We start from the raw sequence: 143541 nt of genomic DNA on the forward strand, positions 1-143541 counted from the left end.
TCACACACTGTGTCTAACAGTATCTGCTTTCACTTCACACACTTACACTAAACAAGCAATCACTTGCTGTAAATTTAGCATGCCAAAAGGGACACAACCACCCTGAGTAACACCCCAAAACTAGAGATGTAGAAACATGGGTACTGTTGCAGATTTGTTCCAGGGATGAACTTGATTTCTTGTCTGAATCTTTTGCATTTTTTTCTTTCAAGAGATTTACATGAAGTTTCTATCCTAACTAGTTTTTAGATGCCACAGAATAAAATTAAGGGAGGAAAAAAATTCAGCATTAGAAAGTGCCCATGGAAGTACAAATATAGGAATGGAGCAAAACTTCTAAGTGATGACTTCACAGAGGGAAACTCGCATTACAATTTACCACTTAGACTGACAGGCAAAAGAACCAACATAGAGACAGTGACTTTTCAAGATTTATTGTAAAAAATAGTATTAAACAATAGGAAAAACTCCACTCCTTGTTCAACCCACCACATATTGCTTTAGGTAGAAACAATGGAAAAATTTGACAGAAATGTATTTACCCGTTCCTATCCATATATCAGATGATTCCAGCTACTCAGGACATGCTCATGGGAAAAATATTGGCAGGATCACAGCATATGGAAGTGGAAATAAAAAACATGCAGTATTTTCAATTGCAGTTGGGAGGCCTATTTCCTGGAGTCTAGAGATCATGTTGTTTTATCTGTTTTCCTTTAGCATTATGTACATTATCAGACTTTCATAACTTCAGACACCAACATAAAGCCCTGATTTTTTGCCAACAGTGACATACCCTCCTCAAAGATAAATGTGGAAACCAGAATGCCTGTCTTACTTCTGTTTGCAATTTCCTTTCCACAGGAACACGCACATGATATAGTTCCTGCTAACATATATTTAAAGCTTGGCTAGCCCTTTTTCACTTATACCAGTTCAGTCCCACTGGAGGTCCTCAGGGCAGCACAAACAATGGAGAATAGACTTCCAGCACCACAATGCATTTATTCTGGCCAAAAACTGCTTGTCCTAACACCAAATTACATACTTTGTATGACAATTTCTTTTGTCTACAAACAGAAATATGTCAGATTCTGCATTAAACTGTATTACAAAAAATGTAAAACAATACTTTCCACAGTTACTTTCTGTGGATTTCCTAACTCATCTCAAAACTGCGAAGTACCAGTGTTAGCTCAAACAGAGCTCAGTTTTAAGAGACCCAAAATAACAGGTGACAGTAATATTCACCTGGTGCAATTAGCTTCACTATCAATTGGCAAAAAGTTGACTTATTTTCATACTTTAAAGCACTAATCAGAGAAAACTTGAATTACATGGCACTGTTGAGACCACCCCAGTTTCAAGACGAGGGATGCACTTACACACAGGTGCATTGTTGTAGGTATGAGTACAGAACCCAAATACTCTGAAAATGGGTCTGCAGAAACCTAAGGATAATGCTAAACAAGAGAACCTAACCACTTTTTTCCACTGTTGTGCTTGAAGAAAACTTGTACCAACAACAGTCTGAGGTGAGTCACACAAATAACTGTCACTGGACTACACTGCAGTGGAAATTTTGGTCATTCTGAAAGAAGATACAATGGAGCGAGCAATACAGGAAATTCCATACCAAGAGGCCAAAGTCAAACATTTTTTCTCTTGCACATGGTAGAAAGTATTTTTGGTTACAAATTACTACTGCAAACAGCTTTCTCATAGATAAAACTGATAAAACTGTCTCTACCTAAAAAGCTCTGAGAAGGGTCAAAACCCCACAAACCACAACTAAAGAGCTTTGTCTATGTCCTCTTCTGAGTAGCAAGAGCCTCCTGATTTTAAGGAAGCCCCTCCTCTTGGTCAATCAATTCCGTTTTGGTGGAGAACACATCAGCCAACATGTGCTTTGGGATTTCAGACCCCCGGACTTTTAACGTGTAGCAGGCATTCTCTACTTTGGCCAGGCTCTGTTTCAAGGTATAGAGCTTCTTGGAGACTTCATAAGGTCCAGTGTTGCCAATGAAAGTAAACCCATCGTAAATCTGACGCAAGAACTGGCTCAGTTCGAAGGGTGTGTCGATGTCCCCGTTCCCAACGCTGCTGATGCACAGCCGCATCAGCTCTCCCGTCAGATCTGCCACTCCCAGCAGGTAATCCACTGGTGTTACCTTCAGGCTCCATGCATGAGGCTGCTTATCATGGGAATTGGAGGTCTGGGGACAGAAGGGAAAAAGTCCAGTACAGAAAACCATGAGAAAGCCATCTGTAAGGGTTCGACTACACACTAACTCATACAACATAACTGGAAATTTAAAACATTCTGGAAAATTAAATTGCATGGCTTTTTCACATGGTCTGATTTCAGAAGTACTAATCTCCTTCCTGCATATTCCTACTTGAGATGTTATTTTCATTCTAGCAAGCATGATAAACATAACCTAACTCTACCATCTTTATTTGCAAACAGAATTATCACATCTTTGTAGCAACATTTATCTCCACTTGTTTGGGGTTTTCTTTCATCTGACAGATCTCAACCTGACGGATTATTTTTTCCTAAACAGTCGATCCAAAGTTAGCAAATCAATCAAAAATAGTCTGCATTATGAAAACAAATAATGTCATTTCATAATACTATCTTGAATTTCAAAATATATTCTCTACAAGTAGCCATAGTATTCTCAGATCTGTTTTATATCAACTGAGCTCATTAAAATAGCAAACAAAAATCTTCATGAAGCAAACTCATTACAAAGTTACCCATTTGCTCCAATATCCAACTTTCCAATACTTTTTATTGCCATAATATTGGTAATGTAGGCAACAATGCAGGTTTCTTTCTGTTCACTTTTTCCCATAATATGCAATCTACCCAAATTGACAGATCTGGTCAGAGGCATGCACCCTCAGGTTAACAACTTCACAGTTGCTACCTCTGGTAAAACCAAGTGAATTTAAGCTAAAAATCAGGCTTCTCTGCAAATATCCTACAAGAGGATAATGAAAGAATTAGAAGTGCTTTACAGCAGAATCTCTTCATCAGAAGCAGACTCAGGAATTCATGCAAAGCAGCATTACTGCACACTGCACCTCAACTGCTTGTGCACTTGGTACCACATCACTGTTGTCACCTGCCAACAATCAAACTGCACCCAGTTAACCATGCTTGGTGACAGTAGTTTGTCCCTATGGGCCATTTAGGGCAGGGTAGGAGTATGGGCAAGTCAAGAAAAAGCAGATATGGTATCAGAGCTAAGGTATGACAGGACATCAGCTTGTCCTCTGAAAGGAATCAGCTCCAGGAGAGTTACAAATGATGCAGCTAAGACATATGCACAAGGGAAATACAGTGCCTCTAGTGACTAGTTCAATAACAGCAATAAGATTTCAGTCATGGAGCTCATCCTGCCTTGAATTTGTTTGTGCCCCCAACTTCTGCAACATCACTACACACCAAAAGGTCTTACAGACAGTGCCAGGCACTAAAAATCCCTCTGCTACATTTGTTAGCAAGTATTTCACTGTCCTGGATTGTTCACCGTATCAGAAAGAGTTCAGTTTGCTCTGAATAAAAAGGATGTGAAATTTATAAACTTGTATCCCATGGATTTAGTTTACTACTTATCAGAATAAAAGGCGTATTTTGAACAAGTGAGTCAAAGCCCACATGTATATTTAATCCCATTCCACTAACTGGCCTTATTTAATCAGATGCCAAAAACATGACTAAGCCTGCTCGCTGCATTTCCATCCCAGAAAGATGTTTGTCAATTTAGGAAAGAAAAAGTTTTACCATGTTTGTTGTTTCTTCTCTGTCTTCTGCTGTAAATATTAGTTGTTTGTTGATCTCTTCAACACTGATCAAAGATCGTGTTTTGATAAAATACTGAAACGAAACTGCCTCAACATATTCTTGAAGTCCTGCAAAAACAGCAGAAATAACCTCATGTTTCAAACTTTCCAGCAATAATCTATGCTCACAATTATTTATTTTTTTAAGAAATCTTTTAAGTGAGACTATTTGAAGGTTACCAGCAAAAAGTGAAAACTAACATAATCCAGAAATAACATTGAAACATAATCTAACATAGCACAGTTCTGAAGTATGAAAGTCAGACCAAGCACACAAACGTTCAAGTTTTTACTCCATCTGCATCTTTCATGCAGAACCTTCTGCAATTTCAATATAAAGCATCATGGTTCTCAGAAACATACTGAAGATCAGCTGCCCACAACGTTCCCAAGAGCTCATACTCATACTGTTTAATATCTGCATCAGTGTCACAGAGTGGAATCAAATGCACCCTCAGCAGGTTTGCAGATGACACTGAGCTGAGTGGTGCAGCTGGCACACCTGAAGGATGGGATGCCATCCACAGGGACGAAGACAAGCTTGAGAGTGGGCCTATGGGAATCTTATGCAGTGTAACAAGACCAAGTGAAAGGTGCTACACCTGGGTCAGGGATCACCAGTATCAGCACAGGCTGGGAGATGAACAGATCCAGAGCAGCCCTGCCCAGGAGAACTTGTAGTAGATACTTGTTTAAAACTGAACTTCTCTCTTCATTTTGCAAAAATCAGGGTCCTTAAAATACGCAGGTTTGGTGAAAATCATGTTCAAGACAAAGTATCTGTTGTTGCAAATCACTCTAGACAAAAAAAATAACAAATAAACAAAATAGACAGGACTGTGATGTCCAATTAGAAGTGATCCTGCTTTGGCAGAAGGGTTGGACTAGGTCATCTCTAGTGGTCCCTTCCAACCCTAACTGTTCTGTGATTCTATGAATAAGTGCGCTGTCCAAAAGAACTTACCCTCTAAAATTAAGGCATGCAGAGGGACAAAAGGAGTTGGTGTGTTGGAAAGGGAATAAAAGATGGGATAACAAATGTAGCTTGTACCAGATTTGTATGCCATCTACTGCTACCTGCCACAATTATCTCTCACTACCTATTTAGCAGATGGTGGTTTTATTATGCATTACAGCAAAGGTGAATTTTAAAAATAAAGAGTTCAAATGTTCAGCCAGATTTCACAGGTTGTCAGTTTATCCTTATGTATAAAGAGAAGGTTTGGGAGAAGCATGTGAGAAAAGTTCATAAGCAGAAAGCTGAAGCTGGCACTGCTGGTGGAAAAAAAGGCAGAAACAAAGCTGGAACAAACAACCACAGCAGTACTAAGCTAAAAAAAGTTGTAGAGACAAAGTCAATGCCTGTGTATATCTGACCCATGGACAGAGAAAGCCCAAAGAGGACATTAAAGGAACAGACACATGACAGAGATGCTTCTAGCAGAGATATTCTGAGCCATTTTAAGGGGATGACTTCACTTCAAGAGAAGCAAACAGGTACCATGCTGCAAGAGGGCCAGGATTAGACAATAGTTTTGTCAGTGAGAAAATGAGGATGCAACCAAGGGTACCAGAAGTAGAATCCTGTTTCCATTAGAATAATCTTAATATCCTCCACATACTTACTGTACAATACCCTGTACAGTGCCAGGACCTCAGCTTACAGAAATATGCAGGAAGAAGCAAATTTAGATTTCATCTGCATCAAAGAAATAGTCTAAATCAAAAATAAGAGAACGTAGATTTGAATAACAGATGAGTGTGGAAATACCCCAGAAAAACTAGACATAACCTCAAGGGGTAGAAGGCTTTCCACGTTACAATCCCAAAAGTATGATAAGTGACCTGCATCTTTTTTTCCTTTTAAATATATATTTGAGCAGAAGCAAATCAGAATGACAATTCCATTACAGTACTCTACAGCAGCACTGGGAAAAGCAGAACAAATATGCTCACACTCAACAATGCTGTTTACAAACCAGAACATAAACAGGGAGCTGGCAAGGCCAATTAAACACCATAATTTAATCAGCAGAATTCAGGTAAAGTATTCTGGGCACAAGCAATAGAAAAACATTAGATAAAAGCTACTCAGGATCTTTCAAGATAAATAACTTCAGAGGCTGCAGAGAGGTAGATTCCATCACTCACTCTCTCCCTGACTTACCTTCTGATGTAACAGGACCGGTAATCTATTATGAAATTTTGGCTTTTTCTGTGGATAAACTGTAAACTACCAGATACAGCAGCACTCAACATGACAACATCTGTGAGAACTTCCCTCTGCTATCTGTGGAGAAGACTATCACATACGAAGAATCAACTTGGCACTTTCCACAGCTCTCAGAGAGACCAAATCATCCCTCACACGTTTTGGTAAACAGTTTTCTCAATCAGTCAGATCTACCACTTTCAACTCACTCCACTGTACTACTTCACACACGTTTTGTCCTTTTCCATTGCAACTGTTTATCTCCTCTGTTCTTTTACCTTCATGTAATTTTTTATATGGGCATTTTTATACGTATGCACACACGTAAGATGCTTCCTTCCTCCTGCCATCCCACCCTAGCTGACATGTTTCAGCCTTGTGCTTTTTCCTTTTGTTTAATACCACCATGTGAATTTTGCACACAGTCTGTTTGCCATTTATTGTTACCTTCTCACAATTAGGGAATCTATCTCCCACTGTTTAGTAAGCCTTACAAAACCCTCTTAAAGTTACCATCACAAATAGATTGGTAACAAAACCTGTTTAAGACTCCTTCACAAAAAAAAAAAAAAAAAATTTACATTTATTTTTTTAGCAAGTCCTTCTTCCAGAAGCAGCTACAATATGACATTTCAATGACCCAAGACCTTGAAATAAGGTATTTCAATGTGCAGGTAGAAGGATGTTTAAACATGTTATGTTTTAGCTTAATGGTAGGACATCCACTATTTTCAGCAAATAATTCCCAAGGTGAAAAACCCCATTCCATTTCACTACAGCATCCAACAATACCTTTCCCCTTATGCTCTTGTTTTGGATTTATTCCAAAATTGGCTTATTTATGGATTGAGCTGCCAGTAATGGAATAGTTTTTAAGACTGCCTTTTATAGGTTTGGATTTTTTTGTAGTACAAGGACAAAAATACCAATTAAAAACACTGTATTATTTTTACTAGTACCTCTTAAAATTACAGATGTAAAGCAAAAAAGTAGCTGTTTAAATATTTTGATATTTTATTACATTTATTCAATAAAAATAGCTTGTACTAGACAAGTGACAGTGACCCAGCATAGCAGCGCCCTTCTATGTCTTAAAAAATTATTTTCTACATAAGACTAGAGAGCTACACTGAGATCTCTTCTGAGCATGTATCTACAAATAAAGGAGATTTTCCTGTCTGAAAGCTTGAGGACATTTTTGCCAGCTGATATTCAAGACATTTTTCCTTAACTACATACGCGGCTCCAAGGAGACAAAGTACTTTCCCTAAGAAACTCAGCAAAAAAAAATAGGTTTCTTAAATGAAAAAAAACTTTTTTAAAGTCATTGGAGCACTCAATCCAAGAGTCAAATGAATGTATAAGACAGAGGAAAAGCTAGTTCTATTTAAAGAATGAGTAAATAATAGAAATTACTTAATTGCAGGAGACATATTAGAGTAAACAGAACTAATTCCACCCGAGATGTGCATGTATCCATGCATGAATGGAAGCTTCAACCCAGAATGACACATACAATAAGAGATGAAAACTGCCTTCTAAAATTTTGTTTACTTCATTTCCTCCTTTAAATCTCAGTTCAACAGTTACAAAACAGGTTTGAAAGGATTTCATGCTTCTCAGTTGTTAAGGTTGGCAATGCCAGGACCACCTGCTATCTTCCCAAATAAGCTGTTTCTCTCCCTGTTTCTTCTCACTTCTTTGTCAGGTCCTTCTCCTTCTTTGTCAGGTTTCTCTCTATCTTTTTGTTTAGAGAAGAGCCTGTGCTGATGGTTAGGACACAAGCAGATAGACACAAGCCTGTGCTCTCTCACCCAGCTCCTCCCCTAAGCCGTGCAGCAGGAATCACAGGCCAAGAGCAGAAAGATGGTAGGAAGATACACCCAGCAAGTTTCTTCCAGGATCACTGCATGAAGGGTGGGGCACATTATTTACAGGGCGAGTCATGTGAAACTACCCACTTGCTGATTCATTACAAAACCAAAACAGCACTGACAAGGCTCTATCTTATTCTCATATTTAGGCTGGCAAGTTATATTGTCATTAAAAAAACCCAAACAGATAGAAACATCCCTTCTCTCTCCTTCCCCCCAAAACCAAAGAAATTAACAACAAAAGAAACCCCACCACCAAAACCTAGAAATCCCTGCCACAATCCAGAAAAACAAAGTCATATTCTTGTGGAAATCACAAACAGAGAAATAATTCTACAGAATATGGGGAACATGGTAAACTTAAAGAACTTGTTTCTAGAAGCATATGGACACACAATAAGTTTAGCAGTATTAAAACAAGAACTAAAGCCAGTGTCATATTAAAATGAAACTGGTAATTCACACCTTAATCTACTCCTTTAAAGTTCACTGCATACTTGACAATGATTCCTAAGATTCAAACATCTTTTTCTGGGCAGAAGGGGTAAAAACTTAAATAATTAAACTTAAACTACAATCAAACCATTTTGTTGATTGTGAGCATGAAGTCAAACATACACTGAAAGAGGATAAAGCCAGCTCTCCTCACAGACAGGAATGCTCTGGACATCCTGTTGCAAAAATGGCTTAAAATTCCAGTCAGAGATGGATTTTATAAAACAGTACTAACTAATGCAAATAAAAGTCTGTATGAGCTTACATTTTTGGAATAAAACATATTTCTATGCACTGAGTAATAATTCAAAAGCTAGGTAGGTTTACTATCATATCAGTAAATAAAATAATGTAAATCTCTTCTATAAAGCCCTAAATGCTTTGTTCATTTGTCAATTGCTACTTGACACATCCACAGCCACTAAAAAGTTCTGCTATATTCTAGCTGCATGTGTTGAAGTGATGTATTTCAGACACTGAAGTGTTAATACTGTTTGCATTTTGTTTAAAGTTGAATACACACCAAATTCAGGTGAAAAGGTAATACCAGGATTAGTCAGTTTTCCCAAAAAACCCAGAAACAAATATAAGTTCCCTATCAGACAGGTGCCTGTGAGCATTAGCTAAATTATTTCTCCAAACAGGCACAAAAACCCTTCAAGGAACTGCAAACAATATTTTAATCTCTCATTGCAGAGAACAGGCAATCAGGCCTTTTTTAATATTGTTATTAAAAACACATGGACATACAATAAATAATAGGCCTTTCTGCAGATGAGGAACTGTGGGTGAGAAATTCACAAACTTTTATTTTGCTTCTACTTGGGGACCTGAGGGATATAACATGGTTACTTTTGTAATCAAGGTTTTTGTTCTGAAGTTTGGGGTTTTATTCCAACTTTCCAGCCCCAAATGCAGTAATTCTGAAGAGCACCCAATGTTTTACATGAGTTTTTAAAAAAAACTATTCCTGTGATAAATAGTCCTCCTGACCTCTTTGATTACCCCCAATTGCCTTCATAATTAATATAGTTTTAAAAGTCATTCAGTCAGACAGCAATTTTACACTACTGACAGCCTGGAGGGCAAGTGTTCAAGATACCAAAGAAAGGAAGCTCTGACTCAGCCAGGATGTTCAATGATCAAAGAAAGAGCACCTAACACAACACAGCTTCTGCAGTTCAAAACAGTGAAAGTTCTTCTTAAGGTGATGCTGCTTCCACGAAACACACCCAACTCACAAGCACATCAGAACAAATAGTGGCTATTTGTCCTCACAAACACAGATCTGTGAGATGGCACAAAGGTACTTCACCACTTGCCAACCCACATGACTGCAAAACTGACCCACCTATCTCCCCACATGACTGCAAAACAAAAACCGAACCACAATGTGCTACCCGGTTGTTTCTTGGAATGGAGTTCCTCTATGACACATTCTCCTGTGTGATTTTAAATAAACAAACAAAAAAGCTCATACGTCCTTTTTTTTAGCTTCTCTTATGTTCCAGCTGCACTTGGTTCCTGCAAAAGCTGGAGAGATATTGGTCTGTGAATGACTAATGGCAATAGCTGCAGGCTTGAAAAAATTCCTGAGCCAGAGCACAAGGTCTCCTCCATTTGCCAGCTATGAAACTGAATTAGAAGACAAACTGAATTAAAAGACAATGTCAGGTTGTCATGTGAGTAGCTGCAGTATTTGTTATAACAGTACAGCAGGACTTTAGGACAGATAGGTCTTAAGTTAGAAGCAGAAAAGGACAATCTTTGATCATGCTGACCCACAGCATACATCTTTAGAAGACTACATAGCTTCCCTTATGGACTTCTGCTGCTCTGAACGGCTACTGCTGAATTTACATCTCCTTCAGGGATGAGCTCATAATCAATTTTCACACAGTGCATGCCTAGTTTGTTCATGCCAGAATTTGCATTCATGTTTGCAGGTTTGTTTTAATTTTTTGTGTATAGATGTACAAAACCTGCAGCAGAAAATACAAAGTGAGAGGCTTTGCAGTTGCTTTTTTTCCCCTCTCCTTAGAAGAACCTAGGGGAAAAAATCATGAACCAAAAATAAGAAAAAGAACTGAAGGAATCAAATTTCAAATAGGCAACTTGCAGAATAAATAACCAAACCAGTTTGACTAAGTGGGGATATGAGTTCAGAGAAACACAGAAAGTAACAAAACAGAAATAAATTAACAAAACTGTATCTGATAACCATAACCTTATTCACTGCAAATGCTGTTAATTCTCCAGTATAATCAGGAAACTTTGTTTCCATTTCTGGCATTTTACCCCTCACCTACAACAGCAAGAGATTAATTCTTCAGTTACATCCTGTTCCTGTGTTACTGTGTTTTCCCACCATCTTGCATAAACCTGATTGCTTCCTTCAGGGTCAGCTTTCCTTTCAAGTTTTAGGTGTATTTAGGTCTTATCCTGGGTGAGACATTTACAATTCATGATACCTTCCTCCTGCAGTACAAAGCTTTTCCTTTCTATTACCAACCTAAAATTAAATATGCCATCTATTTTAATTTCAGTTTTTAAGCTCTCTCAAGAAAAAAAAACCCAAAAAACCAGGTGTTCCTGATGTGCAGAACAGTACATTGATATTATATCCTTGATATTATGTACCTTGATATTATTTCACAAACACATGTGTATTTACAAAGGTAGAACAATCTGAGTATGTTATTTCCATATTTTGAGTTTAAAAGCTAAGAAAAAAAATCCAAACAAACACCAAAACAAACCACGTAAACACGTGGTCATTATGTGGATAGCTCCTTTATAGTTTGCATTCAAATTAAATCCTTCATACAACACCTAAAACCATGTTGTTACTTAAATCATCAGTGGCCTGCTTGGGGAGACCCCACTCATCTCCATAGCATTTCTTACAGCATCCTGTCATATACTGAAGTTAAAAAGTGGCATTCTAGTGCAACTGAAGTATTTCCTTTTCATCCACACAGACTAAACTAGCCTGGTCCAATCGAGCAATGTAGTTTGTTGCAGTATCTTACACGCCTAAAGTGACTCTAAATGGCATAAGGCAGGAGACAGAAATAATCTCCATTATATCAATCTCCCAGAACACAAACAGTGCCTGCACAAGATAAATGATGTGCTAGACTGCGTCAGTGCTGAACTTTTACTCAGAATTTCCTGCATCATCATCAGCAGAAGCAGCCACAGAGCAATAGTTTTGACAAGGTGCTGACATTTTACAGCCTCATCATCTAATCCTATTGAGAGTAAGTGCAGACATGATAAACAGCTAATGAGCTTCCCTGTGCACACCACTCCACTCGCCACTGCTGCAAGCACAGGCACACAGCAAAGGTCAGCCAACAGTGCTTCACTTGCATCTACCATCATCAGCCCATGCCACTCCACTTAAGAAGCTCCAGAAGAATTATGGGCTCCCCATTCAGTATTTTGTCTTAAGGGGAAAAAACTAAGTAAAGTCCTCAAATAACTAGAGATTTCATTTAACAAAGTCACATTAAAAAAGTACTCCATTCAATCCCAGACAGCGCCAACTAATCGAGCAGTCCTTAATTTTCCCTCTGCATACACAAGTTTTGCATTTATGCAGAGTAGACTTAGAATATGCTTTGAATAATCACATACATCCTAACATAGGTTGGAAAAGACTTTTAGGATCAACTGAGTCCAACCACTAACACAACACTGCCAAGTCCACCTAAGCCACGTCTCTAAGAGCCACATCTATATGTCTTTTAAAGACTTCCAGGGATGGTGACTCCATCACTCTCCTGGGAAGCCTATTCCAATGCTTGATAACCCTTCCCATGATTAAATTTTTCTTAATATACTATATAAACCTCCCCTAGACTGACTTGAGGCAATTTCCTCAGATCCTATTTCTTGTTACATTGGAGAAGAGACCATCCCCCAGCTGGTTGCATTCTCCTTTCAGGTAGCTGTAAAGAACAATGAGGTCCCTCCTCCAGGCTAAACCTCCAGCTCCTTCAGCCACCCCTCAGCAGACTTGTTCTCCAAACTCTTTACTTCTTCCATTGCCCTTCTCTGGACACACTCCAACACCTTAATGTCTTTCTTGTAGTGATGGGTCCAAAACTGGACACAGAACTTGAGGTGCAGCCAGTGCTGAACACAGGTTGGCAATCACTGCCCTGGTCCTGCTGGCCACACTGCTGCAGAATGCCACTGGCTTTCTTGGCCACCTGGGCATGTACTGGAGGATCATGTTCAGCTGCTGTTGACCAGAAACTCCAGGTCCTCTTTCCAGTGGGCAGTTTTCCAGTTACTCTTCCCCCAGCCTGCACCACTGTATGGGGTTGTTGTAGCCAAAGTGTAGGACCCTACACATGTGGTAGAGCACTTCTTTCTTAAATTCCATACAGATCTTTTCTGTATACTCTTGATATTTCCCTCAGTTGCTGATAGTTATATATATATATATATATAAATGCTCACACACAGAGACACAATACAAATTTTTTAAAAATCCTGAAAAATTTCTACCTTCCTTTCATAAATTTATACAATCTTTTTCAGTCCTTTCTTGCATAGTGTCTCTCAACAATTTTAAAGAAAGAGTACATATTTCCTCACAGGATATATAAGGTATACACTGCAAAGTGGGCCAAAGGAGCAGGAATTCTATATTACAAATAGTAAAGCTTTAAAAATATCAACAAAGCAGAACATTCTAACATAACAAATGAAGAGCTCTGCATTAAAAAAAAGACTTCATTATTTCAGTATCTCTTTGTTTGCTTGTTTAATCATCCCCTGGGACAATCTGTACTGTTAAGAAACGTGTAGAAAACAGTCATCAGTTTTTGTTGTTGTTCAATTAGTGCTATACTCAGTGTTTGAGCTCATGCAAGTGTCCTTTGGGGAAACGTCCTGCGTGCCATTAGCACTATTCTTAATGAGGGAAAGCATGAAACTCCTTTAGTGCTCTGCCAGAATTGTTTTATCTTCAAGTCAAAAGAACAACTGCTTGGAGTAACCCCAAAAAAAGCATTTAACAATTACAAGTGGCAAACAATATTCCCAAGCATAATACTCATAGCATTCTTCTATTTATAGGCTAACAGTTATTATACTGAATAAAATATGTATTAGGCAGCTTTATTATGCAGACAATCATGATTCCCCAGTTAAGGCTGCTACAGTGGTTTCCATGATAAGCTCCATTTTGAACCCTTTTACTCCTTCTGTGAGAGGTAGGGTGGGGAACAGGAGGATGTTTCATGTTTGGTTTCAAGACAAAGGAGAATATTTTTAGGAAGTTTGAGGTTAATTAGACAGGCTGCTTTTGAGATATGGGACATAAGTGTTTCTTTATTCTTTTTAGAAGAAAAAAGTAGTTTAATGGCAATGTTCTTGTTCATAAAAAGCTTTTTAACTAGTTCTCCAGAATTTCTTTAAAATACAAAATCAGAGTTGAAAACTAGGTTAAAGGAAGGTCAAGAATTACAGCCCTAGGAAATATATAAAGACAAAGGATCTAGCACTTTTCCTAGCTACATTTCTTTTCAAAAAGACATGGAAGCTTTTTCCACTGAAAAAAAAAAAAAAAGCAAAGCAACAATTAAAGAACACTACAATTAAAACCAAAACTAAAAGCAACACTTAATTATTATCACTGTTCACCTCTCACTTACAGTTCTTCATTAACAGTGGCAGGCAGGTGGAATAAAGCATTCCCTCTCTCAGCTGCTCTTCATCATACTGTCCCTTAATTCTTCCTGTTTCTAGGTTTTCTATCTCAACTTCATAATCCTGACATCGAGCACCTTCTCATCTCTGACACTCCTTGATCCCAGCTTCAGCATAATCAAGATCTACATGCCTTGAAGCCTGCATATTCCCTTTTTTGCCATCCCAATGACTAACCGGAGAGCAGAGGATTACAAATGATAACAAAGGTAAAAGTAAACATGAAAGCTAGCATTTTATACTTGTTATGCACAAAAGCTCATTTACACAATGCCTAAAAGCATTCCCTGTCTTCCCAGTGACACACAGGTATATTGTAATATTCTCATATTAAACATGCACTATGGGCAACAGCTAGCACAAACTTTCCTCGCAGAGGAACACATACAGAAGAGCTAGAACATAAGTAGATGCTGTGGATGATGTACAAAACAGAATGAAGACAACTTCAGTTGGATTTTATAAACAGTCTTCTTAATGAGGCTCAAATACCTAATTACAAAAAAAACAGGGAAAGCTTAGGGCCAAGCAGGATTATACAACTGATGGGAGTGCACAGACTTGTCATTTACCTCACCTGAAGAGAAGAAAAAAGCAAAAGTACAGCCATTTCTAGTTCTAACTTCAGAAATGCAGTGGGGGGTTGTGTATTTCTACCCTTTGGTTCTGTCCAAAAAATGCAAAGTTCAGGTATTTGAGAGACTGCATACCTTTTTACTTCTTCTCCTCCTTATCTAGCACATTAATACCTTCTTGCCTTCCTTCTTTTTCACCTTGAGAGGTCAGTAAGATTCATTCTCTGAAGTTTTCTTACGACTGTAGTAAGAAAATTCTTGGACAATCTCATCCCAAGTCCCATGTAAGCATTAAGGATGTGCTACCATACATGCAATTGTGTGCAGTTCAGGGTGTCACAATTTAAAAAGGATGTGAAGGTCCCTGAAGGCACCCAGAGGAGATAAACAAGCTGGTGAAATGGTTGGAAGGAATGTCCTATAAGGAGCAGTTAAGGATCTTTGAAAGGTGGTCAAACATAGGAACAGGCTTCCTAGAGAGGTGGTTGATGCCCCAAGCCTGTCAGTGTTTAGAAGAGGCATTTGGACAATGCTCTAAATAAGTTGTTTTGACTTTTGGTCAGCCCTGAAGTGGGCAGGCAGTGGCACTGGATGATCATTGTAGGTTCTTTCCATCTGAATTTGCCTATTCTGTTCCAAAAGTTTTGCAGCTTTGGAGGCATTGAGTCATCATACACATGTAGAAGGTCTCTAACTTCCTCTGCTAACTACTTCTACTACTAACCACCCCTAGAGTAACTCATCCTTCTCTAAAATGGACAAATACATTTTAGCCATTTTAAGAGGCTGAGATTTACAACACTGAAAAAAAACTATTGAAAATTCTAAACTGTTCCAGACAGAATACTTGCAGTTGTTTTGTCAACAGTTTATTCAGGTCTATTCTTAATGAGTACTAATGAGTACCTTTGTGCAAGTCAGAAACAAATTACACAGGAAATCAGTGTAGCTGACAGTGTGGATCTACCAAATACACAAAGCAAAGCTGAACAAATTTTTTTTTCCATTAATTTCTTTATTTTCAGATTGCTGTGGCTAGCTTAAGTTTAGGTATCTGTCATGTAAAAAAGAAATCTAACTTCTGATTTCTGAAAATATGCATTTTTTTTAAAGAAACAAAAACAGTTGGGTTTTTTTTTTACTAAGAGAAGAGACTCTCAATCTAGAAAACCAGCATGAGGTTTGCTTACTTGCTTGGTAAGAACATGGATACACACAGAAGTTATTGTGCAGTAACTTTCCATATGTCTGGTCTTGCATGTGAGATGAGTGAATCTAATTCCAGGCCCACTGCTCCCCAGTAGAACTAGAGGCAGGTAAGCCTCTTTGAATTTACTGCTACAAAGACAAACATCAAACAAAACAGAGACAGTTCAGGTGAGGCAGCTGATGCAGAGTAAGTGGTTATCCTGTGAGAATCTTGCTCACAGGGCATGGCTGATGGCTTGCACCACAGTCTCACAAAGATCCATGAGGCAGCAGACCTCCAAACACTGCTGTTCTATACACAGCATTATATGACTCACATGGGACTACAAACTTCAGGGGTTATTCAAACAAACTTTACAGGTCACAATGAGGTTTAAAAACCTTTTGTTCATAAAACTGAATGCAAGGATTCTCAGCTTTTAAAAGCAGTACTTAAAATGAAAATTAAAAGACTTTTTCAGTGTGTTAAGATACTCATAATACACTTTGAATAGTATTGTTCACAGTCTGAGATCATCTGTAGTGTCATCATTTTGAATTACCTCTTTTCATTGTACCAGGACAGTACAATATTTATAGTACTTGGCTATAAAATAGCAGCAAGAACATATAGATTAAGTGGCTCTAAGGAAAATTACTAATATCTAATTTGAACAACCCAATGCATCACAGGTAAGAGGACTGTGGAATTAATCAGAGCCATTGAAGACTATCAGGGTAAGCTCCTTCTAGTTCCAAATTGCTGAACTGAGACTCAAGACCTGTCTCACTCTTAAACTAAAGCTTGTGTAAGACATGAGTACAAGTAAATCTGAGCATTGTTTGTCTTGTAAATTACATACACATATTTGCTGCTGGTTTATCAAATCAATCATATGGACATTTTAAAACTGGGGAACATCTTCAGGTCTCATCAGCTGAAAAAGTTTTGCCTAAAGAAAGGAAAGTTTTGCCTAAGGAAAGATATACACAATTACAAATTGTTAAAAATGAGATTGATAAACATAAAACACTTTTATAACATGACTAAGATGCCAAAGAAGCAGTTCCATATTTTACTCATGTGTTGCCACAACCAAGGCATACCAATTTTAGGTAATATTCAGATTGTCAGCTAAGAGTCAGCAAAGAAATATGGTTTGACAGCAAGAGTTATGAACAAACTGGGATTTAATATCTCAAGAATGCTAGCAAAGACTGCTATTTACACAGGAGCAGAAAAAGATGAAACATACAAACAGGTTTAATGCCTGTAAAAGAGAGGCAGAAGAAAGAAAATGCTAATCCTAAGGATTTAAATTCATTAACTTTATCAATTCAAAATCACTTTATCACTCAAAATGCGTGATTTCACAAGACAGCTGGTCCCACTCTCCTCTTAGAACTGTAACCCTTCAGGAGGGGCAAAAGCATGTGCTACATATATTCCTCTCAGTCAGAGAGACCAGCCAGTACATTTGTTAGAATTACTCCCAACTTCAGACTTAAGGGCAGGGTCCAAACTGTTCCAGCTGTAGACTCCCATTTACATCTTCCTTTAAACTGCAACGAAACTGTAGGACAATAGCTTCTCTAATATCAGAGCTAACTTTGCTAGTAACAAAGATTAACCTGAGTCCTGATTTATAACCACAGATATGTAACAAATTCAGGCCTGTAGCATGAAGAAGTATTGCTACATAAACTAAGCTTAGTTCAAAACTGCACACTTCTCCTATTTTTACATTATTTACCTGGAGATATAGCTCTGTGGAACTGATACATGTCTTCTCCAATCAGTTCTTGTGCAACCTGCTTGATCTTCCTTCGGACAGCATCTAGCTTGACTTCAGATTCATTTAATATCTCTTCCCCGTTGGGAGCACTGCAACCATAAAAAAGAAACTGAAAAAGCAGTTTCCAGAAATGAACAAACAGTTTAAAAGCATTACACTTTTTCTTGTGCTAATCAATACAGTTTTACTGGCTTCAAGAAAAAGCAAAACTGATACTAGAATGAGAGACAGTTTAACTTTCCCAGATACTGATTGCAGATTCTGAAATTTTGTAGATTCTTACCAAGAAAATAATCAACCAGCCAGAGTTCTGATAGCATGATATTTATTCCAGACTACAGTCATTATTATTGTTTAAGAAAGAGGTGAAACACATACTAAGGCTTCCAAAAATATCCCAGAAAACTAGCAGTATTTACAGAAGCCCTTCAACTTCCTAAAAAAAAATTATTATTTTGCAATACTTAATGGTATTGCAAAATACAATACATTATGTACTTCTACATGTGATTTTTTTTTTTTTAAAGGAAGTAGTTATGGACTATGCTGTTCAGGAACAGCTGAAATATCTGATTCATAACCACAACATATACTTGGCATTCAAAGTTTAGTTTATCTAATTTCCTTTAAACCTTCTACTCCCTTGAGCCCAAATAATCCCCATGGTATATTAGTTTACAGTCTCTTTAAGGAACTACTGATTAATTGGTCTCAAGAAAACATTTAAAAGCAAACAGTAAAATTTACTGAAATTAAAGCCACAATAACTGTGAAAAGCAAAGGAGGAGAAAATACAAAATACAGCATGGAAAACTTCAACTCTCACAAAACCAAGAATGCCTTATATAGCCGGAATCTAAATTCAGAGTAATGAATGTTCTTTCCTCCACAAGTTCCCAGCTACCTAGCCCCTGCAGTGGGAGTAAGTTATTTACAGTCAAGGCTGCAGAGGTTACTGGCACTATCACAGTACCTTTTTGAAGAAGAAAACCAAGTTAAAGAGCAGGCAACTCCAGAATTTCCATTTATAACTAACTATAAATAGCTACTACTTCGACATAACTATATTGATAGGTAACAAAACATAAATTAAGATAAATGAAATTACAAAGAAAAGAAATAGGGAGAGCTGTTACAACATGCAAGACCAGTGTTTGCCACGTACAGCAAACACTTTATACAGCAGGCTATGCAAAGCTTCAAATTTTCCTGTTGCTCTTCTAGTCTGTCTCTGGCTTCCAAAGATTGCTTGAAGGCTCATGAGAACACAAAACATACAGAGGCTCAAAACTTCACACAGAAGCCTATCCAGCTGCAGTATTTACATACACAGACCCCAGGTCACCTCCTATTTGCATTGATGACCTCGGGTGGGGGTGCAACAACCAAAACAGTGACAGAACTGCCCGGGCAAGTAACCTGAAGGAAGGGTGCATACTCTTCTCTCACAGCTTGCTGAAAGCTGGAAGGCTCTCATCTGCTGCTCACTCTACTGCTCTACACTGGTTTAATAAACCAATAAAACCAACCCAGAAACCTGAACCAGCATCTTTTAATTTTGTAACTGGAGTATGCATTCATTAGCTCGCATCCACCCTAAAGGATGTTTATGGGAAGTTAATTAAATTCCTCTCAACAGAACATTGCAGCTGTTACTCACAGACAACACTGAAGGCAGATTGTAGTTTCTGTGAACACTTTCACACTCAGTGTGACCTACCTGATGAACCTGTGGAGCAGAAATATTGTTCTTTTGCTTTCGATCGTTATATCCCGGCTGAGCTTCACAAGCCGTTCGTATTTATCGTGCCTGGTGTCAAGCTCCAGCTGGAATGCTGCAGAGTCAATCGTTAAAGCAGAAGCTCAATTATCACAAGAACAAAGAGCAGAGGAAGAGAAAAGCACCTGTGCTGCACTAACTCCTTACAGACTCCCCCAGCCTCGTCCCTGGGTGCCTTTCCCCAAGGTGGGCAGTCCCTGCGTGGGGCATGCCTGCAGACACCATCACTGCCTGTCACCTGCCAGAGCTGCAAAATTCATCATCAATACTTCCCTTGTTTAATAAGTCAGGTTTAACTAGATATTAATCCTGATGATGCCTTAAGGCAGCCTAAACAATTTTTAAGGTAAAAAATTTGGTTCTGCTAATAAAATATATTCCACAATACTGCTGTTTTGGAAACTGACTGAAAATTTCATCCTAATTCAGCAAGACAAATAAAAAAATAAAATCCTACAACCATTTCTTAATAAGACTCAGCAGTGCCTAAACCAGTCAAACAAAAAGCATCAGTATAAGGAACATATACTGTTCAAAATGCACCATTTAGTTATAAGAAATGTTGCATTTCACATGCCAGCTGGATTTGGCCAAAAAGTTGAGTATTTTAATATCCCTAAGGATTAGAAGTACTCAAGAAAAGTGAGATCGATTATTTAAAATAAGTTCTGACTTGTTGATACTAGTTCTCTCTAACTACAACTAATACAGAGAAGAGAAGAAGTGTATCTGGTTTTGACAGTCAAACACTATGAAGGTTTCATGAGTATCATTAACATTTTATACAACATTATTCTAGTAAATAAATCATTAACAGATGCTTACAAGCAATCTAATAAATTTCCTATATAAATGTCTGATCAAGCTCAAGAAGATGCAGAACATACATCAAGAGGTTACATTTTTAAAGGGTCTGACAAGTGAATAACATTTAAAAAAGCAGAACAGTTCACTGGCAAGTGAGGTTTAGATGACACTAGAAAAATAGTTCTGTATTTCTCATTGCCTTGGTAAAAACACCAACTGGTTCTCATTTTGTTCTGTTCTTCCCACTCTTATTCTAAAACTCTAAGATAAGTCACAAATGCTCCTACTGATCTTTTAATTCCTATACATGTCTGTTTGATGTCTCTTGCAAATTCTGAAAGTCAATTCCTCTCCTGATTTATCACCAAAATTAAACACTTACTAAACCTTAACCTTACAAATCAAGGTAACATCCACTCTCTTTATCACTGACCTGTCATATTTAAAACATATTAAAAAAAAAAAGTGATAACTCCTTGGGTTTTGTAATTATTCTAGAAGACATTTTCTCATTACTTTTTTGGAAAACATTGGTGCAAATAGATAAATTCAAACACATCTTTCTTTCAAAGATTAAAAAGAGCAAAATGTGACCACCCATTTAAGCCCATGCATTAATGAGGCAAACCTGGCTGTGTGTATAGATCAGGGAATGAGCGGCTGAAGAGCCCTGCTGCAGAAATGGGCCTGGGGGTCCTGGTCAGTGGCAAGTCAAATAAGAGTCAGCAGTGCCCTGGCAGCCAGGAGGGCCAACCCTGTCCTGGGGGACATCAGGCACAGCATGACAGCCAGGCAAGGGAGGGGATTGTCCTGCTCTGCTCTGAGCTAGGGTGGCCTCACCTCAAATATTGTGTGTTGGGTTTTGGGCAAAACAATAGAAAAAAGGTATTAAGATCTTAGAGAGCATCCAAAGGAGGGAAATGAAGATGGTGAAGGGTCTGGAGGGGAAGCTGTACGAGCAGCAGCTGAGGTCACTCAGTCTGTTCAGCCTGGAGGAGACAGAGGGCAGACTTTCAACATCCTCATGAGGAAAAGCAAGCAGAGGGCAGGTACCGATCTCTTCACTCTGGTGACCAGTGACAGGACTCAAGGAGCAGCCTGAAGCTGTGTCAGGGGAGATGTAGGTCAGGTATCAGAAAAGATTCTTCACCCAGAGGGTGGCTGGGCACTGGAACAGGCTCCCCAGGGATGCTGCTCAGAGCAACAATCCTGTCTGAATTCAAGAAACAACTGTACAATACTGTCAGGCACATGGTGTGATTCTTGGGATGTCCTACACAGGGCCAGGAGTTGGACTCTATCATCCTGACGAATCAATTCCAACTTAGCATAGGCCATGATTATATGACTAAGTTGTTTAGATTCAGACAATATACAGAAATAGTGCCCAACTGGTTCACCTTACACAACTTGCTCAATTATAAACCATCTGGAGCATACCTTTTCCTAATGCTTTTGCCTGACTGGAGACAAAGACCACCAGCATCTTTGTCTGGGGCAGTGCACTTGGTGCACTCTGCATTGCACTAAACACTTTCACAATAAATACAAAGAGTGGATGTTTGAAAAACTTTGAAGAAACCATGTCCCTTAAATTCCTTCTGAAATTAACCAAACACAGATGAATGGATCTCATGAAAAGGGAAGGAAACAAGCTATTTTGAAGTGGAAGCAATGGCAACTTCATGACAAACTGATATTCATGACAGTGAAAAATTAAAGTTGAAAGTACCGTTGCTCTACTCAATTCAGAACAAGGGTATATACAACACTCAGTATAAATGATAGAGTAGTTTGGCTGAAAGAAGCCTTAAAGATCACCTAGCTCCAACCCCTCCTCCCATGGACAAGGACACTTTCCACTAGATCAGGTTGCTCAAAGCCCCTTCCAACCTGGCCTTGAACACTTCCAGAGATGAGGCAGCCACAACTTCTCTAGGCAAAGTTCAGGGGTCATGGTTAATCATCTGCCAAGCTGATTTACACGGAAAAATATAAACACACACTTTTAAAAAACCCAGGAAGTTATATGACATTGAAGTACACATTAACCATCTAAAGCAGCCAGACAGCTTATATGTCACCCTTCTTAGCTTCATAAAAAATATGTGGCATGGGGAAGATTTTACAACAAGAATTAATCTGTTTGCCATCCCAAATCTCCTTCCTTCTTCAGTCAAGGTTTCTCATTTCTAAAGGTCAGCTTTGCTTTGTTAGGGGTTGTCTAATGAGAAATTTAAATTTACTGTAATTTAAGTTTGGTTTGGTGAAAAATCCTACAAAAACAGTATGGCTGAAGGGAAGTTTACATCTACCTAAAGAATCTCAAATATTTGTTAATATTTAAAAGGTATTCAAACTGAATAAAGTGACTACATAAAGGCCTACATTAGTTAGCTGAAGTCTTTTTTTGAAAAAGTGCAGGTATAAACAACTGCCAACTCTTAAAACAATGCATCCAAACCTACATTTAAGTAGCTGAGTCATCCGTGCACCACAGCTGAGGTCAGAGCCTCCTCAGTTTTCCAAAGGTCACCCTCTCTCCTCCTGTTGCCCCTGTGGCTCAGATTTTGCATTACACCTCTGCAGATCCTACAACTTTCTGCCACCAAAAGGCCCAGTCACCTTCTGCCTGGCTAAACATTTGTGCAGTTTGCTCAGCATCAGGTTCAGTACAAGTGAGGGCAAGGGGAACAGCAGGTGGGATGGAAACAGGAGCAAGTCATGAACCAGGCAGAGCTATGCAAAATCGCACTCCCAAGGCTTCACTGCACAAAATGCAGAACACTGAGCTCTAAAGGTATGGAGTATGAGTCCAACTAGTTTCAAGTTTCTCCCTCGAAGAGAGCTGGTTTATTCCACTAATAATTTCCTAGCAATTTCTTCACACATTTTAAAAATCTTCTTCCAATGCTTACTTACATTTAAAAGATGTCATCAAAGGTGAAGGTGGATTAACATTTTCTTTTTCTTCTCTTCTTTGGCCATGTGGAAAATTGTCATGCTTTCGTTTTCTGAACCCACCCGATCCTATTAAATAGTAGACAGATACAGAAAAAAAATATTTAAAAATATAGTTTTGCCAGAGCATAAGGAGCAGCCAAATGCTGCCTTTAGAACATTCATGACAGCAGTCATATTCTACAGGACAGAATGAGGTAGCTGGATGAATCTTATTATCAACTGACACCAGCTTCACATTATCATGTTACTTTTTCTACCACATTGCTAGTGAAAATTAGAAAAGACCCATCCACTTCAATGAATGAGTATGGCAGGAATCTAAGCCTTTTTTCTTTGTAAGGTCTTAGGGTCTTCACACCCTTTTATTTTCTTGCTGTAAGCAGGGAAATCCTTGTGTGATCAAGGACCTGCAGCATTAGATCTTTCTTTTTCTTCCTTTTTTTTTTCTAACTATTTTAAATATTCAGCTTGAAATTAGTCAATAAACCTGCAAGTTTTTGTTACTGTGATTTATGTCACAGGTCTTCACTAACCAGAAAAAGAAGTAAAGCACAATTTAAGCAGACTATCTCTATTCAGATACATAGGTTTAGTTCCTGCAGTATAGCTTCTTAAGCCCTTACACTCTGCCCATTAAGCAGTTTCTTCTCTGAATGTAGCTGCTCACTTTGGCTGCTTCATGTGCCTCTTCCTTAACCCTTCTTTTCAGACCCACATCCAGAACTCATCTCTTTTGGACTATGTTTTAGTCCCAATTTACACCTTGTATTGTTTCTTCCCTTTATCCTTCCTTCACCTTGGACTAATTCATGTGTCAACCATTCCTCCCTCTCTCTCCCTCCTTTTGGTGACAGCTGGACACTGTTCATAACAGATTTGGCAAACTTTTGAATACAGGCATACCTTTTGAATACGTGAAGTTCTCTCAATTTCCTCAGAAGAAGAACCAAAGCAACACTGGATTTTAAAATGTTTCCTTTTATTATCCCAAACCAAAACCAGAGTGGGAGTAGCTACTTTCTTAAAAAGGAAACTGAGAATAATTTTTTCCTTCTTTTTTGTTGGACATGAGTTCAGGGTCTTGTTTTCCCTATAGCAGCTGAAAGCATTAAATGCATCCCTTGAAAGAGTACTGAAGGGAGCTCTGTGTGATTTTCGGTGGTGCCAAGCAACAGAACAAGGGGCGACAGGCAGAAACCAATGCCAGGAAGTTCCAGTCAGACTATGAGAGAGCACTCTACTGTGCAGGTGACTGAGCAGATTGTCCTGAGAGGCTGTGGAGTCTCCCTCACTGATGCTCAAGAACCATCTGGACACAATCCTGTGCCAGGTGCTCTGGAATGACCCTGACTGAGCAGGGAGGATGGACCAGATGAGCCCCTGTGGCCCCTGCCAGCCTGACCTGTTCTGTGACTCTGATTCTGCGACTGCCAGGGCTAAACCAACACACAGGCGACAGAGCAAGCTGTGAAAAAGATGTATTTCACAAACATATTCTGCTACATACATTACATTTTATACATATATATATACACACACATATCATACTGAATAGTTAGCGCAAGTGCTTTACAGGCCTCACGCACTCGGTTTCCCTGCGTGGCATCTGCTTTTCCAGCCCCAGGGATGCAGATCCTACAGCCACGCTCTCTGGCGCGCCCGTACAGTCCCGGCGGGAAGGCAGGGCACCCGCCAAGGAAAGGTCGCTGACACCCGTGAAAGAGCGGCCTCTCCCAGCGCGAGTTTCACGACACAGCTGTAGGGGCCTCCCACCGCTTCCGCCGGCTCCAGCTCCTCAGGCCTCAGTCTCCTGAGGGTGGGAAGGGAAGGGAAGGGAGGGGAGGGGAGGGAAGGAGACATCACCTTCCTTGCCGCTCATCCCGGTGCCGCCGCCGCGCAGCGCTCCCCCGGCAGCCCGCAGCCGCCGCGCGCCGCCAGGGCCCCGCCGCGCCGCCCGCCGCCCCCGCCCCACCGGCGCCATGGCGGGGCGGCGGCGGGTGCCTGACGGCGGAACGCCACGGGACGGAAGGAGCCCGGCCCGCCGTTCGCGGCGCGGCGCGGAGCAGGGGCGGCGCGGAGCGTGATTCCGATGTTTCTTGCCGCAAAACCGGGGCAGCGCCGAGGCAGGTCCGTGCCTCCGAGAAGGCGACTCCGTGGGCAGCCAGCGTGCGACCCCGCCGTGGGGCTTCAGCGCCCGCGGCACGACGGGACATGTAGTGCGGGGCGGCGGCGCCGGCGGAGTGGGCCCGGGGAGCTCTAGCGTTGCCTGCCCGCCGTCCCGCCGCCGCGACAACGGTGCTCCTCGGCTTGGACCCGCAGAAATCCAGCGACATTCCTCAGCCCAGACCTGCACAAAGCGGCTGTCACGTCGCCTTTCCTTCACCCCCCCGACTGTCTCCTTACTGCCCCCTTCTTCTCTGGCATATCAGGACTACGGTGTTTCCACAGAACCACAGAATCAGTTGGGTTAAAAAGACCTTTGAGGTCATTGAGTCCAACCTGTGGTTGAACACCACCATGTCTACCAGACCATGGCACTGAGTGCCATGTCCAGTCTTAAACACTTCCAGGGATGGTGACTCCACCACCTTCCCAGAGCAGCCCATCCCACTGTCCAATCGTGGCATTCTGTGAAGAAATTCCCCCTCGTGTCCAACCTAAAGCTTCCCTGGCACAGCTTGAGACCGTGTGCTCTGCTTACTGCCTGTCCACTGGTGTCTCCTGAGCGCCCTTTTCTCCCTGGCATGCCAGGATCCAGGCGCTTTCCTTCCAGGGAAGCGAATGGAGCACAGCCCCAGGTGCCACGTTGCTCCCCTTAGTGCCCATCCCCGTGGTGTGCCAGGGGAAGGAGCCCAGGGAACATGGCAAACTGGCACCGAGACAGGGTCTGGGAATTGGAGACACTGTTGCACCGAAAAGATCTGATAGTGAAGCCACCCGATACCAGGAAAAGAAATCTGAGATGCAGCAGATGTAGCTGCTGGTACAGAGGAGGCAAATTCCCAAACCCAGGTTATTTGCATCCTATGTTTAGTCAGGCCTGTTAAAAATTAGGTTTCCTCTACTGGAGACTTAGTGTGAGTGTTGTCAGGAGACACTGCAGGACTGAGCACAAAGGAGATGGCTGCACAATGTAAATATTTCCCAACACAGAGGGCAATTGATGATGCTTCACTTCTTATGATGATGAGCTACATAAAGAGCTTGCCCACTAGATTCACGCTTCCCTACACACGCATCCTGATGCGTTCCTCCGACGTGTTTAAAATAGGGATGGGTCTTGCAAATCCCCAAACCAAAAGGTTTGCAAATCATCAGTCTTGATGCTCTGCTGCTGGATCTCATTTCTTTGTCACAGCTGTTGCCTGTTTTAGTAGCTGGATTCCCAAGGAAACAAAGCTCATATGAGCACAAAGGCGGAGTGCTTGCAGCCTTTGTGTGTGGGTGTGCGTGTGTGCCTGTCCTTCCTCCCCACCCTTAATAATTTTTTAATCTGTTGGTCAACTGGTCAATCTGATTTGACAGAGGGAAAGAGCCTCCAGGAGTGATTATAAACATCCTGACTAAGGAAAAAATTTTGGGTGGAACTTGCACCTTACTAGAAACCAGATAAGCCCAGCTGTGAAATGCAAATGCTTCAGAGTCCAAAGTTAGCAGAGGCCAGCCTTTGGGAGTTCTGGAAGAGCAGGGACTCTAGCCCAGTATCAGGTCTTTTGCATATAACAAATAAACAAGGATAGCTTTTGACAAACTTGAATATCAGGTGAATCCATCAGCAGATTCAGGAGGACAGTAAATCACCTAACTCAGATAGCAGAGAAGCAAAACTTTGACAGGGAGTTTTAAAGTCTCAGGCAGCCAAGCAGGAGTTGCTCAAATCTGGTATTTCCAACTGTTGAGAACATGTGACTGTCATGCAGTGTTCAAAATTATTCAGAAGTGTAACATAAAACCTCTCTCCAATTTCCTAACCTGAGAAAACAGATTTCAATCACACTTGAAAAATAGAGGACAAAGAGGATCCCGGCAGAACTTCCTCAGGCCTGATCTGCATATTGAGTTGTGCAACAGCTTGATTGCTGCCCTACCAGCTGCACAGGAGATTTCTGCTTTCTACGGGGCAAAATCAGGACATGAAATGATTTGTGTCAGTGTTATCGCTGCACACATTCAGGCAAAGTCTTTTGTTTTAGAACATGTACAAAACTGCTTTTGGAAACACATACCTTTTTTTTTTTTTTTTTTTTTTTGTAACTGTGCTATTTCCCTGTTCTTGGCAGCTCTTTGGACAAAAAGCAGAGTTGTTTTGGTTATATTGATGTCACAGGAGAGTGGAAAGAGTGCTTGCTTTTGAATGCTTCCCAGCAGTGGAGAATTTTCAGCCAATTTTATGGAGTGAAGGTCAGGTCTTCAGCTGATTTCTGATAGATTCTGTGACACTTTGCACGTGCACTGAGATACTCAACTTGTTTGACATCAACGGGATGTTGTGAAAAAGAACTGGTTGGGGTTTTTCTTTTAAAACAATCCACTTAAATGTGGCAGTGTTAAACCACTTCAATAACAGGTTAGTTGCAATATTTTTCTTTTTCTTCTAGCTGGTATTTAAACCTTTTCCCTTCCTCTTACATTTTTGTGTTGTTTTTGCCTGAAGAGAATGGCACCTGCACCTCCACAAATGTGAAGGTGGAAAAACAGTGTTTTGAAGGAGGAATTGGTATGAGAAAGGAGTTGTGAGAATTTAGGGTAGGGCAAAACCCCCAAAGGAGTTAACAACAAACCAACAAGGTTTTCTCAGAGACTTAAGGTCACACTAAAATGTTGTATATGGGTTGCACACAACTGTGCTTCAGATCCCAAGACAAGATTGGTAACTCAGCTTTCACATGGGAAAGAAGTGTTTTCCAAAACTCAGGGTTGTGAGGACAGTGCACGACTGCATAAACCAGACAGGATCTGTGCCTTTCTGAGTGGAGAAACCAACTGAAAACAACCACTGCAGGAGGTTGGAACTTCTCCATTCATTCTATCTCTGAAGTCTGCTGTTTTGAGCAATTACTGGCTTCAGTGACACTGCTACACAATGTCCTTCACTGAGGCTTCTAGTCCTCTGTAGTACTATCAGCAGAGACCACCTTGAAATGGCAGTCAAGGGTGTGGGAAAGGAATCCTTCCCTTCCTGTAAAAACCCAAGTATAACACTTACTCATCTGAACTCTGTAAAGGGCAGAGGAGCATGGTGGGTCCAACTCAAGAACCACACTAGTGAGGCTGCTTCAACACCTACAGCTTCAAGTAATGGAGGTGATTTGAGGTAGAGGTAGGACTCAGGTGATTTGTCATACACATGAAATTATCATTTCTTTCTGCCCTCAATCATTTCCATGTAGCTTTGTGGAAACTTTTTAAGATCCCTGTGATCCCTGGCAGAGCTCATGGTGTAGCTCTTCATGCCCCTGTATGGCTTGTAAAGCTTTACAGACAAATGCTATCTTTGTGGTGTCCTGCCACATTTAAATAACTGGCCTGAGAATGTCTCCTAAAGCTTCTGCTAAAGCAGAGTAGCACTGTGGATAGTTAGAGCTGGAATTATCCCGGCGTAGCCTTTTGGGTTTCATTTTATCTCATGGCATGGCGTAGTACTCTCAGAGCAAGATTGTGAGGTTGCCTTGGAGATGGAGGGCTTAGCCACAGGGCAAGCTGTCACACCGAAACGTTCCCATTAGCCAGGGTAACTGTGAATGCTTTCCACAAACAATTGAGTGAAGTGAGGTGACAAAAAGCTTATGAAACGGTCACAGGGGAATTGCATAAACTGGGGTCAGATGTTCAATTTGAGACTGTTCCACGACCGAGGAGTTTCGCAGCTGGTTGACGAAAGGAAGCGGCAGGTCAGCCGGTCTCTAGCTGTTAGAACAACAACCTGTTCTGTTTCTCAGGCAACAGAGATGCCCACAGCAGTGGCAGGATGGATCAGGAGGATGATTTCCTCATTTCCTGGAATAAGGTTTGAAGGCTGTGAATAATTTTCTGCTGGTAGAATTTGAGATTTCAGGATCCAAGTGCTAATACACCATGGTGCAGCCTTTGAGTGGATCAGGAGGGAGACTTTAGGAATGCACTCTTGATTAGCTGACTTGTAAATGAGTGAGTGGAAAACAGGACATAGAGAACCCACAGGTTTGCTGCAACATCCATCAGGGAAAGAAAAAAAAAAAAAGAGACCAAACTATGCATTACCTTTATTCCTAATGTTTAGTTTATATCTTCCAAGGGAAAACTGGCAAGTGACCGGCTGTGAATAATGTACCCATGGGGAAAGTTTGTTTCTAAACATGAACAGCTAGTGCCTGGCTTATGTCTGGGTGGGTGTGCTGGCTATTTTATAAAGATTTCATTCTACTGAGGCAACCACATAAAAGAATTGCTTTGAGGAATTCAAGGTGAGAATATCATTATTTTGCATCAACACCAACACCCTTAAAGCAGTAGAAGTGAAATGCAGAAATTAACCTTTCTCCTTCATGTCTCCCATGCCCTGCTCTGTGTCTGAGCCCCTTGCAAAGTCTAACTTTGTATTTCCAGCTGCTCTAGATTGGCTTGGTTGATTAAATGCTGGGCTTTTCTGTCACAGAATGGAGGCAGGACAGAGGAAATGTAAGAGATACATTTGTAATGTGTTGTAGTTTTGTAAAATGCTGGTGGAGTAAGAGCTGCGAACAAAGAAAACCTAAAATGTTTCCTTCAGCTTTGGAAGTCAGAAAAGTGAAGGAACCTGAGGGTGTGGCTCTCATCAGAAAAGGTAAATCCAATTACATAACAGCAGAATTTGTCTGGGTTTTTTTTTTTTTTTTTCGTTTGGCTGGTTTTGGTATGCATGCCTAGGTGAACCATATGAACCTTAAAGAATCTCAGATGCTTTTCAGTTCCTACAGCTCTCAGGACCCCCTGTGCCTCTGCACTGCAGTGCCAATACATATTCTCCTTCAACCTCTTGGTTCTCTCCAATGCTGCAGTTTGGAAGTAATGGCTCTTGGCAAAGGAGTTAATCTGATTCATCTGCATTTAACATTCTATGAGAAGGAATCTGAGAATGGCCTTTGTGTCTACATCTGAAAGAGGCAATATATTATATTATATTATGTATGGAAAGCCCTTATTCATGCCTATGTAAATCAGGAATAATTATCTTTAAATTGGGTGCCATTGAGATGACTATCAAGTCTTGAGAATTCCCAATGTACAGAATATTTTATGCTGCGGTCTAGGCAGGGCCAAAAAAACACAGCAAGGCTTAGGTAGTTAGAGAAATGCTTTCCTAACAATTCCCACCAAAAAGTTCTGTTAAAAAAGCAGTTAAGGTTGCTCCAGGGCACAACACACCCACACAAGAAATGACAGGTTAGGGGAGCCTTTTCTGCATAAGCTATCCTGCACACCTCACGTTAACCACTCCCAGTGACAGACTCCAAACCCCAACAAGAAGCTCCCCTTGTTCTGCAGGATAAAGAAATAAACTAAACACCTCCTACATGCTGCAGTGCAAAACCCTCTGGCTTTTGTAACATTAACATCAGCAGCTGGTGTGTGTGGACAGTCTATGGTGATTACAGGGGGAAATGGAGATTAAGTGTCCCCTGAGCATAGGCTCTGTTGGTAGTGCTGGTCTCAGGGACCTTCTGTGACTTCAGTGACTGTTTTTTCTGTGGGTGGCCACTGCACTTAGTAGACCCCTTCCACAATGCAGAGCTGAAGAGCCATCTGTTGCTTTTTATTAGACTGAAGAATGAGCTATTTGATAAACTTATACCAGAATAAACCTTTTCCTTTGCTGAAAAAATAGCTACATCTGCACCAGGTATTTGTAAGCAGCTTCTTCTAAGTGATTTATTCCCAGCTGGGCCAGAAAAGATTTTTACATGAAAGCTGCGCTGTCACTCAACACTATGGGGTGAAAGGATGATGACACAAATTGTAATTATAATTAAAGCTTTATTTTTTTAAACAGAATTTTATGATTGGCCTAGTATATGATTCTGCGACCAGAATTGAATAGGATTTTTATAATTAGAATCAGCAATTTTCTAGGTAGCTTAGAAAAAAAATTGTATAGCACAGGTTGGCTTACAGTTCCTAATCACCTGGACACTCTGCAGAATGGGTCAAATCTTAATACTTGGCTTTCAGTATCAATATAATAATCATAATGTAGAATAAAAATGTGAAAAAATATGGATCACTCACTCAGAACTTGGGAGAAGCAGATGATGGTGAAGTATCCCTGGCCACTGGGAGATCATGGGTTTTGCTGTCCAGCAGCAACTGTGGTCCAACTCCCACTTTGGTCCCATGACTGCTTGGTTTTATAGACAGTGCTCTGTGTTCTGCCACACCTCCCTGTTTTGTGATGGTGTCATCACAATCTGGGTGCCTGGGACCTTCAAGCTGGTAAGGAACGGAGAAGTGAGCCCACTGCCCAGGAGCCTTGAGGCTGATAGAGAAGGGGGACAATTCTGCCTGATGCATGGGACCTTCCAGATCTGATGAGGAAGGGAAAGGAGACTGAGACATGACCAGTTTGGTCACAGAGAATGGCCATTTGCCTTTTGAACTGGCATTAGTTAAGCTAGCCATACTATGAGGGGTCAAGAACAGGGGTTGCCAGTTACAGACTTGTAAGAAGCCTTTGCTTCAGAGTGGGTTGGTGGTCTTCCATCCACTTACCTTTTTACCTTCCCACACCTAGTGGCTACTTTCATCCAAGTTTCTTCTGCTCAAGTGGGCCACAGTGACCAGTACTGACAGATTTCACCTGTTTTTTTAATGCTCACATAGGGTTAATTCTGCCTTTTTATACCCAGGTGCTCTGGAACAATGTTTTGGCATCACACTAATAGGTTTTGTCTGCTGCCCCTTGTCACAGGGGGCTTGTGAGTCTTCTCATACTCTGCAGAAAGGTAAATCTGTGTTGGTCCAGGCACAGAAACCAGAATTTTTATGCTTGGTGTCAAGGGAGGTTTTGACACAGCTGCATCAAAACAAAGAATTAAAGATGAATAGAGGAAGTACACTTGTGTTACAGACCTTCGTCCATTCAAAATGAATGGAGAAGAGGTAGTAGTCTAACAATGTCATTTTGTGTCATGGGTGATGACCTTGAAGACACTGAGGACTGAAAACCTCCTCACAGAAACTTTCATACATACACTAAAGCTGTGACTTGGTCACAGACTGTTACTTCAGCAGATATCTCCAAAATTCAGGCCCTGCTCTTCCTGAGTGCTGTACTGTATGATCAGCTCTGACCTGTAAAACTGAAATCATATTAAAACTGTACTCATTACAGACTGAACATTTTACAATTCTGTCACAGTGTAAAGGCCCCAGAGTGCAAATTAATAAAGGTTTTATACGCATTTATATTTTAAAAAATCACCTTTAAAAAGTCAGCATGAAGTTTTTATTTTCTGTCCTTCAGGAAAATCCACCTATTCCAACAAATCCCAGAGAATCGATACTTGTTTAGAAAACTGTAATAACCAAAACATTAATCCTAATGACTTTTAAATGCCTCTATTAGTGGTTTCTAAGTTTATCACAGGCTATGTATGGATAACAAACAAAATAGGGTAAGCTTGGAGCACAGGTCTTTTGAGGATACCCATACATGAAATGCATATCTCTACTCACTGGTACCAGAATACGATATCAAAAAGGGTGAAACACTTCCTTTGTTCCCATGACAAGAATACATCCCATATGGAAGTCATCAGTATCAATGCTAAGCTTCCCTGTAAGTCCTTTTGAGCCACTCTTATTAAATATACATTACACATACACCTTTACAAGGTGAAGTCTTGGAAGAACACATCTATTCCCCAGAAATCAAAGTGCTTTCAATGCAGATGCCCTGGGGGGGACAGTGATCATAAAGCAGCCAGAGAGCCAAAGGAATGCTGAGATTTCAGAGCCTGCGTGATTGCCCACAGCTGTACAAACAGTACAGTGGAGAAAACAGACTGACCTTGGCCATGTTTTGAGAGTGCCTGATAACCAGGTCCTTCAACAAGCCCTGTTTCAACACAAAGAGGAAAGAAGAGATGGTGACCCTGAGGATCAGGAGGAAACCCAATAATGACTAAAGCAGCAACATCACAAGTCAGCAGCTTGAACATCTTCAGGGGACTGGTCTGGGACAACACTGGTCAGTGATGACAGACATCTGCCTTATGTACCTGGCAGCATGAGAACAGATATATGACAGCAATATCTCAAGTACAGGTAGACAGCACACTTCAAAACATGAGTTACTGTGCTTTGATTATCCCAGAAATATCCATGCCAGAGAAATTTTAGTCTATGTGCAAGAATTTTGAAATAGAATTTAAAAAGCAGAGAGTGTTTCAGTGTATTTCTAAATCCACAGGATCATGGCTATCTTTTTCCAGCTTATTAGTGCCTAAATCTTACTGTACAGAGAGAACACCAAGGGGACCCATACTATCAAATAATTGTAATGCTCATCTCACTGACCTCCCTTTCACCCTTGCAAACAGGTATTTTCTTTGCTGTTTCTTCACATGTCTGGGGAACACACCCTCCAACATTTGCAAAAACAAACACTATCACTGGGCTGGCCATCAGTGTCCCCTGTAACTCTTATCTTGGGCTGTGTCCCTCTAGGGTTTTTAAGTTACATGTTTAACCTTAAGGAATCTCCCCTCCCTGTGGTGGACAAAACACAGTGGATCACCTAACTCATAGAGATGTTTGGCCCATAAATGACAAAGGCTTGATTCAGAATCAAAGCTAAAAACTAGCTTCTTCCAGAATATACCACACCTCAAAGCAGACTGTGGGGATGATCCCCAGAATGGTTGTAGGAAACAGCTTAACGTTTGAAGGAAACTTGAGTTTGTTGAAAACTAAGCATTACACAACACTTGCTTTTCTCACCTTTTGAATTCTGCCCTTGCAATGTGCAAATTAGGCACCCCTGTGTTCACTGCCATCCAGCATCCTGGTAAGCAGAAAATAAATTTAAAAACACCTCAAAACACAACAAGGGCAGTGAGAAGATGGAAGAAGATCAGAAGGTGAAGGTCACTATTCTGTCAGTCATTCATGGAGAATTCCCCTCCTAGCACAGGCAGTATGAAAGTGTTTCCCTGTTAAGGCTTTATCTATAGCTGCTGCCAGCTTGGCAGGGAAAGCAACTCTCTGATGAAAACAAATTCCCGTGTTCCCATGACATTGAGTTGCTCCTGCAACACTGCAGCTGTCAAAAAACTTGAGTGACTCCAAGTAGAAACTGCATTTACCCTGGCTGTTTTGCTCTCCCTTTTCAAACACTAATTTTATATTCTACAGTCAGCCAAGCAACTCTTTACAAATTTTACAACCCATTCTCCCCAGACCCTGAAGGCACAAAGCATTCACACAGTGCACAACCTGAGAACCAAAGCATAAAATGCATGAAAACACATAAAGCCTGTATGCACAGTCCTGAATAAGGTCAGTGAATCTGCCTACACCTTCATGAGCAAGTGCTCACCTGACTAATAAGAGTTAAAACCATACCATGTTAAAAGCTGATGAAAGCACATGTAGGTATAGCATATTTAGATCTGCCACACAAAAAATCCTGTATCTGATTTACAAGAAAGTGTGTGGAGCATGTCCTCACCAGATTATCTACCACCTGCATATCAAGAGCTTTAGAACAAATTTAGAGAATAACTACAAATTGTATGTAATGAGTAGCTGGTAAACAGGGTAAGATGCAAGATGCATCTTTTAAAACAACATCATGTCAAACTATGAAATTACTTTTCTTAGATATGATTAATTCAATCCCTCTTGAGGCAGGGGTAATATGGTCTGTCTCAACTACTGGACTTCAGCAAAGCATTTGATTCTGTGCCACAGATGATTAAAATGCAAACTGGAGAAGATGGAGATTAGTCAGCAAACTGTAAAGCAGTGAGGAACTGCCTTAAGGGAAGAAGACAAATTGCATTGGAAAGGTGCTGTACTGGGATGAGGGGGTTCCACAAATACCAGTCTTAGGTATTAAAAAACAAAAAGCAAAAAACAGGGGTGTTGTGAAACATGACTGATATGTGATGAAATCTGTCAACAGTAGACAGCTGGAGGGTGTTGCTGGTACGCAAAAAGTTATGGATATCACAGGCAGAAATCTCTCAGAGATGGAATTACACAAATAGAGTCAAATGGTGTAGTAAAAATTAGTCAGAAAAGCAGCAGGAATTATTCTAATAGCATTGTGGAAAAAACACTAGAGAAACTCCATCTGGAATATTGTATACCATTCCAGTTAGATCTATTTTCAGAAAGCACTGAAACTGGAACAGGTGCTATGAAGACATATCCAGGAACATTACAGAGAATAAACAGCCTGTTTTATAAGACATTGGAAGAACTTCAGCAAAGCAAAGGATGGGAGAGCTTATGATTTCTCACTGTAAACACTGTGGGGGCACAGGAGGGAAAAAGTCAAACTGTTCAACTTGAAGGAAAATCTGACTCAAAAATATTTAACTGCAAGGTGGCCATCAACAGACCAAGTCCTGGAATGAGAGGAAAGTTCCTAGTTACCAGAGGCATGACCAAAAAGGCTACCCACAGAGGAAGACAAGAGCAAATGTTGCTGCTTTCTCGTACGAGATCTCGCTCAGTTTCCAAAGAACCTCTACCACATGGCTGCCTGCCAGTGCTCCATGAAATCAATTCCCATCTCTGTTCCTGCTCCTGTCCTCACAGCAGTTGCTGGTGGTGTCCCAGGAAGGTGTTCCTCAACTCTGGTCTTACACAAGCAGGCGTCTCACTGGTTGCACAGACTTGAGAGGCAAATCTTTGAACCTCTGTCTCCCAGCCCTCAGGAAAGATCACTGCCTTTTCTCACAATGATGTGCAAAATACAAAATCCTTTTCTATTTCTCCAACTGCCAGTTTTCCAGAGGCCTTTTTTATTTTGATCTTAGGCAGCAGTTAAACAGCTCATTTCTCCAGCCCAGGTGCTTCCTCCAGCACCGCAACAGGAAACGAGCAGGCTCTGAGGCAGCCAGGTTCCCAAGCCCCTGTGTGGCATTTCTGCCCCTGCCCCAGCACTGCTCTCTGCTCCTGCCCCAGCACTGCAGCATGCCCTGCTCTTGGCTGTGGCAGCACTAGTGTCTCTGGGGACCTGTCTGAGCCAGCACCTGCTCTGTCCAAAACACACGCACTACTGCAAGAAAAAGAGGGGCACACAGGCTCCTGGGGAGAGGAGAAGGAAGGGGAGCACACAGCTACTGTTGGTTAGCCATGTTATGGTTACACATCCATAGGGCCTTTGCCCTTAGGGGGAAAGAAATTTTCAAAGATTTCAAAGTGTATTTTCAAAGATTTAGTGTTATCTTTTCTGGACCCAGTCACTTAAAAACAGCATGTTGACTATGGTGGACAGTCAGGTGCTAAAGAACAACACAGAAGTGCTCTTTCATATTTTTGGGCTGCAAAACCTCCTTATTGGAAGAAAGGACAGAGGAGTGAGGGTCAGGCATTAGGACCACAAGCTCTGTCAATTGCAAGAACTCATTTGGAGCACCTTAGACTCCCCAAAGCCATTGATCCTCTCTTGGGGACTGGCTTTCTGTGTGTTCATAGCAATGCACACTTTTACCGCCACTGCTCTGACATGCAGTTGCACTTGCCCCTCCTTCCCAACCTTGAGGCTGACCACGAGGAAAATGCCCTTTGTCACTTTGTCCTTGCTGGCCATGCCAGGTTTACTAAACCACTCACCTTTTTATACAGCATTGTACTAGCTTTGCAAGAACTGGAACTTTTCCAAACACAGCTTGAAGCCACCCCACTTCTCTCACTTCTGCTCTCCCTCCTTGCTGGCAGGGGCTTTCTGTGGCCAGATGAAGGAATGGGTACCTGCAGGGTGTCCCCTGTACCCCAGGAAAGCAGGATCTGCTGGGAAGGTTAAAGCTGGCTTTTCCTTTGCACATGCTGGCATCAAGAAGGTGCACAGAACTTGCCTATAGTTGCAGCTCATGTGAATGTCACCTCTACTGGAACCCAGGAGTCCCCTGGGTTTTGAGAAGGGGATCTTGCCAGTTTTCACAGAAAGCATTAACAGGGAGCACACTGTGAGCAAGCTTGTGGAAGGCAGGGAATATGGGACAGGGCTGTTTTAAATTTCTGTTACCACAGCACAATCCTGGCCTGGGCTCAAGACTTCCCAAAACTGCCAAGTACCTACTCTAATGATGATAGCATTCTGAGGTAAACCTGTTCCTATGCAGATGGGACAGACAAATGTCACAATAAATAGTTCAGCAGTCTGTCTTTAGAACAGAGGTCTAAAGGTCTTTTCTTGAGAGAAAAGTAGCTATTTCACTCACTCTTTTATATGTTGGCCCTAATGTCCCAGTCTGACTGACCTTTCACTAGTGTGAAACCTTTGAGGGCTATTTTCATCCTAGTGTAAATCAGCAGAGCTTCGAGGTTGGCATCACAGGAGGTTCTTACCTCATAGGGACTGTCCCAGCACAACCTTCCTCTGGAGCACACCTCGGGGCAGGAGATAACAGGATCTGCTGTACATGCTGACTACTGCTGGCTGTGGCTGTCCCCCCTGCCATAGGAATCCTGAACCAATCATTTAGATTTCCCTCTTCCTTTCCTTAAGAGAGGTCCCAACAAGTACCAGTATCTTCCCTTCAGGCAGTGTTTCTGCCACCCTGCTCCCTCGCTGCAGCCTGTGAGGAGGTGAGCAGTACAGTTCTCTGTGGTCTTCTGTGGTCAAGAGAGAGGGAGGTGCCTGCAGAAAGCAATTTATCCCTCCTAAAATCTTAACCAAATCTCTCTCTGAGGAAGTGCCAAGGACAACTTTGCTCCTGACATTGGTGCTTCATTTAGACACCTAAAATGAGGTGTGGACAAATCCACACCCTTCTGCTTCTCGCATGATGTTTCACAAGGAGAAGTGTTGCAATTCTCCTGCTTGCTGCTCTCAGCCACTAGTGCTGATAGGATGTTTGATAAAGTACATCCACCCACGTTCTGGTACAGCTCTTTCCCCCAAGTGACATAAATGATAATTTTCATCTTGTTTCACTAGATATTCCACATTGCCTGGTGCAAAAGATGCATATTTTCTTATTTGGCTGTGATCAATAACACAGTTCCTATCTCTGGGTAACAACAGCCCACAACACCGAGGGTTGGATCCTGCATGGTGATTGTCAAAATGGCTGTTTTGTAATCAATAGCCTGAGAGTTTTTCTCAGAAAGATTTGCATTGCATGATCAACAGCAACAGTAGTCCAAGCCAAGCTGATGAAAGAGACAGTTAATCCCAAAGAGCCAAGTCCCTGGAATGTGCCCTGCTCTGGGAGGGCATCACTCAGCTACGTGCATACAGCTGGGTATGTCTGGTATAGCTGAAGCTGGTAGCTAGCCAGAGGTCAGGGCTTGGTTGGTGGTTGGGGGTTTTTTTTGCCTTCTTTTCTTTTTCTTTTAAGTAAGAAAAACTTCCACAGTTGTTCCACAGGAAAAGAACAAGTAATCTACCTGCACGGAATATAAGCAGTTGTCCTTGTTTCCTCCTTCCTTACTTTCACCTTCTGCTAGTGTAATTTGAGTGACAAGATTTTTCCAAACACCAAATTAGGATAAACTGTTGTTGCATGCAACAGATGAAGAGGAATAACCAGCAGGCTTTTAACAAATGAGGAATATGTGCACAGGGCAGATACTGAAATGCATAACCTTTGCATTCTTTTACAAAAACAGCCAAAGGCAGAGCCACGCAGGCAGAGTCCTACAGCTATAGGGTGTCTGGGCTTCACTTCCCACTCTACCCTTTCCCTGGAGGCAGCTACTGCTGAGCTGTGACAGCTGAGCTGCATGTGAAGCAACTCCCAAACCACTTGAAGTTTTCAACTTGACATGTTAAAGCAAACTCCCCTTACCCAACAAGGGGAGTGAAAGGAAGCCCAAAGCCTGATTCTTCAGGGAGGTAAAACACTGCAAGTGACACATCCCCTGGTACCTGAGGAGGGCCATTTGCACTATGAATGGCCAGGACACTCCAAGACACAGTGGTTTGCACTTGCTTTGCCCAGATACACATGCCTACACCCTGCCACTACAGTGAGGGACACGCTCTGAGTCACATTCAGTTCAGTCAGGTCTGAGCCAACCACATGTGAACACCTGCCAGAAGCCAGCCTGTGAAACAGGCTTTCCTCACCATTGATCCTATGGAGCTACACACACCCCAGCAATAAAGCATCATCTCTAAAAATAATTCCAAACATAAGAGGAACCAGCAATGACAGTCAAAGCTAGTCATGAAACTGCATAGGTAGGCCATATCACCTATGGTGTCTGGGCATCACTTGGCTGCATGCAAAATTGCTGACTGACAAGTGCAGAGGCCTGAATTAAATGAGCTTTAAGATGCAGTCCAGTCACTGACCATCTGCACTTTCCTAGGCTGGTGCAGTATAAAATGAAACAGGTCTGTGTTGATCATAAGTGAAGGTAGCAAAACATGTCAACCCTTTGTATGGTGCTTGGTAGACCCAGGGAATGTTGCACTTCAGGGGACCTGGTTGGGTCTGGCCAAAGCCATTTCTCTTGGCTCCCCAGCTGAACTGCCAAAGTTGACTTTTGCCACTCTAAGGATAACAGACCGGGACTGGGACTGGCTCTTAGCACTGAAGAGAACATAGAAATGGTCAAGCTATTACAGACAGCTGTCAGAAGATCTTGGAGAGCTGGGTATGATGTCATAGCACCATCAGGGGAAGCAGAAACCGCAGCAGTGGGAGCAGAGCATTACTTTGTATCCTCCCATTCCAGCTTCCCAAGCTCTGCTCTATCAAAAATATGTAGGAAAGCCACCAGCACTCCAGCTGCTTACTTTGCCACCAGTGACAGAGAACTTAAGTGAGCATTCTCTGTGTCTTGCTGCCTCAAAGCCCAGAAACAGATTCATTTCTCCTGGTGAAGGGAAGATGGTGCTTTTATTTCTCTGTCAGGGTTAGAAAAGCCATAACACAGCAGAGCAGATAGGAGAGCCCAGATAAAGAAGAGCACAAGCTGAGTATGGGGACAGGCGCCATCCATTCGCAGATAACCTGGCATGCCTAGCAGAGGCACCTGAGTGCTGGGTAGTAACTAAAATGTGGGGCTAGGAAATTATGTAGCTGAGAGGGATTTGCATGGCTGTGCCCTACGTGCTGCAAGCTCGCTCTGCTTACGTGCAGGGAGGGACAGAGTTCCTCCTGCCTGGCACAGAGCTGCTTCAGCCCTGGGCTGCGTGCTGCCCAGCTCGCACCTTGGCCCCACTTGGATTCACACACACCACACAATGCCTTCACACAGATATATTTATCAAGCTAAAAAAGGTTCTGGTTAGCTGTTGTGTTGGCTGTGAGGCTGAGCTGCGCTATCTAGAAGGGGAAAAGAGGCCACCTGGAGCTGTAAAAATCTCACAAGCCGGCAAAATAAGGAGGGCAGCACGCTAGTGGGAGGTTGGATATTTACTGGAGTGGAAGAATTCCAAAACAGAAATTATTCATTTTCACTGCACAGTCTGTCCCCCCACCATAAAAAAAAAATATTTTCCTTTTTACATATTTCCTGGAATATGTGATTGTACTAGAAGAGCATTTTATGCTCCTGTTATGAAAGGGAATCCAGTCCAGTGGGACAAAGTCATTCTTGGAATAACTTTCAATGAAATCAAGAGTTACAACTGAACTGACTTCAGTGTAACAAGTCCTCAGGATATTGGTGGCTGCTGCAGTCATGTTTTTGTAGGCAGTCTGGATCTACAAGTTTTCCTAGTATAATAACTGCAGTAAGAACTGTGAGGTTTTGTAACCAAACTCGTTTATGCTGGCAAAATCCCATCTTTGGATGATAGACAGGTGACTTATACCACTTAATTTCTTCCAGTTTTTACTTGGGAGTTGCTGTTCTATTATGAAATGTCTTTATGCTGTCTGCACAACAGGTGTGAATGATTACTTCTGTGTTGTAACAGTATCCTTTTCTAGCACAGATAAGCTAAAATGTCTAAACTATTTTATTTTGTATAATGCAAATATTAGGATATGGTTGGGGAAGAAAGAAACTACTATCTTGAAACAAAATAGATTGATGTCCCACAATTGCCTGCAAGGTAAATTCTGTGTGACAGTAAGAGAACATAATTCACCAAAATAATCTAGATAATTTTCTTTCAGTATTTTTATCATGGTTGGGATCTTTATTTCCTAAGGAATCTGTATAAACATCTGCATGGACTTACAGCCTGCATATGTCTACTTTCATTTCTAAGATGCAAGTTAATCTTGTTTGCAGCATGCAAAGAACTTGAGCAGGATGTGATACCACTTCATGTCATCCCCACTTAGAAGTGCAGTACCCCTGCAGTATCACTGCCTTGCCACACCAAGGGACAGTGGGACACCTGCAGATTTGTCATTGCCAGTTTGACTGCAGATAGTCTAAGGAACTTCTGGGAAGCAGATGTTCTCTGAAGAATCACCTGGAAGAGAAAGTGAACATGATAAAGAGAACAAAGCTGCAGGGGTAAAAATCTAAGTATGGAGAAATATGGGGCATCTCATTGAAGGTGGGATTTCACCTGGTATTTTGTCCTGGAAAAAATGGATATAGGCTCAGAAAGTTCTTAAAGCAAAGATAAGCAGATGTGTTTGATGGTTTAAAATCAGTGAAACTCAATCAGTGGTTGTGGAGAGCAACTTTACAATATTTCCCCATGTATGGCACACACCTTAGGAAAACTCCAGATCAATGCCATAGCATTCCTTAAAATAAGTCTCAGAGATAATTCACACATCCCAGCAGAGATAGGAGAGCTGATGAAGGACAAAGAGTCTATGTAGGATCTAAAAGAGAAAAAGGAGCTTTGGGGTACCTGAACTTGCAGATTGCTTCTGAGTGGCCCATTATGGGTTAGAATAATGAAAAACAAGCCCTTTGTCTTAAAGCCTCCCCTTGACAACCTGTTTCTTGAGGAACTCACAGCAATTAGGCTGTGAGTGGGAGGAATTTGCTCTGGGGGTGCCAGGGCTATTCTGGCACCCTGTAACTGGCTTTCCCCAGGGCTCCTCACCCTCCTGCCCATCACAGGAGTAAAGCATACCCTCAATGTAACAGCACGGGGGCCTTGGGACACCAGGAAAGGTGGTGCTGGAAACAAACAGCCATTGCCAGAGATTCAATGGCCTGTAGCTCATCTGCAGGGAGGCCCAAGGGGTGTGCTCCTTCCTGCAGCAACTGGGGCACAGCAAAGTCGCTCCACCCGATGTGCACGTGCAAAGCAGCTCATCTGCATGTACAGAGAAATACCATCAGCCACAACATAAATGGACTTGTATAAGTTATGAATTCTTCTCTTACTGAGGTAAGGAGGTCAGTAGAATGGGATGACAAAACAGCAAGCAAAGAAAACAACTTCTGTAGCAGCCCTGTGAATGTGTATGCAGCTGCAGTGTCAATGAATGCATGTCTCACAGAGAAAAGATGTTGCAGCAACCAAGGTATAAGAGAAGGAGAGTCTGACACAGTTTGGGTTACCAGGCTGGGAAAAAAAAAAGACTGTATCTAGTAGATATTACCCAAAAATAATCTGCAAGACTAAAAATAGCATGGATATAGCAACATCTGACAAGAGATCAAAAATGAAGCCCATAAAGACTGTAAGTCACTTATGGTGCAGAACTTTAGAGATTATAAAAGACAGTGATGAAAATTAAATTATACTAATTCACACTACCTAGTTTCAATCTCCTATCACCAAAGCCAAAACAAGCAGACGGCTTTATTTACTGTTTTTTTCATTTTTCTGGGATGTACAAACTGAAGGTGCTGTATGCCAGACCTCCCATGCTTCTCATATACAGACCATGTTTCCTGCTTGCACAAGCCTCTCTTCTGCCAGCACCTCAAGCATGTGCTTTGGTGGCTACCTCAAAAAGTGCCTGGAGGACTGAAAAGGCAAGAAGCAAGAAACTGTCGGTATCTGGACAAACAGACTATGAATCCCGAGTCAGACATCTGTCTCAGGTTTGCAGGTTTTTGCAAATATTTCATGTGCCACCTTCTCTTGCCTATGGGTTAGGATGCCCACCAAAAGAAGTTGGTGTCCCGGTCTTGAACAGCAGCAGATCTGACTATGAACAGGGACTGGCAGCTCACAGAAGCAGCTGCTAAGCAAGTCTTGGCACCACCAGGGGTGTAGCCAGCTGCCTGAGGGCATTTTAGACTTTAGTTACAGACCCAGGACCCTAAGTTAAGCATATATCCTGCTAAGATACTCTAATCTTTCATCTGATGTAAACCTCCATCCCTGCTCAGAGGTATTAAAAGTTTAATTCGTCATTTGCAACAGGACCCAGATAGATGAAGAGCTTAAGGTGAAAGGGTAAGCTAAGTGGAGGGGCTGCAGCAGAGGCTGGTCCCATCTGGGGAACACAGAGCCCTGTCATTGGTGCTGAGTGCTGCTGCAAGCACTGGACACGAGCCAACTCAGCATGAGCAGTCCTTGCGTGAGCACACCAGGCTCAGTACCAGGAGAGACAAGGGCAACCACGGGAGGGGCAGGTAGGCTGCTGGGGCAGCTGCAGCACCCCCTGGGGCAGCAGGGAAAAGGCAGGGAGGGAACGGCTCTACTCAAAGCCCTGGTTGTGCAGTCACAGCCTGTCTGCAACTACAGCCTGTAAACAGCCATGTGGACTCAACCAGGCTGGAGATTCAACTCTTCTTCCAGCTGTTGCTGAAGTGTCAGTACCCCAGTCCAGTCCCACCCTGGCTATTACCATTCTCCTCCTACCCACCACAACCCTCCCATGTTTGTCAGCCAAATTGTTTCTACATGCTTCCCCGATCCTCTGGAATCAAAGTGAGCCGTGCTAGCTCAGGCAGCTGAAACACAGGGTCTGCCTGTATCTAGTTCAATGCTAGTAAAAAGGTCAAGGAAAGCTGGCGGGGTGCGTGTGTGCCCGAGTGCTGGGTGAGTGATAATCTCCTCAACTGACAGACCTGGAGTTTACAGACTGACTTAGGCCCCTCTGTGCTGATCCTCCCATGCACCCAGGAGCTGACTTCCGCTTGTGTTCAGTGCAAGCTACACCAAGAGGGTGAGTCTGGTCAGAGGAACTCCAGATGTGCCCAACACATTTTCATCCTATGTGCTCCTTGACTGCCTTTTCCCCCCAATGGCAGTCAAGGAGAGGATTCCATTGAGGTCCAACTGGGGTAAAACAGAGCCACACCATCCTGCACACCCTGCCAGAGGCACAGTCCCCTCCTCCTGGAACTCGGGGTGTGAAAGCAGGGACTATGGGTGGTCCTGGCCATGCAGGGTACATTCCTCTGCCTCAGCACACAAGAGCGTGATGCCACTGAGCTGCCTTCTCATGCCAGCAGTTTTCATGCCCCTGGTTGCTTGCAGCTAGTGAGAATGGTTTTGGTGATGCTTTAAATACTCAGATCTTGATTACTGGGGCCTAGCAATGCTCTCCTCCTACATGTAACACTTGCCTTGTGGTGTAGATGGGTTTGGGGTTGAGCTTACGAGAGCACAGAATTTGCAAGTTCTTACCTCTTCCTTCCTTCATTCTCAAGCACTCTCAAATCAAGATGCCACAAACAAACCACTTTCTTGCAAGTGCCTGTACTACTGTTTTATGTAATTCAGAACTGCAAAATCACTTTCTCCAGGTACCTTAGCAGGTATCAGTGTGAGATTCTCCATCAAGGGATCCAAGGAGAGCTGGTGTTGACTTCTCTGTAAAAGCAAGAACCTTACTCTCTAAATAAGATAATTATCATGAGGGTGTTTGTGCCCTTTCTTGTTCTTGGGGACTCTCTCTTTGCCACCATGACTCATAAAACTCATTAAGCCAGAGTATGCCTAGCAGAACATTTAATTACACAGCAGTTGCAGGGTAGAGACGGAATCTATGTTTAACAGGCTGACAGCAAGATGGCTTTATCTACAAAGCTGTTTAGATGTCAGTATAGCCATTGCCATCCATAAGGCTGGGCAAGCCACACCAGGCACCAAACCAGCAAGGAGGAAGGTAAAATTTGTGCCAGGAGTAGGATCAAGACACTAGTGATTTGCATAAAAAGTCTGAAAACCTGCCTGTCATCACCATGTCTGGGGCAATGTGTAGAAACATTATCTGGTAAATCAACAGCCATACACTGCACAGTGACCTAGATAGGAAATACGATGCAAGAAGGGAGAAGGTGAGACTGTGCACTGTTGTAACACAGAGATCAGGTTATTTGCTGCTGCTTTTATTTTAGCTATAGTTCAATAGTCAATAAACCACTAGAAAACAAGTTCTAGCCTCTCCCTTCTTTCTCAGGCACCCTCACAGCAACACAGCACACAGCCAGACCAATTTATGAACAATGTATTTTGGTACTTAGCAAAATATTAACAAAATATTCCTAAAACCACATATCATCTCTGGGTGCACAACTTCGAGAGTAACAGCCTTAGAGTGTCTGAGAAGCTGCTCAGAGGGATTACACCAACATTGGAGTGACTACTTCTCTCTCCTGTGTGTGAACAGGCTTGTTTACATGAAGAAACTCTCTTTCCATTGTGGCCTTTGAGATTGCAGTAGAGATTCAGTTGCAGCAGGCTAGGATATGAGAGGATGATTTTGCTCACTGGAACCAAAAACCAAAGGGAAGTTTTTGGGACACTGTTGGAAATCCCCTCCCATTTGTACATTTTGTCCTGATTACTTAGAGCAAGCATGGCCAAGTGCTTTGCCATCAGTTTTGGTTTTGTGAGGTTTTTTCCCTTGTAATTTATCAAAGTAGCACTTTATCATACATTCTAAGGTCTGGTCTCAAAATTCTACCATAAAACCTCAGCACACTAAAAGAAGCAAGCCCTGCTCTGGTACAGAAAAGACACCTTCCTCAACTTTAAAGAGATGAAGAAATTTTAAGCTTTTTAAAAGAAATTGTAGCTGGATGATACTTTCACGAAGGCAGAGGAATGATAGCTTTGTAGGGCAGTGGCTCAGTTTTCCTACACATATCAAAGGTCTTTGAGATCAAACAATAACTTATCTATAGACCAGTGTTCAATATACAGTCTGCAAACAGAAAAATAGTTTGCTTTCATTTTTCACTCTTCTGTAGACAGAATAATGCCTCCAAAATTACCCTTGCTCACTCTAAATAACTGAGCTGAACAAAATTAAGCCTCTGTTCTATATTTTCAGATTTTTTTTTCCCTAAAAGTAACCAAACAAGTAATGGAGTATTCCTCTTTCAAATTTATAGTATACAAGACTTTGATATTGCCATGAGGCTGTCAGAGTGAAGTTTTCCTTTTTCCATCCCATATTTTAAAGTTATTTCTTTTGAAAATAATACATGAAACTTTACCTAAACACAATTCCCGCCCCCTCCCCATAGTTAAACAGTAGCTAAATTTTGGAATACAGTGCTTTTTAATCTGCCATCAGAAACAAGGGACCTATATTCTTACAGCATGTATTGCTGTATTCACTGGTCCCAGTGAAACCATTTCTCCATTTGTGGTGGAAAAGATTCCCTCTTCAGGAGTGTTTCTTGACTGATTGAGGTAGGTATCTTTTTTTTGTAATTTGCAGCTGACGGTCACTGGGGCTGCATTTTCCACACTGTTGGCAGTAACATCTAAAGGAATTTCTCCCTCCACACACATTTTTGGGAAGATCCTAACATCTTAATTATTCTCCTGTCAACCTGTCCTCACACCTCATCTGACAATGAAGGAGATCCTGTTCCCCTTTCAGTGTGGTCCAACCACACTGCTCCACAACTCTGCTTCCTCTACCTCCATCAGAGCTCAGCACTCCCCCACACAACATTGCAAAACCTCCTCAGAGATGAAGACCTCCTCTATAGAGCACTGAGGCTAGATGAAAGTTTCCAGAGAGTCTTCTGGAAGAGCTCACATCTAGCTGCTCTGAAGATTTACAAAGGGAAACAAGCTTGCACCTTGCTTTAGAGCTTTGCCTGGCATCTAACAATCACTAAACCTTCGCAGTACAGTATGCAGTGCACCAGGCCTGTGTTTGATGTTATACATTGGTATGTATTTGTGAACCTCTGAAAACTTTTCTTCCTGACATGCTTGGGGCAGATTCTCTACCATGAACCCATATTCTCAATTGATTTCTGTCCTAGGTCTGTGATTCAGTGCTATCTTAAGATAACAGAAAAAACGGTTTTAGCTTTGTGCTGTGGTTTTTCCTTAAAAGATTGAGGCTGATATTTTAAAATCAAAAATGAGGTTCCATTAACAAATGCACTGTTGCATGTTTCTCCAAAGATGTCATTCAGCATTTCTTTTACTCGTGTCACAAGTTAAATACTGAATATGCTTTAAAATAGTGGATAAATGGCTGTAGCTAAAATAAGGTAGGAGTCAGGTTGGGTTCACAGGATGGGCATATCCACAAACACAGTCTGTGTGCGTATATAAGCTAGCCATGTTCAGCCTCTGAAACTAGTAAGTTGTTGCTTATAAAAAAAAAAAAGAAAAAGGCAGCAAGCCCTTGACTACTCACAGCACATGGCTTTTATTGGAGGATGTGTTTGCACAAAGGGAGGAGTGCTGCCTCCCACACAAATTTCAACCAGCATTTGAACAGTTTGGTAAATAGGTGAGGACAGAGCCTTCATCTGTTGTCTGCCTATCCCCTCCGGTCAGAAGTCAATCACACAAGTGAGGAAGCTCTAATCTAAAGGAAAAATCCTTTTTAGGAATCTGCCTTTTAATGAAAACTCCTGACACATGGTCCCAACATTACCAACAATCTGAGGGTACACACATCCACCCTGATACAAACAAATGAACAAACAACAAAACACACCTAAAACAACAACAAAAAAGAGAGAATAATTCCAGGGAGAAAATATAAGCCTAATGCAACAGGAAAGGAAGAAAAGTGAAATCCACCTCTTGACAAGATAAGTGTTACCATCTTCCCTTGCACTGTAAGTGGATGAAGGAGTAGCAAATTGCTTCTTGACCTGTTTTTTGCTTCTGCATAAAAATGAAAGGTCATTTCTTCTAGTACCAATAAATGCCACGCTTTCAGTAAGTCACTAATTAGCTGACTGGATGAGCAAGGAACAGGTTCAGGTGACTAACAGTGACAAACTGATGCAGAATGATAGCAAGACTCAATCACAACCCAGCACTAATTACGGTTCTGTAGCACATACTATCATTCTGAACACAAAACAAGGATGTTAATAATACAAATTTGGCCGTCCGCTTGCACAAAATCCTTGTAAGCTTTATTTTCCAGGACTTAATATTTCAGTACTGTTTGTAAAAGCTCTCTAATGTACAATTTCACCATTATGTTTCAGGGGGTTCATGAACAGCATTGTGACCTCTGAATGCCCATTGAAAGTGATAAAATGAACAGTGTCAGTTCAGATCATGCAGGAAGGAGACAATTTTCATAATATGGGAATTTCAATTATTGTATATCCACTACTAGCATTCTTGATTTAGTAAATATCTGTCCTTGGTATAAGTTGCTTGGGATGTGCTTTAAAACGTTATGAAATACCTTACCTCTGGTATTAGTCAAAGAGTACTTGCACAGAGGGTTGTGCTTGTTAGCATTGGAAGAATAAGAAGACAGAGAACACCATTATAACTAGTGTGCGTTGATATAAGTTTAATACAATTTTTTTCAGCTCTAAAATATCAATAACTATTATCATCAACAGCCAAAACCTTCCAGCTACTAAAATCTGAAAAGAAAAACAAAGAAACAAACAAAAACTTACAAAATTGGAGTCCTGGCATGATATTTGCACCATCAATAGCTTGAAACACCTCTCCTTGCATCCTTAGATAGCAGTATCAGGTGATGCTAGCCATTATCCTGTCTTGGGACAGAATATCCTGCATTTCGGATCTGCTGATTCCCTCAATACAGTTTCAAAATTAAAAGCTTCTCTTCAGTCGGAGAAGAAAGTAGAAATGGGTCGAGTTACATAATGTGAATAAGAGTAAAGTTACATGACATGACTGAGTCAACTTACTATTCTGACTTGGGTGGTCCCACTTTTCCCTCCCTGACTCCTGGCCCTGCTGCTCCACACCCTCTCTTACACCACATCAAACCACTTGGTAAGCTGATCCAACTCGTTAATCCAACAGAAAACTCCTCTCTTGGACTGACTCACCAAAGGGCTTGACAAGAGTGATGCCAAGGAGAATGGCTTTGGAGGGAGCAGAACCACCCCTTCTGGTGGCAGCAATTCAACACTGTCTAAAATGAACCACAACTGCAGAGAGCGTTGAAGAGGGGCATGAGAGCAGCACTGAAAGCAAACAGAAGAGCATGAAGTAAAATCCTGTGTCTTTGGGAAGAATGAAAATGCAAGAATAGACATCACAAAGCCCTTGGGATGGGGTAGACACTGAAGGGTGCGATGGCAGGAGAGCAATAGGACATTGGATCATGTATGCATCAGAGGGGGGCATGGGAACACAGGCACTGTCGTGGCAGAAGGAAGAATGGGCAGTGACAGAAAACAAGGTACTGAGTCCACCTGGATTGCAGAGGCTCTTTGGGGTTTGGGCTCACAGTGCTTGTGTCTGTAGCCAGCCCTGCAAAGGTGAGCATTTTGGGACAGATCTGCTACTTCAATAGTTTTAACAAAACATGAGCCATAATATTGTATCCCCATTGTTCAAGGAAAGAGGGAGGACACCATTGTTCACTCAAAAAAACAAACAAAAATTAAGCCTGTCTCCATTCTTCTCAAGAAACTGCCTCATCAAAAAAAGAAAGAACAAAAATCAAACCACTGAGTGTTATTGAGGAACACCACCTAGTCAGTCTTATCAGCTCAAAACCTCACTATTATCTTTTCCTTCCTCTCTTAAATTATTGAGACAGGTCTCTTCTTTCATAGCAGCAAATGTTTTAGGCTCACTGTTTTCTTGGGATCTCTATTACTTGTACAACTGCCTCTGTAAGAAAAAGAGTTTAGGGGTATCAGAAATTGTGCTAGCCATCTGGAGAAAGGGAAAAGAAACTGAATCTTCACCCAAAGATAAAATGTCCAGGTTTTTAACAAATTTGTCTTCACAGTTTCAAGGAACACTTCTTAAGTTTCTCTCTTGAGCTCTGGGTAACTGTTCCTAGGTAATAAGAAAGAAAGAAAGAAAAGAAAGAAAAGAAAGAAAGAAAAGAAAGGAAAGAAAGAAAGAAAGAAAGAAAGAAAGAAAGGAAAGAAAGGAAAGAAAGGAAAGAAAGGAAAGAAAGGAAAGAAAGGAAAGAAAGGAAGAAAGGAAAGAAAGGAAAGAAAGAAAGAAAGAAAGAAAGAAAGAAAGAAAGAAAGAAAGAAAGAAAGAAAGAAAGAAAGAAAGAAAGAAAGAAAGAAAGAAAGAAAGAAAGAAAGAAAGAAAGAAAGAAAGAAAGAGAAAAAGCTGGAGACTTTGTAACTCACTAAATAGCACAATATACTGCAAGGCATAAGTTGAGGTATTCTCAAGCTTCCCAAACCAAGGGGCAGAGGGCAAACTGTCCTTGCCTACACCCCAGGGCATCCCTGTTCTCTTCTCCAGACACTGGCAGAAGAAAGAACTACGTGCCTGGCAGCCGAAAGACAAGGAAAGAGAAAATATGATGTGCAATAAATCAGGTACACACAAAATAATCGTGGCAGGTCATATCATCCCAACACTGCTCGGCATTGTTTCCACCTTAATGATCTTTCAGCATGTCACCATGCTGAATCATGATGACAGAGGGGCAGGAAGCACATATCAGATGCAGAATGAACAGGTCTTTTTGTGATTGCAGTGCTATGAAGCACTGGGCTTTCTTTATGTTGGAGTCCTCTGTTCTCACTCTGGAAGACTTGTCTGCACCAAAATCAAGAAAAATTTCTGGAGCAGTTCAGATAAATTTGATCTGTATACAGATTAAACAGGAATCTCTCTCTTTTTTGCCCCCCAAAACTACTTATTGCTGTATCAGTGCATGAATTTTCAATGGGTTTAAAAAATGTTCTTTAGAAGTAATTTTCTGTTCATAGCTGGACTTCAAGCACCCTGAGGGCCTGCTGGCTTGCTTAAGTTAGAGGCCAAAAATGTACATAATTGTCAATCTTTAGCAAGACAGGGAGTTCTTTTCTAACCAGAGCCAGAAATACTCCCTCTGGAGAAATCTCACAAACAATGTGAAAAAAAGCTTTTGAACTTTCCATGGTACAAAGTTTAAAATGAGGACAAAACTGGAATGAGTTGGTCTTGAGCAGTTTCTAAGCTATGCTGCATTTCCACAGCTTTACAGATACAGACATCTGGAAGCAGAATTTTGAGCTAGAAAGAAAAAAAAACAACCCATTGTTCTGTATTTTACTAGCATAATTAATTTTCCTTAAACATTAGTAAAATTATTACAGTAGACAAAAATTTTAATATGTATAAATCTCTCTAGATCAACCCTAACCATACTTCTGGTGTAATAAAAATAGGCTATATTCCCAGATATGAAAATGCATATAGTTTCAGACAGATTCAGGGATAGCAAAACCAATTTTATTTAAACAGCCTGGAGGAGTCTCATCATATTAAAGACAATATTAAACACAAGTTTACATAGAGTAATTGAGAATATTCCTTATAATTTAGTCCAACATTTACAAACTCAAATTATAATGAAAGGTTTTTTCTTTTAAACATTATACCATTATTACATTCAGTGATAAACAACCAACTTATTCTATTACTTTAATTTCAGCAAAACATTTTTGGGAAACTCTACAATGGTATCAACAAGCACTAAGAGAATGAGAGATGGTACAGAGTACTGCAGATTATTTTCAGGGCTCTAAGCCAAATTCTCTGTTGTCCCAAGTGCCCTTTGCCACGTCATACTGTACAAAACACCAAGTTCTTGGCATATCAAAGCCTGGATCTTGAAAAGTTCTGAGTCTCCTTCAGTTATGCTACCCAAGTGATTTGAGGAGACCCTGTGTTTGGTCGTGTGCTCCTCTGTAATGGCTGGCACTAGTCCCAATAGGCAATAACCCCACACCTTCCAAATCACCTCTACTGGGTGGCCCTTCCCTTGCTTTGCAGAAACAGGGGTCAGGGGAGGTAGCTGGGAGATGAACAAACCATGGTAACCCTTTGAGTACCTCAGGAAAAAAGCTGCATTCAACAAAGGAGCACTTGCATAGCCTTGTGGATGTACTCTGTACACTTTGTCCTGATTAGAAAGGAAGTGAGTTTAACAGAGAATCCAACTCAGACAAACAGTTCTCTCCTTTAACTTGGAAAATCTGCAAACCTGTTACAGTTCACTTGCTAGTATGAAAAGCAAGTTTGAAAAATGGCACTGTTGAGATCAGTGAATAATGGTCTAAGTGGAATAGTAGCAGTCAGGCTGAAGAACATGGTGGAGTGATCTGGGTGGAGGACAGCAAATGCTACAAGCACCCAAATTCTGACTTTAATTATGATGCTGTTGTGGACAGGCACCTGTGTCACTGATGCCTGACCCTACCACTCACCTCAGCAGCACATGTAGCTTCCAAGAGGCATTCTGGCAGCAAAGAAAAACTCAGCCTGGAGTCCATGCACTTCTTTTCCCATTCACAGCAAAACTATCTCAACATGAGATTACTTTTCATTTAAACTTTATTTCTAAACTGACTTTGAAACCTTCTATAATCTTGTTACTCTGCATTCCCCTTCTCCCCAGGCTTCAAAGATTCTTTTTTGGTTGCTTGTATAATCTCAGCACTGAGCACTGCAGTACACAAGCCATTTAAAGCATGGTATAAATGCAGCTATTATTACTACTTAATAAAACCAGAAAAGTTATTCATTGACCAACCTTTTTTTTCCCCTTTCTAATAAACATATCAGATCCATATCTAAGTGGTGATAAAAAACTATGACCTTGCATGAAGTTTATCCCACAACATCCTCATCAGACTGGTATTTAATTTTAAAGATTTTTCCACTGCATTCTCTGCAAAGCAGTATGTTTCATCATTACCTAGTCACCAGTAAAGTTCTTTTTCAACATTCACTAACACAGACAAGATATTGGCTATCTTAGAAAGGCCACTTTAGGGACCAAGTGAAGAGTAACCTGCTGAAAAGAAAGAGAAGGAAGTCACTTCCTCCTCTGTTCTGGAACCACCATATTGATCATTTCACTTTGTATACCATATTTTGCTTTTTGTTGTGCGTTGTCCTTACACTGTCTTTTGAGGAACAAGCTCTTTGGCAATGAATAGAGTCTTATATGCTTGGAAAACATTTTTAGCACGTTGCAGACACTATTGTATTATAAATACTCATTGTCTTCCTGAGTTTCCTTACCACCACTGCTCCTCAGCACAGCATTGTCACTGCAAAACAACCTTCATTAAGTTTTGTGTATCACTGGTGTAGTACTGTAGCAATGAGGCAAAATGCTTCATACACCAAAGATGGATTTTGTTGAACTTGGTATTTCTGTTGACCATGCTGTGAAACAGTATGATGTCAAGACAACCTGAAGTAGCTTAGCACATTAGCAAATGTGACAACTGAGAGCTTTAATTGCATCCCAAAAGACATGTGGAAAAGAGAGGGAAAGAACAGAAGACTTTTGAAGCCAAATTAGCCCGTAAATTAATAACTATCATTAGATTTTAGCCAGGCACCATATTTGTGCCTTGGTCTTTTTCTTAGCTGTTTCATGGTTGGATGATTGAGTTTCAAGTCTGTGACTTTCATCTTCATTGTGTTTGCTGAAGCAGTACAACAAATGCAAAAGACCTTTAACTCTTCAGTTTCTACCTGGCAAAATACCATTGTTAGCATTTCTCAAGTTTTTGAAAATAATAGCCTTGACTCTCTTCTCATTTAGCCCAGTTTAACAATGCTGCAAGTCCAAGGTAATCAGCTGAATTAATCTCATCTTAAAGCATGTTAGAGGAATGCCTAAGCCTAGTATATCTGACATACCTCGTATACCTATAACTAAAGGAAAAATTCGCATTAAACCAACATTTAAAATCTGCACACTTCATGCTCTGGATTTAAAACTTGGTTTTAATCCACTTTCTTCTGCCCTTACCACAAAGAAATCACTAATCTGGAATTTTGTTTTTAGTTTTCATCTTTTCCAGTTCATTTACCACTTGTTTTTTTCTTTGGTGGTTGTTGCTTTTAATACACCCTTGGAAGTCACTAGTCAGATTCACCTTGAAATTTTATCCACTGGACTTTCGTGACCTTGTCCCCTTACTACTCCTTTTGCCTTTCTAATAATTCACCCTGGTTCTCCTTCTCATTTATCATGTGTATATCACACGGCAGTTGTAGCCTTGGTACACTTTGTTTCTCCTACATCCTTCACATAGTACACTCAGTGCCTAACATTCCTCCAAGCCTTACTACTATGCCAATCAATATCAAATCCAGTTTTATAGAGAGATAAGAACAAAACCATTTTAACTGCATATATAAAGTCATCTCACTACAAGTATATTACAGTGTTAAACATCACAAAAGCCCATGAAAAGCAAAAGCATTAGTGCTCCTCCTCTACAGTGGCAGAGAAGAAGTCACTTATCTAAATTCATGTGAAGTCTTGTGGTAGCCTCTGGGTTACCAACCAGAGGATTAATTTCACCTTTCTACCTCAAGATCTGTATATTGGCTCATGAATTTTACACTTCTTGGGCTTTAGAATGGATTTTCTTAACTTACAGGCAGCGCAAATCAACGGTATGCATCGTGTCCCAGCCGCCCAGCCCACGGAGCGGATACTTGCTGTCAGTTCACCAAACGGTTCTCGGAGAAGACGGGCGGGAGAACACCCAGCCCAGGAATAATCATTGCTCTGCCTCACCACACCTCTCTGAAGCACCGACCACTGTGCTGGACTGTAACGCAGGAAACTGCAGAATACACTCCACTTTCCTCAACTATACCACAAGCAAGCAAAGCCACAGTTAATCGGATCAGTGGAAGCTTAAACATCACCTCAGAGGAGTCCAGATCCCCATGTGGCTTCTGACAGCCGACGTGACTGAGCTGAGACCTTTGTCCCTCCACCAGCACTGCTCTGCCAAACGGGCTTCCTTTTTCCTGTCAGGGACTTTGCCATGTTCATCGCAGCACAGGCCCCAACTCCTGGCCTCCCCTTGTTTTGGCAGCTGCATCAACCGGCTCCTTCTTCCTGATTTTTTTGCTTTTTCTTTTCTTAATCAGCCTAGCTCCGGCCTTCATTACCACTCCGTTAGGCGGGACACAAGCCACGTGTTATTTATGAAGGAGAAAGCACATGTCTCTCCCGCTCTACCAGCTATCCGCCGGGGGTAATTCGGGGCCTACGGGAGTGACAAAACCTGGCCCCCCGCCACCCCGCCCGTTATTGCAGCGACAGCCCCCAGCTTCCACGTCACCCGCCGCTCCTCGGTGCCCCCGCCTCATCTCCGGCGGGCCCACAGCCCGCGGGGGCAGCTCGCCACCGGGGTCACGGGCACCCCCCGATTAGCGACCAGCGCGGCGACGACGGGGCGGTCCCGGCAGCCCAGACCGGTGACACCCCCCAGCAAATCCCTGCCGGGACGGCTGCGCTCGTCGGAGGGCGTTAAGGGCGCCATGCCCACGGGAGCACGGCGGCCGGCTGCGGCAGCGCCGCTCAGCCCCTCACGCAGCGGCGCGGAGGATGCGGCCGCCCCCGGCCCCGCCCGCCTGCCCCGCCCGCCTGACGCGCCGGCGGCGCTGGCGGGCTGGAAGTGGCGTACGTGCACAGCGGGCCTCTGGAGTGGCGCCTCCTCCTCCTCGCCCCGGCAGAGCGGCGGAGGCGCGGTGAGGAGAGGCGGCGGCCGCGCCGGCCCGTGCTGCACCGAGCAGAGAGGCCGGCGGGGAGCGGAAGGCAGCCCCTCACCGCGCCACCCTGCTCCCCCTCGGCCGTTCCGCCGCCGGCGGGGCGGCGATGAGGCGGCGCTAAGCAGCGCTAGCGGCGGCAGGGAGGGCGGCGCGGGCCCCCGCGCGCCGGAGGAAGGCCGCGGGCCGGCGGAGGGCGGCGGGGGCCGCGGCGGAGCCGGAGCCGGGCGGCCATGATGCAGTGAGCGCTCCCTCCCCGCGCGGCCGGGCGGGGGCCCGCGTTACTGCTGCTCCCGCCCGCCTCCTTACATAACGCACCCCGGCGGAGCGGGGCTGCGGCGGCACCACCAGCGCCATGGCCAATGACAGCGGCGGAGGCGCCGGTCAGGGCGGCCAGGGCGACAGCACCAGCGGCGGCAGCAGCAGCAGCGGCGCCGGCAACAGCAGCAGCAGCGAACGGGACCGGCAGTACTGCGAGCTCTGCGGGAAGATGGAGAACCTGCTGCGGTGCGGGCGCTGCCGCAGCTCCTTCTACTGCAGCAAGGAGCACCAGCGCCAGGACTGGAAGAAGCACAAGCTCATCTGCCGTGGCGGAGGCGCTGCGGCGGCTGGCGCGGCAGGGGGCGCTGCCGAGCCCCGCGGCGGGCACCCCCCGCCGCCCCGCGCCCACGGCGGGGCCGCGGCGGACGGCGGCAGCCGGGCGGGGGTCGGGAAGGGAGCAGCGCCGCCGTCCCCCGAGGCCCCCGCCGACGCCGCCCCGCTGACCAACAATCACGTCGCCGCCGCCGCTGCAGCTGCCGGCGGTGAGGCGGAGGCCCCGGCCACGGCCCAGTCCCCGTCGCCCTCCGGGGAGGCAGTGCTGCTGTACCGGGACAAGTCGAACCTGTACCCGGGCGGCGTGCAGGCGGGGCCCGGCGGGGCCGCGTTGCGCCCCAACGGGCAGACCAAGTCGCTGGTGCCGCAGCGGCTGGCGCTGGAGTACATCGTGCCCTGCATGAACAAGCACGGCATCTGCGTGGTGGACGACTTCCTCGGCAAGGAGCTGGGCGGGCTGGTGGCCGAGGAGGTGCGGGCCCTCCACCACACCGGCCGCTTCACCGACGGGCAGCTCGTCAGCCAGAAGAGCGACTCCTCCAAGGACATTCGCGGCGACAAGATCACCTGGGTGGAGGGCAAGGAGCCGGGCTGCCAGACCATCCGGCTCCTCATGAACAGCATGGACGATCTCATCCGGCACTGCAACGGAAAGCTGGGCAACTACAAAATCAACGGCAGGACGAAAGTGAGTGAGGGAAGGAGGGAGGGAGCTGGGACCCCCGGCCTCCCCCCGCTCCTGCAGCCGGGGGTGTTCTGGCGGGGGGCGGGAGCGGGGCGGCGGAGCCGGCGCTCCCCGGTGCGGGCGTGTGTGCGCGCACGTGTGCGGCTGTCTGCGGGGCTGCGTGCTCCTGCGCACGTCCGTCCGTCCGTCCGTCCGTGCGGGTGCCGCTCCGCTCCCCGAAGCCGACTCATACTGGAGAGTCGTGTCCAGTTCTGGCCTCCTCTGTACGAGAAAGAGGCTCCTATCTTTCTCCAGGGGGTCATGCAGGAGGTCACAAAGGTGATTAGGGGTTCGGAGCATCTCTATCATATAGAGAGACTGCGGGAGCTGAGCCCTTATAGTCTAGTGAAAAGAGGATATAAGGGGTCTCATTAATATATGTAAATATTTTAGTGGTTGATGTTAAAAAGACGATGCCGGACTCTTCAGTGTTGCCCAGTGACAGGACGAGCAGCAGTGGCCGTAAACTAAAACACAAGAAGTTCCACCTCAATGTGGGGAAAAGCTTCTTTACACTGCGGGTGGCAGAGCACTGGAATAGGCTGCCCAGAGAAGTCCTGGATTCTCTATCTCGAAACATTCAAAACCTACCTGGACACCTTCCTGTGTCGCCTGCTCGAGGTGACACAGCCTGGGCAGGAGGGTTGGACTGGGTCATCTCCAGAGGTCCTTTCCAACTCTGTCAATTCTGTGGCTCACGCCCGACGGGCGGGCTGCTGTCCCGCGGGTCTGATTGCTGTCTGCTGGGAAGGTGCGATAGGATTTGTTTGCAGCAAAAAAAGGTGATCTTGTTTCTATGCCTGCGGTTTTTTAAAAACCCCTTTTCTTGAAAGCTTATCCCCAAGGTGATGAGTGTTGAAATGCGAGTCTTTTGGTGGTCTCCTGAAAAAAGCCGGGTGCTCTGACGGGTAGAACAACTTGGGTAGCGTCGGTAGGCTCGCATGCATGGGCCAGGTTTTGGTAAGCCTTGGCTCAGGGTGTGGCCTGCCAGGTGCAGAACATAACAATGTAGTCAGGAGACCCGCATCAGTGACGGAGTGACCCGGTGGCACAGTGCAGCACTCTGGCAAATGTGTCAGGCAGCGGAGTCACAGCCATGGAGCAGGGCAGCTTTGGCCAGAGTTTTTATTTTACTCTCATCAAGTCACTTTTCCACAAAAATCTTACTCCTTAGCTCTATTTCGAGATCAGAGAACCGAGTCAAAATCACCTATTGTGTGTTTGCCTAATTTGTGATTCCCTTCCAGTCCTTTAAAATTCATGCCCTTGATAGAGAACTAGTAATGAATATTCATCAGTATCTTTTCAGTTAAAAAAAAAAAAAAGAAGAGGGGTGAAGCCCCTTCAGACTTTGCTACCTCTGTTAAAGCATAAGGAAGCCAGTGAAATGGTAGGAGTCATACTGCCGAGGTGGTTGCACTGTCACAGATGGACTGTTGTTGCTGCAGCTGCAGAATCTCAGCTGGTAGGAAGCTGCGGGAGGGAGGAAGGGAGAAACTGGACCGCAAAAAACAGCCCTGGATTTGTTCAGGGCACGGGAAACTCCCGTGATAAAGAGGGTGGGAATAATTTTTTTTTTTTTTTTTTGTAGTGCTATCTTTGCATTTCTTCAGTTGAAGCAGTACTGTGCAAAACTTTTCAATGGGAACATGGTGTGGAGTCCTCATGCATCCCTGCAGGACTTTTCTAAGCAAACATACCTTTCAGGCAGTCTTAAATCTCTTCAAGGCTTCAAACATGCACTCTAAAAATATCAGTAGTTTTGCTGGATGTCAATTTTATGCAGCTAAAAGGAATACTGCTTCTGGTTTTATGTGCAATGGTATGCTCCTGCAAGGAATAGGTGCCAGGGCTTTTGGAGTTTTAATTCTGAATCATGCCTGTAATTCCTGGACAACTGTGTTTTACATTCTTACTTGGTTTTCAGTTGCTGCTGAAATCCCTCTGTTTGTGGGATCAGAACAGGTGCAGGGATCAGATCAGTAAAATCACAATGCTTTACTCCTTGTGGCACAGAAATGCATTACTTTTTCTCATTTTCCCTTGCTTATTCCCCCCACGAAAGTCAGTGCTTTTAGTGTGCAGGAAAACTCAGTTCTCTAAAATTCCAGCAAAAGCAGAACTGTCATTCACTGTCAGAGATTTACCTCAGAGTTAAATAAACAGAAGCAGATGATACCTGGAGTATCACTTCAAATAACTTGTATTGTAACCATAAAATTTAACTCATTGGTGGTGTTAGCATTGAATTTGCCATCATTTCTATAAAGTATTTAGAAACAGTGTATGAAAAAGAAAAAGAAATGGGTCTGAATCTCTTGGCTTGTAAACCTGCCTGTCAGGGAAAAAGCTACTGTGTTAGTAGGATCTAATTCAAACTGATTTGCATTCACCAGGACCAGTTCATTAAGACAAAGAACATGAAATACAGTGAAATAAGGTAAAATCTTGATTGTGAGCCGAGATTTTGTATTTTGAGGTTTCTGATAGGTGTTTTCTCTAGACTACCTGGGCCACCTAGAACTGATCTACTTAAACTGATGTGGTTCTACCTGAGTGTCAGCAAATTACTCTCTGGCCTGAAAGATATCTATACAGTAGTTGTTATAAAATAGCCAAGTACCTTTTGAGGTGTGTGAAGACAGCAGCAAGTATAAGAGAATGGCTAACTATTTACTCATCTTGGAAGTCCTGACTTACTGCATTCCTTGCTTTTGTTCTCTTTCTTTCCAGACTCTGCTTCATTCTTTTCTCTAGCAGACTGTGGCACATACTTGCATATATGAGCTCTAGTGTCTTTCTTCTACTTCCTGTTGTTTTCTATTTTTTTCTACTGTCATCTTTTCATACATTCTCTTTTTTTCCCTTTGTCTTATCAGTTGCCACATTCATATGTGCATGTATTTCTGTTTCCTGCCTGTCCTTTTCTTACGTAGCTAGAGAGGAGGAGGTAAAAGCCTGCTCATCAAAATCAGGAAAAGAAATCGTCCTCAATCTCACCTGAGAAGGTGAGAAAGTTTTTCCTTCTTTCCCATATGGAGCATGAAGAAGGGGTTAAAGGTGGGGCAGGTTTGTGATTTTTTTGCTAGCTTTCTCTTTCCTGTGTTGTAGACTGCTGATTTGAAGCTTGCATCCTTTACTGGTCCTGGAGTAATACTGCAGCTTCCCAGTTGTGGACTGGGTTCCTCATACTTACCATATAACCAGACATCTGATCCATCAGCTATTCCTCTTTCTGCTCACCATTACACCCAGTGCCAGCCATCCCCTAAACCCTACCCCCTGCCTTTTGTTGGAAGGACATTGAATAGACAGTTTGACAGGCCCTGTTGCATCCCTTTAGTTTTTTTCTTCATTTCTAGTTCTAGAAATCTGTCTGTAGACCAGTCCTGTTCAAATTGCATTTTAATACTCTCCTCTCTCTACTAGTAGGCCAGTTGCACTCACTGCTTTTCAGCCACCTGTAGCTTAAAAATTGCTTTATTTGTTACACGTCATGCAAATTTGCTTTTCTGCTTTTTTTGGCAATTGCTCTGGAGATCCTGGTGTTTCCTGAAGACTTAGAGGACTCTGGAGTCAGTCAGACCAGTCTGACTGTGCCCTATTAAATTAGATTCTTTCAAAGTTAGTAATGCTTCTTTAGAAAATAATTCTCCAAGAGTGAGTGGATTTCTTATACCCTGCTGTTAGTTTTTTTATAAACTGGACAGAAGAATCTCTCTGCTCTTGCCACTTATTTATGTTGCAGCTTTTCTACAAAAGTGTTGGATTAATGTCATCAAGGAAAAATAAGATTTATAGGTGTTTTTTCCACTATGTCTTATTCTACAAAATATAACTGTAAGCATGTATAGCAGTAAGAAGACAAATACAAAGTAAGAGGTAGAGAACAAGAACTTGGCAACCAAGAAGGTACTGGAAAATGGTAATGATGCCAAAAGTCTGGTAGAAGAAAAGAAAGCGAGCACAGAGAATAAGTGTGCAGCTTGGGTGAGTCCTGCTCTGATTGAAGGACCCAAGAACTGTGGCTGAAGGTCTGGGCTTAGGAATGTCTGTAAAGTGGAGGGCTCCCCTTCAATTTGCTTGTGGCATGTGAGATTATGTTGTTCCTCCTGCATCATTCTGGAGATCCTTTCACTGTCACACCTTGAATTTATTTCTTGGTAGAAAACTTATTGATCTAATTGATTCCTAGTGAGTGACCTCATGTAAGGGTTTGAATTTGCCACTGAGTTGTGGGAAAGTGTGGGTAGGTCCCTCTCAGTCTCCCAGTACTCACTTGTGTTGATTGTCCTTTATATAGAGTATGACCAATGCTTGTCCTTATCTATTGGTTCTTTCACTGACAGCAGTGTTTCTGTTGGTGATGTTGTTTTCTTGTAGATGAGTGTGCTGGTCAGCAAAGCATTGTGTGATGATTCATGGATACGCAACAGCCCATACACAGTTCCTAAGTCCCTGTTGGAGTAGGGCCCTGACATAGGATTTCCATAGTTTTCATTTGTTGTTCCTCATGTACAAGCCTTTTGAGTCCCAGGTGAAGCAGATGATCAGAAGACTGACTGGAGTTTGTCCTGCAAATGATCTTTTGATTGAGAAGCACAGCAGCATCCAGAAAACACTCTTGTTTTCAGCCAACTTTAACATTGCTGAGATTCTGACAGGTTCTCCTACTAGAGAACTGCAGAGATATGGTGGTTTCTGAGGGGCAGCTGTGTGGTGATTGCAACTTTGAAGTGTGCTATGAAAATAGTGTGTCCAAAGGTGGGGAGCACCACCTGTGACTGGTAGAACTTCTCCACACTCCTGTGTGTTAGGCTGTAGTTCAATGAACATTCTGGGCTGGCAGTGCTGGAGAAGTAGTCACTCTTCTTGCCAGCACAAGTATTTACATGGCCATCCTGTGAACTGGTTTGGGGAACTGATCCATCTGAAAAATAAACTGGCAAAAGAAGTGCTCCTGGTTCAGTGTTCGGATGTTTGTGCTGGCACAGAGGACTGGCAGATGGTGAGACTTTCTTTCAGCAGCAGTGCAAATTTATGCCAGTTTGAAGTGTTTGCCAAACTACAGCCTTAGTTTAGCACTTAGAATCTGATTCTCCCAAAATTTGCCCTTGAAAATTCAAACACAGTTTAACAAATCTTCAATAGCTATATATTTTTTTTTTCTTTCTTACCTTTTCTTTTTTTGCTGTTTTGTGTTCAGTGTGAGACTTGGTTCTTGCCATCAGAAATGCATTCTTCTGTCCTCCAAGAATCTTTTACAACAATTTTATACAGAAACTTTGCTTGTCTATCCACCAGGTGATCCCATGTAACATGTACAGTGGAAACATGCATTTTCTTCAAATGAAAACTGATTTCTCCCATAATCCCAGCTTCAAAAACAACCTACTTTTGGCTTGTTGGCTGTTCCTATCCATTATTCAGGAGTTTCATTAGCATCAAAGATGTTCTTTACTTCTCTGTTTTCAGGACAGAGCTGGATTGACGTTGTCTGCCATGAGCAGTGTGCTGCAGCTTGCTACTGTTTGCTGCTGGTAAGGAAGGTCCCTTCTCAGCCCCATCCCCTTGTGCCAGCTCCAGTACTTTTTGTTCTTTGGGAGCTTTGTCTGATGTGGCCAGTTTCAGTACTATTTCACATTTCATGTCCTGCTCATTTCCTCTCTGGTACCTGCTCCATTAGGATAAGTGTATGAAATTCTGGATTGGTTTGTTGCTTGGTTTTCCAAACCATTTTTTACTGTATCTGGAGTTAATGTTTTTTATTTGTTACTGTTCTAGAGATAAGGAACCTGTAACGTTGTAGTTTGTGTTCACCAGTGATTTCAGTACACTATGGAGAATTAATTTTTCCTGTCAGTGATACCAAAGATTTTTGGACCATGTTACTACTTTGATGTTCTATGCTGCCTCTTCTGCACAATATGAGCTCATTTAATACTGTCTGTGAATCAAGTGGGATGCTTCTCATCATAGCTGTACAGTTTGAGAGGAAGAGCTGTCTTCCCTTCTCTGTGGCCTCTTGGACTGAAATTCTTTGCAAGTGATGTCCTGCCAAGTCATAGGACTGTCTGAACAGCAGTTCTCAGATCCTTGGGTTAGTTGTATCAGTAACCTTGACTGGTTGGTTGAGAGATGTTTTCCTTTTTTCTAGATAGTGCTTGATTTCTGAATAGGCTGCTAGCTATTTCCTGAAAAAGTAAATCGGCAGCATGTTATTCTCTTCTGTGGTATTTACCATGTTCATTATATTTGTATTTCAGTTGGATTTAGCCTGATGGCTCTTGGCTTGAACAGGCTAAGTTTCTCTTTAGATTCCTTAGAGAGCTCTTGTACAAAGACAGCCCTTTTTTCAAAAGTTCAAAGGTTCAAAAATAACTTTTGGGACTGTTGTCAGTGGGTTGCTTAGAGAATTCTTCAGTAGGACACTCGTGGGCTCCCTGGCTCTTGTGCTGCTGGATTTTGTTACTTTTCAGTGGGGGAGTGACTGCAGACAATGCAAGGACTGTACAAGTGTTTTTTGGAAATCAGCATATCCAGATTATATCAATTCAAGTTCTTTGTTCATTGGCATGTTTTTTACACTCCACTAAGAAAAGACTATTTTGAAGCAGTGTTTTTAGTGAATAGAACAGTAAAGTTATTTGACTTTGCAGTTACTACTGAGTGAAATAATCATTATTTATGATACCCTTTTTGTATTCTGCATTTGTGAGTTACTTAGACCCCTTGGAGGAAGGACTAATGCTAGTCTTTGAGGCCTTTTGGGAAAGTCATTTGGTGCTGATGAAATCCTTGTAAAAGCCTTTGAGTTTTTGAAGGTTGTTGGTTAATGATGGGTGGTCAGGCATATTTCCAGTGCAGGCCTGTGCCAGAATTAGCTGGTAAGTGGCAGTCGTAAGCTTCAGGTCAAAATCCACTCACTGTTCCAGGGCAGTGTCTGTCAAAAATAGAGCAATGCTTTTATGCACGTAACAGCTGCTTACACTTGAAGACTTTCTTGTTCTTTGGTATTTAACTTAAAACTGCTTGAGAGTATTTTTGTTAGCATATGGTGTTATAAATAGGAATTGGGTAGAAATGTGCATGCCTGCACGTCTGTGCAGAGGTTGTGTGTGGAGGTGGGGTGGTTATCAATACATTGTGTGCCTAGTGCTCTGACGAAGAGATGAAGTCCATACCTGTAGGGTAACTAATGGGGCCTAAAGAAAAAGGTTATTTAATACCCAAGGATTAATTTTACACATCAGTTTAGGGTCAGATCAGCTTAGAACACATAGTTAGACCATGAAGGCATTCTTCATTTTAGAAATTATTATGACTTTGAGGAGATGTTGCTCTGTCATCTCAATGTGCTGCAGTGAGAGAAGAGCCTAAGACTGCCTTGCTTTGTTTCAGCAAAAACAAACATGATGTTTAAAATGATACAAAGGTGAATGCAGTGAGGAAATTTTTCCTTTTGGTCCTAGCAGGGTGGAGGAATTGTTGTATTGACTGTGAAGTTATAAAATGCACTAAATGCTGAAGACTTTAGGACCTTATATGTATTTGCTTGATTTGGTTTATTTTTCCTGGGCTTTGTTTGTTTTGTTTGATTTGTCTTTGTATGAGGATATTTTAAATCTGTTTCCAGGAAGAGCTTGTATTATCGATTCACATCAATTTGTTCCGTTGATAACTTGACATTCTTGGTGAGGTGGCAGAGACTGCAGGATTCTCTGCTGGGCATAGTCTTGCTGTGGTTTGCTACCCTTCTGGTATGCCAGGGTCTGTTATCTTTCCTGCTTGAGTAGGTCAGATGGCTGCAGTTAAATAGTTGTAAGTCTTGAAGTTACTAGTCAAAGGAAACAAAAAAGTTTCAATAATAGATTAGTCTGACTGTTGTGATAATGTGGAATTTAAATTGCTATAGATTAAAAACCTGTTCCAACTTTGATGCATATGTTTAAGTTCTCTTTGTTGTGAAAAAGTCCAGGGATGCAGCATGTGTAAGGTTTCCAAAGCAGTTTATCATTGGTTAATAACATATCTCTGTTGTTGCTGCTCTCTGTCCTGTTCAAGCATCTGTTCAAGCAGCTAAACCTTGCCGTGGATGCCAAGATCCCTCAACAGCTTCTGCTGTATTCGAACAGTGTGTGGTCTGTTCTCTGCCGAAGGCATTGGGCCCTTCCAGTTTCAGTGGTTGCTGCATTGTTGTTCAGGCAGCTGGCATGCAGCCTTACTGCTGTGAGAAAGGAAACTGTGGCCAGTTGATAAGGGCATCTTAAACTGACTCCTTTTCAGCTGGCACACTGGAAGATTCCCAGTGAAATAGATGCTGGCTGAATCGTACCTCTGTTTGGCTTAACCTTATTTGTGTGTGCTTTAGCCCCTCTACGGCAGCGCATCGGCCAGGCAGTGGTGCTGTTCATAGTGGTGGATTTGCTCTTTCAGGGAGACACTGAGAGAGCTGAGGCTGTTTATGTGGCAGAGGAGAAGGTGTGGGGGGACCATACCAGTGGGGACAGATATTTGACGGGAGGAGTGAAGGAGAAGGAGCCTGGCTCTTGGCAGCAGTGCTCAGTGGAAAGGCAGTGGGTATGCTGAGATGCAAGAAATTCCATTGAAATGTAAGAAACGCTTCTTCCATTGTGATGAACCAAGAGGCAGCTTGCTACAGAGGTTGTGGAGTCTCCATCCTTGGAGATACTCAAAACCTGATCACTGGTCACCAGCCTGCTCTGGGTGACCCACCTCTAAGCAGTGGGCTGGACCACATGATCTCTAGAGGTGCCTGCCAACCTCAGCACTCCCATAGAAAAAAAAATACTGCAGTTTGAAATGGAAAAGATACAAAACAAGCCAAGTTTTGCGATCTGTTAAAATATTTTTCCAGCAATGGCACTGTCAGTATAAGTCTTGCTTATTGCATCTCTGAGTGAGTGGAGACCAGGAGTCTGTCTTCCTGCTAGTGGTCACTTGCTCCCTAAAGGATCACTGTGGTTGAATATGCCAGTAGTGTAACTGTTTGAAATATTCCTGCCTTGGATCCAATTTGGTCATCCAGATGGTCACTTTTACTAAGTCTGTGCTGCTGCCTCTTTCCTGTTTTCTCCCAAGTTGCCTGTTTTTCCATTCATGTGTGCATATGCTCATAGCACAGTCCTTTCCTAGTATAATTTGCTGATACAAAGCATGTGTACACTTCACAAAACTGATTGAAGCAGTTTAAGAAATGTTTAAGAAATTGAAGTCAATTGCCTGTAGGGAATTCATACTTTCTCTCCAAAGTTATTTTAAAGTTATGTGTGATCTTGGTTCCACTCCTGTACTGAGAGGGCATAGTGTAACAAGCATAGTTATCCTTCTCTTTCAAGACAGACTGAAAAATGGAATATGCTGTTCCAAAGCCACTAACTACCAAAAAGTGCTTTACTTTTAATATTTCACTTATTTTTACTTTATTTATGTAGTAAATTTGCTACAAACATCTGGCCAAATAGTATTTTTGGTACATTACAATTTTGTTTTACTTATGAAAAATTCCAGCCACGCCATATTAAAAAAGGTAAGTGTGGGGAGGGAACATTTGAACTGGTAAGAATCAGGCTTATGTATTTTGCCAGGCTGTTGAATAAATCAAAAACCTGCAGCTCTCAAGTTACAGTCCTTACCTCTTCCATCTACCTTCTCCTGCCTGGGCTCCTCTGGGGGCCTTGTTCTGCAGTGGTGTGTTGAGGGAGAGGGGAAGGGAGCAGGAGCAGGGGCTGGGAGAGGCCAGCTGCCCCAGCAGGGGTACAGAGGGTGAAGGTTGCCTCAGTTGCTGCTCTCTGCCAGGTACAGTTGCAGGCACCCTGTCAATAGTCTGTCCTCTGCAAGGACTGTGTTGGAGAGATAAGAGCCATGTGCCTCTTGGGAGATGTCAGCTTGGCCATCCCTACCATATATCTAGTGGTAAATTGAAGCCAGATGGAGTTGTGTTCATCTGAAGTGACCTTCTGGATGGACTAGATGCTAGGCCGTGAATTGTAAGTTGAGGCTAAGCGTTTTTGAGGAGTATCCAGTCTTACTATAAAAAACCCTAAAGTTCAAAACCATTTGTTCTTATTGTTCAGATGCTGAAGACCCACTCAGCTCAAGGCTCACACTTTTTGCCTGGTTAATTTGGTTTAGGTTCTAGCAGGCTGCCTTCTTGTGTTGCTCATTGGGAGTTCTTCCTTATCAAATGTAGGTTTCATACAGTATTTGTCATCCATGTTTATACTATTATGTAGTTGTTGTAAATAATAATTGTTCTGTATAGAAAGCTTTAAAGTGTATATAAAATGGTGTTCCCATATGCCATCTGCCTCTGGCAATCCAGGAGCTCTGAGACAGAGGTTGTGTCTAGACCACTGCCTGTAATACGTGCAGATGGATGGACACATTTGCCATTAATTTATGTAATCTTGTTTTAAAAGCCATTTGTACTTTTGGCCTCTGCAACATCCTGTAACAGCGAGTCCTGCAGTTTGATTAGATGGAAAAGGAACTTCCTTTTGTTTAAAACCCACTGATGGTGATTTCAGTGTCTCCTAGGCTGTATTGTGAAAACTTACTTCCCAGTAGTTTTACTTGTCATATTCTTTTAAAAAGTCTGGCATTTGCTTGCATGCATTTTTTTCAGCTGACGCACTTTCCCTCCCAAATTGAAGAATTGTAGTCTTTTTAGTGTTTGTCCAATGGGTACTGCTTCATGAATCTAGTTACGCCTGCTGCACTTCTGTGCAGCTTTTCTGGTTCTGATGATCGAGGTAAGGCAAGCAGAAGCACAGTATTTAAAGTACAAATATATCCTGATTTTGTGTGCTGGCAGGATGATGTATTCTGTGTTGTCTTTCCTTGTTTAGTGATTTATGACACTAGTTGCTTCCTCTGCTGTGCTGAGATGAAGTTCTTGGGAGAATAGCCTGTATTTACTACATTTTTTTTCTAAAGTCATGGTATCCAGTTTAGAAGTCATCACTGTGTAAGAAAGGTGGGGTTTTTCCCCCCAAGGAGTATTTTTTTACACTTACTCTTCACTGAATTTCACATCCCATTTTGTTGTTTAGGCAATTGGTGTCTTTTTACAGGCCCACATGTGCCTTTCTGCAGCCAGAGCTGGGAGGGACTGCAGCATATTTAGGTATTGCAGGTAAACACCATCACTCTGCTCCTTCACTCCCTTTTCCCAGGTCGTACAGAAATACTACAGGTCCTCTGGGAATCCTGCTCATTTTTAACTAAAGGGAGGTCCATTTGCTGTAGTGAAATTGCAAATTACTGGAATTAACTATTTATTGGTCTTTCCTTTGCCTGTTTCATTGTCATGAAATGCCTTGAAAGTAAGATCCATGGTTCGAGTACTTTGTATTAAAAATGTTTAATGTTTGCATTAAAATTAATGGGTTGAATAAATTTGTATTAAATCTCCACTATAGCTTGGACAAAATGACATATAATGACTCTTGAAGGCCTCCTAACACCTGGCACAGACTCAAGAACAACACAGGAGTTCCTATACTGGAGTCCTGACTTTGTCATTTTCCTTAGTGAAAATAGAAAATGGGAGTTGTCTCACTCATGAGCCAAGGCTATGCCAAAATTATATTGTAAGAGGTAATAAGATAAACATACATTATTTTTACCTGTTTAGTCCTATAGCTTTATAAAGGACCTTCTAAACATGGAAAATAATATTCCACTGCAGGTCATGAAATGTAGATGAAGATACCATCAACTAGCTTTGTTTTCAGTTTAGTTGTCTCGTATAGCAACTGGAATTTTGCAGATTTCTAGTTTTTACTTTGTCTTTTTCTACACTCACATCCTGCTACTTTGAAGGAACACACCCACTGAAAGACAAAGCTAGTAATAAATGATGCTTCCTCACCATTGAGACTTAGAGTTCTGCAATTCAACTTAGAATAGCTCCATATTAAAACCCCAGAGAAAACTTGCCTTTGAAGAGCAAAAATTCCAATGTGCCGCCCCCCGCCTTCCTCCCCCCCCACCCTTCCCTTCCCTTTGGGAACAGCTTTCTGGAGGGACTGATGGAATTCTTCAGGGGCTCAGTGGGGAACAGAATTTGCCAGTGATGGGAAGATTGAGTCCCTCTGAGATTTATTTTTTTTTCCCTCTCAAAAATTTGTTACACTTTTTTCATCATCTAGCCTTCAAATTTAAGGAACAGTTATCTTGGTTTGGGAGCCCTTAATTATGGGTTGTCTGTACAGAGGAAGTAAATTCTTGTTTTCTGGAGTAACTCTCAGTTTTCTTTGTGGCACCTATATCACATTGCTTGTATTGATCCTGGAAATAAAATATATTAGTCTTTTTACTGATTTGTGTGTGCGCCAGGTGTGGAGATAAGTTGATCAATAGGCTTGAGGACTGAGCTGACATTCAGAGAGGTAAGTAGCTTTTTGAAATGCCACTTCATGCAAACATTTTACCTGGAGTACAGGTGATGTGAGCAGCCTTCTGCATACAGATATGGATATGAGCACAGTGCTGTGCATGGAGTGGTGGATTTTTTTTTTTTTGGTCTTTGGTTGCAAATCTGTGTGCTGAGAGTAACCTTCGATGTCCAAGATGTTTTGTGGTGTGGTTCATTAAGGGGCTGGAAGATGCCCAAAAACAATTACAGCTGGGGCCTGCTGAGGTATCTCACTTGTTAGTGCTTGCAGCTTGATTTCATGGGGTCAGTAGCAGGGCATTCACAATTAAAACCCAAATAAATACGCAAATAAAAGTGTTGTGTCACTTGTTCCCTTCATTACTGCAGCACATGGTTGGCAAGTGCATCCACAGGTCCTTGCCCACTCCTCCCCTTCCTCCCTGTTATTCCCTACAGCTTTTCTTTGGCTTCAAAATCATCTTTCCACTTCTTAGCTGCCCATCTCCAGGCAACGTGACTTCAAGAGAATACAAAAAAAGTTTTGGGATCTGTAGTGTCTTCAGTATAAAGATACAGGGCCATTTACTATATATAGTAGAAATTATTAAATCATTTGGCTGCCCACAGATAATTTCTTGAAGTGCAGTCTCCTATTTAGAAACTGCTACCCAGTGTTAGTGTGCAATACTAGATACATATAGATATATATACATACTAGGAGCTCTGTTGTTTATTTACAATTATGCAGAAATTTTATTTAAAAATAGAGTATCTGCCTGAAAGACTATTTCAGTCAGTCCTGAAATCTGAAGTGATTGCTTGCTGACTTGGAGGGGGAGTTGACTATATAGAAATCTGGAATCTAAGATTTTTGGAATTGGCTGCTCATCTGTTTCTTCCTTAGTTCTTGTGATACTCAGCATTACTTTCCCTCTTTCAATATTACAGAATTTTGTTAGTGTTGCTATTTTTTCTGGTGTCTCCTTTCTTCATCTTCGTTCCATTTCACTGTACGTTGTCTAAGCAGTAATGTCTACTGCTGTTGCTTGAGTTGATGAGGAGTTCATACCTTGGGTATGAGTTGTTTCAGGTTATTTGCAAACTGAGGCAAACACATTGTCATCTGTTGTATTCTTGTCTCTTCTTTTTCTTTTTTTTTTTTTTTTTCTTTAATTGGCACAACATTAAGCTGGGAACAGGCTTTGCTTAAGCTCTGCAGATCTTATATGTATGTTGCATAAATATGTGCTGTGGAACAGTCCTCTTGCTCTGATGTGACACCTCTGATCTGGGCTACTGTTGCTAATCCCTGCAATCTCTCCCCAGTGACTACTGTGGATTGCAAAGCCCTAGATTTCCTTTGGTTTCCAGGAAAGTTTCTGCAGATTGGGTTTTTAGGGACATACAGATAAACCTTTCTGCAGAAACATGAAAAAAGGAGATGTGTGTATCCTGTCTTGAAATCCATTATTACTAGATGGGGTGTGGAGAAGTGTGCTTCTCTTTCTTAGTAAATACCGTGCTTTTAAGAAGGTTTAAGTGTATGTAAGTGCTGGCTGCATGCTAACAGATCTGATGTTGAGATTTTTGACTTTTTGTGTGAGCATTTGAGGGGATAAGTTCTGGTTCTGTGGTCTTCTAAATGTTTTGGAAGAGGGGGGAAGTCTCAGTGGCAAGTTGTTAAAGAGAAGCCTTCTTGTTCCCGTCGGTTTTGTACACCTTGGCTTTTTTGCTTACATCACCACTTTGTGTAGAGTATGAATTCCATCACCTTCTGATCTTTAGAGTGGGAAATTTGGAGTTCGAGGTTAGCATGTGGCTTCTTGCACCAATACTTGTTGAATTATAGACAGTCATAACCAATTTGATCGACAGGAATCTTGTCACTTAACATTAACAGGCTTTTTAGTTGTTTACAGGAAAGGACTAATCTATGTAGAAGCTACTTGCCTTTTAGGATGGGTGAATTATCATATATATATAAAAAATACTGGTTTTGTTGTTGAAATAATAGCAAAGATGAAAAGAGGTAACTATTTTGATTGGATTGGGTTTCTTCACAGCAGCTTCTTAATGCCACATATAAACAGACTTGGAACAAGCCAGATGGGTCCATTTTAACCAATTTACAGTTGATAATGCAGCATGTTCTATTTTTTCCAAGGCATGAGAGTGATGTGTTTTTCCATCGCGCTGCTCTCCTGGGCCAGTGGTTGTGATCGATGGGGAGACTGGGAAAAAGCCTGTTGAAGCAGTACCAGGGAGCTCTGCAGGATATCCTAACCTAGACTTGATCCTGTTGCTGCCATAAACATAAGCTCACTGTATGGGCAGCTGAATTGGCATTTCAGAAGACAGTGGGGCTTTTGTATCAGCCAGACAAGCACAGACAGTTTCCTCAGGTGTTTTTCCCTCCTTGGAGTCAGTGTTTGGTACGTTCAGATCTTTCTCCTGCTCACCAGGCTGCATGCTCCTAGAGCAAATACATTGCATTCCTGAGCCACTCTCCTCCAGGAGTTCCACTGAGCCAGTACAGCCTCCCCGTTGCAGCAGAATGCCTCCTTAACCTGAAATGACATGGCTGGCTCTGCTGGGACATACAGTGAAGGGGTGTCACTTTCCTGACTTGGCATGCCAACGTCAGCAGTCCTGCTCCTGGTGCTATGATCAGTCTGTAGTGCTGCATGGCCTCAGCTGTTCCTCAAGGCTTTGCCCAAGGACTGGTGGGAGCTGAGACAGCTGGAATACCAGTAGATTTGTTTAATGCCTGCATGCATTTGAACTGGATACACTGGGAGATCTGGTTAAAAAAACAAAACCCCAAGTGTTGTTTATGCCAGCTGGGAAAGAGGCCTTATTACAGGACTGTGGTGGGATTGTAAAGAAAAGCTTGGATAGAAGCAGTTTATGTGTGAAAGCCTATAAAAAGTAGCATGGGCAGAGTCAGCATTTCTTGCATTTAAATTGTAGGTTGTTTGAAAGCATTATTACAGGCTGCTCATTGCTGTTTGGCTTTAAACCTTAGTCAGACTTCTATGCAGTGCTGATATAAATTAAAAGTGTCCATAAATAAAAGTCTAATAGCATTTCAGTGCATAGATACTTTTTTTTTTTCTGTAATACACAAATAATTTCAAAGAATTATGAACTCTAATAGTAGGAGTGGATGCTGTAGTATATGGTGTGAAGTATGGATTCTGTGGGCATGCTGAATCATGTATGTTCCCCTGAAAATAGCCTTAAAACCTGTTTTGAAATCATGCTCCTTGGCATAATGTTTATGACAGTAAATCTTTTTGTGGTTAAAATCTAGAGGTAGTACCTGAGGCCTAGATTTGGACGTTTTACTACAAGTTTACTGAACTTAAGGAACTTGCAGTACACAAGTATTTCCAAGTATCTGGCTAACCATAGTACTAAACACACAATCCTGTTCTCATGCAATTGCGTAACCTTCGAATTTTTATAAAGATACCTTTCCTACAAGCTGAATTTCGGTTGTGTGGCTATTTTGTTCCCTAAAACAGAAACAATTGCAGTTTTAACTAAGAAATGAATCTTCCTTCTAGTAGTTAGAAAAATGATTGTGTGTGGTTTGTTTTCTATAGGAAAGAAAATCTAGGCTTCTCAGTATATATAGTTTTGAGGAGAGAATGGCAGAGATGACGAGTGTCATTCTTTAAATGGCAAATTTCTCAGCCTTTTGCTTTCACAGATAATACAGTAGAGTTTGGTTTAAAAAGAAAAACAAAAACAACATCTTTCCCACCCTTAATCCTTAGTGTTTCTTCCTTCTCAGCTTCTCCGGGTGCTAAGAAGTCCCCAGTCTTGGTGTTTGGGCTAATGTGCATGCTTTATTTTTAAGGTAGTGTGTTACAGTGTCATTAAGGTTGAAAAAGACACCTTAACGTTGAGTCCAGTTGTTATTGAAAGTTTACCCAGTAGATCTCAGACAACTGAAAAAATTCACTGATAATATGTAATAATTTAGAAATAGGTAGCTGTGCTTTTTTGTGTGTTGTGCATCAGCATGCCTGCTGATGTAATGTGGCTGGCTATGGAAATCTGATGTGCACAAAGTGCTGTCAGAATATATTTTAAGTGATATAGCTGAATGAGACTTATCTTCATACAATTTTAGTGCACTGTTGTAATTTGCTTTAGTGTTGTGTTATTTTTAGCTCTTAAAGATGTTGTTGCTCTGTGCCCTTTTTGGATGGGCAGTGATGAAACTAGGAAGTTGAATAGTCTCATGTGAGAGCAGAAAGCTTTGAAAAAAGTTTCAAAGTACTTATTTTCTAAATGGTTTCATTAATTCCAAAGCAATTATGGTGTTAAATTAAAAACACACTCTTAAAATTTGTGTTGATGGACTTACTTCTCTGTCAAATTTTTATACAGTGCCAGAACAGTGAGTCATGAGTCTGCTTCTCTTGAAGGGAACAGGGAGTTAGCCATGGAGACCTGCCAATTGTACAAACATATTTAACATTATTAAACAGTTGTTTGAATCTGAAATATATTGGTCAACTTATTTAATCATACTATAGACAGATTTAGACTGACACAAATCAAAGAATGCTTTAGACCCTTCCTAGCTGCAAAGCCATGTGTTGTGTTTGCTCCTCAGCTTGTAAGAGAGAACTTTCACCTCTGGTGACAGTGCTTTTCATCTACTTTCTTTGGGAAGCCTCAATTAGGTATACCTGGGGGATTTATTTGTGTGTTCTGTGTTGTTGACCTTTTTTTTTTTTTTTAGGTTTGCAGTAGACTTTGGTATCAAAACTATCAGAATGGGTTATGTTGAGTGTTAGGGGAGGGAGCTATTACTGCTTTGAAGTACTCGCATATCTTGGATGTGCTTATATAATTTTTTTTTTTTTTTCCCCTGATAAGCAGTTCGATTAAGTTAATGGAAACTAGGGCTTCATAAGATTGAAGGACTGCAGGTTTATTTGCAGTGCCTTCACTGATTCAATTTTAAAACAGCACCTTTTGGTTAAACTGGCACAGTTTTGAGAATAGGCACGTCCCACCTAACCTGGCTAGCAGCCTGGAAAATGCCACTGTGTTGTGTTACAAAAGATACAATCTCTTTTTCCTTGCCATTTGTAAGCTTGCTCAGCCCTCTCTTTGCCTTTGGAGGTTTGAGACTTGCAGCTTTACAAGCTGAGGTATAGGAGAGCAGAAAAACTCATTAATGTTTAAGCACTTTTATCTCTGTTTAGTAGAGGTAAGAGCTGCAGAACTTCAGCTGGCAATTGTGTTTTAGTTCTTCCTGTTATGTCTGTCTTTAGCACTGGTTTCAGTTGCTCGTGGATTCACCTTTGGAGATGTGTTTCAGCAATTGCCCTGCTCACCTCAGGGCTCAGTCAAAGCCTCCATGCAAGGAACATGCCTTCTGCTGTCCCCATGCTGAGAATCAATACCATTTCACCCTGGTTAATGCCTCTTGCTTGATAGTTTCATAAGAGCTTCTCTATCCTATTTTTTATTTGTTGATGTATTCATCAAGGTGTAAGTGCATCCCACATGCACAGTCATTTCCCGAGTGTCAGATTTAAGCATCTGCAGCTCTGTTTGGTTTTTTTTCCTGTGCCATGTGTAAGAACTGGTGAAATAATCTAACCTGTATGCACATTTCTTCAGCAATTCAAGAGCTGAAGAGCATTTCTTGGAGCCTATGGGCATGCATGGATTAAAGGAAGAATACTTGAAAATTAACTTTTTGTGGTCCTGTTGAGCACAATTAGAATTGAATGGTAGAATACCAGACTAGACATTGCTCCAGTGAAAAATACCTGAGCTGATTTTTGCTGGGTGGCACCGTGGCTACATTCTAGCTGTTTGGATCCAAACTTCGTGTGGCTCTTCTAGCCCTAGAGAGTTCAGTTGAATGTGGCCACTGCACCAGCATGAAAACTGTTGCCTTCTGGCGTGTGTCAGTATATTAGGATGTTTGAAGTGAATGTTGTGAGCAGGTAAATGCCACATAAAAATGAAGACAGGAATAAGGCCATGATTTGAGGAGGAATTAACTGCTGGGTTGGCAAAGCTTTTTCTGAAGTTTAGTCTGAGAAATCAGCATCTGATGGGCAAGTTAGAAATAAGTAATATATAAAGGTATTAATATATTGTGCCAAACTTTTGATGGTATGGTATGGTATTTTCTTTTGTATGCTTATGAAATGTGGTTCTGTCTAAAGCAAGTCTTGTATTGACCATTGCATTGAAAAGCCTGGGAAGGAGGGAGGTAGGTCAGGTTACTGAACTCCCTAGAAGGTCATGGAAGATGTAATCCATGTACATAGCTGTGTGCTGATTCTATTAATAGTGTAAGCTGCTATGTCAACTCTCAGTTTTTCCTCTCTCCCTTCCTGTCTAAGTTCATTTTTCATCTGTGTTCTTAGTTCAGTTTTCCTTCACTTTGCCAAGCTTTCCAACTTTGCTGCTAAAACTTCACAAGATACCAGAGAGGTTGACCTGTGTTCGTTTTTCTTGTCCTTGCCTTCAGTTGCTTGGGTTTTTTCCTGAAAGAGCAGCTTGCTCTGCTCTTGCAAGAAGATGGCACAAATAGCAGGTGTATGCTACAGTCAGTTTATTGGTTTGGATGGTGGGGAATTGTTGGTTTCTATTTCGGTATTTGGGGTTTTCTTTCCTTCACTCTGCAGCTGAGTGTTTACCATACCTGCAGAGAAAAATGCAAAAGAAAATAACGGTTCCTAACATCTTTGCTAATGGACAAATTAAATGGCTGTAGTGGTAATTTAATATTAGAAGAAAGGGCTTAAAGATCTGCGATTCAAAGCTGCTGCAACATGTCAGTTTTTTCTTTATTTTAGTTTCTAACTTAGAGTTTCCTCTCTTCTCTGAAGGATATGTAATGCCTTGATTAATTTTTAAGCTGCTAAGTAGCAGTTTACTTTCCTCTTGCGTGTTCTCCAGTTGCCCATGACTGCAAGGCATGAATTTTTAATAAGAAATCTTTGCAGGGCCTGATATTTCTCTACAGCTTTTCTAGTTTCGCAGTGTTGATGTGTCTGAAAACTTAATTCTCTAGCCTTGCTTACCAAACCATGGAGGATAACAGCAGGAAATTTTACTCAGATGGAAGTTAGTACAGAAATACTTAGATGAGCTGTGTCTCAGATTTATTTTGCCCTTTTTTAGATGACTCTGTTTTGGGAAAGACTGTCAGGAGTTTCTCCCTGTTTTTCTTCCTGTTACAAGTTTGTCTGTGCTTGTAGAGGATTTGCAGAAGACTTATGAAACCAAGCCAAGCTGTATCATGCTAGCATGTGTAAGTCAGTAATCTTGGTCCTGCTCACAGGGGATACTAAACCAGTCTTTTGTTCCTTTGATTTGACTGTTACTTTTTTCAGCCTGTGAAAAATCATAGCCTGATGTGTGCTTAAAGTGAAATGTATTTTCTCAGAACTCTTGTTTGTCAGAGATTAATAAATTTTTGAAATAGAAATATATCAGAGACCAAACAGGGCTGGGTAATTTTTAAATTTTATTTTACTTTTCTTTGGTTCTTCATTGCAGTGGTGTGAGGTTTTTTTCTTTCTTTGAATAATCTGTCACATGTCCAATGCCAAAAATTTTCAAGTGAAGTCTTTGTGAGCACATCTGATAAATTTTGGTAGGAAGTCATCGGTCTTGCATTTAGACATCTTGTTTTGGTCACTGAGATTTGCAGTTCCTTCAGCAAACAGCAAAAGTGACATCTCCTTGACTGATGCAGCTTTGATCTGAGCTTAACATTTATTTTATAAATTAATAGAACACACATCCTCTCCATTATATGTTTGTGGTTTTGGGGGTTTTCCACCCCTTAAGGAATTTTGTGTTCTCATATTACTGGTGTTCTCCTCTCTTTCCTAAGAGTTTGCTTTAGTGTTTCCTTTTTTAAAGCAACAATACCTAAGCTTGCAGGCATCCAGCAGTGAGGGGAATGGAGAGAAGAAAAAGTTTCAGTTTGTTTACCTGCAGGTCTGCCTTCTTTGTAGCTGGGAAAGGCTGTCATACTCCTGTGTGAAAGGAGCTGAGACTAGTCCCAAATGAAATCATGTTTTCAGCTGCACTGTTGTGCTATGCCTCCCAGGGCTGAGTCTTAGCTGATATGCCTTTACACAGTGAAAAAAAACTGTATGGACTATGGTTTATTCCCACTGACATTACCTTTGTGCATTTTGTTGTTAATTAGAGTAATGCCTGACACACTAGGAATGCCTATTCTTAGCAAAAAATCTGTGGTTTCAATTGGTTCTTCTGTTAACAATTTAATATTGCTTATTAATTGAGCTCAAGGCCTTATTTTTGGGACTTAGAACATCTGCAAACAGAACATCTGTATGCGAATGAGAGGTCAGCAGGAGCTCTAGTGTGTGAGTGCTTCAGATTTGATAGACACAAGTTGGGCAGATATCAGTGGTGGGAGGGGCACTTTCATGCTTTCTTGATTACTCATGAATTCCAGAGGGTATCTTAGGACAGTGCTCATGTGCTACACACGAGTGCTCAGCCTAAAACAGAATGCTCTTGGGTTAAAGGAGGTTAATATTAAAAATGTTGGCACAGAAATCCTGTGAGTGAACAAATCCAGTGGGGACTTAAATATGTTTTTTTTGCAGAAAGTAAGATTACTGAATGCTTAAAAATTGTAATGCCCTAGAGGGACAGAAGAGGAGGCTCCTTTTCTGTTAAGAAAATGAAAGTAATATCTTGAGTTGAATTAACTGATTACTCTTATGGAACTACTAATGAGACAGGTGGCTTTTTGTTTTGGAAAGCTAGAAACTTTATTGTTCATAGCCCAAAATGTTAGGGAATCTTGGGCTTTCAGGTCTCAAATGCCCGGCTTTACTGACCGCCACTAACAGTGTTTGGGGGGACAAAGTGCCACAGACACAATTTTTCCCTTGTTGTTGATATATATGTCTTTGCTTGCTTATTTATACTGTAAAATGTTAAAACAACAACCAAGGCTTCATTATTTATGTGGATCACTTCTTTTTCCTTTCCATGTGGGTAATCTTGCACTACATGACAGTTTGGCATGAACTCACTTCATACTGTTGCACAAAGCAGTGTAATTCCCATGTTCTATAAGTTTTACATTTTGTACCTTTCCTTATCATTGGTAAATTGGGGACATGGCAAAAGCAATGTATATTATGCTACAGCAGCTGAATTGCAAATTTGTTTGCTTTCCAATTTGCTGCTAAGGGCTGATTCATTCTCAGAGTTATAACAAATGCATGTTAGATAAGTTATCACAGCAAAACTGTTTCTCGTCACTTGGAGTTGATGATAGGAGCAATTTCAGACTGAATTAAAAATCAAGAGATCTTTTTAAACATTGAAAGTATTTTAGACTCAAATGATTATATGAAATGAATACAGCTGCTCATTATGTGAAGTTGGTGACAGATGCTGTTTCCCCAGACATTATAGAAAGTGTTGCTGGTCCTCTTTTACTTCAGCAGTGTTGTGTGAAATATTTTTTTGTTTGAGTCCAACTCCTCATTATTAAAGTGAGAATTAACATTGTTCTAGCTGCTTGATCTCAAAGTTCTCCTCATTCTGAGTTTTAGTAGCTGTTTTCATACAGATAGTGAGCAACAGTTAATGTCAGGGTTTAATTTGCATACATCTCAGCAAAGCCCCTTAAATTAAAACTTTCCTGTTGTTAGGAATACTGTTACAGAATTGGATCTGGATCTGCTTTCAGCACTGCTCACGCTCCATGAGAACTTGGTGCAATTTATGTGGTACATGGGACCTTTTTGTCAAGAGTGTTGGCTTTCAGTGGAAACCAAATATCTTCCTCTTCCAGTCCAGCTTTGCTTTTGTTTTCTTCCTCTTTTTTTTTTCCTCCCTAAGAAAGGAAATTACAGAACCCTATTACATTAATTGATTTCCTTAACTCTCTGTTTTGATTTCTGCGGGTTTATCTTCCAGCAGCAAAACTGATATGTCATGACTTTGCTAAATATTAGATCACGTTTTTGATACATGTAATGTTTTCATAACATGAGTCCTGTAATGATAAAGGCATTATAACCACAGTAAAGAGGTTGGGAAGCTGAAGTGCTTAATCAAAATTAGAAGTAAATTTGGATTTAGTATTTTTGAGTACCTTTCATGCAGTGTAGTCACTTTCAAAGGATGCAAATGAGGTTTGGCTTTATTTTTAGGAGTCTTTAAAGTTACAGGCTTGCAATTTGGCAAATACTGTGTTCTGATTTTTGCCTAGACATAGCTGCTAAGAACAGCTGTTTCTGTTAGTAAAGTATATATGGAAATAAAGATTTTTAAAAGGTTGCTGCTATAGCAAAATCCATTCTGCTTACTTGTGATATGCAAATATTTTACTGATTGAACTGCAAGTACTTTAAACTGTTTCTCGGTTTGCACAAGCACAGTTTACCCAGCTACCTGCACTGAATGTATTCCTCAGTGCTTGCAAGTAATGCATACTCTGGAAAGGTTTATTTATAGGATGTAAAAGGGAGGGGGAGACAGGAGAGGAAATTAAAATTACCAGTATAAAGCAAGAAATCACTTTATTGGGAAAATATTTTTGTGTGTTACATGAGAGGTGAAAGAGTTTGCAATGCAGAGGTCTGACTTAGAGTTCTAACTAATCCAGGCTAAATCCAGGACAGGAATGTTTGTTTATAGAAGTTTTTACACAGTCATTGAGATTAGCAGTATGTTGCTTTGTTGGTAGAAACTCACCTTTTTGTTTGGTTTTTGGTTGTTTGTTTGTTTAATTCATGCTGCAATTTCTTGCAGGTAGGATATTGTCACTGCAGACATATGAGTGCTGTGGTAGCAGAGGGTGACTTGACCTGGAAAACTTTGTTCTGATTTCTTTGAGAAAACTGAAATAATAGCTATTTCTAGCAAAGGCATAAAGATACAGGGATGTGCTGTGCAGCGAACCAGTGTGCTCTGATAGCTCATCAAGCTAATCAAGCTATCTGGGAGCAAGGGCCAGTTTGTTTCACACGCACATCCGCATGTCTGAGGACTCAGAAATCGCCTTCCAGGGGTCTTTCAAGTCAGCTGAGCAAAGTGCAGCATGGGAAGTTTAATACACTGCTGTACTGGGAGTTGTTTGATGTCAGAAGGTTATTGCAGATTACTGCTCGGTGTCTGTTTTCCATTTCTCGCTTCTTGACTAAAAAGGATGTTTTTGTTGTACATGTAGGTTTGTTTCAACAAAGGTTCAAAGACCTCCTATGTACAGGACAAAACACAAGTCCAAGAATGCCCTTGCAGTGATCAAGTAACATGGGCTACTGGTTTTGTCTAAAAGTCTCCTAATAATAAAAGTTTGACAACATTTTCTGAGAAGGAATTCTTTGCATTTGAAGCACAAGGGAAAAAAAAGATCAAAAGATAGCTGTCTGAACTTGAGTCTGGAAGATTTCTTATCACAAGGAGAAGCTATTACATTACACACAAGACATTCTTCCTCTCTCCTGTGTCATTCAGGGCAGGGAGGTCTGAATGGTTAGTCACAACATGAGAGTAGCCCCACCTTCCATGCCTTAATTAAGTGTTCCTCTCAGTGTCTTTCATCTCTTTGTTGTCAACATCTGTTGGTGTTCTAAAGAGTTTTTAACTAGAAAGTAAACACAGCTAAAAAATTTCTTTGCACGTTATTTCTGGTTTAATTTTTCTATTGCTTATGTATTAATTACTTAAGAATTAATATAGATAAAATGTAGACTTTTCCCACACATAGAGATAAAAGTAACTCTTGTATTTGATTCTTTGACTCCAGGCTATGGTGGCTTGTTATCCGGGCAACGGAACAGGATATGTGCGCCACGTTGATAATCCAAATGGAGATGGAAGATGTGTTACATGTATATATTATCTTAATAAAGACTGGGATGCCAAGGTATGCAATAATTTCTTTCTAAATTGTTTTCTACATACTTATACACACACACATTTGTTACTGCACCTTTGCTTGGGGTTTTTGTTCATGTCGTTATTTCTGTGCCTTAGTTGTGTTTTTATGTTATGTTAACTGTGATTGTCCTTTGCCTCCCTAATTCTGTTGTTTTGACAGCAGATAAAGTCGAAGCATTTTTTATTTTCGAGGCTTTGAATTATATCAGCAGGACCTTTTTGACAGTAAGATTGAAGGAAAGTGGTAAATACCTCCCTATACACAAAGAGAAATTAAAGACAATTTCATACATTCTTAATTTAATTTTTCCTTATATTCCTGTTGAGTCTTGAGTTTACTGTTTGTGCAACTAGATTACTTATTTGGGTATGCTTATAAAAAGAAAGATGATGTAACTTGGGAGCATTTTCGGATAAGCCAAGTGTTACAGTCATTGCTACATCAGTATAGTTCAAAGCAGCACAAGTCTTACTACAGTTCAGGTGGTCTTAGAATTTACTACTAGTGGCTGTGATAAAGTGAATTTTTAATAAGGATTTTCCTAGTGATTCAATGGGACTAGGTAGATTCAAAGAAATGATGTAGCTAAATGGCAGCATTGAAACCATGAAATAATAGTGCTAAGACAGCATTGCTAATTCTTTGATTTCTCTACCATTAATGATGGAAAAGTTTATTCTCATAGTGTGTGGGGAAAAAAAAGATAAAACTACTGATGCTTCATCATGCTAAGGGTGTAGAATGCCAAAGAGTACATAGGATTAGTCATATTCTGTGCATTGCATGCACCAGACGTGAATGACACAAATTGCAGATGAGAGTTGTTACTTTTTTTTTCCCCACTCATAACATACTTGCATAAAACTGGTAGATTAGAATGATCAGATGGATGCACTTCAAGCTTTCTGATGTGTTCTTTTGACATGTGAAATTGAATCCTATAATTAGAAAATAATTTTTTTTTGCCATGATAACATCTTTGTGTATCAATGTACTGATTGTACTAAAAACTTGAAGTGCACCTTTGGCACATTTTTAGTTGATTTGTGGTTTCTCTCTTAGAAAGAAAAAAGAATGCATACCTAAGTGTAGAAGTCAAGAAAACTGCCTTTCGACAATCATTGTGAAAATTTTACTTGTTGGATATTTAATTTTTCAACAAAGGCATTAATTTCCTGCAAAATCTATTTAAAATTACAAATTAATATACTACCAAGTATATTGTTTATTGAAAAAAGAATCTCAAACTTTCTTTTTGGAGAAGAAATGCATCTAAGTTGTCACTCGTTTGCTGACTTAGATCCCAAATGTCCCTGTCATTTATATCAAATTGTCTTGTTAGTACTTGCAGTGTTATGTCTGTTATGACATGAAGGTCTAGGGCGGCCATCTATAGTTAGATTTAACAACATCAACACCATCAGTAGCTAGTGTGACTTGGATATAATTAACCCCACCTACTTGTGCTTATTTCTAGACATACACAAGTAGGTTCAACTGTTTTCAAAACCTGGAAGAGATCTAAATTGACCTTGACTAGTACAGATTCAAGCTTTAGTTTGAAATTTCTTACTCTTTCCTGATTTCAATTGCACATAAACTTGTGCCACAGTTAAGTGAAATAATCTCTTTAATGGGGAAAGGTGAAACTCAAATGTAAAATAAAGTGTTTCGCCAATCCTAATCAGGGTGTTTTAGCCACTTGTGTAATATCAGTCAGTCTTGTCTTTTTTTTTTTTTCTTTTTTTTTTTTTTTTTTTTTCTAATAGGTAATGCATCAACCCTCCCCCTGTCTAAGCTCACAGCTTTTACTTAAACATGAATGCATGTAGCATTCTGAAATCATTCAATGAAAAATGTGTTGAGCATTTTGCTAAATGAAGTGTATTGACAGAGAAGCCATTGATTCATAATTTCTATAACACCTAATAAAGGCTTTTGTTCAGTTCCACGTGTCTGAAATATTTTCAAATGTGATATTCAGGACTTCTAAATACAATGAGACATGGCTCTCAGGCATTGTTTGAAAATATTTCATTTGTAGGTAAGTGGAGGCATCCTTCGGATATTTCCAGAAGGTAAAGCCCAATTTGCTGATATTGAACCCAAATTTGATAGACTGCTATTCTTCTGGTCTGATCGCCGCAACCCTCATGAAGTACAGCCAGCATTTGCTACAAGGTAGGAGTGATGGACTCTACTGCATGATGCCTGTCTTAGAAGGAATTGAGAGATTAGTGACACTGACTAAAAGGACAGTTGTTTCTGCTAATGGATGATTAGGCTTCCACTGTGTTTCTGAGTTTGTAGTGTTGCCCAATCTCTTATTTTGGAGAAAATCTCCTGAGTGTGTAGGTGGGAAGTTTCTGAGCGTGTGCTTGGCAGAACTGGGTGGGAGCACACAGAGCCATAAGCACCCCACCTTAGCCAAAGGGTGCCATCTTCATTATTTCTCTGTAGTGGCTTTACACCCTTCTCCCTTCCCTTTGTGCTTAGCACCCTACTGTGTTACTGGAAGATTGACTTGGTACTTCAGCAAAATGCTCCGTCATGCTGGGAGGGAACTATCTGAAAATAGTAATTGTCAAACTGAGCTACGACATTGTAGGGAATTAGGTGAGGGTTGTGGAACAGAAACATATTTGTGATACACAAATATTTTTATGGAGTACTTGAGAAGCTGCTCCCAGTCTGAACCACAAGGGGAACTTGATCTCTCTTTTGTCTCAAAAAAACATACCCAAAAAAAAAGATACCCATGTTCACTGGTCCCACATGACATTTCCAGATAGTGGCAACAGGTAAATCATTTGGGTCATTGATCCTAACTTCCTATTGCCCATGTTTTAACATGTTTGGATGGCCAGAGCACTGAACATTGACTGGAGCTGTGAGATAACACAACTACATTTGCAAGAAGTAACTGCAAACTGCCTTCAGCACATCCTCTTGCAGTTTTTCCAGAAGCTGTACTGCTTTCCCCTCCTGAAAGAGTTCAAATCCCAGAAGAGTCAGAGGATGAAATGCCATTTACTAAAGCTCCTTAAAGTCTTTCCTCAATAGCTGGCATTTTGTATTTAAATCCTCTACGGGCAGTGGGAAACCAGAGGAGCCGTGTAAGAAGGGATAGTTAGTAGTCCCATGTGGCAAATGTCCAAAAATAGATGATCATACAGTGTGACTCAGTGATGAACTTGACCTAGTAAAAAGATGAGGTCACAGGGCAAGGTGATGTGGGCAGAGATTTCATGCTGGACAAGAACCATAATAGCAACTCATTAGGAAAAAGAGTGCAGACTTAGAGCATCAGTATCACTCTTTCAGTGATTTTTCAGATAATACCTTCTAGTAGGAAGAAAACCTCAAACCCACTGCTGCATGCTTTATGAAAACTTTCCTCTGTCAGCTTGCAGAAGTATCATTTAGGTTGTGTGTCATGTCAAGTGCTTCACTGGTATTTTGCTTCATAGTTCAGGAGTTCTTTTTTCTTTGTTTCCTTAGGTACGCAATAACAGTGTGGTATTTTGATGCAGATGAAAGAGCACGAGCTAAAGTAAAATATCTAACAGGTAAGATCTTCTTAATATCATTGTTATTTTTTTTGTGGAAGAGTAGCTAAGTGTAGCCTCACCTCCTTTAGCCCACCCTCTGCCACAAAAAGAGAGTGGCATAACTTGAGTTAGGTTTTACAGGAAATGTGACCCAGGGATTGAACTCTTCCTGGGCAATGATTCATGAAATCCAGGTCAATGTCTGTCCTGCTTACACTTCCTCTGAGACCTGAGGCTGCTCAGTATTTCTACAAGGGGCATACAGTTTCTCTCAGCTCTTGTCTCCCTAATGTATGTAAAGATTAAGTACACCAGAGACTGTAGGACACTGCAGAAATGAATGCTCTGGAAACAGTTTTGATTGAATATAGGGGTTCAACAAGTGAATACAACTTTACTTGACTTGAATGTTTGTATTGGAAAAACAAAAGCCTAAAATTAAAATCTGTAATCAAAGAATGGACTCACTTCCTTAATTTCCAATTTCACCTATCTAGCATCTGTTTTCCTTCTCTGGCTTCTCCCCCAAGAGGAAGTTGATCTAATTTTCCTGTTCAAATTAGCATTATAAGGAGAAATGGTCTAGGACTTCTGTCATGCTTGTAATTGCCATCACAATTTTGTGTTTGTTACAGTAGTTTAAAAATAAACCAAAATCAAGTGTACTGCAAGTGCACGCACACACGAACATGGCTTTGTCAAGAGCTCTGAAACCAGTGATGTTGAAGACATGTGCCAGTCATTTCCAACTGAGACTTCCATTCATTGCTGTCTGGAGCTCCTAAGCAGCTCCAGAGCTGTACAGCTCAGTCCAGTCCCTCTGGGTCCAGTTCCTCAAAGAGAACCCCTTGACTCCAGTCAGACAGGCTGTCCCACTCCTTGGTGGCACATGCCTGGCAAGGCATGTTGATTTCCCAGGAAGTCAGCCTGCCTGTCTCTAAGCCAGCCTTCATGTCACAAGAGTGCAACTCTGCAGCTCCTGGAGTCTGCCTTGCTGGATCAGAGCTGTTTTATTGTCTCTGCACAGCTTCAGCTGCTGTCCTTTCAAAGAGAGTGCAGAGAAATCGTTGAGGGAGGCTCAAGCCTGAAGGGAAAGTGCTCCCAACTCTGCCCACCTCCTTTTCCAGGGTCCCCCTAAACTGCAGGCACTTAAGGAAGGAAGGTTTGGTTGTTTAAATTTCACAGAATCACAGAACCAGTTAGGTTGGAAAGGACCTGTGAGATGATTATATCCAGCCTAGGACTGAACACCACCCTATCAAATAGACAGTGACACTGAGATGATGCTGCCAGAAATGGTGACTCCACCACCTCCCTCTGCAGCTCATTCCAATGTTTAATCACCCTTTCTGTGAAGAAGTTCCTCCTTCAGTATCAGTTTGCTCTGTAATGGGTTTATATTACCATATTGTTGTGGTTTCAGTTTTCATTTGCATTTAAAATTGTATTGTTTGCTTTGTATCTGTAGCAAGAATTGTGCAAGATGCAATTTGTTTTCTACTGACAATAATATATGAAATTATAAAATTAAATGTCATAAAATAGAAAATGCTTCACTTTCTGGATAAGTGTCAGTCTAACTAAAGCCATGAAGAGTATGTGTCAGTTTTTCTTGCTTATAGGATATTGTGTTTTGATAGTAGAACATTTTTCTGGAAACTGATATAGACTGTTAGACTGTACTTTGATAAATGCTGAAAAATGCCATTTTCCTTTTCATATTTCTGCAGGTGAAAAAGGTGTGAGGGTTGAACTTAATAAACCTTCTGACTCAGTTGGGAAAGATGTTTTATAAGCCTTTGATTTAGCAACTCCCCTTGCTATTCTCCCTGATAAATCTTGATGCTATCTATTAACTTTTGAATGTGAATAACAAGATAAAGGAAAATCAACAACAAACCAACATCTTAATATGGAAGCAAACAGTGTTTCAATGCTGCATCAAAAAGAAGGTTCTTTGACTGCTGAAGCATTGTACTATATGATTGTGACTCCAGGCCTATGACTGCTTATGTGAAGAAGATAAGCAATCAGTAAGAAACACCATATGCATCTGGACATAGATAAGTGCCCTACATAGAATTTGTCCATCTTTATATTTTGCCAGACCTGTCATCCAGCTGAATCCATTTCATCTCTCCCTTTTTTTATATGGTAAAAGTTTGAATTTTGGGTAATTTTTGTATGACCAGGTACAGTTTATCAAAATTGAGTCTTAAAAAAAAAAAAAAGAAAAACTGAAAAAAAGAAAAAAATTACAGTATTCTCCAATATAACATGGATCTATTTTTGTAAAACTGTTCATACTGTTCTCCTCTGCCATGAAAGACCTAATTTTAATGTAAGGGTTGCCAGTAACTGATAATCACTTTAATTTTTTTTACAACTTAAGTCAGAAAAGGAGCACTTTAATTACCAGCTAAAAATCTGATTGTTTTATATCATATCTCACACTAATCTTAACTTTTAAAGATTGCTGCTGTATTTTTTTTTGTTTGTTTGTTTTTTGACTATGTTCTCTTGAACCTTATTAACAAAAGCAAATCAGTATCTTGCTATTAGTAACATTCAGTTTGTGGTTTTGTATGTTGGATCCACAGAGGGGAAGTTTCTGTCTCTTTTCTTTTTTCTTTGGTTTCTTTTTTTTTATTTTTGAAGGGGGAATGTTTAGTTGTTTTTTTTATTTTTATTTTTTAAGTGACTGGCACTAAGTGAACTTGACACTATCGGTTGCTGTCATTGGCTTTGGGGACCTGGTAAAAACCATCAAGTTACAAGAATATACAAGGGCTTTCCTAGGCTATTAGAGGTACCCAGAACCTCCTTACTTACTTGACAGAAATTTTTGAGCTTTCTCCCTTTTCTAAAAAATACTTGCCACCCTCCTTTCCTTTGTATATAAGTTAATGGACTATCTAAAATTCACTTTTAAAAATTTCCTTTTCAAATGTTGGTGTCCCATGCAGTCTGTAAGTTGACACCTTGATCTATTATATAGTATCAAGGAGGTGGTCAGCACACTGAAGCTGAAGTGCATCACTCTGTAGGCTCCTTGTGCAATAATACATCTTTAAATTTTCACTGTTGCTGAAGGATTTCCCCAAAAAGGCACTGTCCTTTGATCAATACTGAGGTATATTCTTAGTAAGAAAACATTTGCTTTCTTTTACATTGTTTTTACTTTATCCAGGAGATGGGACATCACAGAATAAAAGTGAGATGTGCAGAAACTGTGATATTCTTATTTTTAAGAAATGGATGTTTTGGATACGGATTTTTTTTCTTCTTCTTTCCTTTTTTTCCCTGAGCTTTAAAAGCTTGAGAAAACTAAAGCAAACCTATCAAGGACAGCATTCATATTTAGAGGAGTTTGGGGGTTGTTCACCTTACCCACTGCATTTTTCTATCTGTCCCTTATTTCCTTACTTAGCCAAAACAATGTGAGTGTACAGAAATATTTCTGTATATATTACAACCTGTGACAATTTTAGCATCTGTATAGTTTGTATTCAATTAAAGACCCTTTCTATGGAAAGCTCAGTAATTTTTTATTAAAAACATTACTATTGTTCATGTAAAACATGAAAAAGCTAATAGTTTAGTAACAAACTGACAAAACGGGGGAAAATTCAGTATTGGTATATAATTTAGGAGAACCAACAGAAAGCCCAGTTTTGTTTTGATTTCACTTTTCCTCTTTTTGGTAAGTTCTTGCCCTGTACAGTTCTCTTCCTCTTTCCTCTTTGCTTCCCAGAAAAACAGACAGGATACCTTTACTGTAAGTGCCTCTGCCAACCTGGCCAAGGAGTGCAAATCTTCATTACTGTCTGGTCTGCAGTGCTTTTAGGCTACCAATGAAACAAGCAAAAAAGTCACCTCTTCTGCTTCATCTTCATTAGTACTCCTTTAACAGAAGTTTGGTTTTGTTTTAGAAATGTAGGCATAAGCCTTTAAACTCATTTCAGTCCCTCTGTAATTCAAACCGCTGCAGTTAAACAGCGTATCAAATTCTAATCACACTGTAGGTTTGTGCTTGCCAGACAGGTTTAAAAAGTGCTTAATTTTTCACTCCATGTAAGTCATTACAACAGGGTCAACAAATCAGGTCAGCCATTTCTTCCATGTCCTTTAGAAACTGTTCATTTCATGTCGGTTGAATATTCAGTCTTGAGCATCACCAAGCAGGTCCTTGTTTTAAAACTATTTTTTAAACTGTCTTATGATCTGTATGTGTCTAGTCCTGGTTAAAAATAAAGCTTCATAATGCTATTTTTATTCATGATGTTAGCTGGCTGTGAAATATGAGACCTTTATCTATAGCAGGCAAAGAAATTCAGGATTCATTTACAGGTTGCCTATAAAGTTGTGTAATTTCAAAGCAGTGTTCATTATGAAAGAGCTCTCAAGTTGCTTGTAAAGCTAATCTAATTAAAAAAGATGATGTATAAAGGTTCTTGAAAACTGTGTGGTTATTTATCATCTTTGTAACTTTTAAAACTACTCTATAGCAACTAATTTATGAATACCTCCTGATAAAGGGGGTATGTGGAATTTTGGTTGTTTTGTTGTGGGTGTTTGGTTGGGATTTTTTCTTGCAGTTGTTTTTTGTTGTTGTGTTTTTGGTGGGTTTCTGTTTGGGTTTTTGCTTGTTTGTTTGTTTGTTGGGTTTTTTTTTGTTTTGAATCAGAGCTGTTTGTGCTCTGGAGAAGGATCTGGGATCTTTTTTTTCTTTAGACTGCCTACAATTATGTGGGTGTGGCCACCATTTTCCTGATGATTTCCTCCCTCATAAACAGCACCCTTTTTAGGCTTTCTGAAGAGTCATTATGATGCAGAGTCAGCTCTAGTTTTTTTCACCACTTTTTACAGGTGTGTGAGGTACAGAATAAGCCACATTCAAATGGGATTTGTACAGTTTAATGGGATCTCCTCACTTTTACATGGCTCCCAATGAATTACGGGCCCTTGAGAGAGGACAGAAGGATGGTGGAGTCTGCAGGTACAAAACTGTAAGAGATGTCACACAATATTCCTCCACTTTGGACAGGCTTTGTAATGACAATGGTAATCAAGGAAGCAGCTGTCTGGCTGTGCTTCTGCCATCACTCTAGCTTTTGTGAAGCCCCCTCATGTGCTTGTCTGTCTTCAGCTAGCTCAGAAAGAGTTACCTGGATCTTCAGATAGCTCCAGCATTAGTCACCTTTCATGGCACTTGGGTGCCAGTTGTGCTCATTTCTGTTCTAAGGTGATGGTTCTTGGCATTTTTGTTTTAGGTTGAAACACAAGTGTAGCAGCACTGAGCTGATGGCCAAGTGCTTTGAAGCTTTTTCCATGTTCAGTCCTGTATAACTTCTTATAAGTTCTCTTGAAAGTATCTCTTCCCCATCCCGGTTTTACAGTGAACAGGGAAGAAACCTTTCTTGCAACCATCCTCTGTAGACCTGATTTGGATTTTGCTTTGCTTTTTTAATTACCACATTGTTGAGGGCAATGTGCAGAGGGATTGTTTTGCATAGAAAAGTCAAGCACTGCACCAGGGAAAATGAAGTGTTTCTCTTGGGTGTTTCTCAGAACAGACGTTTGCAGATTTGATAGCTGACAGCCTTTATCAGATGTAAAACATCTGGCTTTTCTGGCAACTTCAGGAATAGAAGGAGCACATCTCCATCATACTGGTAAGCACAAGGAGACTGAAAAGTGCAATTTCTTTGTATGCTGAATGCTTTGAAAAAGGGGAGAATGTCAAGTAACAAGAGCAAACTCAAAGTCATGAAACTCCAGGAGTCTAGCATTTGTACCTTGCCTGCAGGCATGCAGATAGCTGCATGCTCTTGCAAATACTTACTAGGAATTTGAGTACTGAGTAGCAATGACTTTGAAGAAATTCATGAGTCTCAGCTGGATTTAAATATCACCTGCTCTTTTGGAGGGGGTCCAAGTAGGGATCTGTGGGTCTCCCATTTTCAGCTAATTTTTCTTTTTTCACATGTAGAGCTTGAATGTAAGTAATTACTGTCTTAGATAAGACAGTATTGAAATCTGTAAAGGAGCTGTGTTCACTCTGGAACATCTGCTGGATCAGAGTTGCTTGACCCTGTCTGTTGGGGGGTGGATAGCAGCTGATGGAAGCAGGTTTCAAGGTCCTCTCTCCTACCAGGCACAACCAGTTTCAGAGAATTTGCTCTTTTACTACTGCTTACTGAGTTTCATCAAGCTTTTCCCAGTGGCTTTGAAGTTGAGTGAGTATACAGAACATTTATCCCTTTCCTGAAATATGAAAAAAAACTCAACCCAAACTCATAGCTCCCAAATGAGTTGGCTCTAAAAGTGGAAGGGACAGATGAGATGTAACTTGCCAACCTCTTGGGGCTAGGCACAAGTCTGTAGCAGGAGAGGGAGGGAGTAATGGGTTGAATAGAAATGGTGTAATAGGATGTGAAGAGACTGGCACATGAGACCAAGATAAAACATGTTGGGTGGGTATGAGGAATATGGGGCATTCCAATTAAATATATGCTATATAAATATATAGGTGTCTGCTATGGGAGGATCATGAAGTGTGGGGAAAATGAGTGCACAATATGTTTTTCTCAGAAAAAACAGTTGATACATCCCATCCATCCTTTTTTTCATGGATGTGTGTTGCAAACAAGCATATTTTTATTTTTGAAGATGAGATGTTCATAACTTTACTTGAACTAGGAGTTGGTTTCCTCATCTGTATTCCAAAAGTAAGTTGTTGGACATCCTCCTTATTAAATATGCAGCTTGGGATTAAACTTCTAATTGCAACAGTTTATGAGGTCTTATGGAGAATTTACTGTAACTATCTTTGTATATAATGTGGTGATGAATGCTGGAAGAAGTGAGTGGCTCATTTAGCCTCTAAGCCCAGTACCATTCTTTCCATGTGGCTAAAAGTTTGCAGGGCATGCCTCATATCAGAGTGTGAGGGATGTAAAACAGAGATGGGCTAACCAATTACCAGGATCACACACAGGCAAGCTGTGTGATACAAGGCACATGCTTTAGGGTCTGAGCTGAAACCCATTATTTCTTTAAAATACTGGTGGAGGCAGGAAGTAAAATTCCAGCTCTGAATATTCTAAATATCCAGTGCTCCTTGTGGGTTTGTCTGTCTGTGTCAGGGTGGTTTGTCTGGGTGGAACCAGTTCCTCTACTGGGTTTGTTTCAAGGGCTGATGTGGTTCTATTTTATTTTATTGAAAAGCAAAAAGATGAAGCCAGCATAACTGAAGTGTAGAGATTTGTCTCCTACTCACAAATGAAAAGCCTAGTGCCTAATATCATATTGGGTTGTGACCTGGTATTTTGCTACCTAAAGAAAGGAAGGGTCAACCAAAAAACCAAGAAAAAACCTCTAAACTATCTGAAGGCAAGTCAGATTTACAACTTTGGATGTAAATATCTTGCTTATGTTACTGCATGTAAGCAAACTCGATAAATCTATTAATAAAGATTGCATGATAGCAGAAAACTTGGTGGTAGCTCTAAGGAGCAGAAGCAAACTAGAATTTTGGAGCTGGATTAATGGCTGTTGGAATCTTGAGCATTTTTTTCATGCTGCAAGACAGGAGTGAATCAACCAACTACTACAGAAACAAACTAAGTGCCACCACCCCTAGATCTGGGAAGTACAGTGTTGGTGGGTGCTGTATCATGAGTTACTGTTTTTATAGGAGCACTTGGGAGCATCTTTGGACGTCAAGGAGAATATTTCCTCGGGGAAAATGTGATTGTGGACACTGCTAATGTTTGCCAAAGGGCCGTGGGTAATAACAATCTGTTTTCTGAGATTAGAGTCCAGTTGATGGTGTTCTCCATAGCAAAGAGCAAAGTTTGAGCTGTCACATTAGACATACTTATTTTCCCTTCACTTCCCCTTCCCCAGCCACAATATAATAGTGAGTAATGTGGTGCTGGGCACGTGTTCTGCACAGTCATGTTTTAATGAACAGCAGAAACTCTACAAAATTAATTCAATCCTAAATATTTCTTGTATCCAGCAGAACTCCTGAAAGGGTGTAGATAGCAATTTCTAAACTTCTTTGACTACTTTTATTTTTTCCCACCTGCACTCTAAGAACACCATAGCTGTTTGGGTTTTGGGGTTTTTTTCTAAACCCTTTATTCAAAATAGCACACTAGGAAATTACTGTATCTAGCTGGGAGTTTCTGTAACTGCAACATTATGCAATGAGATGAGGAGAGAGGGCACGTACTGCACGATAAACCCAAGGCTTATACAAATCCAAGAGGGCAGGCAGGGAGCAGGGGGTCACCTGTGGCCAGGCTGTGACCGGACACCAGGAGCAGGATGCAGAAATGAGAGAGAGAACAGGTGGGGTCCTGCTGTGTCACAGCCAGGACAAGGCCTCGTCCCAAAGCAGAAAAACACGTTCATTGTGTCCCAGAGGTGACAGACACAGTGCTCTCTGACAGTGGGAGGATGCTGTGTGAAAATCCTCTGGGGCAGGGATGGAGGAGTGGGGAAAGTGGAAGGGGGATGGTTACACCTGCTTACAGTTTCCCCATGTGAGAGTGCCTGGAGAGCAACTGCTCTGCTTCCAACCTGCCCTTGCCATTCCTGCTCCCACATGTGCGTGGGAGCCTCTCCAGCCCCTTGCTACCCCTGTGCTTTTGCATCCTTCCATGGCTCCCTGAGCACTGTCTGTCCCACCTGCTGTGGGACACCTGAGCTGCAGGCCCTTCTCTCCTGCTGTGTCCCTTGAGGGGGGGTTGGAGTAAATTATAACACGCTTGGCTGAGGAAAACAGTTGGGGTGGAGTTTTTTGTGAGGTGACAGCTGGTCACTGCTGGTGGCTGCCTTTCCAGGTGGTCAGGTGCTACCAAGCTCTTGGCTGAGGGCTGTAGAAAAGGCCTTGGGAAGAGTCATCCCCAAGTCATGGCTGGCAGAGCAGCCTCTGGCTGGTGCTGCTGACTCCTGGGAGGCCAGCTAACCTGGAATTGCTGGAGGTGCTCCCTGTGCTTTGCACAGGTGGTGAGGTTATACAGCTGAACCATGGCAGTTCATGGGACATACCCTTCTCCTGGCACTGCATTTAGAGTCCCTCAACCGTGCCACAGCCACCCAGCAGCAGCTTTCAGTTTGGGTAGTCTTTCTGTTGAAGAGAGGTAGAGAGAAGGAGTTTGAAAACTATTGCAGGACTGGACACCTGCTTGCCAGTTTCCTAAAAATGGTGTCACTTCAACACAAACTCACATCCACGTGTGAAAACATGCTGAGGGCTGGGTTCAACCCCTCCTTAATAACTCATAGCTGGGTGAGGATGCTTGCCCAACAGCAGAAGCCTCTCATCCCTCTCCTCTCCTCTTCCTGATGAAGTTGAGGCAATGTTTCCCTCCATATCTGCTGCATGGACTGACTGCAGCCTCTCTATGGTTCAGTGCCTGCACAGCAAGGATGCTGCAGAATTGTCTTGCAGAAGATAACATTTCTGGGATCTGCACAGGGATTAAAAGGGAGATGGCATTAAGGCAACAACTTTTCAGTGTTTTCCTCCAAACTGAGAGCTCCCCATTCCTTCAGGGGATGCTTGTGTCTAATGTTTGTGTCCATAACACCTTGCAAACAGCTCCAAAGTCATGGGATTGCTTATCACTCGGGATGTATGTCTGCTTCAGCGACATTGCATTTCATGGCCCAAGCCCAAATGTCAGCAGTGAGACCTCTTGGCAGAGTTGTTTTAACTGGGAAATGCTGGCTGATAGCTTGGATAGACTTAGGGTTTTGCAGTGCATGAAATACCTCCTATTTCCTCTCACAGGATGCTTTTCTGGCATTCTAAATCTCTTCTAGGTAGATTCAAAGTTAATTAAGTCTGAGTTTAAATTCATGCTGTCTGCAGGGTTGATAATCCTCCCCTCCACACTGGGACTTGGAGAGGATTCAGCAATTAGGCTTGGCAGGGCAGAGCTTCCTTGTACCTGTCCTTGTGTCGTGGCACCTGCCCAGCTCCTGCCTGAAGTCCCCCAGTCTCTGATCCATGTGACAGGAGACTTGTCCCTCATCCCCAAGGCCTGCCTGGTGGCAGTGATGAGAGCTGCCCATCCCAACCTTGCAGGGAGAGAAAGAAATGGACAGCTGGAGATCAGCTGATGGTCAGAGATGGTGTGAGCACCTCTAGGCTGTACCAGGGCAAGGGGAAGCAGGTGGACCTTAATTGCCTTCAGCTGTAATTTCAGTTTGACCTGAAGTGCTCCTGGGTTGTTAGGTGGAAACTTAGGGCTGTTTATGTGGGAAGGGGCTCCTGAAGGTGGTTTGGTCCAGCTCTCCTGTCCTTAAACAAGGTCACCCAGATCTGGCTGCCTAAGACCATGTGCAGTTGGGATTTGAGTATCTTCAAGGATGGACACTCTACAATCTCTGCAGGAAACTTGTTCCCATGCTCAACCACCCTTGCTGAAACAAATTTTTTTTCTCTAAATTAAATTTCCCATGTAGGTACTGCTGAATGTAAATCAAAGGAACAAAAGCAGATTTAAGACTGGAGTCTCTTACAGCTATCCATACTCCATCTGGTACTGGTGCCATCCTCTTTGAAGCCCCTGGGGTGTTGGCTTATCTTCAGGATGACTCTTCCCTTTGGATGTTTCTGTTTGCTATCTGCTGAGCTCTAGCCCACATCTTCCCCCATACTTTTTATGCCACAAGTAACAGCCCTCTGAAGAGAAGGTACTTGCAGTAGACACAAAAAACTATGATCCAGAGATGGACATCAGTTAAAGAAAAATAAAATAATCACTGCTTTTAAATTAAGCCATTGTGAAGCAAATACTTGACTTGTTGGGTTTTGCCCCTTCAAAAATTCTTTGTTACACAGTTTAGGAAATGTCATGTCAAAGACCTACTAAGGCAAATTATGTGAATGAAAGGTGATGGATGGAACAGAGACAGGGTGAGCTATTGAGGCCAAGCTGCTGTACCTGCTTAGAAATTAAGTCTAGTGTTAAAGCAGACTGGCCTGGCAGAAGCTAAAAGGAAACAGGAATTAAGGCCATGGCCACGTCCCATTTTAAGCTTTCATACCTGTAGTACACTATTCTTCCCTGGGGCTGTTACACCCCTCTGGCTCTCTGGTTTAGCCCAGGCACAGGAGTTTTGTGTTTCATAAAGCCCTCTGACCTCCTAAAACTCTCCTGCATCGCTTCAAGAGCTGTGTTGATGCCACATGGTGACAGAAAATCAGCTTTGTCACTGCATCAGGTGCAAGCAGTGCAGTATCTGTAACCCACAGAAAGATGCCTTGGGGTTACTCCTGAGCCCTGAACTAGAAAAATTAGCTGCTCTCATCTTCCTAGTCCTTCTTGCAGCAAAAAATCACTCACAGAATCTAGTTAGCTGTAAATTCCTCCCCTCCACCACCACTATTCCTCCTGCTTTAACTTGTCAGGGTTGCTGCTGGTCCACGTTCAGCCTGGAGTGCAGCATAGGTGAAATACAAGCCTGCAATCCTGCACTCTGTTCTCTCCCCACCCAGGTTAGAGGGGAAGAAATAAGAATTCCTTACGTGTAAGGAGTGCCACCTAATGGCCTGTTGAAGGATCCCAAAGCTACACACGGCCTGAGATCTTGACCTTTTTTTTCATACACACGAGTCTATGAAATCACATGCACAATTTTCCCATATAGTGAAATGAAAGTCTCTTTCATGGCCTGTCTGCCCACAAACCACACTTCAAAGGTAATTTTTTTGCAGATAAATCCCAAGGCATCAGGACAGTAGTAATCCAGATGCACGTAAGAAGTTGGGCATTTCAGTTTGGAGTGTGGAACTGATGAATGCTGGCTATCTGTTAAGGAGCAGCTGCTGGAGACCAGCAGTTTCACTGCTGCCTTCACCACGTCAGGCAGCAACAAAGGTGCTCCTAGGGGGATGTAGGCCAGGTGTATCCTCACCAGGTCTCCCACTCCAACCTGTTAGTGGCCTTTCAATTTCAGGGGACAAGATTTGACAAAAGGCACAGACGTGGTGTTCCAGGGTGATCAGACCCAGCAGTGGTGAAGCACACTGCTGGGGTGGCACTTTGTTAACCTTCTCCAGCCAGAGTAGTCTGCATCATCCCACCATCACCATGGATTGCTCCAAACACTTGGAAGATATGTCCATCTGGCTTTTTCCTCATAAACTTGCTGTTGATTCCTTCTTGCTGTTACCCTTCAGTAAAGTGTATCTTGCTTTACTCAAAGAGATGCTGTGTGTACAGAAAATACAAGAGAACTGAGAGGCTCCAGAAGGACACAGGAGGAAGAAAACCCTCACAAACCATTAGTCTACTGCACGTCCTCCTGCTGCACCAAGGGAAGTTTGAATAGTTGCTTTGCAACTCAGGAATTATTATCCACTTCTTGTGCAGTTCTAAGCCCTCTCTAGCCCTTGATTTTGTACTAGATTATTACCTGGTGACCTTCATTACACTGGCCCAGAGGCAGATAGCACAGCCTGCTCCAAATAAGCTGTAATTGTTTTCTTGGAAAATGTTCCTAGAAAAGGTGCTTATATACCAGGCTCCTGATTCTACACTCTGAGCAGCAGGGCCTGCTTCCACCTAGACATAAATAGCCTCCTCATCAGCTTATGCAGGGGCATTAGGGTTGAACTGGCTGTGAGAATACACTTCTCCCCTGACCCACATATGTCAGGTGAAAACAAAAAGAGGTTGGATAAAAAAGAGGTGAATGCACACAACTGCTTTTAAAATATGTTCTAAAACAGACTATTTCTGTTGCATATCTTCTTGCAAGTATTCTTTTCTCAAGCATTAAGAAAAGTTCCTAGATAACATTTCTGTAAAGTAAAAAATACTTGCTAATATTCAACCTCAAGATTTCTTGCCTGATAACCAGTTTCAAGACAACTGAAGAGCAATCTCTTATGATACTAATGAAAGGGCCAATAACTCCCACTTAGGTAGCTTTGACCTCTGGAACTCCTCTCTGAATTATCCAGAGCAATCCCAGTAGGTCACCCCAAAATGAGATAGCTTTTTCCTTTAGTTTGCAGAACCTTCTGTTGACAAAATGCACACACACACTTGACCCTCCTTCACAGCTGCTTTGCCTCAGAAATCGAGTTTATTAACTTGTTTCTCAGATTTCCATTCAGGCAACTTACTCTGCACTTCAGTGAAGCGTGTTTGCTCAAGGCTCACTGACAGCTTGTGTTGTTCCAGGCACTATCTAAACTCGCTCAAGGACAAAGACAACAGATAGAGAAGGTGAAATTTCTCACCTTTGACCCAAATTGAGCAGCCCATTTTAAAAACATGCTGGTAGTCATTGTTATCCTTGTAGGTAGGACACTGTATTCAAGCACAACATTTTACACAAACAGCATTTGTAGTAACATACCCAAAATGAAGGTGGCTGTGACCCATTAATAACAGCCTGCAATAAATTGTAACTGCAAAGGTTTCCTCTCTGGATAAGAGATCCTGGTATTAGAATACTTCCTTGTAAAAACATACATGACAGAGGTGCTATTTTTCCATAGCTAATCCAGAATTGCTCAATTGTTTGGACAATGATCTATTTTAGGATGTGTGTATATGAGGGACAGACTTGCCTACAGCTGAAGTTCCCCCCTCCCTCAACAGGCTGCACTATTCAATAAATTTTTCATTTGTTTTCTGTTTGTCATTCAAATTAACAATTCAAAAGTAAAAGAAGACACTAGGAAAAAGTCCCCACATTTAATAATACCCACAACCTTTCTCCTTTACTCCCATCTGTCCCAGTAGGAAAGACAAATGAAGAAACTGCAGAGAGCAATTTTAATAGAAAGATCTCTCTAAAATACTTCATGATGTGAGAAATGCCTTGTGGTGCAACTCGCATTCTCACCTTATAAAACATAAGATAACACAAGTATTTTTTGGTAGTCCTGTCCTTGAAAATGTCAAGTATCACTGGAAACACTGATAGATGCTGGAGCTTCAAGAAGGAAGCATTGAAATTTAACATGGCAAAGCAAATTTTACTATCAGTATTTGTAAACTTTTTCACAGAAGTGTAACATTAGTGAAACTGTTTTAAAAACAGGATGGAGAAAGAAGCAGTTGATGCAACCTGTATTCACCAGCACCTGTTTTTACAGGGAAGACTAAGAAGGAAAAATGTTAATACAGAAATGCTCTAATAAACAAGACTGTTATCAAATATATAAGTGAACCCACTGGTAAATGACACAAAATGGCCAGGCTTAGTGGAAATTTAAACTTCAGTAACAATTTATTCAAAGTATGCAAGAACAAAGTAATTTACATTAAACTTCTGTAGTGTCAATATTTTTTTAAAATATGAAGCATTTAAAATTAGTTAAGAGAGCAGCAGTAATACTGTAAATATGTATGAACCAGGCTGATACAGCCATTTAAAATCACAGTAACAAGATATAAACCAATTTTGTTTAAAAGCTATTTATAAAAAACTATTTTTATTTTTAAGAGAACATACTTACAATCAGTTTTACTGGTTGTAAGGAATAAAACTGCTTAATGTTTAACCTGTTCAATACCTTAGTGCAGCAAGAGAATGTTTTAGGAAGCTCACATGGGAAACACACGTGCCTGGCACTCAACTTTTCATGGCACAATGGCTTTAGTACTCAACTGAGTGGCCTGCTAACCACGAACCTGGCTGGCTTCCAGAAGCAGCAAAATAAAGACTGGCAGGTAATGTCACTTTAATCCTAATTTGTCTTGTACAGCACTGAAAGTTTAACTGAGAAATCATGAAAGCTTTTATGACATGTCCAGGAACAATCTTTACCAGTATTCCTAGCAGCATTCCACACAATCTTTACTTACTAGCATGATGATACGAAGGTCAGTTACATTTTAAATTCCATTTCAGAACAGGCACATGGGGTATAACCACAGCTGAGCAAACCCTGAGCAAATTACCTTTCAAACAATGCTTCCAGCCCTGGTTTATCTTTTTAAGAAACTTTCTGCTGTTTTATGCAAGACAAGAATCAAGATGTTCATTTATTTTAGATTCCAAAACGTCAGTCCCACAGACAGGACAACTGACTCTTCTATCCTGCCTCACAGTATTGCTAGGGCCTGCAGAGGACTCTGGAAATTCAGCTCTGCTTTTTGTAGTTGTAGTGACATCAGTAGCCCCCTTTTGGATGAAATACTTTTCAAAGGCAGTTTTGTCTTCCTTTTTTGGCCATCGCTGCAGTGTGTTAACACATTCTAAGCTTTTTTTCTCAGATGCACCCTGAGCTCTTGGGGTCTGCTCCAAACAAATTCGTTTTGGTGACCAGTTAGAAGATGGCATAGCCCTCTTGCCAGCTGGTGAGCCTTGGCTTGATGTTTCTTCAGCAACACGAGCCATCCTAGCAGGCAACCCACAGTCGTTCTCATCATCTGTAGCAGCAGAGGATTTTGGAAACTCACGCTTCAAAGCTAAGTTGCTCTTCTCACTGTCACCATTGGCACGAAACAGAAAGGTGCCACTGTGGGGGAATTTTTCCAGTTTTGTCTCATTTTTAGGGGTTGGTACTGTCCTCACTGCTGAATGATGCAGTGAGCCATGTGCTTCACTGTCTCCAGCAGAGCTGCTGGCATTTGTGTTTTTCTCTGAAAGTACACCGTCTCCTCCTCCAAGCCGATATCCCGTTCCGCTGAAAGGAGTCAGGTCTTGCATACCAGGTATTTGTGTCTTGCCTGCAGAATCAGATTAAAAACTAAGTTAATAATTTTTTCATTAAAAATCATGGGCTTCACACAAAAAAACCTGCTGCTTGAAAATGCAGGAAACTAAACATTTTGTAGACAATTCAGCTGAGGAGCAGCCTAGAAGTGCACAAACAAACAGGCCCTGTAATAGTAACATCTAAACCAAGCTTATGTAGTGTTTGGTCCATATTTGTTCAAGAAAACATCTGGACAAAAATCAGTTTGGAAAAGAAAAAAAAAATCATGAAATACCTTTGTTAGCTGACTTGAGATGTGGAGCTTTTGCTGTCTGGGTTTTCTGCTTGGACTTCTCAGAGAATTTCTCTGGCTCCTTCACTTTGGTGAACGTGCCCCCACACGTCCTTTGGTGTTCATCCCACCAGAAGTCATGTGCAGAGGGTGCTCTGTTCATGGAGCGCTTCACGTATCCAAAGTAAGGTGCTCTGTTTTGGCAGGGGCCATTGCACCGCCACCAGTGCTGGCGGTACAAATTAATCTCATCGTAAAAAGTGTGATAGATCTACATTGAACAAAAACAAAACAAAACAAAAACCCTGTCATTCAGGAAGTTACAAATTTTATATCACTAGCTCTGTGATTTTTTTTTTTTAAATCTATTTCCATTCAATTCTTTCCATTACTGCTGTGATTTTTGTATTAGCAGTTAAAAGAGCTGGACCTGAGTAAAATCTGTTCAACACTTAGCTACATTAAAACAAAGATTCACAAAAAAGAGATAGGATGTGTAGGAATATGTCCTGGTCATCTTGTTTGAAATGCAATAAATCACTTTGGAAATCTATCTACAATTTCACCTAGAAGATGAACTGTTTAGAACTGGCATTGCAAACAATACCAGTATCCTTTCAGCTATTACCTTAACTGATCTTATTAGACATATTATTTTTAAATATTGACATATCAGTACTCTCTATTGACATAAATCCTGACTGCTCTTTACATTGAACACTTCTGTCCCTGCTACCATTAAGCTGTTTCTAGCTTACCACAAAAGCTTAAAAAAAGTTCTTACAGAGAACATATCTGAAAATTTTATGACTAACAACTCACCACAACTTCCTCAATCTGCTCCCACCACTGCCTTCAACAAAATAACTATGGAACTGAAAGACACTTGGATGCAAATTTGTATTGGTGCCAGCTGTGCAGTGTGTAACAAGAACGTTACGTATTCTGCACCAGTCAATAAAACACCCAATGAGGAAGAAAGCTCTATTAAATCAGGAGAAGAGGATTATTCTTACTGTGACATTGGCTCCAGTCAAGAGATTAATGCGACGCATGTGCTTGCAGAACTCCGGTCCATGAGACTCATGATCTTTGTAGTTATGAGTAACAAAGAGCAGGGCATGGATCATTTCATGCAACAGTGTCTGAAATGATGCAACCATTAGGTATTCAATGAAAAGCACTGCATTTTCAGTTTCATTATTAAGCTGCAAGTATTTTACTCTTCTACACTGGTCGTGGTACTGATCTTATCTTTGATTATTCACATATACAGGCTGGGTCATAAAAACCTAATACTTTGATCTATCAAACCAAATTATCCCTATTCCCACATGCTGCAGAATATCACTACAATAAGCAGCATTCCAAAAAGAAGAAATAATCCTCAAGCTTAAATCTTTAAAGACATCATCCCATATACAACCCCAAAAAAGAGCCACTTTTGAGCAAGATGAAACTCTACAGCTTTTCTGTTCTTAGGCAAATCTGAATGTTCAGCCAGCTCAAAGCAGCAGCTCCTTATTTTCTGCTGTTGGCCCTTTCAAAACTACAGTCCATGTTTGGTTTGAGTATTAAAGGATAATTTAGGAGTTAAAAACTTGGGGTGTATTTTTTTTTCTCTATATAAAGTGAATTAAATAAACAACTGACTTTAGATTTCTACTTGCAGTTGCCCACTTAGAAACATAAAACTAAAGACTGCCGTGGTACTGCAACACAAGCCACACAAACCTAACAATAAAGCCACCACTATTTTATGATCTCTAAGTTACTGCATAAAGGAATCCCACTATGGAATCTAAAATCTTAGTATGGGGGGGTGGTGGGCACAATATACTTTCTGTGCAGATTCATAAGCCACGTTCAAATACCTCCACAAGATCCTTCCTTGGCCGTAACTTTAGAAGCGGCTCACTGAGACGAATGGAACACAACCCACTTCTTTCATGATATGAACAGATACCAGCTGAGCTGAAAGGAAAAGCAGAAAGAAAATGCGAAAATCTATTTGTTTCTGTAGCACATAAAGGAAACAGAGAATTTAAGTTAAAATGTCATCCCCTATAAACTCATGCTAGGTCACTCAGAACATGTAATAAAATCACTTTGAGTAGTTACTTGAAAAACTCTGCATCGTTCAGTAAAAAAAAAAAAAAAATCCACGAGTTCCTTAGAGTAGAAAAACCTGTTTTGAAGGCAGAAGAATGTTTCCTTTAGAATTTGTGATGGACTAAAATACACTGCACGGAGGCTGGAGATTCATGGCAGCAAACACTGACTTAATTGCTGGTTGTTTCAATTTCACTCCCCACCCTCATCAACTTTTGACTCATACCGAACCTACATACACCATCACTTCCGTGCACTAATCCAGCAAACACCACTTTTTTTGTCTGTGTTAGTCCTACCGCGTTAGTCCTCCATCAGTGCAATAGCCAACTGTTTCCAAATGTCCAAAGCATACCGCAGCCAGCGGAGAATGAGAGGTGGCGGGTCTCCAGCCGCCAGCAACTGCACCTGCTGCAGAACTGCAGACTGCACTTCAAAGACTCCTGGGTTCGCTTAACCCCAGATTTCTTTTCTATCCCCCTTTCTAGTCTGTTCTAAATTTTTCTAGTACACTACTATTAGTTCGCACTTACCTTTCTGGCGTGCAGCAAAACTACGATAATGCGAACCCGAGCAGCACCACGGCTACCGGCCCTTCCCCGGCCCGGCACTGCCGGAGGCACGGCGGGCAGCTCCGCAAACACCGGATCGCCCTCCCGCCGCCTTCCCGGCCCGGACCGCCCCACAGCCCCTCTGCCGGCACAGGCAGCGCTCGGCCCCACACCCGCCGTGCCGCACCTGGTCATGCGGGGGCTCCAGGACACCGTGACAGCCTCCAGCTTGCCCCAGAAGAGCGTCTGGTTGAACTGCACGAACAGGGCGTGCACGTCGGGGCTGGGGTCCAGCAGCTCCCACGCCTCGTCCACCACCGACAGCGAGCGGGGGGACGGGCGGCGCGGAGAGACATCGGGGCGCTTTGCTGCTGCTGCTGCTGCTGCCGCCGCCTTGTCCTGCTCTTCCCACTCGTGCTGCAGCCTAAGGGCCAACAAGAAATCCTCGTCCTCCATCCCGAGCGCAGCTCCCGCCGGCCGGCAGAGCCGCAGCCGGGATCCGCAGCCGCCGCGGCGCACGCGCAGCACCGACCCGCGGGCCGCTGCGGCTGCTGCTGCCGCCGCGTCCTTCGGGCTGCGCCCCCTCCGCCCCTTCCTTCGCTTCCCTTCTCCACAACCCTTCCTTCCCTTCCCTCCGCCCCTTCCCTTCCCGCCCGCCCGGCGCGGGCCCATCGCGTCACCGGGGGCAGTCGCGGGCTGCGGGGCGCAGGCGCGGTGTCCCGGCGGCGGCGGGGCGGGCAGCGGGCGGTGGCGGCGGCTGCGGCTGCGGCGCGGACATGGCGCTGTCGCTGGGCGAGGGCGGCGGCGGGAGCCGGCTGCGGCGGCAGCTGGAGTCGGGCGGCTTCGCGGCGGGGGAGTACGTGAAGCAGCTGTCGCAGCAGTCGGACGGGGACCGGGACCTGCAGGAGCACCGGCAGCGCATCCAGGCGCTGAGCGAGGAGACGGCGCAGAGCCTGAAGCGGAACGTCTACCAGAACTACCGGCAGTTCATCGAGACGGCGCGGGAGATCAGCTACCTGGAGAGCGAGATGTACCAGCTCAGCCACATCCTCACCGAGCAGAAGGGCATCATGGAGGCCGTCACCCAGGCCCTGCTCCTCCAGGCCGACCGCGACGACCCCGCGCTGGGCGCCCGCCGCGCCGCCGCCGCCGCCGACCCCTTCCTGCCGCTGTCGGCCAAGGAGGCGGCGGCCAGCGAGGAGGGCCGGCAGCGCACCCTCACCACCCTCCTGGAGAAGGTGGAGGGCTGCCGCGACCTGCTGCCCGAGAGCCCCGGCAAGTACCTGGTGTACAACGGCGACCTGGTGGAGTACGACGCGGACCACATGGCGCAGATCCAGCGGGTGCACGCCTTCCTCATGAACGACTGCCTGCTCGTGGCCACGGCGCTGCCCAACCGCCGCGGCGCCTACCGCTACGACGCCCTGTACCCCCTGGACGGGCTGGCCGTGGTCAACGTCAAGGACAACCCGCCTATGAAGGACATGTTCAAGCTGCTCATGTTCCCCGAGAGCCGCATCTTCCAGGCCGAGAACGCCAAGATCAAGAAGGAGTGGCTGGAGGTGCTGGAGGAGACCAAGCGCAACCGTGCCCTGAGCGAGAAGCGGCGCCTGGAGCAGGAGGCGCTGCCCCGGCCCGCCCCGACGCCTCCCGAATCCACCAACCCCTTCGACGAGGAGGAGGACGAGGAGGAGGAGGACGAGCCCTCCGCTGAGGAGGAGGTTGTTGACCTCTCGCTGGAGTGGATCCAGGAGCTGCCCGAGGACCTGGACGTCTGCATTGCCCAGCGGGACTTCGAGGGGGCGGTGGACCTGCTGGATAAGCTGAACGAGTACCTGGCGGACAAGCCGGTGAGCCAGCCCGTCAAGGAGCTGCGGGCCAAGGTGGACGAGCGCGTCCGGCAGCTGACGGACGTGCTGGTGTTCGAGCTGTCCCCGGACCGCTCGCTGCGGGGAGGCCCGCGGGCCACCCGGCGCGCCGTGTCGCAGCTCATCCGCCTGGGCCAGTCCACCAAGGCCTGCGAGCTGTTCCTCAAGAACCGCGCGGCCGCCGTGCACACCGCCATCCGCCAGCTGCGCATCGAGGGCGCCACGCTGCTCTACATCCACAAGCTGTGCCACGTCTTCTTCACCAGCCTCCTGGAGACCGCCCGCGAGTTCGAGACGGACTTCGCCGGCAACAACGGCTGCTACTCGGCCTTCGTGGTGTGGGCCCGCTCCTCCATGAGGATGTTCGTGGATGCCTTCAGTAAGCAAGTATTTGACAGCAAAGAGAGTTTGTCGACTGCGGCGGAGTGCGTCAAGGTAAGAATGTCCAAAGAGGGGGGTGGTGGGGTGCAGTAGCTGAAACAAAGGCTTCGAAGCTTTAAATTCTCTTTTCTAAGTCTTGTTTAGTTGTTGACTCTTGTGTAGGTCTCTAGGGAGGTTTCCTGCGTTGAAATTGGTTCGAAGTTTGGGTTTTTTCAGTTTAACAGAGGAAAGCCTTAAGGTTATAATACGTGTCAAGAAAAATCCTGCCTTTATCAGAAATGCAAAATGTGTTGATTTGTAATTTGCCTTTAACTAAAATTTACATCAGCCATGCTTGAATTATTAGTGCTTCAGAACTTTCTCTTTGTTTTCCAAGGTTATTCTTCACTATATTTTCATACTTTGTTTGCAAGACTAACTTTTTCAGGTTATGCTTTCTTTCAGCTGCTAAGTGGGAGGGGGAAAAAAAAAGCTTGTGAGTGAGTTATAGTGTCCTGAGTATTTTTGACTGCCAGGGTGTATCCTTCAGTTATTAATTTCTCATTAATGAGATTCTTAAAGCGTGAGAAATAAGCATGAGTAACACTTCCCAGTTTTCTGAGATAAATTTGATAAATGTGTAAGATGTAAAGGGAACCTGCACAGTAATAACATCCTTTGCTTTTCTTTGTTATCCCAGGTGGCTAAAGAGCACTGCAAGCAGCTGAGCGAGATTGGGCTGGATCTCACCTTCATCATTCACGCCCTCCTGGTGAAGGATATCAAAGGTGCTCTACAGAGCTACAAGGATATCATCATCGAGGCCACCAAGCACCGCAACTCCGAGGAGATGTGGAGAAGGATGAACCTGATGACTCCAGAGGCGCTGGGGAAGCTCAGGGAGGAGATGAGGAGCTGTGGGGTGGGCAATTTTGACCAATACACGGGTGATGACTGCTGGGTGAACCTCAGTTACACTGTAGTAGCTTTCACTAAGCAGACTATGGCCTTCTTGGAGGAAGCATTAAAGCTTTACTTTCCAGAGCTGCATATGGTTCTTCTGGAGAGTCTGGTGGAAATCATCCTGGTGGCTGTCCAGCACGTCGATTACAGTTTACGGTGTGAGCAGGACCCTGAGAAAAAAGCATTCATCAGGCAGAACGCCTCTTTCCTGTATGAAACTGTCCTTCCTGTTGTGGAAAAAAGGTTTGAGGAAGGAGTTGGAAAGCCAGCCAAGCAGCTACAGGATCTGAGAAATGCCTCGAGACTGATGCGTGTAAATCCAGAAAGTACCACCTCTGTGGTGTGAAGTGAGCCTGACTGTTCTGGGAACAGGGTGGCAGCACTTACTGAAGATGTACATTGAACAGATGAACTAAACAGGGGTTTTTGAGTCCCTGAAAGGTGCAGAACTCTTATCTGCTGTATTCCAGAAGCTGGAGACTTTGAATCAATGCCTACAAGCATGCAATGCTTTACTTGGTGGATGGGGTGTAGGGAAGTGAGAAGGTGGAGGTCACATGTCCTTGGACAGCATATCCTCTACAAAGGGCTTGTATTGTATTTGTGACTTGGGAAATAACTGTAATACACAAATTTGGGCCAGTTGTTTGTGAAAGTCTTGCATACATACACAGCAGATGGCAGGAAAAGATAAATTCTTATCATGTCACTGTAGCAATTCTTTTTTGAGGCAGTGTTCTGGTAGGAGGGGAAGTGCTGAAGCATTCCCAGGGTGTGGTATTCAGTAAGGCACATCCACCATCCAGATGTGACTCAGCACTGCAGGTAAATGACATGGGTTTGAACAATGATTTTTGTAGTAGAAATGCAGACTTTTCTTTAACATTGAGATTATCTTCATTCATTTCAGAGGCAGATTGAAAGAAAAATGTTTTTAGTATAGGTTCTGGTGTTTGGGTGAAGGGGCTTCTTCTGTTTAATAAGCTGACTAAGTTATAGCTGTCTGAAAACAAACCTACTGTCAGAACTATTTGTTTCCTTCAAGAGAAGTGAGAATAAATTGCTTCCCTTCCTCTTTGTGTTCCTCTTCCATGTTTTCTCATGGATCTAATTGGGATCATGTCCATTTAGTGAAGTGTGCACTGTTGCTTGAGGTGCTGTCACAAATGCATTATGGGCTGTTGTCTTCTGGTTGGAACCACAGTGAAGGGGCATAAATGCTCTTGAGACATGCAAGGCAGGGAGGGGGATGGAAGGGACTGTTTCATTTGGAAGAAATTGAATATTAGTTTTGCTGTACAGAGCAGCACCTGGTGAAGAGACTGTGGGGCTTTTTGTAAGAGATGTGAACTTTGAAATATACACTATCCCCTGCAACAACAAGGATAATTTCCTGTAATACAGCTATAAGCAAGAACAACTATCTTTTTGGCAGAAATCACAAGGATTTGGTTGGCAGTTTTAATGTTGATGGGGAAAGTTTATACAAATCCTCTTATGTTTGGATTGAATGATGTTGGCTGTCTTGTGCAGTGTGTGTCTGTGAGAATAAAATAAGCCAAGTCTTGTGTCAAGGCTGGCTTTGGAAAGCTGTCAGCTTCAACTTCTGAGCTGTGCAAACTTCTTCCACTTCTGTGCAAACTTTCTTAGTTGTGAGAAAATCATGTTCCAGCTAAGGAACCTTGTATTAGTCCCTCAAAAAGTGTCCTTAACTGGGATAACCAAATCTCCACTTCCTGTAATGATTCCAAATTAAATCTTTTGCAGTTTGTATCATGGTAATTGAGGCCTTGTGACAGCCTGAACAAACAAAAGGCATCACTAGTAAAACCTTCTACATAACTACTAGATTGAAGCTTCTTAATTTCTTCCTATTTTCATAGTGCTAGTTCAATGCAGTTTTCACTTCAGTGGCTGGGTTTTGTTTTCTTGCTCTTTGGATGCCTTTTGAACTGTCAGATTTTGCAAAGCATCCTATTGTCTCTGCTCACTTGCTTTTCAGTCTTTGGGCCTTTTACTAGCAGCTCACAAAATGATCCATACAAATTGTTTTTAAAGGGTAACTTCTTGCTTCCAGCTTATATTGATTGAAAACCAGTGAAATAGTTCTCCTTTTATTTCAAGGGACAGGGACAGTGAGAGTTAGAACTTGTTGAATGTGTTGTGTCAGAGAGAGAGTCCTGTTGGTGTTATTTCAGGAGTGAGCTGGTTTTGATATCAGAACCTATGAAGTACAGCAAAGTAATATCATCTCTGTCATGTGTTTATAGTGGGAAAGATGTCAACGTAAATAACCTGAGAAATACTTTCAAGTGAATTATAAATTAGAGCTCTGTGGTGATGGGTATTTTGGAGGAGAAGGAGAAGAGATGGCTTTTTTTTCTGTGAACACAGGTGTATTTTTTTTTTTAACAGCAGAAGAAAGAATAAATACAGATGAGCCTTATCTTTGTGTGTGTTAGCAAGAGAAGGGTTAGATGTGGAACTCTAGAATGATTATTGTGATGCTTGGGGATTTTATGCAAGAAGCTGAATTGTAATTTCCCAGTTTCCAAGCATTAACATGAGGCTGCAAAGGAGGAGAGCCCAGTTCATGCTTTTATTGTGAGCTGGTGAAGCACAGCTTACCCTCATCAGAGGATGAAATGTTGAGTGTAATTCTGCCACATGCTGTGTTATTCCCCTGTCACTGAGCCCTTCATCAGTCTGTTTATGGCACCTGAGCCTGCTGATTTTTGTCATCCATGGAGCAGTGGGCTTACACTGAGGCTGGTTTGAATGCATCAGGGAATCAGGCTTTGGGTCATCAAACATCCTGTTCTTGTGCCTGTCACAATTCAAACAGGTGTGGATTTGTATAAACTGCTACAAGTGGCTTTGGTATTTTGTAACTTGTGAATCTATTAAAGTGGTGATTAAAGAAAAACAGTAACATAAAGAAAATGGTATGGAATTAAACTCAACACCCTTTTATGCTAACTTAGTTAACAGGGAAAAATCAGTGTATGCTGAGTCATAGTTTAATAAATTTCAGTTTTGGAATGGCACTTTCCCTTTCCTGACTGTACATTTGTTCAAGTTGGGATTTGCAGTAACTGCAGAATGATATGATAGTGATTCTGCTGATTTGAGAAAGAACTAATATTGGGGTTTTTTTGAGACAACTGCATATAAAATCTGGTTTCCTTTAGCTGCTGTGACAAAATTGTGTAAAATTATTTTAATTTGGATAAATTTATGTATTAGAATTTAATGCAATAACTTTTCTGAACAATGGAGACCATGTACTAAAACTTTTGGATATGCAACACTAGTGGTGTGCTTGTTTTGATCATCAGGAAAAGGATGTTGGTTTGAAGTTGGACTTCCAGTGAAGTCAGAGAGCTTCAGGTCAGTCCTTGTGAGGGAGAGGTGAGCAGCAGTGAGATGAAAGCCAAGTGATGTCACAGTGAGGTGACACTGGAAGAAAATGTTTCTGAGCATAGAGGAGAGGCTGTGCTCTTGTCTGAGGGGACTGTGTGTGTGATGGATTATCAGCACTGGGCCAGTGTAATGCTAAGGGTTTGTTATCTTCCAGGCTTTTTTGTATCGAGTCCATCCATTCTTATCTTGGGTGCTGAATGTGTAGTAGAGCCTGTCCCCTCACTAGGTGGAGCTTTGTGCACTGAAATCCCAGCAGGCTGCGAGCAGGCACAGGCAGGGAAGCTGCTGCCCTGCTGTGTGGCTTGGCAGGTTTTGGGTAGCATGCTAAGGGAAGAAGATGCTGCAGAGAATGACCCAGATGTTAGGTTCAGGTATTTTTCATTCCTTGGCAGTGGTTGTGTTCTGCATTTTCTGATTCTCATACTATTCATTTTTTCAGTTCATGTTTTCCTGAGTTGTTTCTGTACTGTTGTCAGGTATCCTTCAGAGTATCTCACCTCTCTGCTTTTCTTTAAGGGAGATGCCAACATGTGACTTGTGTTCTGCCTGGAAAGCACTGCTGCACTTCAGGCCCCTGCAGAAATGGGAGAAGCTGCTTGTCCCAGCTGTGGTTTTATGTCTCGTGTAAGATGTTCAGATTAGTGACTTCTCAAAGTCAAGTTTGTGTGACTTCTGGTCATTTTACTTCAATGTTGGACTAAATTCCTGTGTAGCTTCATGCTCACAGCACAGATTTGCACTCCAGCACCGTAAAACAGAAGGTCCCCACACCTATTGTTATAACTTACACACTCTTTATATTCTCTGTGCTCCCCAGCTATTTCAATTTAACTGGTTTAGCTTTTACTTAAAAATATTCGTAGTTTTGTAGACTCTTCAGTGTATTTTCTCTGATGAAAATAAAATCTTGGATGGAGCTTATCTGTCAAGCAGCTCTGTGACCATCGACATCTTTTTACTCACAGGTTCAGGAGTTGTGATACACCTTCAGTCTCTACAAAGTCTGAGGGGTAGTGGAGGGAGAAACACTTCAAAATAGGAAATAGAGTTTTGTCATTTACCTCTTCAGCCTTGTAGATGCTTGGATTGATGATGTTTTCAAGTTACTTTAAAAAGACAAATTAAAAGCATACAGCTCTTCATCTAATTGCACCAAGATACACAGTTCTTCCTCTGTCCTCTCAGAAACTGATCCAAACAAAATCAAAAGTCTCATGAATGTAAGAGATTGCATTTGCATTGTGATACAAGGTATGTGAATCTAAACACTGCACACTTAGGCAAAGTTCAGATCTGGACTTCAGATGTTCTCCAGACTGACTGGGATGAGGGAAAACTTTGCCTCAGACTCCTCCAGACTTCTGGACTTTGAATTCTCTGGGCTTTTAGTCACTCCTACTGTTACTAAAAATCATAATTCACAGACAACAATCTGTGCCAATCAGACTAATGTGTTTTGCTTTGTTTTGTTCTGTTTTAATTATAGCTTTGCAGCACTGCTGCAGTCAGGGCATTCCTGTTAGGTTAATTTTTCAAAACCAGTATTCACAATAGGAAGGAGCCCATCTCCCAGCCCCAGCTCCTGCAGGATGGGATTGTCAGGAGAGTACTTGAAGCTCTGCAGAGAATCCTTCCTTCCTCAGGATACAGTGAATATTTCTCTCAAAATGCAGATCTCTGATAAGCAGCTTCTTCTCTGCTTTATTTCCCCCTCACTGACAACTGGCAGGATTGTTTGTTTTCCCACTCCACAACATAACCTCTCCAGCAAAGGTGCCAGACTCTCTTTGTGGAGGAAGGATGTCAAACTGGATGTTGAGTTACAGTCTGTCCATCTGTCCTAGCACGATTCAGGCTATATAACTCCCTGCTTGCTCTTGCTGTTGACTAAACTGGTGGGGAGGAGGAGAATTGGGAGACTTAAAAAGAAAGATCTGTAATCTTTGTCCCTCTGGCTTCCACCCAGCAGGGTGCTTACCCGCTGAAGATGCCCCCCCTGAATCTGGGAAGCCCACTGCTATATCAGAGGCAATTAAATCCTTAAGTGCTTTCCCAAGTGGAGGATCAGTAAATTTATTTTGAAATTTGCAAAAACAATCGACAAAGAAGGGATGGGAGAGTAGCACCAGAGCAACAGCACCACATGAGCAAACAAAATGTGTGTTTCTGGGGCATCTCAGCTCTAGTGTGACAAATGGTGGTTCCAAACAAAGCCTGCCCCTTCTTCGGTGGGAGGAGGAGGCTCCATAAATCATCAGTGCTGCAACTTCCCAGGAGGCAGCAATAACAGTGTAAAAAAAAAAAGTCACTTCATCTGAGCGGCTGTAAAGCACGTTAGGCTGGAGGAAATGCCCTCGGGAAAGCGGTGACACTTGGGGAAGGGTGCACATCCCAGCTGGAGCGCCCACTGCTCTGAGCTGTGGCCCCACCTGAGCCCCCACCTGCCTCACACCACGCTCCCTGATCTTGCCCAGCTCCAGAACCCCCGTGGTGAGCGGGTTCCAGTGGCCCGGAATAGGGCTGCTCCCTGCCGGCAGGACTAACCCGCCTCCTTTGCTTGAGATGCGTGCAGGAGCAGAAGGCGCCGGTGCCGCCGGCCGCAGCTTCACGGCACAGCCCCTCTCCTGGTGTGCTCTAATCAGCCTCTAGTTTTTGTCATCCGCTGAAGTTTATTACCATCTAAATAGCCTTTCAGCCCGAGAGGTCCTGGGGGGTTTCTGCCTCTGCTGCCTCATGCCCTGTGAAATTAATTCCTGGAAGAGCATGTCCTCACAGGAAAATGGTAAGAGCTCAACTAAGCTGGTTTAGAAACTGTTTTAAATCCCCACAAGTTCTTCTATGGCCCCTTAGTTTGGATTGAGGCACTTTCTAAGTCCTCAGCTTGGGGTAAAATATGCTTAGACAGGAAAGTATTTGTTTCAGCCAAAATTACTGCACTGAATCCTGCTGTCTGGGACGATGTTTTTGAGTACTGTGAGCATATTCCATATTTAACTTAGCATGTGTTTCTGGGCCTTGAAGATTTAAGGGCCAGACTCAAATGCCTTTAATCAGGAAGCAATTAATTGCACAGATTTCCTCCTTGCAGCCAGTGTAGCACTCAACCAGGTAATGCTCCCTGTGAGGCAGTGGCTTATGCCTGCACACAACTTTTATTACTGTGTATCTCTGCTAATTAGTGCCTGTTGGATGGTAGGCCAGGGTGCTACAGGGGGTTCAGATAAAAGGTACAATCAGTTAAGACAATCTAAAGATAGCTTTAAGAAGGAAATAAAATGGTTTGCATTCCTGATGAATTTAAAAAATTATTATTACTGTTATTGTTGTTGTTCCTGAAGAAAACTTGCAAGAAAGATTCACAATTTTGAGTTTTGAGTTAAGGATTGTTCCAAGTAACTTGTAGTTGAGCACACTCAGCTGGATTTTTTTCTAGAGCGCTGTGATGCTCACCCAAGACCAACCCCAAGCAGAAAACACCTAGTTTGTATCTATTGCACTCACCTTCAGGCAATCACAGTCCTGGTTCCCCATCAAAAATGGTGCTCAGCTTCACTTGGAGAGCAGAGTATGGGGAGCTGGGGCACATATTTAGCCCTCACTGACAGTCTTGGGGCAGGACACACACAATGTCTCACAAAGCAGGACAGTAAAGCTTAGCTGCCCTTCTACCCCACGCTCAGGCCAGGGCCATTGCTCCACCTGCTAATGCTGACACCAGCCTTGCTCACTCTCAAACACAAGCCTCACATCCTTCCTGTCCTACATGCTGGCTATAAAGAACAAATTCCCTCATTATTCTGTCATTATAATTTACTAGCAGAAGCCTTCCTCTCTGCACACACAACTCTTCATGTTTGACTATTATAATTGTATTTTCAAAGTTATAAATAACACGTTAGCCTGGTTTATGTGTTCATGCAAGTCAGGCTATAAACTGGCAGATGAATGAAATTAACTGTCTCCAGAATTCACATTCCTGTCACTTATTCAATTATTTGATCAAGGTAATTGCTCAGAGCAACAGCTAATTGGAAAATGACATGCATTTACCCTCACTATAGAGGAAGAGAGGCTTATCAGGTATTTTACTGCAGGCACTTTCATTACTTCCAGTATTCTGGAAGAACCCGGGGTTTTAAATGAGCCAGACTCAAACACACAAGACTTGTTTTTTAGCCAGATGCTTCCCCATCCTTAAAATAGCTCCAGTATTTTGCAGTGCAAGGGTTTGAACACGCCTCTACTGCAGCACACACAGGTATCTTGGCACACACATGAGCAAGCTGCAAGCCAAGTTTGCCTGCAGCACAAAATGTGTTCCTGCTCTGTGTATCCTGTGTTCCTGGTGTAGGAAAGACTGTGAATCCACCTTACCAGCTCAAATCCTACATCACAGTTACAGCTTGAAACCAATGCCTTTAAAATTATGTCTCTGTCCCTCACCTTGCCCAGATATCCTGGTTAACATTCTGAGTTTGTTATTAAATAAATATTAATAAATAATATTAAATAAATATTAATTGTTATTAAATTAAAATCTAAGAAAGAGATGCTAGAACAGAGGGAGGAGGGATAGAAAGAATCAGGAGGCAGGAGGCTCAATTTCTAAACTAGTCCCTCTTTCCATTATCAGCTTTAGCATTGTCTGGAGTTGGAATATTTCATTTGTTTAAATAAGAGACAGGCAAGCAATTTTCCAAGCTGTATGGAAGGGGAGGAAGCTCATCTATCAATGCCAACAGTTTGCAGCCTATTGTCTGCAGGCCCTGAGGGTTATCTGTTGGGGAAAGGGAGCTAAGAAAATCAACCCTGTTGCCCATCACCTTAAATTTGCGACAGATGGTCTGCGCCTCTCTTGGTAAATATTGGGGTCAGCAAATTAAAAATTGGGTAAAACCCAGGGTGTTTTCTTCCTTCTGTTCATGAGCAGTTCAAGCATCAGGTTTTGCATGTTTGAAAAAACAGCTCCAGGAGTGGTCCATGGAGCATGAGAGCTGAGAAACACTGTGCCAGTCTCAGTCCCTGAGGTGTCGCAGTGCTGCTAACGCTGCATGACAGCTCTGGGACAGTCTGGGAAACTCACTGTACTGTGACCCCTGTCCGAGGGGCTGGCACTGCCTACATTCACATGAGGAGTAGTGAACCAGGTGAAGAAACAACTGCAGCACAGCCTATTTGTACTTGTACCAGGACATGCTTGATATCAGGGGTTATTTTAGAGTAGGAAGTAGAAGTATCCAGTAAGGAAATAAAAATACCCCCACTATGCAGTGTTGGTGTATGTCTCCCAGTTGTCCCTGGGAGAAGGAGAGTTAGATTCATTAAGCACCTATAAGCATAATTTTGTTGTAGTGCTTAGTAGGATTGCTGTGCAGTTTGGACAAGGGGGATGCTGAGGGCATCAGGTGCCATTCCTGCCCACAGCTCTGTGACACTCACGGCCACAGCAAGCTGCAAACAAGGATGCTGCCAAGGTTTGGTGTTCTGTGAGTGACTCCAGACAGTGGAAAACTGTCCTCAGAGTGTGAAGCTGTGATCTCTAAGCTGTGGCTAATTGAATAAATCAGTAACCTGATGGCGCCACAAGACACCGCACAGGGGGCATGCAGGCTCCTGTTTCCAGCTCTAGGCACAAAGGGAAAAAAAAACTTCAACAAGATACTGTGGGTATCCCTGTGAACTCAGGCTGCTGCTACGGCTAAAGCAGGGCACGGGCGTGCAGGGAAGTGGCCGCTCCAGAGCGCCAAGGCAGCAGGGCCAGCAGAGGGAGCCCGCGGCTGCCGCATCCCGGGATAGCCACAGCCCCGCATCCCGGGATAGCCACAGCCCCCCGCCCAGCCCCGCATCCTGGGATCGCCCTAGTCCCGCAGCCAGCCCCGCATCCCGGGATAGCCACAGCCCCGCATCCCGGGATCACCGCAGCCCCGCGCCCAGCCCCGCATCCTGGGATCGCCCTAGTCCCGCAGCCAGCCCCGCATCCCGGGATAGCCACAGCCCCGCATCCCGGGATCACCGCAGCCCCGCGCCCAGCCCAGCGCAGCAGCTCCTCATCTCCCCCAGCCCGCACCTTTCCAGGCCAGCCCCGCAGAGCCCCGCAGAGCCCCCGCACGCCGCTCCGCAGTCCTGCAGCCCCCCCACCCAGCAGCCCTGCGGCCTTGGATCCCGCAGCCCTCCAGCCCAACATTTCCCTGTGCCCCGCACCCAGAAACCTCATGCCTCCCAGCTCGGTGTCCCGGCAGTCCCACAACCACGGCAGACCTGCATCCAAATGTCCATTTCCGTAGCCCTGCAGACCCGCAGCCTAGCACCAAGCCCCAAATTCCCAAATGCCCGAATTTCAGCATTCCCACATCCCAGCAGCCCTGCAGCGCCTACCACCCGCGCTCACAGCCCATCATCCAGCACTACAGCCAAGCTGAAAAGCAGCCCCGCAGCGGCACAGCTCCATGTGCCGCAGCCCCAGGGCCAGCAGCTCCGCATCCCAGCCCCGGGCACACAGCGAGCCCGGCTGGCACAGAACTCCTGCTCCTGGCTCTAGGCTTTACTGTGGCTTCTGCCCTCAGGCGCAGTGACAACTGCGACTGGAGGTGGCTGTAGTTACATTTTGGGGATTTTGCCAGAGGCCCTGCTATGAACTGTATGGACAGAGGTGCTATTTCATTCCTGAGAGCTGGATAAATTCTCCTAATGTGATTTTGCCACAGCCTGAGCCTGAGGAGGCAGCTTTACACGTGCACTGGATGCAGCCAGCACTACGGATGCACTATAGCTCCCATAGCTCTGCAAGGCTGGAGGCAGGCATGCAACATGGGAAAGGCAGGCAGCAGCTGCTTCTGCAACTTCTTGGCTCCAATACTACAGCTGGTACTTCACTGTCAGCTTTACCTCCACCAGGAACAGTCCTTCCCTATGCACAGGAACAGATTTTTCTGCAGGATTTTGGCACTGGGAAACCTGGTGTTTTTGTTCCATTGGGACATTTATCCTGGCAACTGTGAATCAACAGGATTGCACTTCTGCAATGGAAAAATTCAATAAATCTACACAGAAAAACTATTCTCCCCCAGTTTTTGTCTAGTCCTGTCCACTTTGTGGTCCTGCTGAACCTCATGCTAGCAGCTCCGTGCAGGAGGGTGGTAGCATGATCCATCTGTTGGAGCATCCCTTATCTGGCTGACTTACAGCAAAGCCTTGCTATTATATCCAAAGTCATAGCACAGGTGTGCTGCTCCTCTGTGAATATATTCCAGAGGCACATGTGGGCTGTCTTAGCTGGAATTTAATCCTATTTTTTATTCAGGCACAAAATGTCTGGTTACAATTTTCAGCTGAGAGAAGGTGCTTGAAATGGAAAGAGTTGTCACAAAATGGGATAGAAAACAAAGCTGTGGAAAATATTTTCAGACAAACAACAAAATGCAGTTTGAATCAATGGTAATATTAAATTTCAGTGCTTTCAAGATTTTTTATTATTATTATTACTTAAAAGTAAAATTATTTAAATTGTAGAAGACATTTGAATAAAGAAAACATTATTCTAATGTCAACAATGGAAAAAGGAATGCTTTGATATTAACAATTTCTTCCTTATTACTTTTATTTGAGAGATGTATTTAGCATATTTTCTTTCATAGGTTTCATAAGAAAAACAATAGTTTTAAGGAATCAGAATTTTTCAATCAGACAACATTTTGCTGAAAACTGCTATCTGAAACAAAGCTGGAAATAGTTAGTGTGAAAAGTCTAGCAGGAATCTTTTGGTCCCAGATGTGTTATTCTGCTTCCCCTGGTATGACAGAGGTACTTAAAATGAAGGTTCAAAGATGTAGCGCCAGTGTAACTAACTACATATTTCCTGACATTTGTGCCTGTCAGCACAGGGGTGGTTAGACTGCTATTAATAAATCTGAGCTTAATTCATTCTCATACCACAGGGAGCAATCCCAGTGATTCCCAGGGAAAAATCAGTGCCAGTGGTACAAGAGGCTTTTTACTAATTTATTTCTATCTGTATTTTGTTCAGAAGAAAGATACAGATAGCAAACACAGCCCAATCCCAGCCCTTCTCTGCTGAGTCAGAGTCAGCTTCTTAGATTTTATGGATCTCAAGTCAGGAAGGCAGGATGGTCTTGTGGCTTAGGACATGGACTGTGAGTCAGAATAGTTTATCAATAGGGAAAAAACCTGTTCCTTTTATTTATTAGCAGGTCATTATTTAACCAGCAAAATTGCCTTCAGAAGATTTAAACACTGAAGACATTTTAAAGACAAAAGGGCTAAAAAAAAAAAGAAGTCCAATTGACATTTGATCATTTCTGCATCAATATTACATTTATTCTTACCAGCTCCTTCTGGAAGGAAATGGACAAGCACCAGGGTAAAATATCAGAAATATCCTGATTTGCGTTTTAGGCTTGCCAAACTCCCCGTTGATTAAACTGGGAATGTTGATTAAGGACCTCAAGCTGTGACCCTCAACAATTCAGTCAGGTTATTCCTGCTGCTTAGCAAGGCTTGAGTTAAATTGGAAAGCAGGATAGAGTGTCAGTGAATTTATCAGCTCTGAGCAGTGTGTTTCTATGCAGATAACTTGCAATACCTCCCTGCTCAGCCCCAGAGTGTTACAGGGGATTCAATAGGTTGTCTGTCTGCTGGTAGGAGATATTAAAGTCCTTCAGGAAAAAAAAACCTAAAAACCAATCCCTCTTTGGACTGATCCTCTGGAAGTCACTCATTCAGGCAGTAGAGTTAATGATCACTTGGTGGGTTAATAGCCAAACATGAAGTCAGAGATGATTAAAGCTTAAAAAAAATTAACCACTCAGTGACTGTAGTCAAAGACAGTATTCAGGGTTTTTTTGATGGTTCCTTCTCTGTCTAGGCTCCCACAGAGGCTGACAAGGGATAGTTTAACTTGTCAAGGCAATAGCACCATAGTGACAAAACCCTAAGAAGGCCATCAGTTTGCTGCACAGGACCTGTTTTGCATACCAGGCCTTTGATCTTTAAGTGTATTTAGCATTGCCATTTTTTTAATGAGTGTGGTGAGGAGGTGAAATGGGTCCCTTGCTTAAGTAGGACAATTTATTATTGTCACTTAGCTTGTGAAGGACAAGCCATGCAGAAGAGCTCCAGTCAGGGAAGAGAGCCTTGAATGCAAGGACATTTATGCTTCAGTTCACAGGGAAGCAGGCTGCACAGGGGTTTGCAGAATCCAGCTCCCACTGCATTGGGAATAAAAAATGTTTTTATTTCTTCACCTTCAATTCATGCTGCCTCAGTTTACTGACAAAAGAAATGTTAATTATTTACTAACAAAGATAGGGCTTTCCCTTCTGCTTTATGCTATGGCAATAAGGTTGTGGGGAAAATGTTGACTGAATAACCCATGGTGCCACTTGCTGCTGTGCAAAGTCAAAGGAATTGACACCAATTTTGAGGGTACCAGCTGAGCCTTTCTATCCAGCAGGGAAGGAAAGAGAAACCATCGCAAACCAAATGGAGATTTTTCCAGTGAGACCATGGAGAGATGGTGTGATACAGGTAAATGATAGAGCTAAGAACAGCTTCTGCTTCCAAACACAAGATGGTAAGAAACAAGTGGCATTTCTTGTTTCTGTGATCTTTGATGGAGAGCAATGTAAAAGCCAGGACAGACAGCACTTAGCAGCACCTAGCTGTACATCTGACAGGTCTTGATCATGTATTCTCACAGGCAGAGGCAGCAGCACGAGACAGGCAGGGCTTTGCTCAGAATCCAACATCCATGTGTGCCTCACCCACAGAGACAAGCAGTCCCTTGGGGCAGTGCCTGGCACTGGTCAGCTGGGCATACACAAGGAAGGGACCCAAAAGGCCTCCCAGGAGGAGATCTGCTCCTGTGGTTTTCAGCCCTCCCTTAAGGGACACACATGTGGTCCACAGGACAAGAGGAGTTGGTCAGTGAAGTGAATGGAGAAAAAGTGAATGAACAGGTGCATCTACTCCCCCACACACAAACAAATGTTACAGCAAGGGAGCAAGAGCACTGAAATGTACCCTAGGCTTTGTCTGGTTTCTTTTCTGTTGTAAGTGAAAATCACCACGGAACCACAGAACTTGATAGTCTTTGGATTGTTTTACCTAGGTATGGTTGGAAGAGTTATTGTCAGGAAATAACACCACTGCATCCCAGCTACCTAGGCACAAAATGGGCTGTCCTTAACCATTCCTGACAGCCCTGGGTGTCTCACCTAGCTGGAGATGCCTCAGCTCCTGGAGGCAAGTGCAATATGGAATTGTCCACACCTCTGGAAAGTATGTTCTGCCATCCCTATTGAGCTTTCCATGCTGCAGTTTGAGCTCATTACTTGCTTCCTTGTTTACCTCCACATACAGTGGAGAACAGATTATTTCCTTTCCTTTTGCTGTGGCAAAAGTGAAGAGTGTTCAGCTCCCTGTTGTTCATAAGGCCCTGCTGCAGGCAGAGCCCACACTTCCCTCACCTCAATGCTGGCCAGTGAGCCAGCAGCAACCAATGTGCCCCAGAGCAGCCCAGGAGCAGCACTCTCCACAGCTTTCCTTTTCTGTTGCACTGCTTTTATTCTCAACCCTAACTACCTACTGGATTTGCCTCTAGTTTTGAGTGCTTTTCTGGTGCTAATTTCTACCTCTAGCTGTATTTCCTCAGGAGCAGCCAAAGCACACTCCTGTATCCCCTGAGCCCACTTTGATCTTTTGCTGCCCTTCAGCAGGGCCTCCCTTCCTTTGCAAAATGCAGCTTTCATATCCATGGGGACACACATACACACACATGCGACCAGCCCCACATTAACCAAGACCCAAGACAACCCAAAGCATGGGAACAACAAAAAAAGAGAGCCTTGTGTGGTAGTCAGTACCTGGAGCTAAACAGAGATATTCTAACCCTCATAATTTTTTTTGTTAATTGTTGCTCTGGACATTTTTGTTTTATCAGATGGGGAAGGACACTCGAGACTCTGCTAATTCGTGTCTCTTGTCAATGGCTCTTTGTTTTCTTTTAGCTTTTTTCCCTCCTTATTTTTCCCATGGTCCTATAATCATTTCTTTGTTCTCTTTGGTAAGCTGGCCACTCAGAGCATTACATCCCTGTCTTAAACCCTGGCTGCAGTACTGTTCATAACAGCAGCAGCAGCATCTGCTGCGGTGGCAGTGATGCGTGGCCACTGAGGCTCCCTTTTCCAGGCACTGCACGAAAAAAAATCACACTACCTGCATTGACCAAACCCAGCTCTGCAGTGACCAGAGAGACTGAACTGCAGAGGAGAATGCACCTTTTTCTTAAAAAACAAATAAAATGCTTTGAACTTTCCCCTCACAGGCACTTTATTGCCCTTGTTCATGGCCAGCTCTCTGTCTGTACAAGTGTAGGCTAGCAGCAAGTACTAATAAATTAATAAAGAGGAGGCAGGGCACAGGCCCAGACCGTTGCCCATACAATGAAATGGTTGGCATTGTCCTTGCATGAATCTGTCCCAGAACAAGCAAATACTCCTGCAGCCAACGCCCAGGCATGTTTCAGGAGCCAGGGTGGTTCTCAGCAGGTGGTTTGGGAACAGCTCTCCTGATCTGGGGGACAGAAGCTTGTCTCCTTGGGGATGAATAGGCATGCCAATGGGTCTTGGGAGTGGAAAACACTCCCCAGCCTGTTTTATTACTTCATGTGGCTGTAGACTTGGTGTCTGAGCAGTGCACAGCTTTTATTGACTCACCTCAGCATCCCTGTGGAGCAGGGAAGTACTGCTAAGCCCCTGGGTCTGAGGGGCAGAAGCAGACTCACAGAAACACTAGAAGGGGTACATGGCTCCAGAGAAGCCTGCAAGTCCCACAGCCCTCTTGTTTCTTAAGCTCCTGCTCCAGCTCCAGGGCTTGAAGCTGGTGAGGATGAGCCAGCCATGGAGATGTGCCCCTGGTCTGGTGGGGATACTGAGATGCCCAAGACCACATGGGGCAATAAAGGGGCCATCTCCTTTTGAGCTCTACAGCTGAGATGAAGCCTGCCCTAGTGAGGCTGAGAAGATTAAAGCATGCATCAGGCAAGTCTGCTGCAAGGAACAGAATCAGGCTTGCACTTAACTTGACCCTGTGGGACTTGCAGAAGCTTAGGCAGGGACATGGCTTCTCTACCCCATACGTTTTGACTTACTGAGACATATGAGGCCTCAGGGCCTCTCAGAGCCCACAGTCAAATCCATATGGATAGTTTGTGCAGAGGAAATTGGTGGGGTCAAGAAGAGTGGAAGCTGCTCAGTGCTTTACAGACATTGCCTGAAGTTTCTCTCCTGAGAAAAACAGAAAGCAGTTCAGCACCATGGATTTTCCATTTTCTCCATTTCAATTTTTCCATTCCTTTTTTCCATGCATATGTTAAGAGGGAGATGATCAGTCACTCAGCTACTGGATCATCTGCCTCTCTTCTTGAATCATGTCCATCACTATGGTGTCAGGGACTGCAAATACAGAGAATCTGTGTTCATTAACTATGGCATCATACAAAAATGCACTGTTTTTTCAACAATCCTATTTTGAGATTTTTTTAATGAGTGATATCATTACTTTCATACCTGAACTTAAGATTATTTTTATGAGTCATATCATTACTTAGATACCTGAACAACTGGACCTTTTGACAGGTCACCTTCAGGTTTGCAGAGCCAGCTCCCAGGCACTCAGGCAAAGTCCCTGCAGAGCCCTGTGCACCTGGTGTGGGGATTTGCAGCTCTCCATCAGTGTGCAGTGGGTGGCCCTGCCCTAAGACACCCAGCTGCAGGGAGCCCAGCCCTGCCCATCAGCTGATGATGAGCTTTGCTCCGGCCAGCAGCCAGCCTGAGGCTCTGCAGGGCAGGGATGGATCCAGGGACTATACAGATCCAGCTCGTGAGGCTTCAGCTGTGTTTATCCCAGCCTGTTTTTTCTCCCAGCTCACCTCCCACTGACACCTGCACACCTGTGTGGAGGGAATATTTATGCCTTTCCCTGCTCCAGGGCACTGACAGCAGAGTTCCAGTCAGGGCCCATTACCCACTCAGGGTGGGGCTGCAAAACTGAGGGAGGAGGAAGCAAAACCTACTCATGGCCTTACCTTAATTGCTATTCTCCTTTTCTCTTGCTGATTCATCTTCTTCCTTAGTATTGCCTCTGGTAGGAGAGATGATTTTCTTGCAAAGAGTTGCTTAAAAGCAAAAGGAAAACTCAGCAAAATGAAAAGTACCACCACTACCACAAAAAAAAAAAAAAAAAAAAAATCCCAAAAAAACAAACCCACACAAGAAATCTGGGACTCATCCACTCTTCTGTAATTAACCTTAACAAAAACAATAAAGCCAGAAAGCAAAGGCTCATGAAGGTAATTGAGCTGGGCTGCTGTAAAACCAGGAGCTATGGGAAACAGGGACATGGCTGCAGACAACATCACCTTGTAGAAAGCCCAGACTTCTGAGGTCTGCCTCTCCCCTGAGTCCTATTTTGTGGCATATCATAGTAGATGGTGTAACTATCACAGCTGTGCTTTTGCCTGGTTTAAGAGGTTATACTTTCCTGGCCACCTTTGGAGCACAACAGCAGTGGCAGGCAGATTCCTGCCAGCACAGCTTGGCTAAATCCACCAAAACAAGCAAAACAAGCCTTCTGGATGAACTTGCTGGGTGGTTTTTGCTGGATGCTTGTTTTCAATGACAAGTTTCTGAAGAAAACAGCAGCATTTTAAAACCTACATGTACAGCCAAGAAAGCTTGTGGACTTTTCCCTCCTCCTCTCCAGCAAATACCTTGCTGCCTCTTTTACAATGCCATTTCTATTGACGTAAAGCAAAGATAAGGAATGTTTGCTCGTGCTGCCTTGCTCAGTTTTTCATGTGTGGCTTCTGGCTGATTTGCCATGTGTCCCTGCTGAGGTCTCAATCAATTTTCAGCTGAAAGCGTCTGGGTTCTTGCTTGGCTTATCATGCCGACACAGCTGGCAACCCATTAATCTCCTGTTCCTCATGCCTTTACTTCACTGGGAAAGCTCTGGTGCTTTTCAGTGGTTTGCACTTACAGCTAACAGAGGCTGGTGCTCAAAGCCCCTAGGTCACTTCATCACAACTACCAGAGCTGGGAGAGGTTCAGCATTTTTGTCCTTCTTGCTCTAACACTCTCTGTCAAAGATATAGAGACCTGTAAAGCAGCAGAAGCAGGTTTGAAGCCAGGATCACATTATCTACCAGTAATGCTTTGCCCTCATTCACATCTCTAGTCTGAGGACTTCAAGACATCTACAAAGTACCTTCTCAAACACTGACAAACTGAGGACCACTTTGCCCTCAACAGAAGTTTTCCTGTAGAATTTTGGGTTTTGTCACATGAATTCTGTCTGCTCCCTCCCCAGCTAAGAAAGGACACTGGTTTGTCAAAGTTAACCAGCAAAGGAGTCCTCGGAATTTCATTCTGTTCAGAAAACTGTTTCAAACCAGACTGATGAAATTTTGTGAAAGTAAACTATTCTGGAAGGATTTGCCTTGTAGAGTCATACTGGTAGTACTGTTTCGGCAACTCTTTTTCTAAATCCAGCTCCAATGGACCAGAATTTCAAATTCTTGGGCCTGCCCTTATATACTAGTGAGGGAGTCCCAGGAAGAGATGGGATGCTTGAAAGGGAAACAAAACCTTATATTGTGCCTGGCTTCTGTGTTTGATTATGTATACCTATTATGGTTGAAAAGTGCTGTCCTGAAAACTTGGGAATCAAAAGTTTTCATTCTGTCCCTGAAAAGAGAAATATAATGCCTGTATAACTGCTTTCCAGTATCCCAAACCTGCTAACAGTTCTCTCCCAAAGCAGATTTCTGGGTGTGCTGAGAAGTGCCTGCACCTCCCCAGCTGTGGCTGCCAGCAGCAGGGTGTGGGATGGACATAGCTGGCTCAGCAAAGCTGGAGATCAGGGAGGCACCTGGGAGCCTCCACATAATAATATAGCCACCTGAGCCAGGACAATTCTGATTTGGGTGGCAGGGTTTGCTCTGCACCAAGTGAATCCTGTTCTTTGGTTTCCTGCCTCAGTGTGACCATGCAGCATAGAAAAAGCCATGACTTTCCTCATCTGCTAAGCTGCCCTAGAGCTGTGGATGCTTTCCTGTGATTCCTGCCCCCAAAGTCAGGCAGCTATCAGAGAAGAACATCCTGCTCACTTTCAATAAAACTAACACTTGTATTGGCTTGTTCCAAGTCTTTCATTCCCCACCAAGGACATCCTAGCAACCACTTTTGGAAAAGGGAAAAGGCTTTTCAGCAGTGGCTATGGGGTTCTTCCAAGTTTGATACCAAGAGGAAGTGGCTGGCTCCCAAAGAGATAACATTAAAACCAGTTGTTGTTTTTCAGACTTTCAGAGTAACCAATTAAAATGCATGGGACAAACTGTCTGTAAAGGCAGATCAGCACAGATGTATTGGCTGGGCCAAGCTTCCAGGGGTGGGAGTGCAAAAGCAGGCATGGGAGCATCACTGAGGAGCAGACTGATCTCTCTTCTCTCCTCACATGCCAGCACTGTTAACAAAAGTGAAGGGTCCCATTAGGAAGCTGGTTTGACCCCTCATACAAGGATGTGTAGCCCAGTGAGAGGTACCCCTGGCGACACAATGCTGGGGAGGTGGTGGATTTTTCCTGGGAGTATTGACATACTAAACTCTATTCACTCTGGCTGGTGACCATTTCAGTCCAATCTGAGCATATTTTACAAGTACCATATCACTCAGCATTATAAGACTGTTTAGTGCCCTGGTTCTCTATGCCCAGGGGACACATGGACTGATCACTCTATCGCATTCCCATTCCTCTCACAGTGTTTGCATTTGGGTTTAAGATGCCAAAAACCTCTCTCCTGCCTCACTGCTGACTCCCTCCCTCTGCACTCACTGCTCTCCACCACCACCTTAGGTTGTAGCTGCCTCTTCCTGGCTCTGCAGACAGGTCTGACCATATTATTCTCTGTTACAATCATTTGCAAACAGGCAACTTATTCTTACACACAGTCCTGTGCCTGAAATGCAAAGAGATATCCCTGCACTTACTTTATCAATGTAAAATCTGGCCACTGAAGACTCCTTGGTTCAGAGACAAGCTCTGCATAACCTATTGTATAGCTGGAGTCTCCCTGGCACTTCCCAGCTCTTTCTCTGCAGGCCTGGGAGACCAGACCCCTTATATGTGTTGTGCCATTAGGGGGGACATTCTGGGAAAGAAACTCCAGGTCTGGCAGACTGCTCTGGATCTTGACTCCTGTTTGAAGCAGTCCTGAGGCCTGAAACTCTGGCAAAGTAAGGGGTTTGGGTATGGTGTGTGGGTGAGGTGCACAGAGAGGGCCGATGAATTTTGGTGTACACAGACTGCTGGGGTTCATCCCCATTCAAGGACACTTTGACATTTAACCAGTGTGAAAACAAAACAGATACCTCATACAACCCTGTAAAGAAAACTGATCAAGGGTTTTTAGCCTGTCTAAAAAAGAAAACATATAGAAAATACCTCTAAGATAGATGACTTCAGGAATACAGATTACATCACTGAAGACCGGGGTAGGAGTGTACATGGGAGATGTTGGACTGCAGTCCACTTGGGCTTGGAGGCCATGGAGATCTATCTGCCTGTGGGGGTCACATGAAGATCCCCATAAATGCATGTCACATCAGTTCCAGCATGGATTGAAAAGAGTGGTCATATCAGGGATGACAGCAGGGCTGGAGCAGGAGCCAGCAGAGGCAGCCAACAGGGTTTCTTCCCAGGAGTGCTACAACTGTCAGGAAGGCTGTGGCAGAAAAATTACTCACTAGTCTGCTCTAACAGGGAAGGGAATGCACGGGAGATAGGAAAGTTTTCCCAGCTGCTGGAAAGAACCCCCAAAGAACAGAAGCATGGCAGACTAGGATTTTGACAGCTGTATTGGGAGTCCACCTGTATTGGGGGACTAGTGGGGTTGTGCCAGCTAAGGAAAACTAGCAAGGGGCTTCACCTGTTGGCTGACAGGCAGTCTGGCAAAGAGTACCTGTGCTGCAGATACCATGCCTGTTTTCCAGTGCAGACAGCTCTGCTCTGGCTCCTCAGAGATGTGTTTGAGCTGTTGTTTCTCTGCTCAGCTCTCTCCTTCCACCAGTCCCACCAGCATGCAGCACATTATCCTAGCATGTTTTCTCTTTTCCAGCTTAGTTCTTGGACTTCCTCCCTCTCCAGGTTGTCTCTGTAAACAGGGCTCCTGTGGCAGAAACAGAAGAATAATTATAAATCCCAGTGAGCTGAAGGGCAGTGAAATGCAGGGCAGGGACAGTCCCATCATTAGATGTTTGCAAGATCTTTGTTATTTTTCTTACCAAGACATTTATCTGCCACCACCTGGGTCTTATTCAGCGTGTCCCCAGCAGTGCCCAGGTGACCTGCTGGGTCCACTGCTTGATCCCTGCTCTGAGCCAGCAGGGAGAGCCTTGGGAAGAGCTCCCACCTCTGGTGCACCCAGAGGGGTGTGGGGCAGCCCTGAGGCAGTGAAGGGCTTACACAACGAGCTGGCAAATTGGTGACTGTCACACAAAATCAGGACATGCAGTGCTTTTCAGCATCTGTGACCACAGATCAGCTGAAAAGGATTTTGAAAGTGAGATAAAGGGCTCACCTCCCACCGTGGATCTCCTGCAGAGGGACTGCAGATAGGAGGCTAGGGTTAATTTGTTTTCTGAATTAACTAGGAATTTGGGAGCCTTGAAGCAATTATGCTTTGTTTTGGTTTTGTGGGGTTTTTTTTCCAGGTTTATCTCAACAACAGGTTTTGTCTGTGAGTTTTTGGTACCCTGTCCTGAATTCGATCAGAACTTGGCTGGAGAGCTGGTGAGAGTTTATTGTGTTAATAATGTGTGATACTTACTGATACCATTCTCCAGGTAGTGAAAACTTCCCTGAAATCTATTCACAGGGCATGAAAATGTTGCTAAAAAAAGTCCTGGAAAATACATGTTTTCTTAAACTACAAATCAAGTATATAAGTATTATATATATATATATATATATATATATATAATAAGTATTTTATACTTCCCTAGCCCTTTCCCCTCACAGTTCTCATAGAACAGCTTCAAAGGCACTTCTCTAGAGTAAGAGTAGGTCAGAACTGTCCTTTATAAAAGCTGCCTTCCTTTCCTGGGTTGCTGTCCTTTCTTGCTCTCTCCCTCCTTTCCTATTCTTCCCCTTTCTTTTCTCACCAATTCATCTGCCAATGATAAACTCAGTTGAGTCACTGGGATCCAGCTCTTTGTGAAATAGATGGAGGCTTCATAGATGGATGTTTTTCCAGATCTTGGGGCTGTTCTTCTCAACAAAGATCAATATCTTGGTGACAGTCTTGCAGAGCAGGCCATACCCTTCCCCTGAACAAGCAGCAGTCCATCACATCATGTTCAGAGCGTGCTGCCTCACTCCCTCGCCTCTCTCCCTGTCGAGCTTTTCAAATTTCTGCAAGAAAAAAAAAAAAGAAAGCTTTCATTCTCCAAGGCCAGCATCCAGTTCATATTTTTTGTATCACAGGGAAAATGATAAGCCAGGGTATAACAATGACCTACTTCACATCCTGATAAAATAATTTCCTCTCTCTGTCATTTTTCTCAAAGAATAATATTTGACTAACACGAGCCTGTGGGATAGAGCGAGAGCTTTTCTGTGAACTGGCTGATAATGTGTCAAATTCAGCCCTGAGACAGACAACTGCCACCCTGTTGACCTATGCAGAGTTAAGCCTGTTTATCCCCCAGCTTAGAGCTCTGAAAACAATTGGGTTCAAACCTGCAAGATGTGTGCATGTGATAGGATTGAGGCCAAAAGCTCGGAAATGGAGACTATCTGTTAGAGCATCCCCCCATCGATGCCCCCTCAGCCCACTGCCACCACGGCTGCCTGGGAGCTGCTCTGACTTGCTGCTCTGGTGCAAACAGGCCCCCCCTCTGCAAAACAACCGGTTAGCTCATCCTCTTACACAAAAGGCTACTGTATTGAGCAGGGTACATTACAGTATAGGGCAACCATGCAGCTCTGAATCCATTCACACCCCCCACCCCGAGCACAGAAACAATGCAGACTCTTATAGCTATCCCACTGCAGCCTACTTAGCTCAATGCATCAGCTGTATTTGTCTGCTGAAAGTGTTTAAAAATGTACATGTGGCATTTTTTTTCCTTGCAGCAGTGCATGAGGAGATTTCTCACATCATCTTTCAGTGCCGTTCAAATGGATTGTCACCCAGTGCATATTGCCCACCCTCTCATCTCCCACCTACAGGAGTTTCCCCTGTGGTTGTGCATCTTTTGTCTTAATGAATTTTCATCATGGCATTGACCCAGAACAGGAATTTGCCATTTGTCATTGCTGGTAAGGGGTGATATGGCTTGCATATCCTCGTGCCTTTGGTTGGGACACATCCTGGTCTGGTGTCAGAGATTGCCGTACACCTGCTCACCTTCGCTTTGCCAAAAACTGACAAAAGGGACAGAAATTCAACTGCTGTCATGACTTCAACATGTCAGGACACACTCCCCAAGATGATCAAAGCCAACCAGCAGTCTTTACTGTATTTACTGTCAGCATGCTTACTGTATGCTGACTTCCAGCATCATATGCCATTCCACAGTACTAACAAGGCAACTGATTTATGGGATGCTGCTGAGAGTAAAAGGTAGTTAAAATATAATTATAGTGCTCCTTTTATTTCTTTTCTTGCATAAATGTGGTATGAAACCAGTCTAGTCTATTGACTTTTCTTCAATTTCATGTACCCTGAGGAGGAAAGTTCCTGGATTTCAGGAGATGGAAAACTATCAGCTGCTGGGCTCTGGCTGAAGGGTAACACAAATCTTGGCATGGAGATGGAGACTCCTCTTGACAGCTCTGCTTGTCAGGCACAATGGGCCTTTCTATCAAAGCTCATGTGTGAGGGAGACAACTTTCTTGGGTGCTGCTCAGAACCTGAAGAACAAACTCTGAGGGAACTAGATCCTGAAAAGCTCTACCATTTGCATACCTCTTGCCAGCAATGCCTTGTCTTGTGCAGAGACACAGCTAGGCATACACTGGGAACCATGCAGAATGAAAATGAGACCCTGAACTGAAAATGTGGCTCTGCCCTTCACACAGATCAGTATAGAGGAAATGCACCAGAAGCAACAAGTATCCAGTCTCCATGCTCCATGCAGTTCACCAGAAATGACTGAAGATATTCCTTGTTTTTTGCACATCCTGACTACCTTCAGAGTTTCCAGTTTCCTTTTCTCTCACTTTAAGGAAAATGAGAACCTCTGGCAATTTTTGGTACTGGGGTTGGTACCTGACTTTGATCAGGGATGTGATTTGTCATCTGCAGCACCCTAATACTGAGCTTATACTGTTGAAACAGCATCATCACTCAGGATGTTACCACACCACAGAGAGCTCTGATCTCCCTCACCATCACAGCACAGCAGCCACACAGTAATCTCAGGCCTTTCAGTGGAACACCTGCTGGGCTGAAGGTGCCTAATACTGAATTAAATGCTGTGATTTTGCAGCCAGGTGGCCATGGAGCATGCTTGCTGTAAGGCTCTGCTATGGAGGCAGCAAACCCAAGAACAAGTGTGGCATCAAGCTGCCTTGGAGGTAACCCTTCAAACAGTTGCAGCTGTTTGCAAAGTGAGCCTGCAACACACACATAATGTTTTTCTCTTTCCTGACAAGAATAAATCAAATTAGCATTTTCCTGGCACAACTGCATCCATACTCTAGGGAATTAGCTGCAGTGCTATTGTTGGAGCAATTCAGCTTTTCTAGGTAGACAGGCTATAATTACACTAAATTAAAATAGAATGCTTTTGTTCTAACTTCAGCTTCCCCAGGAGGACTTGTACCAAAATAACCAACGGTATGAATTAAGCCATTTCTGTTATTTTAATATAAGCCTTGAGTGCAGGCAGGCTCCCGCTCCAGTCCTTCTACCTTGGCAGAGCTCAGCTGTCTGGGTGATCTCTCACAGTGTAATAGATGAAGACTGTTAAAGAGTTAAAATTGTCACTTACCCTATTGTTTGATACGCTGTTCTGTATGACGCCAGTTCATTCTTTAATTCAGTTGTTGTATTCCCTTCCTTAAATCCTTCCCACTTCTGACCTCTCCCCTACCTCATTTCCAGCCTGGCTGCTGCTGCTCCCGGCCTGTCCTCCAATGGAAAGACCGCGCCCAACATGTAAATCCGCAAGACTCCCGAAACACCATTCTTCAGCGGAAGTTCCCATGAAAAGAAAAAGCCCCTGAGACAGCGAGCCAATACAAGATTTGAGAACCCTCAAAACACCATCCAGCTAGCTATGCCAAAGATCGCCTTCATCCTCCGATCATCAGTTCACCATCTTCTGTAAAGCAACCATACAGAAAAACACCCCTAAAAAGCACGAGTCACGGCGAGTTCCTGAGCACGCCCGCGAGGCTGGAACCCCCGACCCTGCCGCTGGACAGGATCGGCGTGGCACCTCCTCCCCGGCGTTAGGACTGGCTAAGCAGCAGCGGCATAGGCCATCCATTGGGTCCCCACTGCTTTCAACAAAAGAGCTGTTTAAATAAAGGATTCGGCCCTGGTTATTTTTAGCAGTTTTGGAGGCTCCTCCGGGATAGGCCAGGCCCAGAAGAGGACCTCGTCTGGGATCGGAGCCAGCCAGGGGAGGCCCTTTGCGTCAGCTGGCCATCGCAGACCCAGGACGGAGTGGGACCTGGACGACGGGAAGAACTGGTAAGAAACCGGCGGCGGGCGTGGGAGGCAAGTAAATGTGGTGTGAGTGAGATGGGGCCGGTAGCTCGGACCCCCGAAGCGAGTGTGGACCCCCTAGTACCACGTTTCCGGACTCCCGCGAGGGGGCCGGCTGGGAACGGGGGGAAGCGAGTGTGGCCCATTGAGGCTTAAAACAGTGTAAGAGGTGCCTCCAGGCGTATAGTGGGCCCTCCTCTGGGTGTGCGGAGAAAATTAAGCGAGTAAGTGGCACGTAAAAAGTCAAGGCCCAGGTGACTCTGGGCATGCAGAGGCCTGGGCAGGGTGTGTGTTGCATGCAGAAGGGGGTGTAGGAAGGGGTAACTGGGACCCCGTTGGAACCTAGGCCTGGGAGGGATAGGAGTTTAAGGAGGGGCAAGCAGAGCAAGCCCTGTCAGTATAGGAAGGGGTAACTGGGACCCTGTTGGAACCTAGCCCTGGGAGGGATAGGAGTTTAACTTCGGCTCGGTAGGGGTGTAGGGAGGGGCAAGCAGAAGTAGCAAGCCCCGTTGGGACCTAACCCTGGAAGGGATAGGAGTTGAGGGAGGGACAAGCGGAGATAGCAAGCCCCGTTGGGACCTAACTCCAGTTAAAAGGGGTATAGGGAGGAGCAAGCAGTGATAGCAACCTCTGTTTGGACCTAACACCAGGGGCATACAGGCCCCAGTGTGCCAGTGTGGTGGTTGTGTTGCTTAAAAGTTGTGTTGCCCGTCAGTAATTTCTGTTCGAGTAGGGACACCTTATAGGTTCAGTTAAGGAATTTAAATTATAATTTTAAAGAAAAAGGGCCGAAAAGAAGTTTCAGTTGCTTAAGAGTTGTGTTGCCTGTCCATCATTTTCTGTTTGGGTAGAGGCTCCTTAGAGTTTTTGTTGAAGGCCTAATTCAAGTAGTAACCATGGGGAAGTGTATGAGCATGAAGGGAAAAACCGAAGGAAAAATTAAAAAAATGAAAAGCATTCCCCCAGATAGCCCACTTGGACAGATGCTAAAGAAATGGGAAACGAATGAGAACACCAAGGACTTAAATAAGATTAAAATGATACATTTCTGTGTAGAAATTTGGCCGACTTAAATCTCCCTGAAAGGTGGCCATGGTGCGGCACGGGAGACCCTGGATGTGTACAATGTTAAATCAGCACTTAAGGACCAAAGGGAGTCTCGAAGAAGAGGAGTTACAATACGCTGCATGTTGGGAAGGGTGTAAGTTATATAATGAAAGGGTAAAAGTATGTAGGCTCAAAGGACAGGAAAGTAAAAAAGAAGATAAGAAAGATAAGGGGCGGGGGAAGGAAGAGCACAAATGGGACCCTCTCGAATACCTACCACCTCCTCCCCCAGCTTATCCAATGGTACACCACCATTCCTCCCACCAATCTATAGCCCCCACAACCCCACAGCCTATAGCCCCTGTGTCTCCCGAGCCTACAAGTCAAACTGCCATCCCTACACCTCAGTGCACTCTGTTTAAAACTAACCCCTTCTATGCCCTAACCCTGATGCCACCATTCCTGCACCCTAATCCGAACTCTTCTCCCTTGCCACCACTCCCTCACCTTGACCCGAACCCTTCCCCCTTTCCACCACATCTGCACCCCGAACTAAGCCCTTCTCCCTTGCCAACTGCTGTCCCAGCACCTTCCCCAAGTTGGGAACAAAGACTACCAAACCCCAATGCTAATTTTTCCCCTGAAACCCAGCACGCCCCTCCTCCTGCTGTACCACCGCCAGTTGTAAAAGCTCCTGAAGGGCCATCCTATTTTACATGCTCGAAAACAAAGCTCTTTCCTTTAAGAGAGGTCCCAATGGGAGGCATAGATGGAGGGGTAGGGTTTGTGAATGCTCCCCTTACAGCATCAGAAGTAAGGAGTTTTAAGAAGGAGCTAGGTAACCTAGTAGAGAATCCTGTGGACATCGCCAACCAAGTAGACCAATTCCTAGGACCAAACATTTACACATGGGGAGAGTTAAATTCCATTTTAAAAATATTATTCAACCCTGAGGAGGTACAATTGATTAGAACAGCTGGAATTAAAATCTGGGAAAGAGAGAACCGAGTAGGACCACCAGGAGATCACAAGTTGCCAGTATCAGACCCAGGATGGCAGCCAAATAGGCAAGAAGATAGGAGAAATATGAAAGACTATAGGAGTCTCATGATACGAGGCATGAAGGAGTCAATTCCCCATAGCAATAACTCTAAACTAGCATTTGACGCAGCCCAAGAGAAGGATGAAACTCCTGCCTCCTGGCTAGACAGACTTCGCAAAAATTTCCAGCAGTATTCAAATGTAGACCCAGACAGTCCTGAAGGCCAGACGTTTTTGAAATTACAATTTGTTACAAAGTCCTGGCTGGATATACGAAGAAAATTAGAAAAATTGGATGATTGGCAAGAAAAAAACATAATGAGCTGCTTAGGGAGGCTTTGTGAGTCTATTTAAGAAGGGAGGAGGAAAGAAATAGATCGAAAGCAAGGGTAATGGTTGCAGTAGCTCGGGAAAGTGTTGGTGCAGGAAGAAACACGCAGGGGAAAAAAGCACCTCCAACCCCAACAGGGGGAGAGGGAAGAAAGATTAAGCTACCCTGGTTAACCCCTCAAGGGCCAAAAGAACCACCAAGGTGCTTCTATTGTGGAGAGGTAGGACATATAAAAAGACATTGTTGTAAAGTTACTTTTGATGAAGCTATTGCTAGGGAGCAAGAGACCCTTGAAAAGTTGCTGAAAGGGGAAGGAGATGATGAATAGGTGTGTCATGGGCTCTATCTGTTAGGGGACCTAAAGAAACACCAAGAGCCCATTGTAAATCTAGAAGTAGGTCCCTATCAAGAAGACCTAGAGTTTGTGGTAGATACAGGAGCTGATAAATCAAGTTTATGCCGGTTACTCCTAGGCACAACTATTGGAAAAGAGACATGTGAAGTACTAGGCGCAGGAGGAAAACCCTTCACGGCAAACATCATAGATAATCTTGAAATAAAAGGAAACTCAAAAGAATGCACTGCGGATTTCATATATTTACCTTGGCTAGAAGGCAATCTATTAGGGAGAGATCTACAAGTGAAATTAGGCATAGGAGTAATCCCAGAAAAAGGCAAAATGGTTGTCAAATTGATGAGTCTAACAGCAAAAGATATAGACTAAATAGAACCTGAAGTATGGGCAAAAGAAGGAAAATATGGCTACTTAAATATAACACCTATAAGAGTAGAAATTAAAGAGGAAGGGCCTCCCATTAGGGTCAAGCAATACCCTATATCAGCAGAAAGCCAGAGAGGGCTGGCAGAGATCATCAGACATTTTTTAGCAGAAGGTATACTGGAGCACTGTGTGTCACCCCACAATACCCCAATTCTAACAGTAAAACGGCAGAAAATAAATATCAACTTGTACAGGATTTAAGAGAAGTAAACAAAAGAACTGTAACCCAGTATCCCCTAGTAACGAATCCGTATACGTTATTAAGCAGAATACCTAGAAATCATGCATGGTTCACCGTAATTCACTTAAAAGATGCTTTCTGGGCATGTCCCTTAGCAGAAGAAAGTAGAAACTGGTTCTTGTTTGAGTGGGAATGCTCAGAAAGCAAGACAAGGCAACAAGTTAGATGGACAAGACTTCCTCAGGGATTTGCAGAATCCCCAAATTTATTTGGACATATATTGGAAGGACTATTACAAGAATTTACCCCCCAAGGTGAAGTGCAAATTTTGCAGTATGTTGATGATATACTAGTATCTGGAAAAGATCAAGATGAAGTTAAAAGAACTAGCATCGAACTCTTAAACTTTTTAAGTCAAAAAGGCTTAAAAGTATCAAAAAGAAAATTGCAATTTGTAGAGTCACAAGTCACGTATTTAGGGCACATCATAGGGGAAGGGTATAAAAAGCTAACCCCTGAAAGAATATCTGGAATATTGGCAATCCCTCCACCAAAAACAAAAAGAGACATAAGGAAATTATTAGGCTTATTCGGCTACAGTAAATTATGGATAGAGGACTATTAAAAAAATGTTAAATTTTCATATGAAAAATTAGTACAATCTGACCAAGTAAATTGGACAAGTTAAGATGATGAACAATTAGAAGAATTAAAAGCTAAATTGTCCACTGCTCCAGTTCTAAGTCTTCCTGACCTCAAAAATGAGTTTGACTTGTTTATAAATGTAGAAGGGGGAATCGCATATGGAGTACTGACACAGGAATGGGGTGGGCACAGAAAACCAGTGGCTTATCTCTTGAAATTGCTGGACCCAGTAGCGAGAGGATGGCCAACGTGCATTCAAGCTCTGGCAGCTATGGCAGTCTTAGTAGAAGAAGGGAAAAAATTAACCTTTCAAGGAAAAATCAGGGTACACACCCCCCACCATTTAAGAACAGTACTAAGCCAAAATGCACAACAGTGGCTGACAGATCCTAGAATGCTAAAATATGAAGCCATCCTAATAACAACGAGAGAGTTAGACTTAATTACTTCCAAAAGAGAAAATCTGGCACAGTTTCTGATGGGCGAACCAGGAGCTAATCTTGAACACAACTGCTTAGAAATTATAAATCTACAAACTAAACTAAGAGAAGACTTAGAAAATTTACCATTGCCCTACGGAAGAGTACTATTTATTGATGGGTCATCTAAAATAATAGAAGGAAAAAGAAAGTCAGGGTACGTGGTAATTGAAGGAATGACAAACACTGCTTAAAAATCCTGGAGCAAGGGAAGTTACCGGCCCATTGGTCAGCCCAGTGCTGTGAAGTGTATGTCATGAAAAGGGGATTGGATCTGTTAGAGAAAGATCGAGGCACAATATATACTGATTCTAAGTATGCTTATGGAATAGTGCACACCTTTGGAAAAATATGGGAAGAAAGAGGCTTTTTCAACTCAAAAGGAAAAGACATAACCCATAAAGACTTAATTAAATCAGTGTTTAAGTTTTTCATGAAGCCAGAAGAAATTGCCATAGTACATATAAAAGGACACCAAAAGGGAGACTCTTTTGAAGAGAGAGGGAACCCGCACAGCTGACCAAGTGGCCAAGATAGCTGCCCAAAGTATGGAAAAAACAATTTGTGTGTTAAAATTAGATGAAACGCTACCAAATGGAAAAAGGGAGCCAATATTTAGTGAAACAGAGATAAAAGAAATAAAGAAATTAGGGTTACACCAAGGAAAACACGGAGAATGGTTAACACCAGATGGAAGAAAGTTTATAAGTAAGGCACTAGCTCGGGAAATCCTAAAAGAGATACATAATCTAGCACACTGGGGAATTCAAGGGATATGTGATCACTTCTTAAGGGATCACCTATGTGTAGGAGTGTATAGTTTAGCAAAAGCTATCGTAGGTGGATGTTTAACGTGTCAAAGGGCCAACCAAAAACAGATGAGGAAGGCCATACCAGGAGGAAGGGAAATAGCATTAAGACCTTTCCAAAGCATTCAAGTAGACTTTACAGAGATGCCCCCAGTACAAGGATATAAACATCTACTAGTCTTTGTGGACCACCTAACTCACTGGGTGGAAGCATTTCCTACCAAAATAGAAACTGCCCAGGTAGTAGCCAAAATATTGTTACAGCAAATTATACCCAGGTATGGGCTTGTAAATGACATAGATTCAGACAGAGGGCCACATTCCACCGCACAAGTAATACAGGATATAACAAAAGCCTTGGGAATAAAGTGGAGGTTACATACCCCATGGCACCCCCAAAGTTCAGGGAGAGTTGAGAGGATGAATAAAACCCTAAAAAATGTATTAACCAAATTAATTATGGAAACGGGAATGAATTGACTGAAATGTCTTCCCTTAGCCCTACTTCGAATTAGAACCCGACCAAGATCTGATATTGGGGCTTCTCCATATGAAGTAATGTTTGGACTCCCCTTCCTTTTAACCCCTTACAGTTGTGGAAGTTATCTGGAAGGGGAGGCAGCTACAAGAGAATATATACAAGCAATTGGGACCACATTGGCGGATTTAAGGAAAAAAGGGTATCTTCCTCAATCCACTCCCTTGGACACTGACATTCATCAAATAAAACCTGGGGACTGGGTATTAATAAAATTGTGGAACAACGCCTCACTAACCCCCAAATTTGAAAGTCCATTTCAGGTTCTCCTCACTACACACACGGCAGTAAGGACCCAAGAGAAGGGCTGGACCCACATTTCCCGAGTTAAGGGACCAATTCCACCTCCCACCAGTGGATCGGACTCTGCAATATCTCAGCCGAGAACCCAGAATGGACTATTGCTAAAGGCCCTACAGACCTCAAACTCACCTTTAAACGAGAAAAAAGGAACAGTTGAAAAGACCTAAATAGCCCCTGTTTAAAAACCAAGTTTTACAATATTTTAAGTTTCTGCTTGTTCAATATAGCTCTTGTTGTTGTTATAACGTTAAGTTCCCATTAGTTTAGTATAGACCCTGTTGTTACATAAATGTTGTATAAGGTTTCAGTAAGTTAGAGAGTTCATACATTCTCCTCCAAATCTAAGCTTCACCTAGTTATTATTCAGTCTTAGTCATCCAATTAAATTCCAATCATAACATAAAGCTAATTCTCCTACAGAGCATCCCCTAGAAACACCCAAATTAATAAACCGAGAGCAATGGGAAAACTCTGGGAAGTCCGGATCTTACCCAAGGGGATCCCTGCCCCCAAGAGGCAAGCCCAGGTGAGACCATGGATGGTTCATACCGGACTCTTGGGAAGGATACTGCTAACCTTGCTAATAAACAACCTAGCAAGTGGCGAAGAAACCAAATGCAATAAATGTTACCATCCATTATATGATGGGGAAACCCTAGAGACTTTAATCAGGATCCATACTAATATAAATTCCAGTTGTTTTAACCATTCCCAAATTTCCACTTGTCAAGAAAGTGGAAAAACGTATTGGATTGCCAAAAACACCGCCACTTTTCGGCAACAGTTGCTTGGGGAATGCCCTATAGGAGAAGCTTGGTTCTGTTTTGAGCATGAAAGCAATCTAAAAGGCTTAATAGACCTGGTCAAAGAAAAAGAATTGGTGGTAAATACAAAAAAAGAAAATGAATTAGAAATACCCCTAGGTAAAAATCTATTTATAGACCTGGTTGAAAGAATCAGCAAAGAATTAAACATAACAAATTGTTGGGTATGTGGTAATACCCAAATGTCAGAAATTTGGCCTTGGGAGGGAATTAGTTTAAACCCCCTAGAAATCTTAAAGTGGAAGCAAACAAACCAGACATACCAATTACCTAGACAAAAACGAAAAAAAGAGCAATGGAATTTAAGACATAAAATTATTGGAGAAGAATGTATTAAAAGGGTTGGAAATAAGTATAAAACGTTTGTAGGAACTATGGCTTGTAAAAGATACCTAACAACAAAGAATTCAATTACAAGGTGGATACCTCAAGAGCCCAATAGGTATTGGACAATGTATAAAAAAGAAAAAGGTTGTGTTTACCACGAAGGGTACAATTTGTATGAATGTGTTGAAAAAAAGATAAATCCTTTTTGGGAAACAAAAGAACTATCTAAATATTGGGAATGCCCCACGGAAACAAATCACACCTTTTGGGCAGCGCCTGAACATCTATTTTGGATATGCGGAAATACCGCCTATACCAATCTCCCTGGGGACTGGGCTGGGAGCTGCACAATCGGAATCATAAAGCCTGCATTCTTTCTACTCCCAAAAGACTCTGGTTCAAAGTTAGGGATTCCTTTATACGATGATCTAAAGAGAACTAATCGAAAGAAAAGGAGTATAATTAACATAGAAAGCACTCAAAAGTGGGGGAAAGAAGTTTGGACCCCCAAGCGAATCATAGAAGTTTATGGACCAGCTGCTTGGGCTCAGGATGGGTCATGGGGGTATCACACTCCAATTTATATGCTAAATCAAATTATCCGACTCCAAGCGGTATTAGAAATAATATCAAACAAAACAGCTCTCGCATTAGACCACGTCACAGAGCAATTAACCCAGACCCGAGCAGTACTTTATCAAATTCAGCTTGCAGTAGACTATTTATTAGCAAATGAAGGAGGAATATGTGGAAAGTTTAATACCTTAGAGTGTTGTTTAGAAATAGATGATCAAAGTGAAGTAATATGGAACATCTCAAGAGAAATATGAAAAGTAGCATATGTAGGAACCCAAAAATGGACCCCCTTAATGGACTCCAGCTGGTGGAATAGCTTCTGGTCCTTTAAAACCAAGTGGTGGAAGAAGGTAGCCTTTTTAATTGTAAGTGCAATTGTAAGTTTTTTGTTTTTACCATGTCTACTCCCCTGTACAATTAAAATAATAAATTCTACCATACAGACTAGCATCGCTAATCTGGTTAATCAGACAAAAACTAAAGTTATGATGGTAGAAACCCAAGAGCCAGAACACAATTCGCCCAAGGAAATCTTTAACCAATACCTAAAATTGCAAAAGTTATATTCCCAAAAACTGAAATTTCAATTGATGCGGTCTAAAAGACCGATCAAAGAAATAAAGGGGGGAATTGTAATAGATGAAGATTGTTAAAGAGTTAAAATTGTCACTTACCCTATTGTTTGATACGCTGCTCTGTATGACCCCAGTTAATTCTTTAATCCAGTTGTTGTATTCCCTTCCTTAAATCCAGTTTGTTGTATTCCCTGTTCCAGCTTGTTCCCTGTTACTTCCCACTTCTGCCCTCTCCCCTACCTCATTTCCAGCCTGGCTGCTGCTGCTCCCGGCCTGTCCTCCAATGGAAAGACCGCGCCCAACATGTAAATCCGCAAGACTACCGAAACACCATTCTTCAGCGGAAGTTCCCATGAAAAGAAAAAGCCCCTGAGACAGCGAGCCAATACAAGATTTGAGAACCCTCAAAACACCATCCAGCTAGCTATGCCAAAGATCGCCTTCATCCTTCGATCATCAGCTCACCATCTTCTGTAAAGCGACCGTACAGAAAAACACCCCTAAACAGCACGAGTCACGGCGAGTTCCTGAGCACGCCCGCGAGGCTGGAACCCCCGACCGACCCTGCCGCCTGTGGCACCTCCTCCCCGGCATTAGGACTGGCTAAGCAGCAGCGGCATAGGCCATCCCTTGGGTCCCCACTGCTTTCAATAAAAGAGCTGTTTAAATAAAGGCTTCGGCCCTGGTTATTTTTAGCAACAGGTTTCATCACAGAGGGATAAATATATGAAAGCACCCAAAGTGATAATGTTTCTTGGTTGTAGCCAAATGCCCTGTGATGGCTCTCTCTGGGGTTGATGCCATATGTGACAGCACCATCTTTGTTCATTTAAGGAAAGGTAATTCTGCAGGACTGGGATGTCCCACAGTGGGGGTCAATGGGTGTTCAAATGGGTCCCCATGGGTCTTGAGCATGAGGGTCACACTGAGCCTCTGTGCTCTGCTGGTTGCTGTGCTCCATCCCCGCCTGCCTGTGCTCCCTGCAGGGAGTGGGTGCTGCTGAGCCAGCATGGGGCTCCAGGGAGGTGTTTCTACCCTGCACCTTCAGTTTCACGCAGAGTGTTTCCAGCCTGGGGTGTTTGCAGCTGCTTTCAGCCAGGGAGGACCTTGGCTTTGGCCCTGCTTTGCAATGTCTAAAATGTCAGCGCTCAAAAGAGCCGTGGCCCTATGGAGAGCCAGAGTGACTCTTCCTGTGGAAGAGGCCAGGGCACTTAGGAAAAGATCAGCTGTACAGAGTGTTTTTTTTCCATGAGATGTGAGCCTTGCACGGCCTTTGGTGGTTAGACCACACTGTTCCAGGATTTCAAGGATGGGGAAGGTGCCAGCTCCAGTGACCACGGGCAGTACAGATGTGGCAGCTATAGCATGTGCTGCCTCACATGGGTTCCCACTTCACTGAGGGGAATGGGGAAGCAGCAGCACTCACTGGCAACTCAGTGATGCTAAAAATGGTAAACTCAAATCTCAGCTCTGCCATAGACTTATCAGCACTGATTTGGGTAAGTTTGGATATACACATTTGCTGCCTGTTAAATGAGGCATCCCAGATTATCTATGTGGTGTGGTTCACATTTGTATGGTACTTTTAAGGTTCCCACAAGAAATGCATTAATAACGTTTCCAATTGAGAACGGAGCCAGGCTATTAATCAGAGTTTCATTTTCAGTGTTTTACTGCAAAGCTTTCCATGGCCAACTTCTTTCAAAGGTGCTAAAAACGAGGCGCCCCCTTTCCCAGGGCGCACGGCTCAGTTCACCCCTCCCCAAGCGTGCAGGTGGGAGCTCCCTCAGCGGCTCCCACGCAAACAGGCCGGGAGCACCGCTCGAACCTCAGGGCGCTCCTGCCATGCCCGGCCCAGCCCCACAGCGATGCCAGCTCTGCCCCGCGGGGCCGCACGGGCCCTCACGGCGGCTCCGCGGGCGGAGGCGGGCACGGGCCTCGGGCGGCACCGCCCCTCCGCCCAGCCCAGCCAATGGTGCGGCGCGGCGCGGCGAGCGGGCCAATGAGAGGCGCGCCCGCGCGGCGGGGCCCGCCCCTTCAGCTGCCGTGGGTGCGTGCGGGGCGGGGCGCTGCGGCGCCGCCTGGCGGCGGAGCCGTGCCGAGCCGCGCCGTGCCGGCTCCTCCCCGCCCGGCGATGTCACGCGGCGGAGCGGGGCCGGCGGCCGCGACTCTGGCGCGCGGGGCGCGGCGGTAGCAGAGCCGCCGGGAGCCGCCGCCGCGCCGGGAGCCGCCAGCACCGCCCGCGCCCGGGAGCCGCCAGCGCCGCCGGGGCTGGCTTCGCGCCGCTCGCGCCGCTCCTGTCGGCCTTCCCCGGCCCCGCACCGCTCGCCCGCCGCCGCGCCCCGCCGCCCCCCGACCGGCGCCCCCGGGCAGCGTGCCGCCCCCCGGGCCGCGGGGCTCTGCGTGGCCGCGCGGATGCCGCCGCAGCAGGAGGGCGAGACGGGGTACATCAGCAAGCCGGTGCCGCCGGGCGGCTGCGAGGTGCCGCCGGTGCCCCCGCGCAGGGTGCGCAGCGGGCGGGCGGCGGCGGCGCTGGGAGCCGCGCTGGGCGGGCGCTGCCGGGCGGCGGGGGCCGGGGCCGCGGCCGGAGCCGGGGCCGGAGCGGGG

At 43.0% G+C, this 143541-nt stretch overlaps 5 protein-coding genes across 9 annotated transcripts in view; 3 read left to right on the plus strand and 2 right to left on the minus strand.

The window, feature by feature from the left end:
• Positions 1–420: 420 nt before the first annotated feature.
• Positions 421–31541, minus strand: TSNAX (translin associated factor X). Of its 5 annotated transcripts, none has more exons than XM_079330423.1 (6): positions 31518–31541; positions 23232–23339; positions 19443–19557; positions 17681–17811; positions 3797–3924; positions 421–2216 (listed from the first exon to the last, which is right to left on the minus strand). In XM_079330423.1, the coding sequence occupies exons 2-6, from the start codon at positions 23245–23247 to the stop codon at positions 1842–1844; spliced, it is 765 nt and encodes a 254-aa protein (XP_079186549.1). In that variant the 5' UTR covers positions 23248–23339; positions 31518–31541; the 3' UTR covers positions 421–1841. The 5 variants fall into 5 exon arrangements, with proteins under 5 accessions (XP_079186549.1, XP_079186545.1, XP_079186546.1 ...); XM_079330419.1 differs by lacking the exon at positions 31518–31541 and adding an exon at positions 25137–25269; XM_079330420.1 differs by lacking the exon at positions 31518–31541 and adding an exon at positions 24813–25103.
• A 24905-nt stretch (positions 31542–56446) lies between these two features.
• Positions 56447–89879, plus strand: EGLN1 (egl-9 family hypoxia inducible factor 1). The gene is made up of 5 exons (XM_079330395.1): positions 56447–57505; positions 81745–81864; positions 83924–84060; positions 85381–85448; positions 87161–89879. Exons 1-5 carry the CDS (start codon positions 56579–56581, stop codon positions 87223–87225), a joined length of 1317 nt encoding a protein of 438 aa, XP_079186521.1. The 5' UTR covers positions 56447–56578; the 3' UTR covers positions 87226–89879.
• Positions 89880–99676: 9797 nt separating this feature from the next.
• SPRTN (SprT-like N-terminal domain) lies at positions 99677–104675 on the minus strand. The gene is made up of 5 exons (XM_079297551.1): positions 104258–104675; positions 103282–103381; positions 102424–102552; positions 101411–101678; positions 99677–101146 (listed from the first exon to the last, which is right to left on the minus strand). Exons 1-5 carry the CDS (start codon positions 104524–104526, stop codon positions 100431–100433), a joined length of 1482 nt encoding a protein of 493 aa, XP_079153677.1. The 5' UTR covers positions 104527–104675; the 3' UTR covers positions 99677–100430.
• Positions 104676–104738: 63 nt separating this feature from the next.
• EXOC8 (exocyst complex component 8) lies at positions 104739–110308 on the plus strand. Its single transcript, XM_079297843.1, has 2 exons — positions 104739–106373; positions 106999–110308. The coding sequence occupies exons 1-2, from the start codon at positions 104847–104849 to the stop codon at positions 107605–107607; spliced, it is 2136 nt and encodes a 711-aa protein (XP_079153969.1). The 5' UTR covers positions 104739–104846; the 3' UTR covers positions 107608–110308.
• A 32747-nt stretch (positions 110309–143055) lies between these two features.
• Positions 143056–143541, plus strand: part of RHOU (ras homolog family member U) — a 7310-nt gene continuing 6824 nt past the window's right edge. Inside the window, exon 1 of the mRNA XM_079330474.1 lies at positions 143056–143541. This exon is cut by the window's right edge and continues 133 nt beyond it. Coding sequence (XP_079186600.1) covers positions 143350–143541 — 192 coding nt within the window. The 5' untranslated portion in view covers positions 143056–143349.

Source organism: Erithacus rubecula, assembly GCF_903797595.1.
Source record: "Erithacus rubecula genome assembly, chromosome: 2".
Lineage (NCBI taxonomy): Eukaryota > Metazoa > Chordata > Aves > Passeriformes > Muscicapidae > Erithacus > Erithacus rubecula.

Excerpts from the sequence above, each read along its gene's own strand:
- EGLN1 (XM_079330395.1), top strand. The coding sequence starts at position 56,579 with ATGGCCAATGACAGCGGCGGAGGCGCCGGTCAGGGCGGCCAGGGCGAC. Across the intron at positions 84,061-85,380 it reads CAGCCAGCATTTGCTACAAG|GTACGCAATAACAGTGTGGT; the intron begins GTAGGAGTGATG and ends TTGTTTCCTTAG. Across the intron at positions 85,449-87,160 it reads TAAAGTAAAATATCTAACAG|GTGAAAAAGGTGTGAGGGTT; the intron begins GTAAGATCTTCT and ends ATATTTCTGCAG.
- TSNAX (XM_079330419.1), bottom strand. The coding sequence starts at position 25,254 with ATGGCGCCGGTGGGGCGGGGGCGGCGGGCGGCGCGGCGGGGCCCTGGC. Across the intron at positions 23,340-25,136 it reads CGGGATGAGCGGCAAGGAAG|GATCGGGTGGGTTCAGAAAA; the intron begins GTGATGTCTCCT and ends ACTATTTAATAG. Across the intron at positions 19,558-23,231 it reads TTTGATGACATCTTTTAAAT|CATTCCAGCTGGAGCTTGAC; the intron begins GTAAGTAAGCAT and ends TTGACTCTGCAG.
- EXOC8 (XM_079297843.1), top strand. The coding sequence starts at position 104,847 with ATGGCGCTGTCGCTGGGCGAGGGCGGCGGCGGGAGCCGGCTGCGGCGG. Across the intron at positions 106,374-106,998 it reads CTGCGGCGGAGTGCGTCAAG|GTGGCTAAAGAGCACTGCAA; the intron begins GTAAGAATGTCC and ends TTGTTATCCCAG.
- SPRTN (XM_079297551.1), bottom strand. The coding sequence starts at position 104,526 with ATGGAGGACGAGGATTTCTTGTTGGCCCTTAGGCTGCAGCACGAGTGG. Across the intron at positions 103,382-104,257 it reads TGGAGCCCCCGCATGACCAG|CTCAGCTGGTATCTGTTCAT; the intron begins GTGCGGCACGGC and ends TTTTCCTTTCAG. Across the intron at positions 101,147-101,410 it reads TCTCAAGTCAGCTAACAAAG|GCAAGACACAAATACCTGGT; the intron begins GTATTTCATGAT and ends CTGATTCTGCAG.